We start from the raw sequence: 111,523 nt of genomic DNA, 5'->3' as shown, positions 1-111,523 counted from the left end.
AGTCAGATTACCACAAGTAATTTATACTAGAAATCTCGAAATTTCGAAACTAAATAAAATTTAATGAAAACAAAATACGATTCCTCACTACAAAAATAAATTATTAATAAGTTTCATACTCACCGACCCTTTTGGAAGCGTTTTATAAAATCAAGCTCACTTGGACATACATCACAAATTCCCCTATTGCACAACACACATACATTTTCATATTTTTAACAAAATATCCACGCCCGGGTTCCCGGGTTCGATTCCCGGCGGGGTCAGGGATTTTCTCTGCCTCGTGATGGCTGGGTGTTGTGTGCTGTCCTTAGGTTAGTTGGGTTTAAGTAGTTCTAAGTTCTAGGGGACTTATGACCACAGCAGTTGAGTCCCATAGTGCTCAGAGCCATTTTTGAACAGATCAAAATGAAAATTTCTGTTCCGACACTGACAATATTGCGTGTTTATGGAAAAAGTTCAAGGCAATCGTAAAATGCGTTTTAGACAGGTACGTGCCGAGTAAAACTGTGAGGGACGGGATAAACCCACTGTGGTACAACAACAAAGTTAGGAAACTACTGCGAAAGCAAAGAGAGCTTGACTCCAAGTTTAAACGCAGCTATAACCTCTCAAACAGAAGCTAAACGATGTCAGAGTTTGCGTAAGGAGGGCTATGCGTGAAGCGTCCAGTGAATTCGAAAGTAAAATTCTATGTACCGACTTAACAAAAAATCCTCGGAAGTTCTGGTCTTACGTTAAATCAGTAAGTGGCTCGAAACAGCATATCCAGACACTCCGGGATGATGATGGCATTGAAACAGAGGATGACACGCGTAAAGCTGAAATACTAAACACCTTTTTCCAAAGCTGTTTCACAGAGGAAGACCGCACTGCAGTTCCTTCTCTAAATCCTCGCACAAACGAAAATATGGCTGACATCGAAATAAGTGTCCAAGGAATAGAAAAGCGACTGGAATCACTCAACCGAGGAAAGTCCACTGGATCTGACGGGATACCAATTCGATTCTACACAGAGTACACAAAAGAACTTGCCCCCCTTCTAACAGCCGTGTACCGCAAGTCTCTAGAGGAACGGAAGGTTCCAAATGATTGGAAAAGAGCACAGGTAGTCCCAGTCTTCAAGAAGGGTCGTGGAGCAGATGCGCAAAACTATAGACCTATATCTCTGACGTCGATCTGTTGTAGAATTTTAGAACATGTTTTTTGCTCCAGTATCATGTCGTTTTTGGAAACAAAGAATCTACTATGTAGGAATCAACATGGATTCCGGAAACAGCGATCGTGTGAGACCCAACTCGCTTTATTTGTTAATGAGACCCAGAAAATATTAGATACAGGCTCCCAGGTAGATGCTATTTTTCTTGACTTCCGGAAGGCGTTCGATACAGTTCCGCACTGTCGCCTGATAAACAAAGTAAGAGCCTACGGAATATCAATCCAGCTTCGTGGCTGGATTGAAGAGCTTTTAGCAAACAGAACACAGCATGTTGTTATCAATGGAGAGACGTCTACAGACGTTAAAGTAACCTCTGGCGTGCCTCAGGGGAGTGTTATTGGACCATTGCTTTTCACAATATATATAAATGACCTAGTAGATAGTGTCGGAAGTTCCATGCGGCTTTTCGCGGATGATGCTGTAGTATACAGAGAAGTTGCAGCATTAGAAAATTGTAGCGAAATGCAGGAAGATCTGCAGCGGATAGGCACTTGGTGCAGGGAGTGGCAACTGACCTGTAACATAGACAAATGTAATGTATTGCGAATACATAGAAAGAAGGATCCTTTATTGTATGATTATAAGATAGCAGAACAAACACTGATAGCAGCTACTTCTGTAAAATATCTGGGAGTATGCGTGCGGAACGATTTGAAGTGGAATGATCGTATAAAATTAATTGTTGGTGAGGTGGGTACCAGGTTGAGATTCATTGGGAGAGTCCTTAGAAAATGTAGTCCATCAACAAAGGAGGGGGCTTACAAAACACTCGTTCGACCTATACTTGAGTATTGCTCATCAGTGTGGGATCCGTACCAGATCGGGTTGATGGAGGAGATAGAGAAGATCCAAAGAAGAGCGGTGCGTTTCGTCACAGGGTTATTTGGTAAGCGTGATAGCGTTACGGAGATGTTTAACAAACTCATGTGGCAGACTCTGCAAGAGAGGCGCTCTGCATCGCGGTGTAGCTTGCTGTCCAGGTTTCGAGAGGGTGCGTTTCTGGATGAGGTATCGAATATATTGCTTCCCCCTACTTATACCTCCCGAGGAGATCACGAATGTAAAATTAGAGAGATTCGAGCGCGCAAGGAGGCTTTCAGACAGTCGTTCTTCCCGCGAACCATACGCGACTGGAACAGGAAAGGGAGGTAATGACAGTGGCAGGTAAAGTGCCCTCCGCCACACACCGTTGGGTGGCATGCGGAGTATAAATGTAGATGTAGATGTAGTAGGAATAAGAGACATTTCACAACAAATTCCAGTTCGACAGTGCTTTTGTAGCCTTCTCCTTTGCACTGGTAGTAGCTTCTTCCTCTATTTATAAGAAAATTAAAGCAAAAAGTATACTGAAAACAATGCCATCGAAAGGTACTCATTGAAAGCTAGAGCCCTCTTTCTATTATTCTCGTTATTCAATGGGAAGTCAAATCTTTTCTATATTAGTGAATCTTTGATTGAACATGTTAATTAATTTACTTCACATTCCTGTACTGCAACATTTTACACTTGAGCAAGATACAGATAGATAAGAAAAGGATGGAGATAATGGTGAGGTGCTTCATTTAGCTAGGTGAAGAAAAAGGAAAAGGGAGTGACTACACTGTTAGTGTTAAGTTGACATAGTTTAAAGTCATTTCTGTATCTTGACATCTTTTTCTCTAGTACATGACCTGCCACTTCAATTTCCACAAATATGTGAAAGAGTAAAGCTCTTATATCAGAGATCAGTAGAATTTAACGAAACCTTCCAAAAGTAAGTGGTACATAATTAAATATAAATTCTGCATTAATGTTTACAGCAATAGATATAATTACTATTGTAGTGTTTCGAGAATTTCTGTGTAAATTCTAGAATCACTCGCCCTTTTACCATCTCAAATGGGCGATATTTTAGATGTGAGAGTGGGACGACAGAATCCTACATACTGCGCGTCACATGTTTGTGTGTGTATGTTTGTAGTTTGTCGTGAGAAGACTGTAGACACGGTGGTCGAATGGCACCGACAAGTATTTGTCGGTCGATCCATGGAAACTGTAGTGAAAGAGCAAGGAAGAACTATGGAACTTCTGGGTTCTTGAGTGCTAATCGTATCAGTGACCATTGTTATAAATAACACGAACATGTGAGATACTGTATTCTGAAAAAATCTCTTATCTTGAACTTGCTGGAGGCCAGACATTTTACGATTTATTTGTAATAGTTATGGTTGTTAAGCCAACTCTTTTCAGAAATGTACTTAAATCTGTTTCTAATGTGAGACTATACGAGTGACTTACAAGAAGTCAAATATTTATATTGAAAGTACGAATTTCTTATTACGCATGGAGTCCAATAGTACCGACAGTGTTGCAGAAAGAGCACAGTTTTAGAAGAGAAGGCCTATTAAAAAGTCATCATAAAAACGTTAGAACGTGGCGACTGGTGTGAAAGGACAGAAGAAAACAGGAATTTTGAGACGAAAAAGAGATAAGAAGATATGTGTTGCCATAGCAACTGAGCATAATGAGACAAAGGAATCATTCCACGAAATTGAATTAAGCCCAAACTATCAGAGAGAAAATTTGTGAATGTGAAAAAGATGTAAGAAAGTCACAATGAAAAAAACCGGATTGAAGCTCTCGTCATATTAGACAAAGAAGAGATATGCCTAGAATGATTTGACCAAGAAGAAATAGTGCGGGGAGTATACAGCTCTCGCACACATCACGGGGACACAGACGCAGTAACCAACCTACTTCCATCACCGCCACCACCAGCTTCTGTTCACTGGTGCTGACCTGCCATGACATCTGCCCATCTACACAGCGAGAATTCTACGCCAGGTGAGTGTGAAATAAAAACTTTATTACTCTAATAAGAAGTGTTACAAAATACTGTGGGGTGAAATTTTATTGTGGAACTGGTATACCTGAAATTAGTATTAAATGCTCACAAGAGCTAAAGCCTATAGAAGCATGGATAGTATACAACAAGTTGGAGAACAGAACCAGCCATGGCTATGAAAATTACCAAAGAAGGGCCTGACTGGCCTGAGTTAGTAAATCTAATTAAAGTGCAGAGTATTCAATTAGGGCTGGCCGCGGTGGTCTCGCGGTTCTAGGCACGCAGTCCGGAACCACGCGACTGCTACGGTCGCAGGTTCAAATCCTGCCTCGGGCATGGATGTGTGTGATGTCCTTAGGTTAGTTAGGTTTAAGTAGTTCTAAGTTCTAGGGGACTAATGACCACAGCAGTTGAGTCCTATAGTGCTCAGAGCCATTCAATTAGGCTTGATGAATTCTCAATTAGAAGATCAAAGTCTTAAATTAGACTCAGTAAATACTCAATTAAATGATAAATTAGATGATCAGAGTAAAACTTTAAATGCTCAGAGTGAAGTTCTAAATAACCAAACTGAAATCTTGAATAGCCAAGCAACAATTCTAGGTTTGTGAAATGCCAATGTTGATGCACAGTGCAAAGTTTTACAGACTGAATTTGACACCTGAAGTAGTAAAGTAGAAAATTTTAAATTAGATTTGCCTGATTCTTTAAACATTCATGTAAATCAAATGTTTACTGACTTCAATTCAGGACAGAAAGATAATTATCAGGATCTGACAAAAAGATGAGTATCGTATATTCAGGAGAAATGTAATAGTGTAGATTTAGAGATTAAAGAAAGGTTAGAATCATTGGAGGATGTATGTAATGCTAAGTTTAATGCTGTAAAGCAGGGATGGCCTGCTGTGAAAGAGAATGTTGATAAGCATAGCGAATTAATGCCTGTCATTCAATCGCAAATTACAGGTATAACTACATGAGTAGATAATGTGGAAAGAAGCTTTAAAGAGAAAATAGCAAACTCTGATATCGTATGTAAGTAGTTTGGAAGAACTAATCGAACATTTTATACAAAGAAAAGCTACCAAAAGAATAACATCCAGGAATGTGACACCTATGGCTTCTTCCGAACTTACTGATACCAGGAAAGGTACAGACGAACTATAAAGAATTCAAACTTATTCAGGAACAATTAGAAAAACGAGTAACTTCACCTAATGTGGAGTTAAATAGTGTAGTGGTGATTGTTTTGCAGTGGGGAGACTTTCAAACAAAATTTAAGGAGAATTACTGGTCTGTACTTGCTCAAGTGAAGTTAATATCATATCCATGGGATTCAGGTGGAGTCATCTATCCCCCAGGGAAGTTAACAGGCGGAGTGAAGACTGTTGGATTCAGAGTTGTTTTCGGTGTTTCTTCCACAATAGTTTTCCCACACAAAATACTGTCATCTATTCCTAAAATCTTAAAATATCCTATAATCTTATTACCTAGAAAATTAGATATGACTAGAACTTAGGAGAATCACAGAATAAGAAAGAAAGTGATCTCTATACATGAAATAAACGGAATAAGAATATTATGTCTGTGGAAAATGTGGTATAATATGACAAACTGAATGACTGTTAACAGTAGTGTACAATTTTTTATTTTGTATAGAATATTTTATACCTTTTTTTAAGATGTGGATAAAAGCATGATTTACGAGAACACACAAAACACTACATATCCCCACCCCTCAGATCGAATAAAGAGATATATATAATCTCAAATACTCTGATAAACTGATGAATAGTAGGATAGTGAGACTTGACTTATAGGTAGACATAGTATACACTAAGGGTATAGTAGTTGATGAGTAGAGGACTCTATGCAGTTGATGATGTAGTAGAGAATGAATGGTGCTTTACCAGAAAATACTTAATTGTAGTGGGGTAATGAACCATGAGACCTACTCAGAAAGGATAACGGGTTTGTACCCGGCATTTACCAAGTATATAGGACAGGTGCACCTACATGGAAATAGGACGACATATAGCCTGAAAAACAGGAATGTTTTATAAAGGGGAATACCTACCAGAATGGAAAGGGAATTTGCTCTCATACGAGGTATAGGTACTGATCCTAGGATACTATCGTGACAGAAGCCACACATTTTACAGGGATTATTCTGGTAAGTTTGAATTCTATGCACAACTAGTTTTATGGAAGTTTACGAGTGTCAAAAGAACACATTCATTTTGCACAGAGTTCCTCCAAACTACACAACAATACTACAATTAATACATACTCATGTGCCATGAACGCCTGGCGTTTATGATTGGAAAGACAGTAGAAAAAAATTATAGTCCTCACAATTATTAAAAGCGAAAAATGTATACTGTTGAAATGTGAATTGTTATTATGTGTGATAGTAATGCACATAATATTTGTATAAAATAGCACGTGTTCGATCTGAGGCGGGGGGGGGGGGATATGTAGTGTCTCGAGAATTTCTGCATAAATTCTAGAACCACTCGGCCTTCTACCATCTCGAACACACGACATTTAAATGTGAGTGTGGTGATAGAATCCTACCTACTGCACATCACATGTTAGAAGTTTGTCATGAGAAGACTATAGACATGGGAGTCGAACGGTCGTACTAAATGAGCTAGGAAGAACTATGGAACTTCTGAATTACTAATTGCTAATCGTATCAGTGACCATTGTTATAAATAGTACGATCATTTGAGATGCTAAATTCTGAAAAAACTCTTATCTTGGATCTGCTGGAGGCAAGATGTACACTCCTGGAAATTGAAATAAGAACACCGTGAATTCATTGTCCCAGGAAGGGGAAACTTTATTGACACATTCCTGGGGTCAGATACATCACATGATCACACTGACAGAACCACAGGCACATAGACACAGGCAACAGAGCATGCACAATGTCGGCACTAGTACAGTGTATATCCACCTTTCGCAGCAATGCAGGCTGCTATTCTCCCATGGAGACGATCGTAGAGATGCTGGATGTAGTCCTGTGGAACGGCTTGCCATGCCATTTCCACCTGGCGCCTCAGTTGGACCAGCGTTCGTGCTGGACGTGCAGACCGCGTGAGACGACGCTTCATCCAGTCCCAAACATGCTCAATGGGGGACAGATCCGGAGATCTTGCTGGCCAGGGTAGTTGACTTACACCTTCTAGAGCACGTTGGGTGGCACGGGATACATGCGGACGTGCATTGTCCTGTTGGAACAGCAAGTTCCCTTGCCGGTCTAGGAATGGTAGAACGATGGGTTCGATGACGGTTTGGATGTACCATGCACTATTCAGTGTCCCCTCGACGATCACCAGTGGTGTACGGCCCGTGTAGGAGATCGCTCCCCACACCATGATGTCGGGTGTTGGCCCTGTGTGCCTCGGTCGTATGCAGTCCTGATTGTGGCGCTCACCTGCACGGCGCCAAACACGCATACGACCATCATTGGCACCAAGGCAGAAGCGACTCTCACCGCTGAAGTCGACACGTCTCCATTCGTCCCTCCATTCACGCCTGTCGCGACACCACTGGAGGCGGGCTGCACGATGTTGGGGCGTGAGCGGAAGACGGCCTAACGGTGTGCGGGACCGTAGCCCAGCTTCATGGAGACGGTTGCGAATGGTCCTCGCCGATACCCCAGGAGCAACAGTGTCCCTAATTTGCTGGGAAGTGGCGGTGCGGTCCCCTACGGCACTGCGTAGGATCCTACGGTCTTGGCGTGCATCCGTGCGTCGCTGCGGTCCGGTCCCAGGTCGACGGGCACGTGCACCTTCCGCCGACCACTGGCGACAACATCGATGTACTGTGGAGACCTCACGCCCCACGTGTTGAGCAATTCGGCGGTACGTCCACCCGGCCTCCCGCATGCCCACTATACGCCCTCGCTCAAAGTCCGTCAACTGCACATACGGTTCACGTCCACGCTGTCGCGGCATGCTACCAGTGTTAAAGACTGCGATGGAGCTCCGTATGCCACGGCAAACTGGCTGACACTGACGGCGGCGGTGCACAAATGCTGCGCAGCTAGCGCCATTCGACGGCCAACACCGCGGGTCCTGGTGTGTCCGCTGTGCCGTGCGTGTGATCATTGCTTGTACAGCCCTCTCGCAGTGTCCGGAGCAAGTATGGTGGGTCTGACACACCGGTGTCAATGTGTTCTTTTTTCCATTTCCAGGAGTGTAATATGGAAATTGAAAAGTGCCATATACATTTAAAAATTAATTACTAAAGGAAAATAGTAAAGGTGACACACTTCTGTAGTAAAGTGTTTAGGTTTATATACAAAGTATAGAATGTGGACAGAATAAGTAACATCTATATTCTAAGGCATACATGCAGAAAAAGCAAATAACATGAAAATACAGAAGTACCATATACATTTAAAATTCATTACTAGAGTAAGACAGTAAAGGTGACACACTTTGGTATTAAGGTCTTCAGGTTTACATACAAACCACAGAACATGGACAGAGCAAATGACATAGAAATTCAAAAGTATATCTTAAAAATACATTACACTGGGGAAAATTAACTTCTGTATTACAAAGTTTAAGTTTGCACACAAATGCATGGAACATGGACAGAAAAAGCAACAATTTAAACAGTTACATTGTATATAAAAGACAAGCTTGTAACGAGAAATAAGAATTTTGTGTCAAGAAATGTAGTAACAGAGTAAAAATAGTGTTTTGTTAAAATTTGTTTTAGTTTCATTCTCATATCCTTCAGTTTGTCTTGATGTCTGCAGGGACATGGTTGTCAGTTTTTAATGCCCATATATTTAACACCATCAGCATATAAGTTGGTGCTGTGCGCTATAATTTTAACTGGGATTTGTCTGTTTTGTAAGTGGCGATCAAGATTCTGTGTAGTTTTGCTAAATGCCGAACTACAGAAAAGACCAGTTCTATTGTATAAAGGCGTGACATTGCTAAGATTTTTAATGGTTTAAACAATGGTTCACATGTTGCTTTTTATGAATTACCCTGAGCACTTGTTTTTGTAATTTGACAATTGTCTTGGATTCAGAACTATTTCTCCAAAAATAATAGTTTAAAACAGAGGATGTTATACGGGCTTCAGAGTGTCAATGTTGGCTGAATGTTTTATCGATTTGAATAGATTGCACATTTCGCTGAGCTTCTTTGCAATTCTCTACATGCATTTTCCAGTTTAGTGTATTACTGACAGATAGTCCAAGAAATTTGTGGTCATGCACGCTGACAATTTCATCTTTGCCAATTATGTATGTCTACATTGAAGAGGATAACATTTTGCTTAAGTCTTCTGAGTGTTTATTAGGGTCTGTTTGCTTCAAATCAAGATTTAATGTGACAAGAATTTCACTGATTGTTTCTTGAAGAAGTCTTTTCTGTTGGAAATTAAAATATTTGCATCATCAACATACAAACAAGAATCAGCATTAGGGATGTTTCCTGGGAGGTTATTGATGAACAGTGTGAAAAGTACTGGACCAAGAACAGACCCCTGTGGGACACCACAAGTAATATTTAGGGTGTCTGACGGGCAATAGGTGCAATCCTTGGGGTTCTTATTCCTACACATTTTCCTTTCACTTAGCTACTGGACCAGTTGTGGGCGGTAGCCCAGATTTCAATTTCTGAAATTTTGCGAGGAGCGTATCAAAGTTTTTGGGTGGGTTAGGGAATATAAAAATGGGCTGTTTATGATCAATCAGCCTTGAGCACTTCTCTAAAATCTGATACAGTGCATTTGTGTCAAACTGCTTTTGCGAAAACAGTGTTGACATGTAATAATGTTATTAGAGTTTAAAACGCTTTCTAATCTTATCGAAACACAGTATTCAAAACTTTTGAAAATGTGGATAATATTGCAGTAGGTCTATAATTTTCCAATGCAGTTTTCTCTTGTCTTGTACAGTGGTACAATTTTAGAAATTTTTAACTGGGCAGGAAATGTTCTCCCCTCAAAAGAGGTGTTACTGATGTTAGACAGAGGCCCACACATGAAACTGGAAGACTTTTCAAAGCAAAAAGCAAGGTACCATATCACAGTCAACAGAGAATTTTTTATTCTTTTTGTTACAGTATCCTTTGTTTCACAAGGTGTTGTTGGTGATAGGAAAAAGGAGTTCAAGGGAATATTGTTGTTAGGATGAGTGTACAGTGTTTGAATAGGCAGGCAATACGCTGTTTGAAATTTCTGAAAAATATTTGTTAAAACCATTGGCAATTTTATGTATATTTTCTATTTTTTGTCCTTGTATATTCAAGTTAAATGTTCTGCGATTCTCTTTCTTCCAGTTTGTTCGTTTATTAAACTTCATCTTGTCCTACATTTGTAGGAGGCGTTCCTAATGAAATTATCACTGTCAGCCTTTTTTGCTGATGTAATCACTCTTTTATAAGTATTTTTGTATTTTTTTACTGTACAAATTGAACTCTTCTGACAGCAGTGCTCAGTTTGCTAGCTCTGTGCAGTAGCCACACTTTTATTGAGGATATTTTAATGCCTTTTATAGTTCAAGAATATTTTTTTTACAAGTGATGGTTTTTCCTGCAAATGGTAACTGCAGTGGTACTGAACTACCTGTATGAAGTTTTTAAATTCATCATCTATTGTTGCTGAATCCTATACACTTTAACAGTACTCTTCCCTTAAACTATATATAAAATTAATTAAATTACTGTCATTATAAGACTAAACTCTGTCTGAACAGGCCTCACGTAGGACAGAGGTTTAGAAATGCTAGGAAGATTTGGGACAGAGACTGGCTAACATGACTCAGAAACTCTGAATAATTTCACCTACTTACAATGTGTACCAGGAGGAAGGATCAATATTCAGGGATATGACAGCAACAATCATTCGAAGCAAAAAGTGTTTTGTAAACCTTGACTCTAAACGCATGCCATATGGGCTATGATCACTTGTCCAGTACAAAAGATGTCTCGCAGTAGCAAAGATGATGTAATGTTTATAGCTTTTATGGTATACATTTTAGAGCCGATGTTCACTACATATGTTTGCTTCAAATGATAATCCCTCTCGTATCCCTGAATAACAACTTTTTTCAACATTTCCACTCTGTAAACCCCAGTTACCTACACGAAACAGTGATTTGTTTTAAGAGCTATGATTTAGTGCATGGGGTTATTCTCTATGATAACCAGATCACGTTTCCTTCAAGGTAAGATCAGGAAATACACTAGTGTTCACAAACCCATAAAATGGCTATCACAAACCTCAAAACACTGTTTTGAATGTTATGAATCTCAATGGTAATTACTATATTGAAAACTAAAAAAAACTTTACCCTTCCTGAACAGGCTATGAGGACCCAACGGTACCGACCGTCCACCGTGTCATCTTCAGCCCACAGGCGTCACTGGATGTGGATATGGAGGGGCACGTGGTCAGCACGCACCTCTCCCGGCTGTATTCAGTTTGAGACTGGAGCTGCTACTTCTCGATCAAGTAGTTCCTCAGTTTGCCTCACAAGGGCTGAGTGCACCCCACTTGCCAACAGCACTCAGACTGGATGGTCAGCCATGCAAGTACTAGCCCAGCCCGACAGCACTTAACTTTGGTGATCTGACAGGAACTGGTGTTAGCGCTGTGGCAAGGCCGTTGGCTTACTGTCATTATAGCTTCTACATTTTAAAGCTACTTTTTCAGAACGAAGCACAGGGTTTAGTGATCGCAGCTGAACAATAAGTGCACCGTGATCTGAAAAGTGCTATCAGTGCCAGTTACAACCTGATCTAGACAGCTTTTAGCCCTGTTCAAGACATAACTTCTAAATTCAATTTTACAGAAAACGTTAAGTTCACAAACTCTGGCCTTGAGGAAGGTTATTAAGAAAATAGATATCAAGATCTCCACATACAATAACTTTTTAAAAATTCTTATGGGATGCTTTTTCTAGTAATAAGGCTAATATTTTAAGAAAGAGAGGGAAATTATAAGGTGATCTGTATACATATATTACACACATATTTAGGTCTACCATCTCTAATTCTGCTAATTCGATGTCTTTGTCTGAAAAACACATTTCACAAGAATGGAAAGGTTCACATTTGATACCATTTCTTGGGTCTATACAATTTCCGCCATTTTTATTGTTTTTCCTAGCATATTGGTGAAGAAACCGAAAATTTTCTATTTAATGGTAAGATAAATCTGGCTCTGTTAGCCAATGTTCATTAATATACAATACATGTATATCTGATAATATATAATCATGACTTGTGAGGATTGCAAGTTCACTTACTTTATTTCATAGCCCTTTGACATTGTGACAATATATGTTCATACTGTCACAAATATGATTTTATGTCTGATAAGTGGAAATAGGAGAGACCCTATACATATTTGCTATTTCCTCTTTTGAAGCAGGCAGCTTGACCATAAAAATGTTCGTTTTTGGCTGGTGCTTTTTTGTTCTTGTTGATCTTCTTAGACCTCTTGAGCTCCTTGAGACTGTACTCTGTGATGGAATGTGTACGTCTGACATTGAGGTTGATGGTCTTAGAATCTGCTGAAGACTTGCAGGTATTGCTCTTGATTTGATTTCTTGGTTCTGGAATAGCAGCAAGTCCTCAACTGGAGTTCCTTCTGTTTTCCTGAGTGGTGTTTTCTCATTTTCTGTTCCTTGGACTGAGGATAGTGAGATTTTGGTGATGCTGTTTGTTTTTCTATTGAAATTGATGTGCTTTTTTGAGGAGTTGTCTTAGCAATCATGGAGTCATTTTCTACTGGAGCTGATGTAGTTTCATTACTTAAATCAGTCAGTTGAGGGGCCAGTGTAACCTTGTCATAAAATGCTGGTAGGAGAGTAGGTCGGAAATTTCGATCTATGCAAGTGCTTGGCAAAGTTTTTTAGCAGATCTATGATTTATCCTTTCCATTGAGGTGTTGCCCATGATATGTAAAAAATTCCCTTTCATATTTTCAGTGGACGCGAAGTTTACGTTGGGATATGCAGCACAGATTTTTTTGAACAGCCTATCTGTTTCAGCTATTTCTTTATTCACATGTGAGTGATCGACTAGGTCATACCTTTTTGGAATTCCCATGACAATGATCTTAGAATTACCTGAAACTTTTAAGTATTCTGTTACTTGGCGAGATGGCTCTTTTGCTTCGTTTCTATAAACGTCATTTGCACTTGCTACTAGAAGAATATATTTACCATTTTCTTTTGATATGTCTGCATTGTAATTAATAGCGGTTTTCGCTATTTCATGTAAATTCTCAGGTTTCACAGAACCCATTGCATTAGCTAGCTTCCCAGACCTTAACGTCTGTGTTAATCCTCTTCCACGACTATCAGGATAAACTGAGATGCTGCGATTTTGCAACAGAGGTTTTCCGTATTGTATAACATACTGCTTGCAATGGTTACTGTTTTGTTTTTCTGGACTCAATTGTAAAACTGTTTTGGGGCTAATTTATTCCACTGTTTTTTCGGTGAATTTGTCTCTGTAGGCGGTACTAAGTCTGCAAGCAACCTCGAAATTATTTTTCACTGCTGTGATGTGATGTTGTCCTGTGTGTAGCCTGTGGAGGTTATCAGGTCTTGTTGAACATGTTCTTCTAATTTCGTATCACTTTTTAAACTATGTTCTAAAAATTTTACGTAGTTTTTGCTTCCTTTAGATGTAAACGCAATGTGTCCATCATTGAATCACTCACATCTTTCTTGCACATTTCATTCGCCGATTTTCGACCGTTGCAATTAAGACCACCAACACAGGGATTTTTTGGTTCAGCAGACTGAGAGAAACACTCGGGATACCATATCTGATACCTGGCACATGTTCTTACACATTTTACTAAATTTTTACCGCAGAACTGACATTTTAACAACGCATAATAGTCTATATTTGTGGAGTGATTTGTTCCTACTTCAACACACGCCATCCTGTGTTGGGGAATGCAAGACTCCTAAGTAGATCTGGGATAAGCTAGGTAAAATTTATGATGTTCACTGAACTGAGAACTTTGGTCTGCTTAGATCTAATTTCATAACATAGTTTGGTAAGCATATACATGGCCATTTAGCCACATTTGATCTTGTAGTGTAAACTTAACTTTCATTGTTACACAAGCCGATCGACGATGGAGAGCTCTGTGAACCATTTTTGAAAATTATGCCCAAAAATTTCCATTAAATTTATATTCCATGACGTGATTTACTTGCTGAAGAGAACTAAGTTACAAAAACAGTGTTCAAATTGTGAGATGAGAATAATATATGATGACAAAGTTGTTGCTACAGTAATGATGCCGAAAATGAAGATTAATAAACAACGACAAAGGCGTAAAAAAACGTAATCTGAAGTAGATACATTAAAAACGCCTCATTATAGAAGGAATGAAGAAAGGGAATGCTTTTCATGTGGTAAACTAGATCACTAGTCAAAACATTGTAAAATAGTGTTGGTTTGTTTTAAATGTAAGAAAAAGGGCCATAGATCAAAAGAAAGTTTTAGGAAAGACAAGAGGAGACTGTGCTGTGTTGTCAAATAGTGTAACATCAATCGAAAATTCAGGATTTTGTAATCACACATACTTCAAAAACTGAGTAAAAGTTTTAATGGTGGGACCCAACATGTTCCTAAAGATGTAACTCCACAGGGCTGTGGTGAGTAGTACACTGGCATTGATGCAACACATCATGAAGTATTTGGTACATGTCTAATTGGTGTAAGGGTATTCACTTGACAGAAATTGAATGAACGATGTTTTAAAGATGTTTGGTTTTGCCTTGATAGATCCTGTAACTTATTTTCTGTTCAAAAGCAGTACAAAAGCAAATAAATCAAATAAGCGAAAATGGTGATAAATAGTGAGTATTTCTCAAAAACAATTCAAATTGCTGTTGCTACACCCAGTGACGAAAATGAGCTTTATCGTTATCTGTGTAGGTTGTTCACCAAGAAAAGTCTTGTGTTGTTGTTGAACTGATGACACTTTATAGAGAAACAGGTCATCACAATAAACACTGTGTGCACCAGTTTTTTAAGAACTGTAGTATAGAGACAAAGACTGATAGCAGCGTTTGTGGAGGATGCATCTATGGTAAACAGCATTGACTAGCGTTTGATAAAATAGTGTGGAAACCCACTAAACTTGGAGAATGAGTTTATGCAGATGTTTGTAGGCCAATCAAAGAAAATGATTTGCAGGATCACTGATGCTCCACTGTTTCTGTTTAGAGCCATGTACCATTTTTGGCACAAAGATGAACTTAGACAAAATATCACTGCTGATTAAAATTATAAAGACTGAAACTGATGCTACTGCGAAAGAATTATGTACAGACGGTGGCAAGGAGTTGCATAATAAATATGTACATAAGTGTGCTGACTCAACTGGATTGAAACATTCAATTACTGGACCAACTGAGGGAGGTGGTACAGTAATCAGCACAGTCAGCCAAGCTGATTTATGTTTTCCATGATTTCCTGATATCACTTCAGGTAAGTGCTAAGATGGTTCCTGTGAAACGGCACAGCTGTCTTCCATCCCCATTCTTCCCTAATACGATGGGACCACTGTTTGGTCCCCTCCCCTCAATCAGCCAGCCAGCCAGCCAGCCAGCCAGCCAACCAACTACCCAACTGTACTGCTGAATTCTGCTCAGCAGAATGGAACTGCTAAGCAAGGAAATAGAATACTTCGTGAGGTGGCATCTTCTTGGATCTGCTATGCTGGATACTTATCACAAGCCTTGCAGGTTGAGATTGTTCTGCTTACAACATACGATTTGAGTCGAATTGGTTCCACGAAAATTAAAGGTAATACTCCAGTTGAGATATTTTTGAAGAAAGAAGGTAGGTTTGATAATATGGTGATATTTGGAACAGAATGCTATATTTGGAGTATTGCACAAAAGCGGAAGGATTTGATGCTAAATGTTCAAAAGAATAAGTGGTTAGTTGTGGTGACTGTGGTACAGTGTTTATTTTCCTGAAAAAAAAAGAGGTTTGTGTATGTTGGAAGTTCTCTTTAAATAATAAAAATGTCTGACATACTCTGTTTTGAATAAGAGTTGTGCAGAAGTATTAATGAATTGTAATAGAAAACTGAACTGTTGTAATGAGAAGGCAAGCCTTAAATACTGGTCAAGTTAATAATCTGACTGCAAGAATTCTGAACAGTATAAACTGCCTGAATAAAGAACTTTGACATAAAATCTACGATAATTAGTTTTGCTAAACTGATCACAGGTCCCAGAACTAAAGCTGATACACAACACAGAAAAATCTAATACAAGTTGGTCCTAAGTGAACAAAAAAACATCAAAATATTTAGTCCTTACCTCTATTCTGCGCAAATCTATATAACGTGTTGTGTACTGGTGTCTTGCGCGCCGCTATGATGAAGCTGCAAATTACTATATCTACACACACTCATGAGGTGCAATGAGTTCTGTTAGTTGCAAATCGAAGTATTTTTGGAACACATTTTGATTTTTTCTACCTTTGAAGAAAAACCTTGATCAATTAAAAATCGTAAGAGAACGGTAGGTGAAAAATGGCCCTGCAATAGTAAATGACTGACTCCAAAAAAATTACCTTACAATTCCCATTAACGTAAATAAAAGGTTCCATTGGAGTTCCTCATTCTCAGATCAGTTTACATAATCTTAAACACATAGACAGAATGAAACTTTACATTTGAAGCATAACATTACAACTGCTCCCTCACTTTAACACAGCTAACCACTATCTACTACAGCCCCTGCGCGCACACCAAGGGTGAAAACCTAGCCCTGCGATACAACTTACAACATCGCTGCTCGCTCACATGTAACAGCTCGAGTACACAGATGACATTGTTGTACAATCGATTGATACTCAAATGACTACCTATCAAGGTGGAGATGTGAGACTCAACAGCAGACAATTAGAGACCACTTACACAAGAGACTAAAAGGGTTGTTGTTAGATGTTGATGAAATTGTTACAGAAAATGAACGTGAAAATGTTGATTTTTAAGAACATAATCATTGGTATTGTAGGAATTAAGATGTAGCAACAAGTGAGGAAATGGCCAGCAATCAATTGTATGATACTGAATGACAAGTTGAGAGCAACTTAGGAGCAAGAAATGAATACAAAGGACGCCGCAATTTTCGTGAATGACGCAGTTTGAAGAAGCTATCACGTTTTTTGCGGAGATTCAGCCCATAATCCGTGAATGACGCTTTTTTTTTTCGAGACACCGATGAACTGCAAAGAAGCGGTGCAGACAGAAAATTGTGAAAAAGGGAAGAAATCAATGTGTAACATCTACGCTCGGGCGTACGTTAACGCTTTAAAGCCTGTACTATGGTAAGTTGACGGGCTTCACCTTATAAGAAAGGATTTTAGTAAATATGTTGACCGCGTGTACCTGAATGGAGGCACAATCAGACTTTCACCCACTCAGTAACAACAATGATACGTCAAGCAAGTCTAAAGTGCAACTACACGTTAGGACAGGCAAGAAACATACACAGCAGATGCTACCAATTGTCAATAATACGGTCGCCAGCCTAATTAGGCATTAAGTGAGTTTTTTCCTTGTACAAGTGGATGTACGTACAAGCATAACACGTAGTAATACTGCATTATATGGTAAATTTTAGAACCAGAAAAATCTACTGAACTAAGATTTTCCTTTTCTGTACTAATTTGGACAAGCTATAAATACACAACATTACACTATAATGATTACTACAAACTGCGTTTTGTCTATTGATCCGACTGAAATCGGGCATAGGTTACCCTAGAAATAGCACTTTTGAAACACACATACAATGTCAATTTTAATAAGGGTAAAACACTGATAAATTTAGGTTTTATATTGACTTTAACTTTGCTGGTCAAATCAGTTCAGTACACTTCAGAATTTAAATGAATAGAAAAGAAAAGAGTGGAGGGGGGACCCTGAAACTGTTATGATCACTGTGTTGAAACTATTAACTATTGGAAGCATTAAGCACTCAAGATTTACAATATATGAATTACTACTCTTTTTGTCTTATTTCTTGCTTATTTAACTACCATTATTTTTGTCTCAAATTAATTAAGCTTCATTACTAAACCAATTCCAAAATTATCTTCCAACTTTGTCAGACCTTTGTTCTTTGCTTATATTTTCATTAACAATAAAGCTCCTTAAACATCTTTCTAGCATAGATAGGTCTGCAGGTAATTCTTATTAACATAAACTTTAAATCTTCATTTCGGGACAGTCGGATTGCACAACATGTGGAAAGGACCCTGTCTAGGTTAGTGATGAGGATAATTATTTGATAGGACAATTCTGGTAAAAGTTAAGTTGTTATTGAACAGTCAGGAACAAAATTAACACTGGTCCACACGAATACAATTCTAAAGATTCAACCTATTCGTGTCGATGCGGCGGTTGGCGGGCAGCGAGATGGCGAGGCGCACAGCACACATACAATCACAGCTATGGCTCTTGGTGTATCGGCACTTTGCTTCTTCTTAGCGTCGCAATCCTTTTCCGTTTAGTGCCTGTGGAATATAGCCATGCTGTGTAGTCGTCGGAAACGGCACATCCGAGGCTCAATGAAATCACGTTTTCCAGGAGAGCCTCCTCGATCCAGAACGTATTACAATAGATTCAACATGGGTTACACTTCAATTCTGTTATAGCATTGCTTGAAATTTGACATAAATATTAATATTCACATCGAAAGTTGCTTACAGTTTCTTTAACATAATTACACGAAAAGAAAAAGAAATGAAATCAAAACATTGCTTACACTAATTTATCGAAAATCAGAAGAAAAAATTATTATATGTACAGTTGTTGTTGTTACAAATGGAGGAAGAAATTAATGCTCTGAAAAAAGATAAAACTGAGAACTAGTTTGCAAAAGTAAAACAAAAAAGATAACTGACGATCGATGAGTTTTTGCTACAAAATTAAATACAAATAATTACGCTGTTCAACACAAGTCTCAATTGGTGGCAAAAGGATATACTCAGTTTTCTAAGAAATTATGTTGAGCAGGCACAGCTCATTTTTTCCCGTACTGGAGGACTGTGACATTAGTTCATCAGTTTTTAGCCACAGCTGTGATTTAAGAAGGGGGAAAGCTACATCACAACATAGCCAAACATTTACATACTGTAACTTCTCTACTGTATTTGTCGTATTTATGCTTGTATCTCACAAAAAAGGCATTTCAAGTGATACAGCGCCTGCAATCACTCAGTTACATTGTATATTGCTTCGTTAACATTTCGTGTATATACATGTCTGTATATAGGCTGTTTTTGTTCTTGATTCGTGTTTACATCGGATATGGACACACCAAGTTCCTTCACTATCATCCTAACTGCTTGTTCAAAATCATAGCTTGTAAATAGCACATTGATTTCATATTATGTTGTTTTCGAAAGTACCGTATGCTGCTGTTATTCACAAGAAAGCAAAACTCACGAAACTCGTGCGTAACACGCTCCCAAAGAAAAGCTTCTAATGGCGCTCATTACCCGAAGTCAGCAAGATAGGAAACTCAAAGAACGGGACATATTTCGCGCATGATGTATATTGCACTCGCCTTTTCCTCAAATCATTCGTCAAACCCTCGTTAGGTGATAATACTTGTTACTATACTACACTCTGGCGAGGCATTCTCAAACTTAATGTCAACAATCGATAGCAGACCAACAGCAGAAACAAAAAAGCTGCCTAAAACACTATCAAAACAATAAATGTCGATTAATGATGCATCAAAGCATAATAGAGATGTACAGAGACAGGGATTCGATAGCTAAGTTTCAGCAACTCTATTCATTGCCCTTTGATGTAAGCCTCACCTACCTACAGCAAAGCTGCATTTCAAGGCGCAGCCTGAAGACTAGCAACCACCGAACTGAAAAATATCGCTTGATATCACATATCAACAGTTCCATAAATGTTGACCAGCATTATTTGTAGTGTTGGATATAAGTCAGTGCATACTGATAATTTAAATTCTATAATGTTACTGAGAAATTTATTTAAATATATATTCTGGGGCGGCTCCACCACAGGCCCTTTAATTAAGAGCTCCACCTGATGTTGACACATTTAGCCTTGTTACAAGATGTGAAGTGACGAGAGCCCTGTTGTATGTGGCAAGTGTGATTGGTGTACAAGACAATTTGATGGAAAGACAGTATTTTTCAGTGGTACTTTGAAGGAAGAAATATAGATGTATCAGTCAGAGGGCTTTGACAATGGTACAGGATGTGTGTGTAAATAATGAGTGTGTCTGTGTGGTTTAAATTGAGCCTCAAATTTCTGGTATGAATATCTTGTAAAATGCCTTACTGAAAGTAATTCATGGGAAAGCTGTTCAGATCCATGTATGCTCTATGGTGAAAACTTGGTACTTGGCTGTGGGCGCTATTGATCAGTCTGCATTTGTGAACAGAATTTTAGTGACATATACACTGAAGCGCCAAAGAAAGTGGTATAGGCATGCGTATTCATATACAGAGATATGTGAACAGGTGGTCAGTAACGCATGTATAAAACAAGTATCAAGTGCAGTTGTTATATCGTTACTGCTGCTACAATGGCAGGTTATAAAGATTTAAGTGAGTTTAAACGTGATGTTACTGTCAGCGCACGAACGATGGGACACAGCATCTCCGAGGTAGCGACGAAGTGGGGGTTTTCCCATACGACAATTTCACGAATGTACCGTGAATATCACAAATCCGCTAAAACATCAAATCTCCGACATCGCTGCGGCTGGAGAAAGATCATGCAAGAACAGGAGGACCAAGGACGACGGAAGAGAATCGTTCAGCGTGACGGAAGTGCAACCCTTTCGCAAATTGCTGCAGATTCCAGTGATGTGCCTTTAATAAATGTCAGCCTTGCTGATTGCACGATACAAAGCTTTACACCTAGCCTGGGCACGTCAACACCGACATTGGACTGTTGATGACTGGAAACATGTCGCCTCGTCAGACGAGTCTCGTTTCAAAATGTATTGAGCGAATGGACGTGTACAGGTATGGAGACAACCTCATGAATCCATGGACTCTGCATGTCAGCAGTTGGTTGTTCAGGCTGGTGGATGCTCTCTCTGTATGGGGCATGTGCAGTTGGAGTGATACGGGACCACTGATACGTCTAGATACGACTCTGACAGGTGACACGTAAGTAAGCATCCTGCCTGATCAACTGCATCCAGTCATGTCCATTGTGCATTCCGACGGACTTGGGCAATTCCAGCAGGACAATGCGACATCCAACACGGCCAGAATTGCTACAGAGTGAGCCCAAGGACACTCTACTGTGTTTATCACTTTCGCTGCGGGATCGGTGCAGGCGCGCAACTCTCCAGTGCGGCCCGGCAACGTGTGAGTGCGGGCCGGTAACACTCTGAAAGGGCAGGTACCCCTCGGAGCCGACGCTCCTAAGACAACTGAGTTACAGGCCGACGCCAAGACCTTGTAAGATCTGTAGGATTATGTTCTATACTTTCATGATGACGCCTACACTTAGAGGTTTCCATTTACAAATCATAGATCCCTATTTGTATTTTCGCTCAGCAATTTGTTGACTGCGTTATCGTTCGTTTCGTCACCTACAAGTTGCAACAATTCGTCTGTTACCAATAATCTGAAGAAATCCATAGGAGAATTGCCAGCAAGATGAATTTGCAGAACTTCTTCCTTCGTGAATGGGTGATACTGCATATTATGTGGTTCTTTATGCCAGGACTCACCTGGATTATCTCCGTGTGACAGGTCGGGCTCTTTTTCGTCGTCGATTTCCACACAGTCGTCGTGATTCGTATCGTCAGATTCGGAACTGTCACGAAACAGATTCGAAAGCTGTGCTTCCACGCTATCATCACTCTGCAATTCTTTTGCAGCCTCTAAATGAAAATCTCCGTGGTATGCCGAGACCTCACTACACGGAAAATCACTGTCGTCTAGTACACTAAGTAACTGTTCCTCTGTCAATTTAAAACTTTTCCTGTTCCTTTTCACACTGGAAGGTCCAGGTGTTGGTTCATTAGCCGCCATTACCAACAATATATGTCCGATAACTGACCACACAAAACAAAAGTTTACAAGCTTTGATGCTTGCTTAGACGCTGCAACTAAACTGAGTAATCCGACAGTGAGCGCGGACGCTTATAAGCGTCAGCCGCACTGGCTCGTGGCTTGTTTTGACGCTTATAAGCGTCAGCCGCAGCGAAAGTGTTAAGCACTTCCGGTGGCCACCAAACTCCCAAGAAATTAACATTGAGTCCATCTGAGTTACATTGCAACGTGCTGTTCAGAAGAGATCTGCGTCATGTCTTACTCTTAAGGATTTATGGACAGCCCTACAGGATTCATGGTGTCAACTCTCTCCAGCACTACTTCACACATTAGTTGAGTCCCCGCCATGTCATATTGCAGCACTTTTGCTTGCTCGTGAGGGCACTACATGATATTTGGCAGGTTTACCAGTTACTTTGGCTTTTTAGAGTAGCATACTGGATGCAGAACTGGCGTCTTTACGAACTGAACCAGGATGGATAACAGGTGATTCAGCCCCTCGTAATAATAATGAAGCCGGCCGAAGTGGCCGTGCGGTTAAAGGCGCTGCAGTCTGGAACCGCAAGACCGCTACGGTCGCAGGTTCGAATCCTGCCTCGGGCATGGGTGTTTGTGATGCCCTTAGGTTAGTTAGGTTTAACTAGTTCTAAGTTCTAGGGGACTAATGACCTCAGCAGTTGAGTCCCATAGTGCTCAGAGCCATTTGAACCATTTTGAATAATAATGAACTCTATCGAGAAATGGTTGCTAGTTTGATGTATTAAACACAAGGTACAAGACTTATCATATGCTGTTAATGCCACATCGGGGATCAAGTCATCAACATAAGCACATTAACATTGCTAACATTCAAGTACCATAAATTATAATAATAGATGAGATTAAGTTTGAATGGAATGACAATTGTTAATAATGCTTGTATTGGTGGGAACAGAAACACAAGATGTTCAACAAGTGGCATCCTACTTAAGTTCATTGCAGGGCCAGTAGCGCGGAAAAGTAAATTACAGCAGCATGTTGCTTTTTCTTCAATGGAGACAGAATATGTCGCTGCAAGTGCCGATTATTTATGTGGTTAGATCAATTTCTGAAAGAAATTGCAGCTGCTAATAAATCCTGATTTCTGTTTTGCAAATAGATAACCAAAGAGCTATAAAATTTATTAATGAATCAGGATTTTATGGACGGTCAAAACACATAGTGATAAGGTACCATTACATTCATCAGCTAGTTAAAAAGATGGTTAGAGCGAATTATATACCAATCAATAGACTGGCAGCAGACATTCTGACAAAAGTACATGCAAAGTATTCGCATGTGCGAATAAGATCAGCTGTAAAAGGGAATGTCGACGATGAGGATTTGTGCCGGACTGGGACTCGAACCCGAATTTCCCGATTTGTACGAATAATCCCCTAACTGCCTTTTTAAAAATTTTGTGCATTATAGTTCGTTGCATTTTGGTCGGGGCGAACGTCACATGACACCCGGCTATTCGTGTACGATTCACAGTCAGGACCGAGCAAGGTGGCGCAGTGGCTAGCACACTGGACTCGCATTCGGGAGGACGACGGTTCAATCCCGCGTCCGGCCATCCTGATTTAGGTGTTACGTGATTACCCTAAATCGCTCCAGGCAAATGCCGGGATGGTTCTTTTGAAAGGGCACGGCCGGCTTCCTTCCTCGTCCTTCCCTAATCCCATGAGACCGATGACCTCGCCGTCTGGCGTACTCCACCAAAACAATCCAATCCAAAATCACAGTCAGGCCCAAACTTCCATTTCCAACGATCGATTGAAATTCAATTGTCACTCCGTATTCGATCTGGAAGTCGATACTGTAATTATATAGCTATGGAATTTCCGATATCGATATCTGTCACTGTCGATAGTGTAAGGGTAATGGCCGAAAGTGTATGGTAAATAATGCGGTTGCGTTATGGCTTTTCTTTGTCCTGTGAGAATACGCCGCGGAAAGAAGAAGAAAAGTACGTGTCAGTTTCAAATAACGGTGCCAGTTAATTAACAGGAGTGTTATTGACTCAAGATTCAACTAACCTTACGTGTTTAAAATAGTGTGTTTACTGGCCGAAAATATTGCATTTTTATGGTGATGAGATCGTTTCCTTGATTGGAGATAGCTCAGCATCTATCATTGAGGCCTGTTGAAAACACTGCCGGCTTCTGGATTTAATTCATGACTTTCTATGTAGGAACGGCCTCGTTTTACTTCATGGAAGTACCCGATTAGTGTTCAAGAAAGTAGCCGAGGCACAATAAGAAAATCTTAAATTATATACTACAGAACATAAGTAACTCTGCTGAATGCCACTGACGAATGCCATTGTTGCTTTTTCTCCGTCGCCTACGTTGCTACATTAATTCCTAAACATTACATCCAATTCATTCTGCACCATTTGGCTAACGAATGATGTTGCTATGACTGAATCGTATTTCAGTGTGTAGTATTATGGTGGATGTTTGACAGCTATTCTTGCCAGCATTACATGCTCTATTTAACAACGATTTTTCAATTTTCAAGTCTCTCTCACTATTCACTTGTTCTTAACGTTATAATACTAGACCAGCTAATCGTTTAACATTGTTCCATTGTATTGGATTAATTTTGCGATTTATCGTGACTGAATGTCTATTCTGATAACTGTGGTGTTGAGATGTCAGTACCTTATTTGTAGTTGTGCAGATTTGCAGGCTCTGCTATCTAGTGTCTGCCTAAAGGCATATATTTTGTCATCACTAGCTACATATCTGCAAACTAGAACGTTTGTCAGTAATTCTTGGCACATCAGATTGAAGGAGATGGTGCAGATATTATGACATCAGTCGTCCATTTCAGTGTTGCTGGTTTTGAAACCCTGCCTGTCTATTTTGATCTTGGTATTTTGTGTGACCTCTAAATCACTTCGTATGATGCTGTAATGGTACCTTGAACATGACACTGACTGAGTTGTTTCCCCGTTCTTGCCCAAATGAGCTTGTGTTTGTCCCGTATGGGTCAATCCATACCAAGTGGCCCAAGAACAAAGTAATTGGTTGCTTGACCACCTCAAAAAAATTTTTTTTACAAAAATTTATTGCTTATTAATTTGAGATGGTGTCTATATTTGTTCCAGGCTGCATGCATTTTTTCGTATTAGCAAGCATCTACATTTTTTACAATTATTCAGTAGGCTAGTGGATTGTCCAAAGCCTTTCAGATAAAATGCATTTAGTTCAATACATTCTGGGCGACAAATTAACATCCTTATCACTTAGCTGAATGTATTCTTTAATAGATTTTTAATAGTTCAAAGTTATCAGCCACAAATTAAAAAAACTCAATTTTTGAACAGTAGTTTTCCAAAAGAGATTAATTTCTCAGCTTTAATATTTTTTCTGCTATTAGACTATACGAGGTGCATTCAAGTTCTAAGGCCTCAGATTTTTTTTCTAATTAACTACTCACCCGAAATCGATGAAACTGGCGTTACTTCTCGACGTAATCGCCCTTCAAACATACACATTTTTCACAACGCTGACGCCATGATTCCATGGCAGCGGCGAAGGCTTCTTTAGGAGTCTGTTTGACCACTGGAAAATCGTTGAGGCAATAGCAGCATGGCTGGTGAATGTGCGGCCACGGAGAGTGTCTTTCATTGTTGGAAAAAGCCAAAAGTCACTAAGAGCCAGGTCAGGTGAGTAGGGAGCATTTGGAATCACTTCAAAGTTGTTATCACGAAGAAACTGTTGCGTAACGTTAGCTCGATGTGCGGGTGCGTTGTCTTGGTGAAACAGCACATGCACAGCCCTTCCCGGATGTTTTTGTTGCAGTGCAGGAAGGAATTTGTTCTTCAAAACATTTTCGTAGGATGCACCTGTTACCGTAGTGCCCTTTGGAACGCAATGGGTAAGGATTACGCCCTCGCTGTCCCAGAACATGGACACCATCATTTTTTCAGCACTGGCGGTTACCCGAAATTTTTTTGGTGGCGGTGAATCTTTGTGCTTCCATTGAGCTGACTGGCGCTTTGTTTCTGGATTGAAAAATGGCATCCACGTCTCAGCCATTGTCACAACTGACAAAAAGAAAGTCCCATTCATGCTGTCGTTGCGCGTCAACATTGCTTGGCAACATGCCACACGGGCAGCCATGTGGTCGTCCGTCAGCATTCGTGGCACCGACCTGGATGACACTTTTCGCATTTTCAGGTCATCATGCAGGATTGTGTGCACAGAACCCACAGAAATGCCAACTCTGGAGGCGATCTGTTCAACAGTCATTCGGCGATCCCCCAAAACAATTCTCTCCACTTTCTCGACCATGTCGTCAGACCGGCTTGTGCGAGCCCGAGGTTGTTTCGGTTTGTTGTCACATGATGTTCTGCCTTCATTAAACTGTCGCACCCACGAACGCACTTTCGACACATCCATAACTCCATCACCACATGTCTCCTTCAACTGTCGATGAATTTCAATTGGTTTCACACCACGCAAATTCAGAAAACGAATGATTGCACGCTGTTCAAGTAAGGAAAACGTCGCCATTTTAAGTATTTAAAACAGTTCTCATTCTCGCCGTTGGCGGTAAAATTCCATCTGCCGTACGGTGCTGCCATCTCTGGGACGTATTGACAATGAACGCGGCCTCATTTTAAAACAATGCGCATGTTTCTATCTCTTTCCAGTCCGGAGAAAAAAAAATCAGAGGCCTTAGAACTTGAATGCACCTCGTATATATAGTATAGATACTTTTTATAGAGTATCAATGGTGAGCAGCTTATGCTTAAAAAATACACTATTTTAAAAATAGATTATTTTAATTATTCCATTTTGTGGCCTGCAATATCTTTGATGGGGGATAGATAAAAACCTGAAAATTTCACAGTTAATAGACCTTTGTGATATCAAACTTAAGTATAAATTTCAACTTTGAGATTCAGTTGGAAGTTATCGGGAAAAAAATTACAAACACGAGTCAAAAATACATCTGTGATATCTAGGCTTATGGAATAAAATATATCAATTACAGTATATAATTTGAACATATCTATGATTACTTACTTTTTTATTGAAAATAATCCTACTAATTACATTATATTGTTCTCTTGTTATTTGTTTTTAGTACATTGCTCATTGAACATTTGAGAAATTTGTTCACTCAGTTTGGGTGTTAGATTATAAGTTCGCCCAGTCACAGTTGTGAATTCCATTGGAGACAGCTTCCTTAGTACATTTTTAAGTAGCATCCAAACTTGATCCTTCTCAAGTTTTTTAAAGGTTGTCCTTGGTCCTGGAAGGTGATAAAATACAACATCTACATCTTGGTTTTGACAGTCAATATTATCAACTTCGCCAATCCACCACTGTTCATTGTAAACACAAGCCACTATGTCTTTATTTTGAAGAACCAGTTGTAAAAGTTTTCCACACTGAAGTTCACTTTCAGACGAAGTTGATGTGCTCTTACAGTTCAGTAACTTATGTGAATGGGGAACAATACAATGAAAAGATCGAGTGCCTTTAATCTTCTGACAAGTGTTGTACCTTTCCTTCAAGACACTGTCATAGACTTTTCGTATTTCCTCACATTGTACAAAAACATCGGTAATGCCTTTGATATGTTTTTTACAGAATTCAAACATTTCTTGAGGTGTTATGATGATTGTCATCGGTCCGCTACATACATGCTTTTGTGTCAGCTCGCTTTGTTGTACCCCCGACACCATCACAAGCATTCTTCCCCTGGCATGAAGCGAAAAAGTGCCATTCTAAACCAAACCGAAAATCTTCTTTATGAAAAGAAGTGTTAATAAATTTTTTTGTTGTTTTTATATTGACTTGCTGCCCCAACTGAAAAGTAAACCAGTTTTTTTATGGAAAGGTGGTGGTGGTGTTGAAAAATGTGCACTGCTGTAGTGTTGTGTTCAAGGTAGTCACTTATGACACAAAAGCTGTGGCTCATTGGCTTATCTTGATCTTTACAATAGAATACAAATGGATGAACTGTGGTCTGTTTGTTTGCCCAGTGGTGCCCGTGTACTTCATCTTGAACAACAAAGAAATAATTTTCCAAAAAGTCAGCAAGAACTAAGCATTCATCAGCTGCCAATGTTTGCTTTCTGTCTTTCAAAAATTTACTTTGAGCTTTTGTAGTAAAATGATGCATTTTCAGATTTTCAAGGTTAGCCACCAACATTTCAAAAAACTCTTCTCATTATTTTATGACTGTCACTATTTCAGTTCTCTCTTGTGTCACCCATTGTTTGTGTTTTATATTGTCAGGCATCAAATCGTCTTCTTCGGATTCTTCAAACATGTCATGTAAGGCTTGTTTGCCTGGACAGTCTTCACATTTTCCCTTGATCATACAATTGTAACTGTCAATATTGCGTACCATAACTTCCAAAAGGTCTTTATAGTCAACTCTAAGATTGGCCCCATCTATCATCAACTTTACATTCTGATGATACAAACAAACACAAACATTATGGGCGCAAGATGCCCCTGCAACAATACCCCATCTTGGTCTTAACTCACAGAACTTTGATCTTCCAATTTTAATGTCAGGATTTTCTTTTTTAAATTCAGTGAATAGTTCATTTAAATTACACAGTATTTCCCTTTTTTGTCTTTGAATCTTAGAACCATTTTCTTTCACAGAAACAGTCTTTTTTGCGACATCAAACGGCTGTTATTGTCATCGTCATAATACTTAATAACTTTATTGATTGTGTTTTCATCTACCAAATTAGATGCACTTTTCTTTTGTAATGCTGGTAAAATTCCCTGTTCTTTTACTAATTGCCTTGTTAACTTAACAAGACGTTCTGTCACATTAAATTCATCACTAACTTTTGCTCAACTCCAAGAATTCGGCAGTAAACTGATAATCTTAATTTTACCCTCTTTGTTTGAAGTACTGCATTTAGTTCTTAGTTTTTCTATCAAATCTATTCGGGTGAAGTTTTAGAACTTCCATATGTTTTAGTATAAATTGTATTTTGAAATGAAACTTCCAAATTCTTTTTGACTATAGCTGCCACTTTCTCAATTTTTATATTCAAGGCACTTGGTCTTTTATCTTGACTTAGTTTTCTAATTTTACTAGCAAGCGACATATCCAGGATTTCACAAGCTGTATCTACTTTTTTAATGGTTGCTGATAAGTCACAAAATTCTGTATCTGAGGTTCCACTATCCTTTCTCTTGTGAATTACAAATATCGTAGAATAACATGTTGGTCACAGTGATTTTCCTGGTATGAGATTGACAAAAGGGCTTTTATTTGTAGAATACTGGTCAAATGTTATTTCTCGCAGACCTTTAGGTTTCTTATGTTTCTCAAAAAGGTCCGTGCAAGACTGACCAAAAAGGTGACGAAATGTTTTTAAGTATTTCATTTCATGGTACTTGCATGTTGATTTGACATCTGGGCTGACTCGTAAGTAAAACAACACTTTTTCTTCTTCACTGTAGTCTTCGATTAAAGATTAGGATACACCCCACACACACTATTATACATGCTTCATCAACAATATCACCAACAGAACACTGAGACACAATTTTTCAACTGCACACCAAGAACTTCTAGCTAAATAAGTGTGATTAGACAACTGTTGGTGTAAGGGGGAAGACAACAATCAGACTTGCAGATGCAATTTTTAGCCTGCTGAAACAATTACCATAGCATTGTTTCGACAAATAATCATTAGCTAGTGTAATGTTGTGTGTTACATTACGCAGTTGGTATACTTTATTTGATTAGCCTACCAGATATCGCAGATGTTAAGAAATGTATTTTTGACTTGTGTTTGTAATCTTTTTTCCCATAACTTCCAATTTAATCTCAAAGTTGAAATTTATACTGAAGTCTGATATCATAAAGGTCTATTAACTGTGAAATTTTCAGATTTTTATCTGGTCCCCCAACAATAATATTGCAGCCCACAAAATGGAAAAATTAAAAAAAATCAATTTTTAAAAATAGTGTATTTTTTTAAGTGTAAGCTGCTCACCATTGATACTATATACAGTGTAATAGCAGAAAAAATATTAAAGCTGAGAAATTAATCTTTCTTTAGAAAACTACTGTTCAAAAATTGAGTTTTTTCAATTTTTGGCTGATAACTTTGAACTATTAAAAATATATTAAAGAATACATTCAGATAAGTCATAATGATGTTAATTTGTAGCCCAGACTGTGTTGAACTAAATGCATTTTGTCTGAAAGGCTTAGGACAATCCACTAGGCCTACTGAAGAATTATAAAAAATGTAGATGCTTGCAAATTTGAAAAAAACACATGCGGCCTGGAACAAATATGGCTGCTATTTCAAAATAAGTAACAATAAATGTCTTAAAAAATATTTTTGTGATCACTTAACATTGGGGAAATCACCCAGCAAATATAAAAATTTTCTGAGATGGCCAAGCCACCAGTGCTGGACCACTTTTGTATGGATTGACCCTTATGTCATGAATAGTGACAAAAGAAGCATCCCTAACTTACCTTTCCCTGGCTTTTTTTTTTTTTTAGAAAGTATGCCACCACAACCAAGATTTCAAGGAGGATCCAATACCATATTTTAACCTGTTTCAAAGTACTAAAAAACCAGTCAGTGATTATGATATATAATCACTGTGGAATAATGCAAGCATACAAGTTTTATCTAAATTTACCCAGTTCCACTATAGCTCACATGAAAAATTTCAGCTTTGACTGTATATTTGAGTATTTTGGTCATTTATTGATAATTTCATTAAGATAAATGTACATAGTTGTGTACTACTGTCAGTTATTTGTGTTTGGTGCGATGGCGCTTTTGGTGCCAAATTGAGCTTAGAAAAGCAGTAGGGCAAGGGCAACACCACTACCCTAATTCATTGTGTAGCCTATAGTAGCAGAGCCATCACATTATATGAGATGGTAGGAGAGCAATTTTACCATGTATTTTCTAGCACAGTGGGTGGATAGTCTTCACACATAATCTAGTTTGGCAAATTGTAGGTCAATTATGTAAGCCAGGAAGGATTAAAATTTTGAGGGGCTGTCCCTTATCATTTAGCTACAAAATAGCAGGTCAGCAACTGGAAGCAGTTAATTCCATAAATTATCTGGGAGTACGCATTAGGAGTGATTTAAAATGGAATGATCATATAAAGTTGATCGTCGGTAAAGCAGATGCCAGACTGAGATTCATTGGAAGCATCCTAAGGAAATGCAATCCGAAAACAAAGGAAGTAGGTTACAGTACACTCGTTCGCCCACTGCTTGAATACTGCTCAACGGTGTGGGATCCGTACCAGATAGGGTTGATAGAAGAGATAGAGAAGATCCAACGGAGAGCAGCGCGCTTCGTTACAGGATCATTTAGTAATCGCGAAAGCGTTACGGAGATGATAGATAAACTCCAGTGGAAGACTCTACAGGAGAGACGCTCAGCAGCTCGGTACGGGCTTTTGTTAAAGTTTCGAGAACATACCTTCACCGAAGAGTCCAGCAGTATATTGCTCCCTCCTACGTATATCTCGCGAAGAGACCATGAGGATAAAATCAGAGAGATTAGAGCCCACACAGAAACATACCGACAATCCTTCTTTCCACGAACAATACGAGACTGGAATAGAAGGGAGAACCGATAGAGGTACTCAGGGTACTCTCCGCCACACACCGTCAGGTGGCTTGCGGAGTATGAATGTAGATGTAGATGTAGAATTATCAAGTGCATTTTAATTCCTGTCGAGAGCCCTCATTGCAAGTTATAATATAGCAACAACTAATTTGTATATAGCCAGTGATGTAAAAATATTTTTTGATCATAGGAGCAATATTAGGCAAAATATTTAACATAATGCTTGTATCATACTAGTCACTTGAGTCTGATGAAACTGAATATTTGGAGGAAAAAACATTTCAGTTCCAGGGGATGATATGCACAAACATGTAATTAATACTAATCGAAGTTAAAATTAAATCATAGGCTTCAGAGGTAACATGAACCTCCAGCTATGCTACAGATAAAGATTGAATATTTACATTCACTGGCATCGCCATTTCTCAGCTACACTGTCACCTTCCAACTTAAACTAGACCTCAATACTGATCAGTATCTCACTACAAATTAGATGAAGCCACTAATAATATTTCAACACAGACAGTGTAAAAGTGCCACATGTTACATATCATGGATGACCACCAAAAAGATAGGACAACAGTTGGTCCTGTAGATCCATGGAATGAGGCCGACCTATGGGAAACCCTAGTCAGCAGAGGAAGACTTCTACTTGCTTTGCTTTATATTTGTTACTTTGGCCTGGGAGACTGAATGCATTCTGTACATTCCTCCACAAGTCATTTCAGTTCTTTACTTTTATTGTCCATTCTCCTCTTCCACCTTATCTGTAGTCTTCCTTGCCCCCTGCTGCCTTCTATAGGTAGTCTTTCTTCCTCCATCCTAATTAGGTGATGTGCCCACCTCAGTCCTCTTTTCTTAATCTTTTGGACAAAATCAGCTTTGTGAGTATTGGTCTGCTAGTTCCTGGTTTTCTAAAATATCCCATTCATATGACTGGGGCCCAATATTTTCCTTAATGTCTTTCTCTTGAAGACTAGCAGTTTTTGTTCATTTGTTTTTTGTAGTATAAGTGTTTCAGGGCCATGTTGTGCTACACTTTAGTAGGGCCTAGTCTGATTTCATGTCGTAACTGCGCTACTGCACATCACATCCTGTAAGCCAAAGTGCTCTTTATTTGCTGCTGCAATCCTTGCCTTAATCTCAATTTCCATTCTGTTCTGCTTGCTAAAATTGCTTCCGATACATGCATATGTCTGTTATTTTAATAGGCACTTCAGCAACTGTCAATATAGTACCATCATTGGTACCTTTCTCATGACCATGTACTCCGTTGTATCCTCATTAATTTGAAAATATATTTTCCTCGTAATATTTCTGTAAGAGTTATTGTGAACTGCAAGTCCCCTTTGCTGCCACTTATTTAAAATTGTCAGCCTACACAAGCCCATTCATTATATTTTCCAGTCGTATTCCAGTTGGGTTTACTTTTTTTGACTTCCAAATTCCCTGATATTTGTATACTGATCGTTACTCTGCAATAGATTTCCTTTACACACTCCCGTACTAAACATATTAATTTCTTCAAAGATTTGTGACTAATTAGTGTTGTGTATTTGTTTTGGGAATGTTGATATGGGTGTATTCTCAACTGAGGTAGCACTGCTGATAACTGAAAGTGGCACTTGTGCAGTGATGCAACAATATAATTCAGCAGATATGATGCAAACTCCACTAATGAGTCATGTATGCAGTGTGGTTTTTTTCAGTTTGTCGGCATGAGTGATTGAAGCAGTGTTTTAGGGCTTTCTTGTCAAATTAATGATGATGTTTTTGTGGACAATACTTCATTGACTTACCTATTCATCTTCCTCAAATGCTGTTAGAAATGGCATTGTGTTTGCACACTTTTTGGACCCCAACCACACTTTGAAGTATTGTCAGTGACACACTCCCAGCTGAGTTTAACTCCTGTTTCACAATGTGTCCTTTGATGCAGTTTTGTTTTTCTGTAACTGTGATATTATTCAGTGGAATGTTTATTTCCTCATTCTTTTTGGGTCCTTAAGGACGAACTGACCAATATTATGTTTATCAGTTGATTGCGAGCTCTCAAAGCAGGTTTAACAATATGGACCCAGAAAAACAAATGGATGTCAAGAGGTATAGCAGATTCGGAAAGTTAAAACTGGCTGTAAACAGAGGCATAAATCCAGTAATGCCTCACAGTCTGGTTAGAGTCAAAGCAATGAAATTCTCATGTCACACATCAGTGTTAGGTCACATCCGTTGTGTACCAAAATGAAATCTTCAGTGTGACTGGAAAGCTGAAAGCAGTCTGTCTGTGCATACAATGTCCATACTTCTGGAACTAGAGTACTGGTTATAAAGTTTGAAACAGAAGGAAACCAACATGCATAAAGTAAAAGTTCAAGGTATTGCTCATTGAACAATTGTTAAGTCTTTGTTATGTGTTAATGGTTGGTCAGTACACCCCTTCAGTAGACAAAATTACAGTACTCAAAATACACATTTAAAAATGCAGGTAGCTATTCCTAGCTTTTGAAAATTTTAATTTCTTCCTTAGAGGAGAAAAAGGGATAGCGAAATTTCGGAAGATTGTGAAGGAGGAACAGGTCACTCACACTCCAGGTTAAGAATCAATCACTACTGAGTATAGTGGAGTGCAGGTTATCTTAAGTGTCCAATACTGCTTCAACATCTCCCAATTAAACTCATCTTTCAACCTAACATAGACATCGGGCTACACTACAGACCAATATGTTGCCATAGCTAAGATTTCACATTCACCTAGACCTTGGGCTGCTCTACAGGTCAGTCTGTCTCCACATCTTACATACCAAAAAGTAATAGAAACATCAAATGTATACCTTCAGTATTTTCTTCACTTTTTGTTTGCACACACATTATATGTGGCACGCCACATTATCATTACATTATGGGATACAACTGGCATATGATATCAGTAGTTTCGGAAGAACTGAGGAGACAATGATGAAGGATAGTTGTCAGAGAAAGGGAGCATGGGTGGTGTGTCAGCATCAGTTCAAAGGTGATAGGAGACAGACAGACAGAGAGAGAATTAAAGATGGATTAAGAGGAAGTAAAATGAGAAGTTTTATGTGTATTACTATTAAGAACTAAGAGGAAAACAGGAAAGGTATTGGGGAAAAAAACAAAAGAAATGGAAGGATGAAGATAAAAAATATATATATGTATAAAATTGGGCAAGTAATGAAATACTAATAACAGAAAAATAATATCAGTGGAAGAAAAAAATAGACTGATTGTTACCTGAGGTTAAATCCCAAAAGGGTTGCGAGGAATGAGAGTATGTTGAAGTGCAAGTTGTCTCTCCCAAATTCAGAGAAGCTAGTTCTGTATAGAGGATTCAGACAACCCATATGATGAAGAATGTGGTGTGGCAAGAACTCTGCTCTCTTGAGTAATGTTAAGCACCTGGTATACTGGGTGTCTCCATGGTAAGAGTTTGTGGGTGCAGTCATAGATCTCAATCAATTTAGCAGTTTTTATTTTTATCTGAAAAAATTGTACTGTGAATGTTTTGGTTGGTAAATGGCATGTATGGTTTCACATGTTGCTCTGTATTTGATATTGTAGGTTTTACAAGTGATGTGACAGGAGGAAAAGGTGGACAGAAGGTGCATGGGGCAAGTTTTATGGCAGGAAAAGTTGCAGAGGTAAGGATATTGGTCTGGGAAGGATACAGATGTTATGGAGATTAGGAGGGCAATGGAAGGTGGTTGTGGGCAGTGTAGAAAGGCTACCAGAGACGATCTCATTTCAGGGCTTGCACTGAGAAAGCCGTAACCTTTGTGGAGTAATGTATTGAGGTATTTGAGACCTGGGTGGTACAGAGTGACAAAGGGGACACTTCTGAATCTTTTATGAGTGGAAGCTGTTATATTTGTCAGTGGGTGGGAGGAGGAGACAGTCTGGGACATTTGTATGTGGGCAAGATCTGTGCAACAGTTGTGAAGGAGAAAAGTATGATAGATGGTGTTGCTATAGATGTTTAAATATTTATTGTTGGAGAGCAATTATGTGGAAGTTCAAAATGGCTCTGAGCACTATGGGACTTAACATCTGAGGTCATCAGTCCCCTAGAACTTAGAACTACTTAAACCTAACTAACCTAAGGACATCACACACATCCAAGCCCTGAGGAAGGATTGGAACCTGCGACTGTAGAGGTTGAGTGGTTCCAGACTGTAGCGCCTAGAACCATTCGGCCACTCCGGCTGGCTATGTGGAATTAATTGCTGCTTTTGAAACTGAGGTACTTTGCTTTTTGGTTGGTTTTACATGGGCTGAGGTTTGGATGTGAACTTTACTGAATAGAGGCCAAGGTTAAGAAAAATGGCTTTGTAACTGAAAAAGAAATTTGAGTTGGTAAAAAGATTTAAGTTGTGCAGGAAGTCTAGTAATTCTTCTTCCATCCAGTGTTTGGACTGTAATTCAAATATGGCCATTTGGTGGGCTATTTGGCCTAATAATTCAAAAATAGTTACACAGCCAAAGTTGCACTGTAATGAATGCAAAATAAATGAATAAGAGTCACTGAAAAGTAATACCTGTGAATCTTTTGTTTGGTTCTCAATATTGGTTGAGCTTTTACACGTCATGTTTATTACTCAATCAACTTTGCCATTTCGCTGACACAAGTTGCAGTCCTCTGCTGCTAGAGGTCTCTGAATTCTAGCACGTTGTATATAATGTAACTATGTCAGTGCATGAGAAACAGCTCAGAAAATTGAAAGCATGAATTCAAAGAGTTCATCCATATGTGGAACATCCTCTCCTTCAGCACGACAATGCCACACCGCACTTGAGCAGTGTCACATCAGCAGCAATCCAGCGCATTGGGCTCACTGCCATCGACCACCCTCCATACAGTTTTGACTTGGCCCCATCTGATCTTCATCTCTTTCCAGAACGTAAAGAACCCTTTTGAGGACTGCACTTTGATAGTGATGAAGCGGTACAAGCAGAGGTTATGTGGTTTCATCAACAAACTCAAACATTCTGTAATGAAGGTATCAGTAAATTGGTGTCTCTTTGGGAGAAATGTGTTTATCATCGGGGTGACATTCTTTAGAAACAGACATGAAGAATAAAGTTGTAGAATGTTAACAAAGGGTGGTTTTCACATAAAAAATTCAGAAGCATTACTTTTTCAGCACGCTTATGTATATTGTAATCCATCCAGTGATTGATTGTTGTTGTTGCAGACCATATTTTGATTTATCTGACAGGAAATCAGTGTGCAGTATTGCATGAAATTTGCAATATGTTAATGGAAAAAACTGGAAAACTTTCTGAATTTTAGGCCTATAGGTTATAGGTTGGGATGATTATAATGTGATTAGGTGGTATAGTGTGTCGAGGACTGCCAGTTAATTTGAAATAATTTAGGAGTTGTATGAATTAATGCCATGTGGAATCACTACTGCTGTATAAACTGAAGTTGGCCCAGATGGGTATTATTCACCTTATTTATATGAAGACAGTAACTGTTCTCGAAAGAACAGATTACTGTTGTTGACCGTGCAGCTTTTCCCTGGAATAAATGATGACTAACTGAAACCCTCAGCTACCGACTGGTGTTGTTGATATACCTCGATGTGGATAGCTGAAAATGTGTGCCCCGACCGGGACTCGAACCCGGGATCTCCTACTTACATGGCAGACGCTCTATCCATCTGAGCCACCGAGGACACAGATGAATAGCGTGACTGCAGGGACTTATCTCTTGCACGCTTCCCGTAAGACTCACATTCCCAACTGTCCATAATTCTACATATGTAATGTACCTTATAGACATTTACCCATTCACTCATTATTCGCACACGCTTTGGCGATTCCCCTAAGATGAGGCCCTAAGGACCATCATATAGAAACTGGCACTTTTATCCTGTCATTTGAGGGGTATAACCTGCCTGAAAAGGTCAAGGTACTGAATGGTCTACAGATGCAATGTGAAACCATAGATTTCACCCCCACGCACTACTTCTGTTGCCTGAAGTTTGGCCACATGTCCTCGTGAAGCAATGCCATTCCCTTCTGTGGTGACTGTGGCTGTACATCTCATGTGGATAACCCTTGCAACCCATCGCCCATCTGTGTAAGCTGCTATGGACTCCATTCTCCCTGCTCACTTGAGTGTCTGGTGTATATGAAGGAAAAAAGAATTCAGAAAATGAAGATCCTTGACTCTCTTGGCTACTTTGAGGCCCGGAAGAAGTCTGACAGACTTCACCCCATGAACATCTCCTCTACCTTTGCCTCCATCACGTCTTCCCCTCCTGCTTCCCCACATCTGGCCCTCTTCCCTTTCCTCACACTTGGCGGCTCCAATCCCTTTCTCCTCAAGGAACCGCTTCTCTTTCTCCTCCTCAGCCAGGGAAGACATTCTTCTCAGGCTCCTGCTAGGAATGATCTTCCTGTTGGAATTCCCTTCTGGCCATTTTCAGGATAGGAAGCCTGTAACCTTGGGTCAGACGAGGAACTCTCACTCCGAGGGCCCCAAAGCAGCTCACTATGTCTAACTCTGACATCGCTACCACCTGTTCCCTTAGTAATACCACCACCTTCGTCCCTCTGAGGCAGAAGAATAAGCAGGAGTGCAAGTCAAAGGACAAGCCTTTCCCGGCTTCCCAGGAGGCTTGGCCCCCTCCCCGTCATCCTGAATCAGACACAGTTTTTATGGATGTCACCCCATCCTCATTGGTGACAATCACTGACCTGGTGATGTGACCTTTGCTTAGCTTTTATAAGTCTACCTTGGATTCTCACCATATGATAATCCAGTGGAATTGCAGCAGGTATTACAGTCACCTACTGGAAATTCAACAACTCGTTTCCTCTTCTGCTGCATTCTATCTTGCTCTTCAGGAAACACACTTCTGTGATGACCACTCTCCATCTTTTTGTGATTATTGGATCTTCTGTCAGCTGTGCCGGCCCCGGAATAGCGTTTGGAGAGGTCTGCAGTTTGGTTTGCATCAATGTCATTAATGACAAGATACTGTCTTCAAACCAACCAAGCAATAGCAGTAACGGTACGGAAGACCCAGCAATCACCATTTGCAACGTTTACCTCCCTCCTGGTAGGCCACATCTTTATGTTGACCTGCCTGCCTTAATGCAGCAACCCCTGCCACTGCACCTCATACTCCGGGACTTCATTGCACTGGGGCTATCGTGGTCCTCTTCCAATTTTTATCTGGGAGTTTTTATACTGCTGGCTTTTCAGGTTTGAGTTTGCTCTTCACTCAGCACCCCTCAGATTCAGGAGAATGGTATCCTATGGGGTTCTGTGTTAAGTGTCATGCTCTTCCTCAGAACCATTGGTGGGCTTGTAACCTCTGTCGGGACTGTGTTTTCCGCGCGTTGTATGTTGACAATTTTTACATCTGGTGCAATTCCCACTCGGTAGCATCTGCTGAGCGCCGGCTCCAAGGCTCCATCTGATGGGCCTCTGCGTGGGCCATCTCCCATGGCTTTCAGTTTTCTCCCTCCAAAACGCGGGTTATGCATTTTCGTCATCAACCCACTGTACATCCCAGTCTAGAACTTTATTTAGGTGACCAGCTCCTAGATGTAGCACAGTCCTGTTTCATGGGCCGTATTTTTGATAAAAGGCTTACTTGACTGCCCCATGTTCGTCACCTAAAGACTGCATGCATGCGGAAGCTCAATGTTCTCCACCTCCTGGCCCACACATCTTTGGGTGCAGACCGTGCTACTCCTCTCCATCTTCACTGTACTTTGGTCTGGCTCAGGTATTCATGTTTATGCCTTGGTGGCTCCTCCTGCTTTGAAAATACTTGATGCTGTTTGCCTTTGTGGGATACGTCTGGCTATTGGTGCCTTTCATACTAGTCCCATTGACAGTCTCCTTGCAGAAGTGGGGATTCCCCCTCTACAAATATGATGGATCCAATTCCTGGTTTTTACGCAATTGCTATTCGCCAATCCTTGACCACCCCATGTACACTGTCCTGTTTGCAAGTGAGGATGTCTCCTTCCTGATTTTTAAGTAATTCAGTTGAACTGTACTCTCTACACAAACAGAAATTTCCTGAAAACAAAGTAGGCTTTTGTACATTTGCTTATCTTTGCCCAAAACAGTGTGTACTAGTAGGAGCATATGGTACTCATTCTGTATGTGTGTACAAAATTCATCAAAAGAAAAAGCTACCAAGATTTAATGTGAGTAATAACTTGCAACATTAATCACAGAACCTGTATGTTTCATCTGTTTGACAGATGTCCTCCTACACCCCTACTTCAGGAATACCTGTAAAATCAGATAGAAGATTTTGAGCCTGATGAAAGAGCTTGATATACCCAGTGGGTTTCAACAGACAGGATGAATTTGGTTCTTCAATTAAATACACTCAGACATTTTTGAATTGCTGGTACAGAAGGTAGAGAAACTTGCACCTCATTCCTTCATTGCAAAATCTCAGTGTAATTATTTGAAAATGGGAAAAGAAACTCTTCGAGAGAGGTCTGTTTTAATGTTTGTGGACTTAAGTGAAAATTTTCGCTTTGTTGTGCAAGACGAAGTACAAGGTTGTTACTGGAATAATGGCAGTTATACTCTTCACACAGTTTGTGTGTACTGTAAGAAAGACCAAAGTTTGCAATCTAAAAACCTCTGAATTATTTCTGATGATTTAGTGTGTGATGTAGCCATGTTTCGTCAAATGCAGAAGACTGTATGGCAGCTTTGAAACAAGAATTTGAATTGCCTATAAGTGATATTGAATATTTCACAGATGGTTGTGCTGCACTGTACAAAAACTGCAAGAATTTTTTGAATATATGCAATCATGAATATGCAACTATCCATGATAAATCTCCCTGTGGTGGAGTTGGTGGTACTTTGAAAAGGCTTGTTACAAAAGCAAGTCTGCTGAGACCATTTTATGGACAAATAATTAGTGATGCAAAAGTTTTTAGTTTTCTCAAGAAAATGTGAAAAAAGTATCAGTATTTTTTATTTCAAACCAGGAGCTAGTTGACGTTTGTAGTTGCTTTTCTACAGTTTTTCATCTGCAAGAACTGTTCCTGGAACTAGATCCATGCACCCATTCTTAGCACTTTCTGCAAGTCAGATTGGAATTAAACGCTTAAGCTGTGATGTAAATTTCAGTGTCATTTTTGATTTCTCTCGAAGTGAACATTTAATGCCTGAAATTATTGTGCATGCTAATTGCTATATTGCTTTTTTGTGTGGTTCCTTCTGGTGTCCAGATGCTCTTTGTAAACGGAATGAGGAGGAAAGTGATGCAACAGTCATTTATGCATCCACAAGGGTTGTCATAATCCTTTTACTGGTCTGAAAATGCACTTGTAATGCTCCATTCTTCCATATTTTGTGTCAGGTAGAAATCAACACAATGACTGGACATACTTAGAGTATAAGTCAAATCTCTTCTAAATTGATGGAAGCAAAACGGTCCTTATTAAGAATAAAATGATCAGTAAAATAGATCACTGTGTTGCTAAGTGGTTTGTGGTTGTATTGTAAAATTGAGTGACAGTTGACTTATAATACACTTGACTGGGTGTAGTTGTTGCACTGATGTGTAAGTTGAGACAGTTTGCCTGCAGTGATTATGTTCCAGTGAGTGACATATCTGAACAATATGTATGAAGGGCTTGCAGATAGATAGTGTTGAGTCACATTTGTGACTTATACCAAAGAAGGCAATCACAACTTCCAATGCATTCTTCTGAACTATTTACATTTTGTGCCCCGTCATTATCTTCTGCCAAGCACTTCATATTATAATTTATTTTTTTAAATTTATTCTTTTAAAAGAAAAAAAGTTTAGGTCTGAAGAAACTTTTCAGTTTGCTATTGTACATCTTTGTTAGAAACAGAGGGTCTGCTTATTTGCCCCCCCCCCCTTTCCAGTTTTTTACATAAAATGTTATATCCTCAAATTTTTCCAGCTTCAATTTCTTTTATGTAAGATGTGTGCTGTTTGTGTGAGAAAAAAGTCATTGCATTTCATAAGGGGAAACATTGAAAAACAAAATTGTGCAGAACATTACATTTGATTTCATTACTACGAATATAATTAAGATATGTATTATAAAAATTGGCCAAAATCCATGATATTGTGTATCAAACAAATACACAAAGTTTTAATATGATAACTCATACATGACCTGGGTGATTTGAGAATCATTTAGTGCTCTTTGTATTTTTCAGTATTCAGCACTTGTCCTTGTTGTGTTGTATTAAAATGTTTACAAAATGTGTTTGCATACTAAACAGTTTTCTAACGATGTGTAGTGGATCAAGGCTGCAATAACCATTACAGGGGAATGGAAGAGTCGTTCTTGTAGTTGCCAGGATGTAGGGCTTTCCAACATTTGTGTGTTGGGGGTTTGAAGATTTGGCAAGAGCTATAGGAGTCAGAAGTGGAGAAGGCTACATCAAAACAGACAGCATGTATGTTAACTCTTAATTACTCCCAACAAGCTACAACAGTCATAAGTGTGTGCCCTCATCTGGTGGCATCACTCAGCATTGTCATACGGCATCCTCGTTCCACAGAAGTGGTCAAACTTCAGTCTCGTGGTTACAGTGGCATGGAGCTGTGTCATGAGGATGGTGATAGCTGGTAACCTAGTAGTACCAATGTCTTGCGTGGCCAGGAAACCTCAGCAGTGTTTTCAGATTGTGGCGGCCATATGCCGCTGTTATGCTGCTGGCGGTGCATTTCCACTCTGCCCAACTGAAGTGTCTGTTAGGTGCTAGAAGATTCTCAATGTCTTGGTTACTAAGAGGGCACCAATTCAACCATCACCCCTTCTGATGGTAGCCTGTAGCAGGAAATATGCTGGCAACCTCATGGTGGAAGGCAACAACAGCAGATGCTGGTATGAAGCCCAGCTGTGGCGATGTGTCCAGCCTGGTGGGCTGCTTTATACACACCTGGGCAAATCTTGTTACTGCATTGATTTTGTACATGGTCTGCCAAGAGCTGTTGGAATGTCTTGAAATGCCGACATTGCCTTAGTGTCTGGCCTATAGTTGCTGAGCTGCAGAGTGGCATTAGTGCTGAGCCTACAGGTGTTGGCAAATCCTGCATTTTGGCAACACACCCTGGCTTGATCTTGTGTTGCTATGCTCCTTCCCTCCTTGAGTGATTTGGCCCACTGAATTCCTCATTGGTTAAGTTTGGCTGAATCAGAGCCTCATACATATATAAGGTTACACTGTTCAAAATCCCATTCACAAGTCCAGAGTAACACAGTAGATTAGCTTTGGTATGTTTGGACTCTTCATCGCCCTATTTATATTTACACTATCTTCGCTTTCCACCTTTGTGGGCTCAGAAAGTCAGACACAATTATGAATAACAAATCTCTCTGTGGTTTGTATACAACTAGTCACTGGCTGGTTCTGTAAACTGACACAAGTTATGAGATACATTACTACACTTGACTCCACTGGTTGGTCTTGTCCAGTTCATGTTTAGGTCCAGTTTTCAGAGTCTGCTCACTGCTTCCTGCAAAATCTTCAATGTGGACCCACTGAGTCTGTAGACAAAGCTAGTCCATAAAACACTTACAGTTCACGGCGTTCACTTTCCTATTTGGCAACAGTGTTATACTCTCTCATGAGGATAGGAGTTTGGGGATCTGGGAGTCTTAAAACATTATGAAACTATATGCCCTCTCTCTTAGGTGCTGTCCTATAACCTTTAAAAGCATCACTTAACCTCATTAACTTTGTTATCACACTTAGCAAAATGTCATGTTGCAGAATACAGGGTGATTTTTTCCACCGTGTACAATCTCTAGGACTTGACTGATGAAAGAATATGGAACAAAAAAGAGCTAATGAAGTGAAGTGACTTCGTAGTCTTTCCCAGTGTAACAAGTCTTGAAAGTCTCTTTGGGTTCGCTGCTGGATCCTAAAATCAACTCGATTCTGTATTCCAGCGATCCAGCTGTTCACAATTTTCAGGAGAATGCTGTTTCTACTAATGAGTCCCGCAGTTCTCAGTGGGACTCAGCAGCAGAAGCAGCTTTCTCCTGAAAATGGTGAACAGTTGGATCATCAAAATATTGAATCGAGTTCATTTTAGGATCCGGCAGCAAACCCGAAGAGACTTTCAAGGGCTAATGAACTTTCCATGCTAGAGACCATTTGTTATATCATACATTGTTACAGAGACTGTGGTCTAATATGCACTGTACCATGCGGCCACAGTTACAGTATGTGCTGAAAATGATTTCCATGTGCCTCAACGCATCTGTGTATACACTGTAGCATGTTCTGTCTCACAAGATCACATCGGCAAGGCTGCACCCAAACAGTGTCAAAGGCAGCATGAATACATTTCTCCAGTGTCTCCACATCTGGAATGTACTCTGCATACACAATATTTTTGAAATGTCCCCATAACCATAAATCGCATGGATTGAGATACGGTGAACGAGCTTGACTCCCTCATCCAATCTGTTGACCAGAGAAGACGTGATTGAGATGCAGCTGGACATTAATGGCGAAGCGGGCTGCTGCACTATCATGTAGCAGCCACATAAACCTTTGAATAATCAATCACACTTCTTCCAGCAGGGGAGGCAGTCATCCAAGAGAAATGCTGAGAGTTCTGGCCTGTTAGGTGATGGGGAAGAAAGACTGATCCCAAAATGTGGTTGCCAGTTATCCCGGCCCACACATTATGGCTGTGCCGATGCTGTTGATTCGCTGTCACTATAACATGGGGGTTCTGCATCTATCCCACAGATGACTGTTACGAACAGTGAAGATACCATTTTGTGCATTTGTCAATAGGATGGATGACAGAAATCTTGGACTCATGGTTGCCTGGTGAAGAAACCAATGACAAAACTGCTCCTGATGTGGAAAGTTTGTTGCTAGTAAGCCCTGCACATGCCGTAAGTGATAAGGATAGTAACAGTTGTCATGGAGAACATTCCACATGGTCATCTGGTTTACCCTGTGCTGATGTGTCGACTGCCTGGTACTGACACTGCAGTCGCCTTCCACAGTGTAAATATTTTCCTCAAAGTCTGGTGTCTGAACATCTCTGTTATATCCTTCATGATTTCCTGCTTCCTGAAACGACACTGTCTCACATTATTCCTTATATCTACTAGCGTAGACCTTGGAGAACTCTTAATAACCTACATGACAACAATAAACTGTGTGTACACTCGTCCACCTCTTACATGACCTATTTACAGTTGCCTATACGCCACCAGAATACATCCGCCTACATTCCTGACTAATTCTACTCGGAAAGGGAAAAGGGGGACAGACACAAAACCAGGAAAATTGAAACAAAGATGTCACAAGCAGTTACAATAAATCCATGCTGCTTAATTGCTTTGTCTGTGATCGTAGCACCTTTGCCAATCCCACCACTGTGGATGTATGGGTGGTTGCATGTGTGTTCACTATTGGGCACAAAAATGTGGTGGACTGAGATGCAGACTGCTACAGAGTGGAGGGGAAGAGCGGTTCTTCTAGTGGTCAGGATGGCGATGGCTCTTTCACCTAGGCGTTGTGGGTTCTTTTGATGGTTTGGTAGAAGGAGTGACGTTGTGTGAAGCTGCAGACAAACACATAGTCAACATAAACATTTATTTATTAATCTACTAAACTTGAATAGTCGTGTAGGTGCACTCTTGTCTCCAACACGGTTTGGCATGGCCTTGTTTCCACTCGGCATTATGTTCTTGGCAGCTGGCCAGCAGTGCTTCACACACAGCTAGGATGCAAGCTGCTTATGTGAGAAAGTGCTCACTAGGTGGCAATGCCTTTGACACTAAGTGCGACTTTGCTGCGGACACATGGTGGCCATTGGAGTCTTCTAACAGTGCAGTTGCTCATGGCACAGAGCTAAGCCCAGTAGCACTGCTCAGCTGATCAATCTTCTGAGACTGGCTAGATGGGCAGCTTTATACATGCTTAGGCAAGTCTTGTGACATAGGTCATTACGTGGCCTGTCAGGTGCAATCAGAAGTCTTCAAATGCCTGTTATTACTCCAGCAAGGGATGGATGGAGCTGCTGGCACAGTGTAAGTTCTGAGCTTGTGATTGCAAGCATTCAGACTTCAACATTGAGCCCATCATTGGCACGCACTATTGCACTCTTCCCTTCTTGGAGTAATGTAGTGTCGGTCAGGAGCGCAGTAAGTGCTGCAGGGGGAAGAGAGAACCGTTCTTCTGATTGTCAGGATGTGGGGCATTGTGGATTCAAAAAGTTGGCAAGTACTATGGTTGTACCTCGGAGATAAAGGTGGCTGCAGCAACACAGACAACATAAACTCTTTAGTACTGCAACAAGCTAATTACTGTTGCATGCCATCAATGGCATGGCCCAGTGTCGTCCCATGGCCTCTGCATTCCAAGGGTGTTGCCAGGCATTGATCTCTCAGCCCAGAGTATTGATCTAGCGGCCCACGAGTGACAAGAAGCAGTGTCACGAGGATGGTAATAGCTTCTGTCCCAATAGTGCCAAGGCCTTGTATGGTGAGCAAATCTTGGCATCGCTGTGTGATATGTGGCAGCCTTATGTTGATTGTTGCACTACTGACCGAGTGGTTGCGTACTGCCCAGTTTAAACAAGTGCCTGGTGCTGGCAGTTGTCCAGCGTCTCATTGATTAGGCAGGCATTGGTTTGACTCTATTCCCATCAAGCGGTGGCCTGCAGCTGGGAGAATGTTGGTGGCCTCGCTGTAGATGTCTCTACTTCCATATAGACTGTTGTGGTTCAGTATCAGATTTGTATGAAGGCAAATGCAACAACATAGAACTCTGACCAAATTGTTTAGGCCAGAGGTTTAGAAATGCTAGGAAGATTTGTGACAGAGACTGGCTAACCTAATTAAAATGCATTCACCTACTTACAGTGTGTTCCAGGAGGAAGGATCAATATTCAGGGATATGACAGCAACAATCATTCGAAGCAAAAAGTATCTTGTAAACGTTGACTCTAAAGTGCATACCATATGGGCTACGAGCACTTGTTCAGTAGAAAAGATGTGTTTCGCAGTAGCGAAGATGATGTAGTGCTTGTGGCTCTTATGGTATACATTTTAGAGCCGATGTTCACAAGATTTGTTTGCTTCAAATGGTCATTCTTGTCGTATCCCTGCGCATATTAACCATTCCTTCTGGGTCACCCTGTATACCAACTTTTTTCAACATTTCCACTCTGTAAACCCCAATTACCTACATAAAACACTGTTTTGTTTTAACAAAGCTATGATTTAGTGCATGGGGTTATTCTCTACGATAACTAGATCATGTTTCCTTAAAGATAAGATCAGGAAATACACTAGTGTTCACAAACCCATAAAAATGGCTATAACAAAACTCAAAACATTGTTTAACAGGCCATGAAGGCCCAACAGTACTGACTGGCCGCCATGTCACCCTCAGCCCGCAGGCGTCACTGGATGCGGATATGGAGGGGCATGTGGTCAGCACACCACTCTCCTGGCTGTATGTCGGTTTATGAGACAGGGGCTGCCACTTCCCAATCAAGTAGCTCCTCATAAGAGCTGTGTGCAGCCCGCTAGCTAACAGCGCTCGGGAGATTGGGTGGTCGCCCATTCAAGTACTAGCCCAGCCTGACAGTGCATAACTTCAGTGATCTAACGGGAACCAGTGTTACCACTGAGGCAAGGCCGTTGGCTGATTACATGATGCGGCAATTTAAAACCAAAATCACAGTAACTGGCAAAGGGCTATGAGTATAGAATATCTTCCCACTGTATGAAATAGGTCTTTTAACATAAAGTGAGATATTAACCATCCTATTTGAGGCGCACACAGCACTGTGTTATGGTGTTTTGCATGATCCTGCAGTTTAACTGTTTCTTGAATTGTATGGTGGTTGTTACATTTGTATGAGAGTTGTTTGACCATGTACTTCCTTCATTGATCTTCTGGACTTTGTCACCAAAGCTGTAATATCTCCTTTAAACCCAGAAAACTGTTATCTTATTTACACCATATTTTAAGAATAAACTTTCCAAATAATTTGCAGCTGAACATGTGATATATTTATTGTACTTTAAATACATGAACAATTCACATTAGTCTGATGTATTCATGTTTCTGCAAACAAGTTAATTATCCAACTCAAAAGGCCCTTACACTTCAGTTTCACAATTATTCAGTTGCTGATTTAACAATTCTTAGGAAGGCTCACATTTTCATGGCAGGAATGCGATTCATGGAATGCTCATTGCTACTTCCAAGCAGATATTGGATGTATCGCATACACATGATATACGTTTGAGGGAAAATGGTTTACTGGCTAGTTTAGTATGCATAATGTGAGTAAAATAGAAAAGATTAATGCTCATCGGTAACAGAAGCTGCTGCCCAATCACTCAAGTAGAAGGAGAGGAAGCAGTGAGCAATTGCTTCTGGGGGAGAGGGAGGAGGGGAGGGGGATATGTTGTTTAGGTGCTAAATAAAGAAAGGAAAGAATAATTGGAAAGGTTGAGAGGCAAGATTTCACTCTCAACATACTGCACCAAAGAACAATTGTTCTACTGTACTCATGAATGACATACACACATTTGCACTCAGCATTAACTCTTTTTCTGATTACTATCCAAAGAAACAGGTTTTTGAATTAGCTGCTGTTCCAAACATTACTACCATTTAGAGGGACTAATACCTGTATCTGTATGTGCTTTTATACACTTTTCTATTTTTTGATCCTGTATCATAGAAAGTTTTCATGGAAGAAAATTTCTCTGTCACCTGAGCAGCATCAGGAGATGCGGACAAGGACTTGGTTCGTACTCCCGGAATGGGCCGCATCACAGGAAGTGCCTCGATCGAGACTTTGGTTCGAGTTGGAATCGAAAAGGAGAATGGCCTGGCTCCAGATAGCAAGATGGTTGTGCTTCACGACTTCACACCCTGTGTCGATGATGAGTTAGAAGTGAAGAGAGGACAGGTCTGTTTGTGAATCTATATTTTACCTTTCCTAAAAATCTTGCCCCTTGTTTTAACTATTTTTAGCAGACCAAGACCCACGTCATAATTGTAACCTTCAGGTGACAGGTTCGTAGCTACACACATTGCACAAGTGTGGAGCAGCAAACCACTGTTGTATAGGAAAAAATAAGCGACAAAACAATGCTGTTACCAAGGATGTTAATACAAGTGGAAAATATATCCAGATCAAGAACAAAGAATTAAAAGTATTTTAAAATAATGACGAGTTTGCACTTAGTCCAAATATAGTATGTTAAATAACAGAGAAAGACGATGGAATAAGAATACACTTGTTAAACAATTGAGAGAACTGTTGTTAGAATTTCAATTTGGCGGTTTGTGTTTTTGATAGTTCTTAGTTATTTCAAGTGAATACTAGCTGGAATCCTGATGTGAAACAGTAAATAATTTGTTAATTCATTTGTAGTAGATCTACAAAAGTATCCCGTTATTAATTACCTCATGACATGAGATACACAGTTCGATCCACAAATGACGGCAGATCGCCCAGCTCAAAACATGGACTGGGATTGCATTGTTTGCTGTTCCAAGCGAAAGTTTCGGTACATGCATACATGCGCTTTGCGCTTGGTGAAAGCATGTAGTCGGCAAATTACGTCTCTCACTTGCTTGTGTAGGATTCGTCGTTTCCTCTCATCATTAGCCATGATAAATCACAAAAAAAAGAGTAAAACTTCAGTAAATAACTCACTGTGATCACATTTAATGCTAGTGTTGACTGCAACATTCGCAGCAGAGCACCCAGAAAACCACTGAACACTCATTGGCTGTCAGGAAATTTGCAATGTAGATATCGAGAAAGCATCAGACAACATCTGTCATGACAGCCTTACGTACAAACTCATAAATTATGCTGCCTAGAACATTCAATGTGGACCATTGATCTGTTTGTTAGATGTCAGTTTTTCATAGGTAACAGAGCATTACCTGCGATTGTGGCAGGAATTCCACAAGGTTCAGTCTTAGGTGAAGTCCTATACACCATCTACCTCAACAACATAGCCAAGCAAGTCAGTGGTGAAGTAATCCTATATGCTGATGACACTGTCATCTACAAGAGCAGCACCAACCTTTTCTTTATTCACCATAAATTACAGGACTAGTTAGGCAAAATCGCACAATGGTTTAGTGTTTGAGAGGTGAAAATAAACTCTACCAAGTGCCAGGCTATTTATTTTACAACTACAGTTAAGCTTCTCGAATGGTAAGATACTACAGATGGATGAGACGTGTTGTGGTGTGACTCAGTCACATACCTGGACCTTGAAATAGACAGATGCCATACTTACGGTCATCCTGTATGGCTTGAAATTATGGTATACGGTGCCAGGCACCACCCTCCTAAGCCTTCAAGAGCAAAACTTTCTGGATTCCCTCAGGTGCTGGCAGATATTCCAGACACACATATCTGAGACTTACTGAACCAGCCATCTATTTACACTCTCATTAAAGATAAATCAATAAAATAAAAAAAAAACATATCTAAAAATCATCTTGAGCTTCTCATAAATGCCCAAAATTAACACTTTTGCGCCGCTTTAGCGAGTAATGACACACACAAACACCAAATACAAACATTTAGATTACACACACATGCAAACGTCTCCAGTCCACATTTTCTGGACCCTTAAGTGCATTCTGAAGTCAGATGGGCGCAGCCCAGTGGTACTCCTGCACATTGCCTCATTGGCACAGAACAAGTTAAAACTCGGCCACCATCGTTTGTGATTCCAACAATAACAAAAAGAATAAAGAACATCATCCTATACATCCTTGATTCCTCCTTTAATGTATAATGGTGGCTAAAATACATCATTTGTTTTCAAAAAATACAAAAATCTGTAGCATTGCTAATTGCTTAATTTGTAATGGTATTTATGCACAAATTTATACTATGAGTGAATTGTATTTATAATAGGTGATGCTTGTTTCATATTTGATGCTGATCTTATTTATCATTTGCAACAAAAATATTTTCATGGAATTCATGCGTACTACTCATGGGGCATTTTTTTTCTATATATATTTTATATATTTATATGGTGGGATACAGGTGTACACTTTAACTTAATCAAATTCAGAAATAAAATTTCATTAATTTGCTTGCAGCTAGTGATTTTCAGGTGTTCTGTTAAGTTTCCTGACAATTGTCTAATAAATTGAAGTCAACATTACATGTACCTGTATGTGCCCTATGTGTACACATGTATGTTTGTTTCTAACAGGTATGGATTAAAATAAGAGATTCTTAGGTGTGTGTGTGTGTGTGTGTGTGTGTGTGTGTGTGCGTGTGGTGTTGAATATATATATCCAATCAAATAAAAAATTAACAAATGCTCTTAATAGATAATTTTACTCTTTTTTTTTTCATTCTGTTGTCACGTTGTGGATTGCTGAATTTGAGGATTTTTAGGTATGTCTGGTTGGATGATCTGCTGTCCTCGATTTTGAAAATATGGAGATTTGGCCTATTTAGATGGATTGGCGGTCATTGGACGTCAGCTGGTAATTGCCTGTTTTATTGAATTTCTTGATTTTTGTTTCCTTCAGCATTTCTTTTTCCCATGCACTGGCAGTTTTATGCATTTATTGAACTTCCGCTTTTTCAGTTACATTTCCTGAATAGAGGACCTACTTCATTACTAACATCAGTGTGCAGATATGCACTCATGCCTTTCTTGCTTTGTGTTTTATTTTTTCTGTGTCCTTCTGATAATTTCTTTTGCACTCGTTGGGTTTGTGAGTTGTTTTAAGCTATCTTTGTGCACTGAGTGAGTGTTTGCGTTTGATTTCGTTTGTATTACTCTTTTCGGTTTGCTTGTGTTGTGTCCTTTCACAGTTTGTGTTTGTTATTGTGTGCAATGCTTCAAGCTTGTGTGCCTAATTCAATCTGCTTGATGGAGTGTAAATCAGTACACACAGAAAGCCTTAAAAAGAGAGGTTGACTATTGTGAATGTAACAGAAATGCATGTTTTGTTTTGGAATCCTTTCTAAGAGAAATTTTGTATTGTTTGAGTCTTATCAAGATATACACTCAAGTAGCTTCCATTGTTTTTCTAGACTAGTGAAAGTGCATAACTGATTTCTTTGAGAAGTAGGCCTAAATATATTACATTTTCTCGTAGTAATTAATTTCTGCAGTAGACCTATGTAGACAGCTAAATTCCTTGATCTGAAAATGGCAGCTTTTTTGTATTCAGGAGCAATGTGATTCACATCCCTGTTAGCCATACTAATGTAGCTCTCAGTTTTGTTTCCCTAAATTATTTAAGATAACCATATGATTCTGTCTACAAGACACTACTAATTTCCATCCCCATCCTCGTCTGACATGAACTAATGTGACATTCCCAATGCTGTTTCTAAGATGTTAAATCTGTCCATCCTCCAGTCATTCCTCCCTTCCTTAGAGATTACTGCTGAGTGAATTTTCTCTTGATGTACATTGCCAAATGTTGTCTTTGTTTCTATTCATCAGTAAGTCGGCAGTTGATGAAGGGATCGCTAACATTGGTGTGTTTTATTTTCCCAGTCTTCTCAATTTCTGTAAGTTGTTGTGATTTCATTATTTGAACATTAAAGCAGCAATTATTCAATTTATTCTAATTGATGCTGTGAATGGTAATAGTTACAGAAGATTTGGTAATAGGAAACCTTCATCATAACACTAATATCTATTGTATTTTTGAAAAAGTGGTGTTATCATTTGAGCAAGAGGAATAATGGTAGAGCAGGAGAGTTGATATGACTGTAACTGCATATTTTTAGAAAGAGAAGTGTTTCATTTAGACTGTGGGAAATGAGGAGGGGTGAGAGGATGGACAGAATGGAATGCACTACAGACATGTACATGATAGTAGTGTTCTGATAGAAAATGGGCTATGAACTGTTTATTAAAACTCAAAAGGCCTTTCATTGCTGCTTGGGCAGGTTGTTCCAGAGAGAGATTCTGGATACATAAAACAATTTTGAGAAAGTTGCTCTGTTGTGGACTGGTACAGGTTGCATTTTATTTTCTTGGGTGTGAATATATCTACTATGCCATTCTTGTAGAGGCAGTGAAGTTGAAGATATTGAGCTGAACCATTTAAGTGGGGTAGATAGTAGATAGGGCCAAGTGAGTGATAGTGTGTACTCTCATTTGCAGTTGTACTGAAGATGGTGGGCTAAGTTTCACATGAATGACTATTTTTAGATGGGTTGAATTTCTATCCTGTAATGTGCACATGCTGTAAAAAAGGCAAACAGGTTTGTGTTACATAGTGATGCTGTCCTTGGGCACCTTAATGGTGTACTTGGATATAACTGTAGGTAATTAGCATATTAGTACGACCCATTTGCCTGTAGGTTTATGAGAAGAGTGATTTGTTTTCAGATAGCTTATCACTGTCTGTCTTGTTGAGGTGTGTCGGTATGTTTCTCTGGTATTGTATTAGGAGCATTGTGTGCAAAAGAAGTCATCCATTCGTTCATTCATATGTATGCAGTCTGCTGCAAAACTACAGACCGACTGTGATAGCAGGCAGTTGCATACCTGTAATATCATTTCTGTGTTCATCATATTGTGCTGGTGTCACATTCCTTGCGATTTCAAGTTAATCCTGTTGTCTTTAGCTCACATCTTGTAGATTCAGTTCACTTCACTAGCCTTACAACCTAAATAATGTAACTGGACAAAAAAAAAAAAAAAAAAAAAAATCTATTCAGCAAGCAGTGGCAGGACACAAACATGTAAAGGTTAAGGCAATTTGCAAGCTTGAGAAGCCAGTGGCTCCTTCTTCTGGCAGAAGGGTTGAAAGGGAAGGAAGAGGGATGGAGGAAATGGCCTGGTAAGTTTTTGGAAATGGAGAGAGTCTGCGAAAGTCAACCTGAACCTTGGATCAGGGGAGACTCACCAGATGGGATGAGAAGTGAAGATTGATTGTTGGGGAGTGCACCAAATGAGACTTGAAATCCTGAGTACTTAAAGATGTTAAAAGATGTAAGATAGGGTGATAAATGCAATGGAAATTATTGACAAAACATTGTATAAGAGTTAATAAGAGCAGAATGCTAAGCGCATTGTATGTGGTAGAGGTGGGGGCAGGGAAAAAGAGAGACAGGTAAGAAAATGAACAATGTGGAGGAAAGAATAATTCTGAGAAGAAATGCTGAAACCAAAGAAATTAACATAAATTAAAGTTAGGTGGATAGCAAGAACTCCTGCAGAGTTTTGAGAAACTGGTGTCTGGGAGAATCGAGATGGCACTTGTGGTGGAACAGGCACCGAGGTCACGACTGTCGTGTTGTAGAACATGCTCTGCAGCAGGATATTGTGTGTTGCCCACCATACCAAGGATAACTTTTCCGTGCCCACTCCGCCTCCACAGTATCCTGGTCAGACCCTATGCTGCTTCTGCACCCTTTTCACTACCCTGTGGCTCCTACTTCTTTGACTGTATCCACAGTAAGACTTGTCCTATACACCGTCCTATCATCACCCATACCAGCCGTGTAACTGGCAAAACATGTACTGTCAAAGGGAGAGCCACCTATGAAATGATGTATGTTGTCTACCAGCTGTTATGCAAACACAGTTTGGCCTTTTACATTGGTGTGACTATCACCAAGTTATCAGTTCAGATGAATGGACATAGACAGAGGAGGTATACTGGCAACACACAATATCCTGTTGGAGAGCATTCTCTAAAACATGAGACGTGACCTTGGTGCCTGTTTTACCTCATGGGCCATCTGGATTCTTCTCCTTGTTATTGCTACCATCCTGGCCTTAATTTATTTTAATTTCTTCAGTCTCGGCATTTCTTCTCAGCAACTATTCCTGTCTCAGTATCTTTTATTTTCTGATTTTCTCTCTCTCTCTCTCTCTCTCTCTCTCTCTCTCTCTCTCTCTCTCTTTCCCTTTCCCTGCCTCCATCACCTTCAGTGCACTTAACTTTCCATTAGCACTTAACTTTCCATTAGCACTTAACTTTCCATTAGCACTTAACTTTCCATTAGCACTTAACTTTCCATTAGCACTTAACTTTCCATTAGCACTTAACTTTCCATTAGCACTTAACTTTCCATTATTATTAATTCATACAAGCTGTTTCATCTGTAAGCTCTCTTGCTCAGTACCCTATCTTCCACCTTTCAGGTTTTCAAATCTCATCTGGTACAGGTCCCAACAGTCAGTCGTTCCTTCCCATTTTGTGTCCGAAGTATCCCTGACCAAAGGTTTTGATTGACTTTCCTGAACTCTTCCCCTTTGCCAGTCCTTTTCCTTCATCTCTCTTCCTTCCCCTTCAATCCTTCATTATATACTGAATTTCTTCCAATTCTTGACAGAATATTGATAGACTTAATTTCGATAACGTCTCTCTCTCTCTCTCTCTCTCTCTCTCTCTCCCTCTCTCCCTCTCTCCCTCTCTCCCTCTCCCTCCCTCCCTCTCCCCCTTTTTTTTCCTTCTAGTAGTAACTGGATGAACCTACACATGTTGTTTAGATATTAAAGGGAACCCTTTTGGTTTTGCACATGTCCTGCTTATTTCCTTCCCACACATGCTTCATACAGACAGTGTCACCAATATGTGATAAATCCCTTTCATTATTAATGTTTTTGCCATTGAGTAGTTTTGTAGTCAGATTATCTATCCTGCATGTTCATTCTTGTTATTTACAGTATTCAACCTCCTTGCCTCCAGTAGTTTCCTGTTCTCAGTAACTTCCCCCTTTTGCAGGTTTACTCATTGTTTGTGTAGTTGATACAGTAATTCTCTCAAACTGATCTCATAGATCTTACATTTAAATGGTACATACAGTCTTCTTCTTTATGTTCTATCTGCTTACAGAATGTTGAAAACCATAATGGGATATTGTTCTCTATTCTGGGCTAATCCAATCAATGTGCCAATACTGGGAATTTTGGGCCGCTCCCCTCTTCAAGATTCTGCAGCCATAAAACCCTTCTCTGACCAAGTCAACATTTTCCTTTTACAATGAGTTGCTTATAGCTTAAAAAAAAAATTGAAACCAAATGTGATAACTTTCTTGTGTCTGATAGTAGTTATGATAAAAACAATTTTTCAGCACAGTAAAGGACCTTGTCTTTGGTTATACAGCCTACTCATGGGATCTTTAGCAAATAATGATCATGTGGAATGCAGCTCACTATGTTCACTCAGAGGGCAGTAGATATTGGCATCTAAGTGTTCTGTTTTTCTTCAGTTGCAGGTGGTGCTCAGTACCATTTTGCAAGAATGTTAATGAACAAAATGCAGGTGTGGGGAATATCAGATTAGCTTCATGAATGGATTGAAGAGTTTATAGTAAACGATACAGCGTATTGTTCATAACAGAGAGAAATCTGCAGACGTTACAGTATCATTACTATTAACAATATATGTAAATGTTGTAGCGGATAAAATATTTGCGAGTATACGTTTGGAGCACTTTTTAAGTGCAATGATCACAAACAACTAATCAAAGGTAAGGGAGATGTCAGAAGATTCATTGGAAGAAATCTCAGTAAGTGTAGTTGACCCAAGGAGGTAGCTTACAAAACCCTCATTCGACCAGTACTTCAATGTTGCTCATCAGTCTGGGTCTTGTACCACATAGGATTGATAGAGGACGGGGGAAGATCCAAAGAAGGGCAGTGCATTTAGTCACAGCTTCACATAGTGAATGTGAAAGCTTCACAGAGATGCTCATCCAGCTCCTGTGGCACACCCTACAGAGGATTGTTGTGCATCACAGTTTGGTTTATTGTTGACTGAGAGCTTATGATTGTAGCAGAATCAACCAATACACTATTTCCTCTTACTTAGCTATCTTGAAAAGACCATGAACCTAAAATTAGTTTCTAGTTCATGTGGAGGCTTACCAACAATCTTCTTCCTGCAGACTGTTTGCAAGTGGAACGGAAAAGGGTGGAAGTAAAGTTGGTATTCACAGTTCCCTCCTCCATGCACCATACTGTGAAATATAGTCTTCTTAAAGCCTCTTGATGAAAGATGTTTTAACTGTCTAAATTTCTATTGCATTCAACAGTGCTGGTAACATATTGAATTTTACAGTTCGATGGATGGTTGACTGTAGCTCGTGATTATGTGTAGGGATGTTTCAGTCTTTGCCATAGAATATTGATTCCAGTACTTTCTTTTCATTGTGATTACATTTTTCTGTTAGCTTGAATCATGGGTGTTTGGTTTTACTGATTATCCCAAGTACATTCCCATCCAAATTGATAACCAAGTTGTGTATTCTCTTCTTGCTAATAACCATTATTTTTCAGAATGAGTCTCACTTTATAGTGGTGCATGCACAGGTTTGAAACTTCGTGGAAAGCTGAGACTATGTTAGAGAGAACTTAAACCCAGAATTCTGCCTTCTGCAAGCAATGTATTTATCAGCTGAGCTATCCAGGCATGGATCATATTCACCCACATGACTTGATGTCATTACTGTCAAAACCTGTGAGTTTAAACTGATTAATAAGTATTTGGTACTTAACATTGTTAAATGGCTTTCCATAATGTACAAAGCAGGCAAGACATCTGCTGGCTGGTCCAGAAATTTTTGTATTTAGTCCTGTGTAAAGAACTGAAGTTTTTCTTCTTTAGGGCTAGCAGCATGATATATTTCTGATAAAGACATGAGTATTAGAATAGATGCACCAAATAGCTGCTTTATAATAACTAATCTTTATTCACAATATTGTAGGAGTGGAACTGTCAGACTATTGTCACTGTAAGTAACATTTTATTTTCAACATACTTACATCATTTACCATCTTATTAAAATAGTTATGTTAAAAAAGTCAGTTCACTAGTGACGTAATATGGATGTCTTATCAGTCTAGATGTACTTGGCAATGGCGATAAAGGCTGAAACAGTCTGTCATGAATAAACAGCTATTGGATGTATCTATCTCCACTATATTGTGAGAAGCAACTATCCTCCTTGTAGTATTGTTGAAGCTAGTTTGATATTATGATCTTCTACTTCTTCAGTATTACCAGAACTTGGTTTATGTGGGTAGTTTGTTTGCCTTAACTGAGCTCTGTTAACCGAGCTTATTTTTCAGAGGGCTTCCTTTCAGAAACCACATTTTAAATTCTGAGTATTCTTTTTACATCCATTAAAAATCCACTGTAATTTTGTCATGAGCTTTTTTTATTTTTTTAATTTTTTATTTATTTATTTACAGTATATCTTTCTGCCATAAATGTTGGTTTTCTTGCAGCCTGATCCCAGCTTTTGGATTTAGTACTCCACCTCTGATAGTCGAATGATATTTCAGGAAATATTGTTCAATTAAATTTCAAGCTCAACTATATATATTTTTTTAAAGATACACACTTAAAGGTAATTCATTTGGTCTGTGTTTGGCTCCTCTTAGAGATGCAGAATATATACCACTGCCTCTGCCTAACGCACAAAAGTGAACCCTCAGTCTCAGATCCAATGATAACTACATACGTGATTCTTTCAGTAAATTTGAATCTGCCATTTGCACGACTATGATACTGCATTCATGCATCAGACTTTATCTGGAGTATTTGATGGATGTCTTGCACATGAAGACAGTTTGTTGTTAATGTACCAGTGATATGATGCTTTTTTTTTTTGCCTGAAGGTTATATGACATTTATTTACCTTCTAGATTAAATAGGAGTCATTGGAAAAGAAACATCTACCCAAAGCTTTCTGGATTTTGCGACAGTTTTCTAGTAGCAATACTTCACAGCAGATAACATTGTTTTCTGTTAACAGTCTGAACAATTGGTAACATCTGCTAATAAAATTACTTGTAGATCAGTAACAGAGATCCTCTTGTGACATCTCTCCTAATGTGGATCGGAATAATAGGATGGGTGATAGTCAAGGGAGGGATGTGGACTGTATGTAATGATAGTGCATGCCCTACAGATCAGGAAACGTTCAATGTAACGGCAAAGGGAAAGAGTCCTGAAGAATATATTGTTGTGTGATCAGATGCATAGTATTGTTTACTTTAACTTTTCAGTATATGTTGACCATAGATATTCCTTTGTGATGACTGACGCATATACAATAAAATCTGTTGTTGGATATCTGAGCTCAATGTACAAAACCAAAACTTAGATTTAAACTTCTTTTGAGAAGAACAAATATTTGAAAATGTATGGGATCTCCAAAAATTGTTGCTCTCTCTACGGATGTAGTGTTATTTATTGAGTTCGAAAGAGGATAAATGGTTTAATGAGTGTATCTTTTTATCTCTTAGTAATTTAGTGTGTTTTCTGGGTATTACTTTCTTGAGATAGGATTTTTAAAAACATAAGAATCACACTATGACTTGAAAATCTTGTTTAATTTAACTGATAACACATTATTATGAATGTTGACTGAAATGGTCTGTTAAAGCTTGGCGTTTATGAATTATACAAAGCCTGATTACTGTGTTTCAAATAAATGTCTGATTGTTATGCTTATGGTTGTTATGCTGGGGGAATGTATGGGAGGGTATTACACTTTCTTTGAAAACTAAACAAAAGGTGGCTCAATTAACAGCTTTTTACATTATGTTTGGTTTTGGCATGACTTCATACATTGTGTGTGTTCCTCATGGTTATTATATCTTGACTTCTGTTAATAATTTAGAACAGTCACTCTAGTTTAACAGGGTTGCCACAAGTTGTGGAAATCAGGTAATATCAGGGAATTTCAAACATGTCAGGGAAATGAGGGAAATATCAGGGAAATTTGAAAAAATAACACTGGAAACATCTCGTTTTTGTCTTAGTAGATGAAATGGTTTGTTTACTGAGATGTCATGCATCGTCACTGGCTGGGCACAACTGAGTATTTGCCCTGCTTCCCGACTGCCTCATTCTTACTGCTTTTCCCCTTCCTACCATTCCCCTCAGCTTGCAGTCAGTGCTGCCACCACTTCTTGCCACTAGCCCAGCAGCTGCCGATGACAGGCAGGGAGCCGGCCGGTGTGGCCGTGCGGTTCTAAGCGCTTCAGTTTGGAACCGAGTGACCACTACGGTCGCAGGTTCGAATCCTGCCTCGGGCATGGATGTGTGTGATGTCCTTAGGTTAGTTAGGTTTAAGTAGTTCTAAGTTCTAGGGGACTGATGACCTCAGAAGTTAAGTCCCATAGTGCTCAGAGCCTTTTGAACAGGCAGGGAGGTGTGAGGAGTGTTTTGTTTGCATCTGATTCTGAGAGACTGTAGACGCAGCAACTGGAGATGGCGGTCATGTGTGCGTAGGTTGTGTCTGAGTGATTATGTGAAACTGTGTGCGCTCTCGTTTTCTGACAAAGGCTATGGCCGAAAATTTAGTTGTGAGAGTGTGATTGTCTTTTCTGCGTGCCTGCCTGCGTCTCAGTGATCTTCTTCATGTTGAGTTGCCACCTATCCTCATTTTTATTGATTCTGAGAGTATTCGCTTAAGTTATCTGTTATTTAGATTGATCACTTTGGCCTCATTTCATCAACATGGTGTCTGTGACACATGAACAGCTGGCCTCACAAGTGGACTTCCATGGTAGTCCAGAACTGCAGGTCATTTCTGTGAGTATCTCTGACGGATTGGGCCTGCCATCATTTCCCACTGATGTGCAGGCCATGGCCATTGGATGTAGTGTCACCGATCTGTCCGCAGGCTGGGTCTGTGTGTGGCATAATCTGCAGTGGATTTTCGTCGTGGACCAAGGACTGTGTTGCTCCCCGGCAGGCCAGAGGCCACAGGTGACTGTCTCACTGCTAGTACATTGTACAGTTGGCATTTGATAGACATTTTATTTATTTTAGTTCATTTTGGGACTTTGGGTCTAGATATTAGAAAGTACGGACAATAAGTAGAAGATCATGTGGCATTAATGGTTGGGAGATCTCATCCAGGGAAGTTCGACTGCCAGGTTGCAAGTCATCATTCAGGTGACACCACATTGGGCGACTTGGGTGTTGGTGTTTATGAAATGGTGATGAGGTCAACACAACACCCAGTCCACGAGCGAATAAAATCTCCAACCTGGCCGGGAATCGAACCCAGACCCTCTGCATGGTAGGCAAACATGTGACCACTCAGCTAAACAGGGGGACACACAATACTACTAAAATAAGACAGAACAGAGATGGTAATAACTAAAAATAACAAACAAATTAGAACCAACATTTTATTGGCGGTCACCTGTAGTGTTGCTTTACACAGCTCTTCCCCTCCTTATACACTTCTTTCAAGACGCCTATTTTCTCTCAAGTTATTTCTGAAATCAGTGAAGGTATTTTAAATCTATCTGGCAACTCCAAGGAAATGCATATTTTTGTCACCAAATGAGTTTCATTTTATTGAAATAAAATAACATCAGTGATGTTAATGAAACACACATACCACTTGGCTTGCTTTCTTCATCTAAATACAGTTCATTACAAAAAGATGTTGATGTGTACACTTAAGAATTTTGCTCACACATTTAGAAGTACAAAAGACCTTGCATTTTTTTGTCAACTTATGTCTTGTTGACTCTGTAGATCTCAAAATTTGTCAGGGAAAAATCCTAAAACTTGTCTGGAAATCAGGGAAATATCAGGGAATTTCTCTTGGCAGAACTTGTGGCAATCCAGTTTAATCTGTTGCTGTAGTTCTGTCCGTACCAGGTTCATCTACATTTACATCGATACTACACAAGCCACTGTATGGTCTGTGGCGGAGGGTACCCTGTACCACTATTAGTCATTTCCTCTCCAGTTCCACTTGTAAATGGAACAAGGGAAAAATGACTGTCAATATGCCTCTGTATGAGCCCTAATTTCTCATACCTTATCTTTGTGGTCCTTACACGCAATGTATGTTGGCGACAGTAGAATTGTTTGGCAGTCAACTTCAAATGCTGGTTCTCTAAATTTTCTCAGTAGAGTTTCTCGACAAGAAAGTCGCCTTCTCTCCAGGGATTCCCATTTGGGGTTCCCAAAGCACTTCTCTAATACTTCCGTGTTGTTCATATCTACTGGTAACTGAATTGCTTTGATGTTATCCTTCAATCCAACCTTGTACAGATCCCAAACACCTGAGAAGTACACAAGAATATTTCATACCAGTGTCCTACAGGCAGTCCCCTTTACAGATCAATCACTCTTTGCTAAAACTCTCCCAATAAACTGAAGTCGACCACAGTTCTCACATGCTTCTTACATTTCATATTATTTTGCAATGCTACACCCAGATATTTAAACGACTTGACTGTGTTAAGCAGGATGCAGTGCCCCGTTGTATCTTCTCTAAAACTTAGAGCCAAGGACACTAGCAATACTGTATCCAAACATGACAGGTTTGAAACTTCCTGGCAGATTAAAACTGTGTGCCCGACCGAGACTCGAACTCGGGACCTTTGCCTTTCGCGGGCAAGTGCTCTACCAACTGAGCTACCGAAGCACGACTCACGTCCGGTACTCACAGCTTTACTTCTGCCAGTACCTCGTCTCCTACCTTCCAAACTTTACAGAAGCTCTCCTGCGAACCTTGCAGAACTAGCACTCCTGAAAGAAAGGATATTGCGGAGACATGGCTTAGCCACAGCCTACGGGATGTTTCCAGAATGAGATTTTCACTCTGCAGCGGAGTGTGCGCTGATATGAAACTTCCTGGCAGATTAAAACTGTGTGCCTGACCGAGACTCGAACTCGGGACCTTTGCCTTTCGCGGGCAAGTGCTTGCCCGCGAAAGGCAAAGGTCCCGAGTTCGAGTCTCGGTCGGGCACACAGTTTTAATCTGCCAGGAAGTTTCATATCAGCGCACACTCCACTGCAGAGTGAAAATCTCATTCTGGATGACAGGTTTGATCTTCCTACTCATTTGGATTAACTTATATTTTTCCACATTTAGAGCTCTGCCGTTCATCACACCAATCGGAAATTTTGCATCATGCTACAGTCACCCAGCAATGACACCTTCCTATACACTGCAGCGTCATCAGCAAAGAACTGCAGATTGCTGCCTACCCTGTCTGCCAAATCATTTATGTAACTAAAGGACAACAATGGTCCTGTCACACTTCCATGTGGCACTCCTGACGATACTCTTGTCTCTGATTAACATTTGTTGATGAGGACTACATACTGGGTTCTGGTACTTAAGAAGTCTTCAAGCCATTCATTTATCTGTGAACCTATTCTAGATGCTCGTACCTTCATTAACAGCCTGTAATGGGGTATCATGTTGAATACTTTCCAGAGATCTAGAAATACGGAATCTGCCTGTTGTCCTTCATCCATAGTTGATAGTATATCATGTGAGGAAAAGGCAAGCTGAATTTTTCTAAAGTTTTCTAAAACCACACCGATTTGTAGACGTAAGCTTCTCAGTCTCAAGAAAGTTTAATACATTTGAAATGAGAATATGTTCAAGGATTCTGCAGCAAACCGAAGTTAGGGACATTGGTCTGTAATTTTGTGGGTCCATTCTTTTACCCTTCTTATATACTGGAATCATCTGCATTTTTCTCCATTCACTTGGGACTTTGCGCTGAGCGAGAGATTCACAATAACTGCAGGCTAGATAAGGGCCAATGCTGTAGAATACTCATTGTAAAACTGAATGGGGATTCCATCCATACCTGGGATTTCTTTGCTTTCAAATCTTTCAGTTGTCTCTCTAAGCCAGGGTTTCCTGTTACTATGCTGCCCAGGGCGTATACACTCCAGGACAACCAGGAAATCTGGGTAAAACTCGGGAATTTTTGTATCTGGGAAAAAACCGGGAACCTTTTAGAATTCTGGGAATTTTTCATTATTTTGTTCTTCAGTTAAATGTTTGTAACTTTGATTGGTAAGAACTAATAGTCTAACAAAGAATTTTACTGTATCCTGCTACTGCAGAATAATACATCAGCAACAAAATGTAAATGAGAGAATAAAACCAAAATAAAATTTAAGTTGCAAAGGAAATGCATCATTGTCAACAATGGACGGCCGGGGTGGCCGAGCGGTTCCAGGCGCTACAGTACGGAACCACACGACCGCTGCGGTCGCAGGTTCGAATCCTGCCTTGGGCATGGATGTTTGTGATGTCCTTAGGTTAGTTAGGTTTGAGTAGTTCTAGGTTCTAGGGGACTGATGACCTCAGAAGTTAAGTCTCATAGTGCTCAGAGCCATTTGCACCATTTTTTGTCAACAATAAAACACAGTGCACACACAAGCGCCTGCCAAAAGCAAAATGTGTCAAAGGCTTCAGGAGAAAGGCAATGGAATAGTTCATAACAGCAAACTGCTTCCTATGAGCATGAGGTCACAACTGTTAAGTTCGTTTGAGCAGTCGCCTGCAGGCTCATGTGCATGTGCAAGTCAGTTATGCATGACCAGTACTTTTTCCCTTATCTGGTTACTCGAGGTGTGGCTGCAACAGTAGCAAGTGCTGCACACAAATATTTTTCTGGCGTACCGAAGCTGCCAGAGTGGCGCATGCACAGAGCAGTCTGGATTGTAGTGGGGAGGGGGATAGTGACCTGTGTATGCATTTAGTGATTTTGCTATTTCCTCTTTGTTTACATATCACAAATGAAAACAAAATGGATTGCTGTGTCCGGGAGGTATCAAGTGAATTAAATTACATTCATATAATTACAGGAAGCTAAAATATGTTATTACAGATGTGTTTAAATTATTAGACTAAACGATTATTTTTGATATTATTAAATTTTCTGGTGTAAAAATAGGAGAGAAAAGTGTAATAATTGATTTTTTAAGTGGTTTGATTGATGCCACGAAATATTGCTTTCAAGCCACTCACAGATCACTGAATTTTTCACAGTTGGTAACATTTGTCATTTTCCCTCCAAATCATGTTAGTGTTGGTTGTCAGTTTACATGCTTTGAAACTGTGTTTACAGTAATGTTTTATGTTTCTGTGGTGTACTTCAACTTGTTATTTATTCTATCACTTCTTGCTGCTTTAACAAGACATTATATAGCTTGTGAACTTGCATGTTTTTAGCTATAGGAATAAATCGTAGAGTTTCCAAAGAAAGTGAGTTATGGAGAAGACAAAAGATGTTTCACCTCAGAAAGTTTCGGCTGTGGTAGCACTTCCTGCTGAAAATTGTTATACACAGCAAGAAATTGCTGACAGAATGAGAATATCACAGAAAACTGTCAGCAGAATCAAACTTTCAGTGCAGAAAGGTGGTGAATACAAGTCAAACAGGAAAGGAAAATGGAGGTGTAAAAGAAAAATGAGTCCTAGAACAATGAGAAGACTTACAAACATGGCAACAGAGAACCGTAAATTTACTTCTATAGACATGAGCCATCAGTGGAAAGGTTTGGGTGTTGAAGTTTCACCTGTTACATTGAGGAGGGGGTGTTTGAATGTGGTTTAAAGGCATGCCGACCAAGGAAAAATCAGAAAATCACACCTGCCAGGAAAGCCAAAAGATTGCAGTGGGCTAAACAATTTCAGGAGTGGACAAGTGAGGACTGGGCTAAGGTATGTACAATGATATGATAAATTAAGTGGGTCTGATCTCTAAAGTTAGGAGTTTTGGCTTGAAATTGTGATGTTTTATTGATACTGAAGAAATGCACATTTGAATTTTGGGACTGTTGAGGTCTACTAGGCTACTAATCCCAACTTTTCTAACTTGAAATTGTGTACACATGCTTCAAGTATGTTTCAGTGATGACTCTGTATTCACTGTGATGGAAGAAAGCAGCCAGTATGTTCGTCACAGACCTGGAGAACGTTTAAAAGCTGAGCGTGTGTAGCAATGTGTGAGCTTCCGTTATGGTCTGGAGTGTGATGCCCGTGAAAGGTCCTGGCAGATTACACATTGTTGAGGCAAGAACACTATAAAGAAATCCTTGAAAAGGAACTTTCCCCTCAAATAAATGAGTGGTTTCCTAATAAAGATGCCATTTTTATGCATGATGGGACACCTTGCCACAAAGCCAAAAGTGTTCAAAAGTGCTTGGAAGAAAAGCAACTGAAAGTGTTGCCCTAGCCAGTGAGTAGCCCTGATACAAACCCAATTCAAAATTTATGGGATATTGTGAAACAGAGGATAAGGAAATTTACAATAACCGCCAAACAAGATCTAGAAATTAGATGAAATCTGGTATCATGACAATGATATTGAAATGTCATGTGAAAAGTTAATAAAAACTATGCCAAACACAATAAAAATATTGATTAAGAACAAAGGCATACATACAAAGTATTGAATGAACAAATATAATCTGTATGTGGATGTAAATGTATAAGAAATGTAAAGTTTTGGAAAAAGTCTTTAGTCTAATAATTTGACCACATCTGTAGTTTTTCTATGATTTTATTTTATAGCCATGTTTTTGGCAGTCAAGCATTAATCGACTTGCACAACAATGCAATTTTTGTTGGTTTGCTAAATAAATGTGGCTTTTATTAATCTTTTCCGCAGATACAGTCAATTTATAAGAAGCAAAGTGTTTTATCCCATACTATTGGCTAGTTTCAACTGTTCACTGAATTTCAAGTGCACATTTTCATCTTCTGGCACGTTTAGCATTATGCCATAACAAAGAGCCAAATATGAGGTAATATAGTAGTACCGGTACTCCAAGAAAATTTGCATCCCGAAAAGCCCACTGAAAAGCTTAACACCAGGTTGGAGCCTACTTCATTGTGAATCTGGACATATGAATGTGTCCTTTAAGCCGAATCATGCATTTTAGTACAATTTACGAAATTCCTATGATGTCCTATTTCTTTTATGATGTCACAGAAGATCTCTTAATGCCATGTGTGTACAAACATAAGGCTTTCCTCACATGCAGTAATATCCATTTTCTGGCACTCTGCCAGCTGTTGGAATGAACCCATGTGTAAGAGATTACAGGAAAATATTGTGAATGGTTCTTTGAAAAGCATTATTTTCAAAAGAAATTTCCTTTTATGCAAGATTAACTTCGTTACTATGAGATTGTGCAATGAATTTCTTAAATGACTGATTGTTTGACTCTCATTTAAAACTTAACACTTTGAGGACCAGCCACTTCAAATAATTTCAAGCCCAGATCAGACATTAATGTCATTGTTTAAAAATTAACCACCACATTTGTGTTATATCTCTTAAAGTATAACACATGCTAAAAAGACCAATAATATATGTGAAAGCTTAGCTTTTCTTGTAGCTTATTGTTATTCAAGGCCAATATTATGGATGAAAGCTTAGCTTCTCTTGTTGCTACACTATGTACATTAATTTAAACCATTAACTTTTCCTATTTGTGTGTTCACACTACTTAACTGTGATGTTGCTGTTGACAGTCAAAATTTCCTTATTCTAAATGCCGTCTGACTTCCCTTGCTGCATATCGACTGGTGAGTGTTCATCCGAGCCCCTCAAACTACCGTCTAGCCTAAAAAAGCCTCATGTACACCCTACAAGTACTCTGCTATCTGAGAAACTGCTTCCTTTGTGTAGTTCAGCTATCAAGGGAAGTTCTATAAATGATAATGCAAGTCTAGAAATCTGCAGCCAAGACCATCACAGTCGACAAAGCCACGGTTTGGAGCAAAGGGGAGAACCCCAACCAAAAGCAAACCCACAAGTAAGGTCAGCAGTCTTCACCACCCCTGCCTGCCAGCCATCCGTATGAACTGAGGATGGCCTCAGAATAGATGCAAGAGGTGTTGGTGCCGATGTGAGCCACAACTTGCAGATGACTGCACCCTGCATACTCGATTGCCGCAGGTGAGGCCACCTCCTCATCTTGAATGAGGCCCCCTGGCAGACATACCAAGTGCACATTCGCTTTCTTTCCAGCCCTGAACGCTATCTGCCTAAGGGGTTCCATAATGTGCATAATGTCGGAACTCCCGGTAACTAGTAACCCCCCCCCCCCCATGCTGACTGGGACACTGCTGAAGGAGTGGCTACCTGTCCTTACACAAGGGGAATGAGTTAGACCAGCCAGCCAGTGTCCACATTGGCCCTCCACCTTGAGCGACGCAAATACGTTACCACCCGCCACTCATCCTGCTGAGAGGGCAGATCAGCTGCGTCTGGGTGCACTATGAGGTGCCTTGGAAGCAGAGCCCATGGACAAAACCAGCAATACCTGAGATGTCCCACGCAACGCATCAGATGACTGAATGTAGCCAAAAGCGAGTTTAGCTGTTCGCGAACTGGGGCCAGCTCCTCCTGCATGCGCACACAGCATGCACACATTCTAACTGTCCTAGCAGTAAACTATGAAAGCAGACATAATCCTAGATATGTAACTTGCTACACTCCTGATGTGTCACCAGTGGACATTGATGCATTAATGAGCTGTGTAGCTGGCTGTTCTGTGAGCAAATACTGTGCTACAAACTGGATGAATTTACACTTACAAAAACACAAGATTAAGTCTCTTAAACAGGAAAACACAGCCAAAATTTTAATAAATATAGTACAAGGAGAACACAGAAGAAGATAAACACATACTTGCCATTCTGTAGACATGTATCAGGTTCTGTTGCATTCTGCGAGATAATAACAGCCCAATTGTTCAGTCACTCTTAGGAAACAAGATACACTCTCAGAGAGAATATACCCCAGGACGGTGTGCAATTTGTGGAAAAAGTCCTATAGTTTGGTGTACCTTAAGATTATGTTAATGAACTCCTTCCAGGAGCAATATTATGAGAATTTTGACTTTCATGATTTCAGGTGGTAAACATCCTGTATCGTGAAAATGACTGGGCGTATGTTATTGCTGCAGACAGCCGACAGGAGGGGTTTGTGCCTCACTCGTACTGCACACCATATAATTCTCACTTGGGTGAGCTTGCATTAAACAATGTGAAGAAAAAGCTTCCCCGTGAACAGCAGCAGCGGGCTGGAGGTGCTGGGACTGGTGGTGCAAATGCATCTTCAAATAGTGGTGGAGGTGGCACCACTGGGAGCGGAGGTGCAGTAGTAGATAATCCTGTAGTGGCGACCAGTGAAGGAGAAGCTGTACAGGAAAGTCGGACTGGTGAGCCATAATTTATATGAATTTTTAAATTATTTTTCCTCTTCAGATGAGGATTACATATTTTAATATGAGCCTTGCAGAAGAGATACAGAATGCAAAGATTTCCCCTGTACCATTTTTTAAATGAGACATTACACTGGTCCACAGTAGATTTCGTGCAGACACCAAAGTAGATGGTTTCGATGCATTGAACATGAATATTACAGTGAAAACTGTCTCTTATCTCAGGATTACAAGTAAGTTGGCACTTCTCCTATTTGCTACTGTAATAGGACATATACATTAATTGAACTTAACTAATTTATTTATGCCTTGTCTTTGCCTGGGTAGTATGTGGAACATCTCTCTATAGCGTCCAGCAGATATCATCTTACGTAACAGTAATCTACCGTCGTGTCTACCACAGTTCAGTGAGAGAAATGTCCTGGTGGAACGGCTTGCTGTGCTCATCACTGAGTGCACCGCAGTGAGTGCATCGAGGTGGGAGTAAAAGGACTACATCTCCAGGATCATGTTGCAGCCAGTGACCTCAAAAGCATGAATGAATTTGTCCACAAGGTTCTTTTAATTACTGGCTTTTCTGTGTTCCAAGAATGTCATGGTATGAAAACAATGCCACACATGCAGCTGATCTGATGTTAGAGTGGACTCAGTGTGTGTCCCCCAACAGCTAGCTATCTGTGAACCAATGAACGTCCCATTTGTGATATTCTCCATGCTGAGTTGTGGAAAGTTCTTACACAAATATTGAAATGCTGCTTCATTCCTGTCATGAAGAACTGCTGTAATGAGCTCCAACTTAATGTGCAATGGTGAGAGAACAATTTTGTTCAGATTAGGTTCATTGGCAATATTTCTTGACCGAGGTACTAGAGTAGTTCATATGTTTAGTGTTTTAATCTTGCACGACTGTGCCAATCAAACAGGTAGCAGCAATGCATAGTGTAACCCTCATGCCGATCCAACAGCATCACAGGCTTAAATCACACAACAGCTATTCATGCTTATTCTAATTAGCACAGTTTACAATGGATTTCAACATGGTATAACTTTTTTGCGTAATGCATAGTATGTGGCAGGGATGGATGCCCTTTCATTACTATTGTATAACAGTACTATCCTCCAGCTTGTTTTTAAGCCATTAATAAAGAGTCTCCACTTGTCTGGTGAATGTATAATATTCATGTCTTTTAACACACCATCATTGTCACTGCAGAATATCATGTCGTCTTCAGTACTGAAATTCATGCAGTGTAACTTTGTGTGGTTCTCCAAATGATGATGTCTGTGTAAATGTAGCATCTGTGTCACTGGCAGAAGAATGTCAGTTCAGTATCATAGGTATCACTGCTTGATGGTGGTACTTAAGGGGCAACAGGAGGTATCAATCTTTCGCCATGAACCACAGGGCAAATGGTAGATGGGATGTCAAGGTATTGAATATTCCTCTTCCTCTTGGTGTTGACTTTCTCCCCAAGGGAGATAACATACAGAAATACAAACCAGTGCATGATTTGTGAGGTCATGTTAAATAGCAGCCCCCCTCCCCTCCTCCTCCTACCCCCCTCTCCCCGGTGGGCTCACCATTCTTTGGTGAGTTTGTGCTTGGCTACCATAGGCCCCTAGCTTTGCAACATATCTTCCCTTAGTGCCACATGTCTGTCCTTCTGCCATTCTTTTTCCCCTTCCTTGGGGAATGTTTGGGATATTTTTGGCAATGTGTTCTGGGTTTTAGTAACCTGACATCGGAACAGTCCCTCATCTGATTTTTTCTTTCTTTCTTTCTTCATTCTCCATTACCTACCCTTCCTCTGCTTCACCATTTGAGATTCCTCTATGTTTCTTCTTTCTCCATATGTGCTTGTGAGGGACGACTCGTGCATTTGATGCATAACAGGTGACTGGGTAATGCTTAATTTCCAGTCCCAGGTTGACATGTAGGGTTCCCACATACCCCCTGGTACAAGCCAAGCCCAGGGAGGGATGCTTTCCTGAGCTGTTATCATTCCAAATTGCTAGACAGTCCTCCTGTCAGGAGTTTGGGAGGTGTGAACAATCACCCTCTGAAGGGGGGCTCCCAGTTGCAAGTAGTGCAGCATTGCAGATGCTGGCAGTCATGGGGGATTTTCTTGCAGTGAGCCAATCACGTCTCGGTCTAAGTCTGCTAAACATAAACAGAATGAGACTGAAGATTCAAAGAATCTCCCAGCTGTACCTCGGTTATCATGTACTGGAGGTGGTCAGTCCCTTGCTACAAAAAAATTCAAATGGCTCTGAGCACTATGAGACTTAACATCTGAGGTCATCAGTCCCCTAGAACTTAGAACTACTTAAACCTAACTAACCTAAGGACATCACACACATCCATGCCCGAGGCAGGATTCGAACCTGCGACTGTAGCGGTCGCGCGGTTCCAGACTGAAGCGCCTAGAACCGCTCGGCCACCGTGGCCGGCCCCTTGCTACAGTTAATCTGCTTATTACTGAGAAAGGTGTTGATGCAGTTGCAGGACCTGTGAAATCCTGCTCTTGTTTATGTAATTGAACTTTGCTTCTGTAGACCAGTTGTGATTTTCAGGCCTAACAACTCCTTACATGTTCGCTCCTCCACGGTTATCCTGTTTGTGTCGAGGCCTGTCGAACGTTGAATTCTTCGCGTCATGTAAGTTACACTCAGCTGCTTGATGGTCTGACCGAGGGAGGAACCCAAACTTACCCCTCTGGTCAGGGTGTCGCTGCAGTCCATCGGGTAATGAAAAAGGTTGGTACCTACATGCACTCTTTTTCTCACATTTGATTGAGTAGTGCATCCATCAAAGATCAAAGCAGGCTATGAATTCATCGTGGTCCGACTGTATGTTCCAAAATCGATGTGTTGCTACCAGTGTCAACATTACAACCACACTTGCTGTCTTGTCGAAATATGGCCAAATGTGGTACTTGTGGTTCAGAGGGCGCTTGCCAATCTCCTTCTCCGCACTGTTGCAATTGCAATGCCGACTATGCAGCCTCATCCCAAGAATGTCCTGTGTATCTTGATGAGCATGATGTCCAGGAGGTCCAGGTAAAGGAAAAAGTACCCTTCCCTTTCGCTCGTGAGTTGTTAGGTAGTCAAAAGCCCCACATTTTACCATCTGGCACTTGACAGTACCATTCTTGCGATGCCTCGCTCCATGATGGACATGGCTGCACAGACTTGTGACCTCAAATGCAGCACTGCAGTTGTAAAATTGCCCAGTATCATGATAACACCCAGTCTTTTTATCCTCCTCCTCCAGCTGTGGAACAAGCCACCAAATCTTTGCCCCCAGTGGTGAAATCATGTGCTTCATAACCGCCAGGCCGGAAAGGACAAAAGGAACATTCCCGTGAAGACTTCTTATGTCCCTCCAGCCAACAAACATCTGAGTCTTCATGTGCTGACCACAAAGGCTCTAAGAAATCAAACAATGACAAATGGTCTTCTCCTTTCCTGACTTGGAGAGCCCATTCAACAGTGGCACTATGTGATTCCTTCACCACCAATTTGATTGTGCTCACTGCCTACCATTTTTCTGCCCTGGAATGCACAGGCCAACCCCAAAGAGAATGCCAACACCTATTTAGATCTCATGGAACAGGATCCCCCAGCCTCTACACCTTGTAGCAGAGTGTCTTTGAAGGCTGGCACTTGGCAGCTGCAAAGGTGACAACCATTCATTTGTTCCCTCCTCTCCTATCCCTGTTATGACTCCTCCAACAAGGAGGAGCTCTTGGAGTTGCAGTCTCTGCTTGTTTTCTGCCTCCAAGGTACAAAATTGTGTCCTTGCAAATACTTTGACCTCTTGCATTTCCTTTTGGTTTGCATTGACCTTCCCCCTTGAGGATGGCATTCTAGCTGATGGACGGGGGGGGGGGGGGGGGGGGGGGCTTCCACTCATCCGAGATGAAGTTCATAGCTAAAACCATCTCAGAGAACACCAGCTGTAAGCTGCTGCAGTCCATATTATCCTTCTTTATGTCACATTTCTTTGCAATGTCTACATCCCTCTGTCCTTCAGTACAACCAGGGCAGTCTTTGTCCAGCTTATTAGTCAACTCTCTCATATCTTTTTGCTGCTCTGTGACTTTAATGCAACCATCCCCTTTGGGGCTATTCCAGAATCTAAGAAGTGCCCTCTTGGCTGACCTTCTCAATCAACTCAACCTCAGTTGTCTTAATATTGGAACACCCACATTCGTTTCAGACTCCATGAATACCTGTTCCCAATTGGACCTTTCCTTTTGCACTGCCCAGCTTCCCGTCGTCTCAAGTAGTCAATTCTTTCTGACATGTTCTCGAGTGTCTGTTTACAGTGTGTGCTATTCGTTTGCTGACTTCTACTCCACCTACATGTAAACAAAGTTTGCAGATTTCTAAGACCAACTGGAGGCTTTACTCCTCCCTGGCAACCTTTGACAAACAACATTTTCCCAGCTGGGATGACTGGGTACAGTACCTTGCAAACATTATACTTACTGCTGCAGAACATTCCATACCTTGCATTTCATCTGTACCACGCCATGTCCTGGTCCATGGTGGAGTGAGGCGTGCCACAAAGCTATTAGAGTGCATAGGCAGGCTCTGCTCATTTTTAACCATAATGCCATCGGATTCTTTGGGATAGCAAAAAGCTAGCAAGATTTCATTTACTAGTTTTTTTAACTGTTTCACTCCCTCTTCCATCAGAGGGCAACCTCTGTCAGCTCTCTGGGACCAAGGTCTGTTCCCCAATTTCCGGGTTGACTGGAACAGATGATTTCATTGTGGACTCTCTTGCTGTCTTGTAACACCTGAGGCCACTATTCTGCAGAGATATCCAGTTGCACTCACTGTCATCCCACCTTCATCCCTAGGAAACAAGTGGAGGGTTCTCAGGCGATACTCTTCTCCTCTCAGAATCATGAGTGCTGCAATGCTGCCTTTACTATGAGAGAGCTAGACCATGCTCTCAGTTCATCCTGATCATCTGTCCCAGGGCCAGATGATGTTCACACTCACATGTTGCAGCACCTTTCTCTTGCTGCAGGACTTTCTCCTTCATACGTTTAATTTCATTTGGACAGATGGCACATTTACCAGATGCTGGTGTGAAGCCAGTGTCATACCCATACCTAAGTGCAGTGTAGGACCAATACCTTCCTTCTAACTACTGCCCCATTTCTCTCACCACTCACCAGCTGTCTTTGCAAGGTGATGGAATGTATGATTCATGGCTGGTTTGCTATAGTGGCTCGAATCTCGTATTCTACTAATTGCTGCAAAATGTGGATATTGAGAACACCGTTCTGTAGTTGACCATCTCATCACTTTGTCAACCCATGTCATGAACGGTTTTCTGCAGAAATAACACTGTTGCCATGTTTCTTGATTTAGAGAAAGCCTACAGTGCCTGGTGGAGGCACTAAAGGTATGTGTGGGTTCTTCCTTGTTGGACACCTTTATCCAGGAAAATGGTGTGCCTCAGGGTTCTGTCCTGAGTGTCATCCTATTTGCTACCACTATTAATCCTATAATGGCCTGTCTCCCACCGGGCACCTCTGGCTTCCTTTTTATCAACAACTTTGTGATCTGTTGCAGATCTCCACGGACTTGTCTCCTTGAGTGGCATCATCAGTGATGTGTCATTCTTTATTCATGGAACATCAACAATGCCTTTCACTTTTCCATTGAGAAAACCATTTGTATGAATTTTTGTTGGCACAGTGGGTTTCTTCCACCATCTTTACATCTTCGAGCTTTTTGCTCTTCTGTTCACTGAAACTACAAAATTCCTGGAGCTCATGCTTGATATAAAACTTTATTGGTTCTCTTAAATGTCATACCTGCCCAAGTGCTGTACCCGGTCTCTCAGTATCCTACGTGTCCTGCACAGTACTTTCTGGGGAGTAGATTGGATCATTGTCATTTTTTTGTACTGCTCAGTTGTCCATTTGGCAATGGGTGTTTCATTTACCGTCTGTCCATCTTACGCCATCTTAGTAAAATTCACCATTGTGAAATCCATTTGGCCTCTAGCGCCTGTTACAGTAGCCCAGTTGAGAGCCTCTATGCAGAAGCTGCCAAACTTCTGCTGCCCTACTGGCATGATGATCTCCTCAGAAGATACACATGCTGTTTGTCTGCCACACCTGGCCATCCATCCTATGCCTCTTTTTTCGAAAACTCCATCGACTGCCAATATATGGTGGGTCCTTCTTCTCTGTTACTTCCTGGAGTTCGCTTTTGGCTCATTCTACGGCAGCTTATCTTCGAGCTGCCTGCTACATTCCTGATGGGTATGAATCCTTCATCACCTGGGCATTATGTGGTGACCCATTTTCATCTTGGACTTCATTAGCTTCCTGAGGAAACTACTCCAGATTCAATCTATTGCAGTGTTTCTCGACCTTCGCACGCAAATTACCACTAGCACCTTCATTTACATTGATGGCTCTAAGACAGGCTGTGGTGTCAGGTGTGCCTTTGTAATTGGCACCGACCATTGTCAGTATCGGGTTCCAAAACACTGCTCAATATTTACAGCAGAGCTCTTTGCTCTCTATCAGACCACCCAGTACTTCTGGTGACACAGGGTTTTTAAATGTGTCTTATGCTCAGATTCTCTCAGTGCCCTTCAGAGCTTGTGTGTGCTGTACACAGTTCATCCTTTAGTGCAATGCATCTGAAAAAGCTTTCACTTGCTTGCTGTTGAGGGACCAGCTGTGTTGTTCATGTGGGTTCCTGGTCACGTTGGTCTGACGGGAAATGAGACTGCTGATGCTGCTGTCAATGCTGCAGTCCTCATACCCCAGTCTGCTAGCCCTTCTATACCTTCAGATGATCTCAATGCTGCTATCTGTCGGCAGGTGGTGTCACTTTGGCATCACCACTGGTCTTCCCTTCATGGGAACAAGCTCCAGGGAATTAAACCTCTCCCAGAGGCTTGTCCAACCTCTTCTCAGCCCACTTGCTACGAGATCATTTTAACAGGTTGAGTATTGGTCATTATTGTATTAGCTATTGCAATTTAAGTGATGATCCCCCACCACTTTGCGTTCGTTGTCGTCAACCTTTGATGATTTGCCATTTCCTCACCGAATGCCCTTTTTTTAACCACTTAGATTTTAATGTATATTTTCCGTCCAAGTTATTGGCCATGAACACCTTATGCACAGGCTGTCAACCATGTTTTACTTTCTATCCGTCGAAGCAGTATGATGGACATTTTAGGATATCCACTGTCTCTACAGCGTATTTTGTGGCCCTTTCTCCTAGAGGAAGCCCTCAATCTTAGCTCTCTTTCCTTCCATCGATTGGGCATACCATACAGTTGTTTTAAGTTCTTTTACTTCTTGATGATCTAATGTCGTTACATGGGGACTGATGACCTCAGTTGTTTTTGTGCCCTAACACACCAATTTCATATTGAAAAGTAGTGTTGCCAAAGCATCCATGCCAATCACTTTCGGCAGAGGAACTGTTCTCACAAAGCCTTTGCATGTAGCTCTCATAATATTCCACAAGTGTGACTGTGAATACCTTATCTACTTTCAACCCAGAGTTAAGTGACAGTTGTAATCTTGATATTTGTGCATCTAGTTTTATAAAGTGTGGCTTCTTTCATTTCTGTAAAAAATAAAAGGTGAAAATCTGTGGACCTGTGTTATTTGAACACTAATTTGTGTTAGTCACAGTTGGCATAATTTCCTCTAACTCCATATTTATTTATTTTTTGCAGCCGCAGTGTAACTTTGAGAATAACCAACTTCTGTTAATGACAAATATTTATTTACACATATAATTTTTTGTGACCTGGCAGTCTTGTCATTGTACTTCTTGTTGTCTTACTTAAAATTTAGTTTTTTATTTTGTACATAGTGCAAATGGTAGATAGTGTAGAAGTTGGTTTGCAGTATGTACAGTGGCCAAGTCGACAAATGTAGATATGAATTCATATTACAGTACCAGCTGCCTAATTGGCCAAATGCTGCATAAATTGATATATCTTACATACAGAAACACTGGGTGGTTATAATTGAAATGTAGCTAGTCATGGAGGTCTGTTGTAGACTGTAATTATCGTATGGCAGCAAAATTTGGTAAATATGGTATTGTGTTAATGTGGAATGGTTTACACTGGAAAAAATGTTGGTTCCAGTTGTGGCCACCAGGTGCGAATCTGGTGCTTACACTGTTTGTATGTTGGTATGACATGTACACTGGCATCTGACAAGCCATAACGTGAGTGAACAGTGTGACTATCGAGCAGAGAGATCATGCGGTGTTAATGAAACTGTTTTTTGTGAATGGCAGCAATTACAGTGCTGCATTGACAAAGTATTGCCAACTGAAACGTCTTAGGAGAGATCCAATGTCTTTAAATGGTTCAAAAAAGATGACGACGAAATTTGAAAAGATGGGTGAACTTGGTGCAGCACCTGAAAGGGAAGGTGTCCTATCCCGGTGGAAGTTAGTGACCATGCAGCATATGCCCTCGGTAGTGATTCTGTTGTTACAGTGTCACGAGACTTGTCCATCCCTTGGTCAACAGTACAGAAAGTTTTGTGGTCTGTTATGCACTGGTACCCATACAAGATCCAGATGATGAAACAACATTCTTGCTCTTTGGTTTCTGGCATGGATTGAAGATGAGAACATGTGGCCACGCAATATTCTATGGAGTGACAAGGCACAATTTTGCTGCAGGGTGCAGTGAGTACACAGAACTGCCAAATTTGGAGTACGGTTAAACCATGTGTAGTGCACAAAGAGCCATTGCACTCGCCGTTCGTGACTGTGTGGTGTGGATTCACGAACACTTTTATTCTCGGTCTTTTTTTCGTTGAAGAGAGTACACCCGGAGGACTTGTCAGGTGCACCGTGATATTTGAATGTTATTGAGACTTGCTTGTACATTATATGATTCCTGCTTTGGACAAGCACAACTGTGTGGAAATAACTGTTTTCATGCAAGGTAGGGCAACACTTAGTCGCTTACCCAGTGAAAGACCTGCATAATGCAACCTTCAACAAATGTGTTATCTCCAGAGGTTTTCCAGATGTGTGCCCTGTAAGATCACCTAATCTGAATCCATGTGAGCTTTAGCTCTGTGCCAGTTTACCATGTATGTGTACCATCTGTACCTGATCTGAAGGCCAGTCTACAGGAACACATTGCGCAGATTCTGCTGGAAGTGTTGATAATTTCATTTTTGTGGCATCTTATCAGTGTCTCCAGTGCTCATATTGAACGAGTCATGTAAGTGGCACTTAATGATACATGAGTAATCAACATTATGCCTTTATCACTTGATTGAACTCCTCTGCCCACATCATGTTCCTAATCTATTACATATGGAAACATTTTCATATGTCTTTCTCGCATTCACAGTGCCCGATTTCCATCTGGTGGCCAAAACTGGAACTAATTTGTTCCAGTGTGAATCAGTTCTGCGTTAATGCATTAGAATATGTGCGAAGTTTCGCTGCTATGCGATAATTACAGCCCGCACTGGACATCTATAGTAGCTGCACTTCAGTTATAACCACCCGGTTGTGGAGGTAGTGATGATGCTGTGGATAGGTTTTCTTGAAACTGTTTTTTAAATAAGCACATAGTGATAACTGTAAGACATAAGTGATGAGTCCAGCATTTTATGGCAACAAATACCAGGAAGGCAGGCTCAGACTGCTGATTGTGGTGCTGCCAGTGTTTTGGATGTGGGCAAGTGATATGTTGGTTTTAGTTAAGGGTCATTCCACGTCAAGTTGCGCAGGTCATGTCATCCATCATCTCGGATTTTCAGGAAACTTTGTGCATTTGCTTATACTTGTAACATAAGAACTTGTGCAAAATTTTTTTGCTCTCAGATTAATTTTTTTTTTATATCTAATTTTAAATGTAGTGATATTCTGATAACTGGGCTCTGCAAGAATGTCGGTGCAAAATCGCACTTATCTATACAAATGTCCATAACTAAGGTGTTTATGAAGCTTCTAATTCAGAATTTTTTTTCATAAGTTAAGAGAAGCAGACACTTAAGACATATAATTATTTAAGCAGTAAAGCTACAACTAACAATACAAAAAAACTAATATGAGTCACTTTGCAATTTTTGGAAAAAGTGCAGACACATTGAAAAATGCTTACATCAATTTCTCCAACCTGGTTGGAACTTATAGTTGGTCTTAAATAATTCCCAAGACAGTACACACTGTAATAAAATAAAATTATTATTTGCTTTCCTATGAATGGACACACAAATAAATTTGAAATCACAATATTTTGTATTGTGATAAAAAAAAACCTAATTAAGATCATCCATACCTGACACCAACTGCTTCATATTTTCCCAAAACGTCTTCTACTTGTTACTTTCTGCATATCAGTAGTCAGTGCAGAATTTCTCCACATACTTTACAAACGTAAACGCCACAACTGAAGTTTGTCATTTGGATTGCATTACTTCAGACAAAAATAACAAATAGTAATAATAATAATAATAATGATAATAACAAAAAATAATTAATAACTATTCTTGACTTATGGGAATATAGGAAATTAATTTAAACTGTCGAGGTTCAAACAATGATTTTTAAATATGTAAAACATTTTAAACAAAGATTCTGTAATTTACCAAACGAAAGCATTGGTACGTTGATATAAACAATAACAAACACAAACACACACACACACACACACACACACACACACACACACACACACACACACACACATTTCAAGCTTTCGCAACCCACGGTTGCTTCATCAGGAAAGAGGGAAGGAGAGGGAAAGACGGAAGGATATGGGTTTTAAGGGAGAGGGTAAGAAGTCATTCCAATCCCAGGAGCGGAAAGAGTTACCTTAGGGGGAAAAAAGGACAGGTATACACTAGCGCGCGCGCACACACACACACACACACATATATATATATATATATATATATATATATATATATATATATATATATAACAGAGGGAAACATTCCACGTGGAAAAAATATATCTAAAAAGAAAGATGATGAGACTTACCAAACAAAAGCGCTGGCAGGTCGATAGACACACAAACAACCACAAATATACACACAAAATTCAAGCTTTCGCAACAAACTGTTGCCTCATCAGGAAAGAGGGAAGGAGAGGGAAAGACGAAAGGATGTGGGTTTTAAGGGAGAGGGTAAGGAGTCATTCCAATCCCGGGAGCGGAAAGACTTACCTTAGGGGGAAAAAAGGACAGGTATACACTCGCACACACACACATATCCATCCACACATACAGGCACAAGCAGACATATTTAAAGACAAAGAGTTTGGGCAGAGATGTCAGTCGAGGTGGAAGAGTAGAGGCAAAGAAGTTGTTGAGAGACAGGTGAGGTATGAGTGGCGGCAACTAGAAATTAGCGGAGATTGAGGCCTGGCGGATAACGAGAAGAGAGGATATACTGAAGGGCAAGTTCCCATCTCCGGAGTTCGGATAGGTTGGTGTTGGTGGGAAGTATCCAGATAACCCGGACGGTGTAACACTGTGCCAAGATGTGCTGGCTGTGCACCAAGGCATGTTTAGCCACAGGGTGATCCTCATTACCAACAAACACTGTCTGCCTGTGTCCATTCATGCGAATGGACAGTTTGTTGCTGGTCATTCCCACATAGAATGCATCACAGTGTAGGCAGGTCAGTTGGTAAATCACGTGGGTGCTTTCACACGTGGCTCTGCCTTTGATCGTGTACACCTTCCGGGTTACAGGACTGGAGTAGGTGGTGGTGGGAGGGTGCATGGGACAGGTTTTGCACCGGGGGCGGTTACAAGGATAGGAGCCAGAGGGTAGGGAAGGTGGTTTGGGGATTTCATAGGGATGAACTAACAGGTTACGAAGGTTAGGTGGACGGCGGAAAGACACTCTTGGCGGAGTGGGGAGGATTTCATGAAGGATGGATCTCATTTCAGGGCAGGATTTGAGGAAGTCGTATCCCTGCTGGAGAGCCACATTCAGAGTCTGGTCCAGTCCCGGAAAGTATCCTGTCACAAGTGGGGCACTTTTGTGGTTCTTCTGTGGGGGATTCTGGGTTTGAGGGGATGAGGAAGTGGCTCTGGTTATTTGCTTCTGTACCAGGCCGGGAGGGTAGTTGCGGGATGCGAAAGCTGTTGTCAGGTTGTTGGTGTAATGTTTCAGGGATTCCGGACTGGAGCAGACTCGTTTGCCACGAAGACCTAGGCTGTAGGGAAGGGACCGTTTGATGTGGAATGGGTGGCAGCTGTCATAATGGAGGTACTGTTGCTTGTTGGTGGGTTTGATGTGGACGGACGTGTGAAGTTGGCCATTGGACAGGTGGAGGTCAACGTCAAGGAAAGTGGCATGGGATTTGGAGTAGGACCAGGTGAATCTGATGGAACCAAAGGAGTTGAGGTTGGAGAGGAAATTCTGGAGTTCTTCTTCACTGTGAGTCCAGATCATGAAGATGTCATCAATAAATCTGTACCAAACTTTGGGTTGGCAGACCTGGGTAACCAAGAAGGCTTCCTCTAAGCGACCCATGAATAGGTTGGCGTACGAGGGGGCCATCCTGGTACCCATGGCTGTTCCCTTTAATTGTTGGTATGTCTGGCCTTCAAAAGTGAAGAAGTTGTGGGTCAGGATGAAGCTGGCTAAGGTAATGAGGAAAGATGTTTTAGGTAGGGTGGCAGGTGATCGGCGTGAAAGGAAATGCTCCATCGCAGCGAGGCCCTGGACGTGCGGAATATTTGTGTATAAGGAAGTGGCATCAATGGTTACAAGGATGGTTTCCGGGGGTAACAGATTGGGTAAGGATTCCAGGCGTTCAAGGAAGTGGTTGGTGTCTTTGATGAAGGATGGGAGACTGCATGTAATGGGTTGAAGGTGTTGATCTACGTAGGCAGAGATACGTTCTGTGGGGGCTTGGTAACCAGCTACAATGGGGCGGCCGGGATGATTGGGTTTGTGGATTTTAGGAAGAAGGTAGAAGGTTGGGGTGCGGGGTGTCGGTGGGGTCAGGAGGTTGATGGAGTCAGGTGAAAGGTTTTGCAGGGGGCCTAAGGTTCTGAGGATTCCTTGAAGCTCCGCCTGGACATCGGGAATGGGGTTACCTTGGCAAACTTTGTATGTGGTGTTGTCTGAAAGCTGACGCAGTCCCTCAGCCACATACTCCCGACGATCAAGTACCACGGTCGTGGAACCCTTGTCCGCCGGAAGAATGACGATGGATCGGTCAGCCTTCAGATCACGGATAGCCTGGGCTTCAGCAGTGGTGATGTTGGGTGTAGGATTAAGGTTTTTTAAGAAGGATTGAGATGCAAGGCTGGAAGTCAGAAATTCCTGGAAGGTTTGGAGAGGGTGATTTTGAGGAAGAGGAGGTGGGTCCCGCTGTGACGGAGGACGGAACTGTTCCAGGCAGGGTTCAATTTGGATGGTGTCTTGGGGAGTTGGATCATTAGGAGTAGGATTAGGATCATTTTTCTTCGTGGCAAAGTGATATCTCCAGCAGAGAGTACGGGTGTAGGACAGTAAATCTTTGACGAGGGCTGTTTGGTTGAATCTGGGAGTGGGGCTGAAGGTGAGGCCTTTGGATAGGACAGAGGTTTCGGATTGGGAGAGAGGTTTGGAGGAAAGGTTAACTACTGAATTAGGGTGTTGTGGTTCCAGATTGTGTTGAAAGGAATTTTGAGGTTTTGGAGGGAGTGGAGCTGGAAGTGGGAGATTGAGTAGATGGGAGAGACTGGGTTTGTGTGCAATGAGAGGTGGTTGAGGTTTGCTGGAATGGTTGTGAAGGGTGAGTGAGTTGCCTTTCCGGAGGTGGGAAACCAGGAGATTGGATAGTTTTTTGAGGTGGAGGGTGGCATGCTGTTCTAATTTACGGTTGGCCTGTAGGAGGATGCTCTGAACAGCCGGTGTGGATAAGGGAGAGGAAAGATTAAGGACTTTTATTAAGGATAGGAGTTGACGGGTGTGTTCATTGGCTGAGTTGATGTGTAGGTGAAGGATTAGGTGGGTGAGGGCAATGGATTGTTCAGTTTGGAACTGGTATAGGGACTGATGGAAAATGTCTGCTTGTGTCTGTGTATATGCGGATGGATATGTGTGTGTGTGCGAGTGTATACCCGTCCTTTTTTCCCCCTAAGGTAAGTCTTTCCGCTCCCGGGATTGGAATGACTCCTTACCCTCTCCCTTAAAACCCACTTCCTTTCATCTTTCCCTCTCCTTCCCTCTTTCCTGACGAAGCAACCGTTTGTTGCGAAAGCTAGAATTTTGTGTGTATGTTTGTGTTTGTTTGTGTGTCTATCGACCTGCCAGCGCTTTTGTTTGGTAAGTCTCATCACTTTCTTTCTTTTTAGATATATTTTTTCCACGTGGAATGTTTCCCTCTGTTATATATATATATATATATATATATATATATATATATATATATATATATGCAGACACAGGCAGACATGTGTAAAGACAAAGAGGTTGAGCAGAGATGTCAGTCGAAGCGGAAGTCCAGAGGCAAAGATGTTATTGAATGACAAGTGATGTACAAGGGGCGGCAACTTGAAATTAGCGGTGGTTGAGGCCTGGTGGGTAACAGGAAGAGAGGATATATTGAATGGCAAGTTCCCATCTTGGAGTTCTGATAGGTTGGTGTCAGTGGGAAGTATCCAGATAACCCGGACGGTGTAACACTGTGCCAAGATGTGCTGGCCGTGCAACGAGGCATGTTTAGCCACAGGGTGATCCTCATTACCAACAAACACTGTCTGCCAGTGTCCGTTCATGTGAATGGACAGTTTGTTGGTGGTCATTCCCACATAGAAGGCTTCACAGTGTAGGCAGGTCAGTTGGTAAATCACGTGGGTGCTTTCACACGTGGATCTGCCTTTGATTGTGTACACCTTCCGGGTTACAGGACTGGAGTAGGTGGTGGTGGGAGGGTGCATGGGACAGGTTTTACACTGGGGGCTGTTACAAGGGTAGGAGCCAGAGGGTAGGGAAGGTGGTTTGGGGATTTCATAGGGATGAACCAAGAGGTTACGAAGGTTAGGTGGACGGCGGAAAGACACTCTTGGTGGAGTGGGGAGGATTTCATGAAGGATGGATCTCATTTCAGGGCAGGATTTGAGGAAGTCGTATCCCTGCTGAAGAGCCACATTCAGAGTCTGATCCAGTCCCGGAAAGTATCCTGTCACAAGTGGGGCACTTTTGGGGTGCTTCTGTGAGAGGTTCTGGGTTTGAGGGGATGAGGAAGTGGCTCTGGTTATTTGCTTCTGTACCAGGTCGTATAAAATAAAAAAATAAAAAATAAAATAAAATATTGGTTATTGTATATATATGATAGTGATTGGTTGTAATTAATATTTGCTTATCTGGAACATGGACGTTTAATTATTTGGTATCAGACGCTTGACAATGGCTTTTTCGTAAATGCAATGTTATTCGTAGTTGACTGTGAAATAAGACTCAAATAATTGGACTTCATATTTAAATCGTTTCCAAAGACTGCTGCGGTAGGTGCGGACTGAAAATCTCAATATTAGAATAATTTGCCAGCCATGTCAATACGTCGTACAGAGGTGACTGTCTACTAAACATAAAAAAGTTTACACAGTTAGTTAAATCAGATATATTCAACGAATAAGCCTACAGTTAAATAATTCAACTTACTTTCATAAATATAGAATCTTTACAGAGTCGAGTGCCTAGTGAGATTGCAACTCACAGTGTTCTTATATAACATCAAATATAGCGGTGTACCAGTTAATAAAATATACGTGCTTCCTGCCCCAGCTATTCTACAAGACCTACTTCTTCTTAACGAAACATAAGAGTGTCGTAATTGTATTTTGTTTTATCAGCGGCATAGTGCTGCAGTTCTGTGCCATAGGCTTTATTTATTTGTCAGAGATTAATTATTTAATTAAGATTTCGTGTTTCCGAGGAAACTCACGCACGGCATGCAAATGTGCCTTTGTAGTCGGGAGGGTAGTTGCGGGATGCGAAAGCTGTTTTCAGGTTGTTGGTGTAATGGTTCAGGGATTCAGGACTGGAGCAGATTCGTTTGCCACGAAGACCTAAGCTGTAGGGAAGGGGCCGTTTGATATGAAATGGGTGGCAGCTGTCATAATGGAGGTACTGTTGCTTGTTGGTGGGTTTGATGTGGACGGATGTGTGAAGCTGGCCATTGGACAGATGGAGGTCAACATCGAGGAAAGTGGCATGGGATTTGGAGTAGGACCAGGTGAATCTGATGGAACCAAAGGAGTTGAGGTTGGAGAGGAAATTCTGGAGTTCTTCTTCACTGTGAGTCCAGATCATGAAGATGTCGTCAATAAATCTGTACCAAACTTTGGGTTGGCAGGCTTCGGTAACCAAGAAGGCCTCCATAAATAGGTTGGCATACGAGGGGGCCATCCTGGTACTCATGGCTGTTCCCTTTAATTGTTGGTATGTCTGGCCTTCAAAAGTGAAGAAGTTGTGGGTTAGGATGAAGCTAGCTAAGGTAATGAGGAAAGAGGTTTTAGGTAGGGTAGCAGGTGATCGGCATTAAAGAAGTGCTCCATCGCAGCAAGGCCCTGGACTTGCGGGATATTTGTGTATAAGGAAGTGGCATCAATGGTTACAAGGATGGTTTCCGGGGGTAACAGATTGGGTAAGGATTCCAGGTGGTCGAGAAAGTGGTTGGTGTCTTTGATGAAGGATGGGAGACTGCATCTAATGGATTGAAGGTGTTGATCTACGTAGGCAGAGATACGTTCTGTGGGGGCTTGGTAACCAGCTACAATGGGGCGGCCAGGATGATTGGGTTTGTGAATTTTAGGAAGTAGGTAGAAGGTAGGGGTGCGGGGTGTTGGTGGGGTCAGGAGGTTGATGGAGTCAGGTGAAAGGTTTTGTAGGGGGCCTAAGATTCTGAGGATTCCTTGAAGCTCCGCCTGGACATCAGGAATGGGATTACCTTGGCAAACTTTGTATGTAGTGTTGTATGAAAGCTGACGCAGTCCCTCAGCCACATACTCCCGACGATCAAGTACCACGGTCATGGAACCCTTGTCAGCCAGGAGAATGGCAACGGATCGGTCGGCCTTCAGATCATGGATAGCCTGGGCTTCAGCTGTGGTGATGTTGGGAGTAGGATTAAGGTTTTTCAAGAAGGATTGAGAGGCAAGGCTGGAAGTGAGAAATTCCTGGAAGGTTTGGAGAGGGTGATTTTGAGGAAGGGGAGGTGGGTCCCGCTGTGATGGAGGACGGAACTGTTCCAGGCAGGGTTCAATTTGGATGGTGTATTGGGGAGTTGGATCATTAGGAGTAGGATTAGGATTATTTTTCTTCGTGGCAAAGTGATATTTCCAGCAGAGAGTACGAGTGTAGGACAGTAAATCTTTGGTGAGGGCTGTTTGGTTGAATCTGGGAGTAGGGCTGAAGGTGAGGCCTTTGGATAGGACAGAGGTTTCGGATTGGGAGAGAGGTTTGGAGGAAAGGTTAACTACTGAATTGGGGTGTTGTGGTTCCAGATTGTGTTGATTAGAATTTTGAGGTTTTGGGGTGAGTGGAGCTGGAAGTGGGAGATTGAGTAGGTGGGAGAGACTGGGTCTGTGTGCAATGAGAGGAGGTTGAGGCTTCTTGGAAAGGTTGTGGAGGGTGAGTTACCTTTCCGGAGGTGGGAAACCAGGAGATTGGATAGTTTTTTGAGGTGGAGGGTGGCATGCTGTTCTAATTTGCGGTTGGCCTGTAGGAGGATGCTCTGAACAACTGGTGTGAATGTGGGAGAGGAAAGATTCAGGACTTTTATTAGGGATAGGAGTTGACAGGTGTGTTCATTGGCTGAGTTGATGTGTAGGTCAAGGATTAGGTGGGTGAGGGCTATGGATTGTTCAGTTTGGAACTGGTATAGGGCCTGATGGAAAGAAGGGTTACAGCCAGAGATGGGAACTTTAAGTGTGAGGCCTTTGGGGATAATGCCAAATGTCAGACAAGCCTGAGTAAATAAAATATGAGAGCGTAATCTGGCTAGGGCGAAGGCATGTTTGCGGAGGGAATGTAAATAAAACTTAATGGGGTCGTTGTGGGGATGTTGTGAGGGTGACATGGTATCAGAAGGTGGAAAGTGTAACATGAGGGTGAAATGAAAATAAAGATGTATGGGGAGAGATAAAGGTGAACTAGAAAGCAACTGGAGATCTGGTGTGAAAAAGTCAAAAAAATGTTGGATAAAGCTGAGCTATGTTGATCCTGTGGTGAACTTAGGTTGGTAAACAACGAGGTGCACAAAGGTTAGGTGGTTGTGTTGCCTCCAAAACACGTTAAAGGTTGGAGAAATTCGGGAAAATTTCGAAAAAACTGCGTGTAAATGTATTAAAAGGAGTGGTTTTGTGGTGGCAGATTATGAAAATGAGGCTAACAACTGTCTGGCGAAGAAATAATGACATTAAAGCCTGTGGGAAGCGGTTAAAAAATGATCGGTGATGTGGGAAAACGGAAATGGAAATAAAGCGAAAGTTGTTAGAACTAGCCGAAATGGTTGATTAATAGGTGAAAAGAACTGTTGGTAAACTGGGAACGGTGGATTTTGTAGCAGCAGTAGTGTTGAAAGCGGAAAAATTTTTTTGGTTATGGTTTGGAAGTAAGTTACGTATTATTGAGTATATATAGGCAGGATAAAATTGTTGGTAGATTACGGTAAAAAGGGGGAACGTGAATACAAAGTGAAACTACTTGCATAAACAAAAAGAGAAAGTAAGATGACAGAAAAGATTTCGAAATGCAACAGTGACAATAACAAACGTAATTGTTGGGTTCAAATTAATGATATGAATATAATAGAGGGAAACATTCCACGTGAGAAAAAATATATGTAAAAACACAGATGCTGTAACTTACCAAACGAAAGCGTTGGTATGTTGATAGAGACGAAAAACACATGTACACACACACAAATTTCAAGCTTTCGCAACTCAAGATTGCTTCATCAGGAAAGAGGAAAGGAGAGGGAAAGACGAATGGATATGGGTTTTAAGGGAGAGGGTAAACACACACGTGATGGATTGTACAGCTGCTTCTTGTCCAGTGGTAACTTTGAATTTCATTCTGAACTACAAATATGTAGTTTTCAGCAAAGTCTGTTTACAGAATTGCTTTTTCTGGGGTTAGAATATTTTTTTTAATTTCTCCAATGATTTTTGACTGACACTTGGATATAAATGAGTGTGGTTTAAGTGCCTGTAATTTTGTTCGCAACAAGTCTATGTTTTCACCAACAGTTGCTGACTGCTTTATCAATTCTGCCCAATGATCTGTCTTTATCCACTGGCTGAACTCAATTTCATTGTCAACACCTTTGGAAGACAACTTCTGTTTAAATAATTCTGACAGTTTGTCACTACTTGGACAATTATCACAATGATTAAGCATGCATTTGTAGTTTTCGTAGTCACATACAAGAAATTTTACAAGTTCTTCATATGTTTCTTGTGTTCCGCATTCAGAAGCAGTTTTACATTTTGGTGGATCACACACACACACACACACACACACACACACACACACACACACACAATGAACGAGTGCCGGCAGCACCAGCTAACATACACCACTTCGGTCTTAGCAAACAAAATTTAGAAAGACCAAAGTTAATGTTTGGATTCTCCCATTTAAAACAAGAGTACAGCTCTCTTAAGTTGCAAAGGATGAGTCTTTTTTGCATATACACATTATTCTGAATGCTAACTTTGTCTTTTCTTGTGGTAACTTTCAAGGATATCCATCATTTTGGTAGAAATCAGTGACAATCTTTACCACGTCATTAGCAATAACTTTCCCCCATTTGTTTTAGGAATTGATAAAATATACAGTTTTGTTTTCATTTTCCTTGCTTGTCAAACCACATACTCAGTAACATTCAATTTTGACAGTAACATTCAATTTTGACATTATGTTTTCTGTTGACCAAGAGGATGGAACTAAAGTTAAAATTTGAATTTTATTTGGCACTCTTACACTAGCCACTTATTCCTTCATTAACAGTATCATAACATCAAATCTTTGGCTTTCTTAAGAATTTCGTCATCCGATTTTTCTTCTCTACGCTCATAATCTTCAATACTGCAATCTAATGTCCTGCACACTTTTCTTTCCAAAACATGCTTCACTTTTTCTAGCTTCTTTTTGCCATTTGAAGCCTTGCTGTGATTTGAAACAGAGTGACATTTTAAGGGAGAGCAGCCCAACACCAAATCATGTAAAGTTTTATTTGCACCATCAATATTTTCACTTTTTAGTACTGATTCATGAAATGTCACCTTCAGGTCATCTGCATCACTTTCATTTCTACCACTGATATCGGTTTTCTGTTCACAAATCTTACGACATGTTGCACACAGCTTTTGGACAGTTTATACACAGATTCTTTTAGCACTTAATGTTTTAAACAAAGACAAGCAAACTGATCTCAAAGATTTTTTAACAGTTTGTCTGTACTTTTTGAAAAGATCACAGCAAGTTCTTTGATGACTTTCAAAAACTTTTTAGTAGTAGTATCTGTGATGTCCACATATAGTAGCACTTTCTTGATCTTGTGGAAAGCTTATATTGGATCGCAGCAATATCAAATCTCGTTGGTCTTCACTCAGCTCTTCTAGTTTTTTGAGTTTTTACTAAGGTATAGGTTGTCAAATGACATGGTGTTTTTAATAATTTTCCAACAGTGCATGAATTTTCATTTTCCATTGCAATTAACTGAGCACAGATTCATGTTTTAAAGTGGAATGATACGGCCGCACCACAAACAGATGTGACCTATCTCACAGAAAGACAAAGAGCAGCTGAGGCCAGATGGACTAATTGTTGCATGCCAGTTATTTTCAACAGTGAATTTCCATAATTGTTGCATTGTTTTCATGCCTATAAAGGTTTCAAACAAGCTACTACTGTCTAAGAACACCTTTTTATTACTGTGAACATGTGATTGACTGAAAACACAAACCATATATATTGTAGGCTTTAAAAAACTGCTGAAGAAGTCAAATGAAAGGAAATAAATTTTCGTACTTAAAGTTAACTTGGCTGCCTAGAATGAGTTATACTTAAATATGCTAATTTGACACCTTTGCATCTGAGGTAGTGACAGTGAGTGCATGAACTAACTTAAAATGATCACAGCAAAAAGTATTTTGATTTCAGATGTGTGTGTCAATTTGCAGTAGATGTATTAATTTTTTTATTTTATTAGGAAGCTTACAATCTAGGGGATTATTTAAGACCAAAACCAGGTTCCCAGCAGGTTGGAGAAATGTGATATAAGCATTTTCCCACACCCTCACAATTTTTCTGAAATTGAAAATTGACGCACATTAATATTTTTAAAACATTTTCTTTGTGACTTTACTGCTTCAACTACTAGATATCTGTTAACTATATGCCTTACTTAACATCTGAAAAAAATTCCAAATTTGAAGCTTAACAAACACCAGAGTTATGGGCATTTATGTAGATAAGTACCATTTTGCATTGAATTCTTGCAGAGTCCAGTTATCAGAATATCGTTACATTTAAAATTTCATATAAAATAAAGTTGTAGTCTGACACTGAAAAGGTTTTTCAGAAGTTCCCATGTTAAGTATAAGCAAATGTGCAAAGTTTTGTAAAAATCTGAGATAGAGGGTTACAAATACATGAATTATTGCATTTTTTGGCGTGGAATGACCCTTAATTATATGAGTTAGTAACCCCCTTGGGAAGAAGTTCGAGAAAATTGTTGTGCTGTTTAGCACTTCAGAGGTGTCATACCTTCTGCTCAGAGTTGTGCGAAAAGTCAAACTTAATGAGGTGTTTTTGATATGAACTATCCACATAATACTGTCAGACATATAAGAAGTGATTAAAAAGTTTGTCTGAAGGCCATACAGTTCAGAATGGGTGTGCCAACTGCATTGATGCAATAATATCACTGATGCACCACTTGAAGATACCTGAATGGTAAAACACTGTGTCCTGCTGCGTGAAGTCTGTAACTTATTGCTGCATATCCTCTTCTGACAGGAATTGTTGACACTTAAAACCCTTTTCAGGGGAATGAAGGTATAATAACCGCATAGGGAGAAATCAGGATTATAAGGCAGGTGCTCGAGTGTCTTAACTTGCTCATGACGGACGAGACACCTCCCAAATGGAATCGTGACCAGCATGGAAGTTGCCGCATCATCCCACAACAGTGATTTACGACAGACATTGTGCGCCATTCACATTCTCCATTTCACGATGGATGTCTACCGATATTTGTACTTCGGCAGCCAAGAAAAGAATAACAGCATGTTTGTATTTTATGGATGCATTGGTAATAACGTTGCCATAGTTCATGTTTCCACATTTACTGCATGCACGTCAGAAAGACATGAATATCACACAAATCCCTTGCCCACATTTTGGCACTTACCAGCATTGGAGTCGTGCTATGTTGCATAAATGCTGCAAAAATGCCATCAAATGGAAACTTTTTGACCACCTCTTATATATTGGTGGGGCTTCCTTTTTCATTGTGCTACATGAAATAACTGTGGGTCCTTTTGTTAGTTGTTAGTTCTTTGTGAAAAAGTATATAATTTGCATTATATTACAAGTTACAGCATGACGGAAAAATATACCACACCATGCTCTCAGTTAGTTGCCCAGGAATCTCAGAACTCCAATGTCTTATTATTACGTGGGTTTGTGTGTCCCAGTAAAAGCAGCTATGCTGCACTAGAAGAAAAAAGAATATTTGAGAATCAGCCTCTCCATTACGTGCAGACTGCAATACCAACTGCAGTATGGACATTGTACAACAGTGTAAGGTTTCAGTTTCAGTTAGTGCATAGATCTATAAACAGATGCTACTGACATAGTAGTCTGAAGCGATAAGGGCACAACAGTTTTCTCAGACTTATTTGTGAGGTTACTCTTAACTCATCTACTTTGGCTTAAACTGAATCTGACACAAGCAGAGGAACAGGCCACAATGTATGCAGCTATTAGAGCCTGCCTCCCCAAATACTAATTTCTGTGCAATGTAGGACACAGTGCTTGTAATGTATATGAAACACACTAAACTTGCTATAGTGGGATGCCAAAAATTTGCATCTATTTTAGTTATAGTTAGCATCTATTTTTGGCAAAATAGTCAGTCAAAGCAATGGAAAAGGATGTGCTTTTGTTTTCAAGTCCTGGGTGGTAAGTGATAAGGAGAGTACTGTTTAGTCACTGGCTCATAGGGGTGATGAATTCATTTGTAGTCTGGGAATAAATAGACTGACAAATCTGTTTTAGCACTGTGTAGGCAGGATATTGTCTGCCTGTATATGATCTTTAGCAAGATTACTTAAATTTTGGATAACTCTTTCTTTCCACAGTAAATGAGGCACGCATGGATCCAAGGCCGTAGCAGGACATATTGTGTAAAGGGCCTCTGATTAAAAGACCATGATTCACAATATGTTAAATTTATCATCCTTTCTGTGTTCTAATGCTCTACAACTCTTCTATTTGAGCAGTATTGAGCTATCTTCAAATAGATGTTATATCCTGTACTGTGTTGGATTTTCCAGTAATTGAAAACAACGAATGATAGGTGCGAGGCAGAAGTGTGTGTCAGTTATCAGAACAGGAGAACCAGATCATGTTTGAAGTACAGTAGGAAGAAAGGAAGCTAACATCCACCCTTGGTTTTGAGACTTCACCTGGTTTGGAACCTTCCAAAAAGTTTTACTTAAAATAGGTTAATCTTTTAAATGGCCAGTTGAGAAGTCTATCAAGGTGTTTGATTTTCATCATCTGTGCATAACTGTATATGCCTACATTTACTCAGTGCTGAATATGTGTACTAGACAGAGCCGCAATAAATACATCATTGAATGTGTTAAACAGTGGAAAATCTAGGACGGGATAATGACAATATCGTGGAAAGGATTGATTGCTACTCGCTATATAGTGGAGATGTTGAGTCACTGACAGGCACAACAAAAAGAACGCTGAGCATGTAAGCTTTCGCCCAAAAGGCCTTCTTCTGAATTTGGCGACATAAACACACAAATTCGTACAAACACAACTCGCACCCACATGACCACTGCCTCTGGTTGCCAAGGCCAGACTCCTAGCAACAGTGCATAATGGGAGAAGCACTCAGGAGTGGTGGTGGTAAGGAGGAGGTTGGTTGGGGAGGGAGATGGATAGCATGGTCAGGGTGCTGCTTTTGGTAGCATACAGGGATGAGATGGGCAGAGAGTAGGGCAGCTAGGTGCAGTCAAGAGGTTAGACGGCACGCAGAGGGCAGGCAGCAAGGGAGTACGGAAAAGGAGAGAGGTAAGAAGGCTGCATATGCATTGATGGAATAGGAGACTGTGTAGTGCTGGAATGGAAAAGGGAAGGGAATTTGGTAGGAGGACAGTAGCTAACAAAAGTTGATGTCAGGAGAATTTGGGAATGGAGGATATATTGCAGAGAGAGATTCCATCTGTGCAATTCAGAAAAGCTGGTGTTGGTACAAAGGAGCCAGGCGGCACAGGCAGTCATGGAAATGAAGAACAATGTTCGGAAACATGCTCAGCAACTGGATGGTCCAGCTGTTTCTTGACCACAGTTTGCTGGTGGCCATTTATGTTGTCATGCCTATATAGAATGCAGCACAGTAGTTGCAGCTTAGCTTGTAGATCATATGACTGCTTCCATAGGTTGCCCTACCTCTGATGGGATATGTTATGCTTGTGACCGGACTGAAGTAGGTAGATGGTGGTGATGGGAAGATGTGTGGGACAGGTATTGTAACTCGTTCTATTACAAGTATATGAGCCATGAGGCAAGGAGTTAGGAGCAGGGGTTGTTTAGGGATGGATGAAGATCTTGTGTAGGTTCAGTGGGCGGTGAAGTATCACAGTGGGAAGGATATTAGGTAGGACATTCCTCATTTCAAGTCATGACAAGAGATAGAATGCTGGTGGAGAACGAGAGTCACCCACTTGTTCTTTTCCCTTTTCCCACTCCAGCACTACACAGTCTCCTATTCCACCAGTGCACTCATAGTCTTTTTACTTCCCTCCTTTCCTACAACCACCCCCTGCCTGCCCTCCATCTAATCTCCCAACTGTGCCTAGCTGCCCTAGCCTCTCCCCATTTTGTCCCCGTCCCCTCCCCCTTCTTGCCCCAGCCTCATCCTTACCCCCACGACCCAGGTTTCTTCTTCCATCATGTGCTGTTGCTTGTAGTCCAGCATTGGCAACAATAGACAGTGGTCATCATGTGTTTGTGAGTTGCTGTTGCGTGAATTTGTATGCGTATGTCCTTTCATTCAAAAGAAGGCTTTTTGGCCAAAAGCTTATGTTTTTAGCATTCCCTTGTTGTGCCTGTCTGTGATGTAGTGTCACCACTATATGGTGTAGCAATCTATCCTTCTGTGCCCCCCTCCCCCCAAATTGTCTTCTACCTTTATATGTGATGAAAGTTGGTCATGAATTTCTGATGTGATGTACCATTATAGGTGCTGACATTTCAGACTGCGAGAGTTACGGGAACAAAAAAAATACAGGTGCTACACAGCAGCTTAATATAACAAGCTCTCAAGCTTCACTGCATAGTGTCTCTTCATCACAACCAGATGTGCATCCATTTTTTAAGGTATGTGTATTAACAATACTTCACAATTGACTTAGACAAACACATTTTTTACTTGCCAGTAATTGTAAAATATACATACAGAAGACACATGCAAATTCTCAGTGTTGTTCTAAGGAGCTGTGATTTATCATTTGTTTGGGTATTTTCATCTTGTAGTCTGCCAAAATACCCAATAATAATTTGCATTGAAGGTATTCAGTGTCGTTCTTGAGACTCCCTGGCAGGTTAAAACTGTGAGCCAGACTGGAACTTGAATTTGGGATCTTTGCCTTTTGCAGACAGATGTTCTAGAGCACTTACCTGCAACAGGCAAAGGTCTCAGGTTCGAGTCCCGGATCTGCCACACAGTTTTAGTGTGTCAGTAAGTTTCAAATCGGTGCATGCTCTGCTGCAGAATGAAAATGTACTCAAGAATATTATTATTGGCATCCCTGCTGCAGAAAATATCAACAGAATTGCACATGACTTACTAACCAAAGAAATGTACTTGCAGTGGACTGTATAAAAATATCTCTAGTTAATAATTTACTTTACACTCCATATTAACCCTAAATATTCTGATTCACAGCAGAATTTATTACTTTCATTTGAAAACATGCATTTGATTGCAAGTTATAATGCTAGTGCAGTTTTAACTATAGCTTCTGCTGTTTATAATGGTATGGTATGTTTTATTTTTGGTTAAGCTTCCACATCTTTTATGTAGTACTGTGTGAGGAGTTTTCTTAGTGATCAACCAAATCTCAAACAGAACTGGAAAACTACATCAATATTGAATGTTCAAAGTAAGTGAAAATAAATGAAATGGTTTGACTGTAAAATAACTTAAGTTGAAATGTGATTCTTTTAGGGAGTGAAGTTTTATCAGTTAATGAAGTGGCCCTCTTAGAGAGGGAGAAAGAAAGAAAGAAAGAGACACGTAGGACATGCAACTTACTGCACAGCAAAGAAAACAGATAATGCCCCCAGCTTTCGGACCTAGAGTTCCTTTTTCATGTAGGAAAGGACTTGGGGTATTCTGGAAGGTGGAGGAAGAGAATAGATATCCCAAGCTAAATGTGGCCCATCCTGTACAAGATTTTTTGCAGAAAAATTAGTAAGAGTATGTGTGTGTAAGAGAGAGATTGGGGAAAGGGGGGGGGGGGGGGGCACACACATGCACATACGGTTTCACATGTGCATATTCACTTCCTTTCCTTAATGTTGTGTGCCTACTTGTTTATTACTGCTGATATATTTTACATTTACTGTGGATAAAATAAGTGTCTTAACTTTGCTAATGAGACTGTGTAATGAATATGTTCATGCAGGATCCATCTGGCAGATATATTGTGCTCTATACGTTCATAGCACGAGATGAAAATGATGTTAGTGTGGAACGTGGGGAATTCGTGACCGTTTTAAATCGAGAGGATCCTGATTGGTACTGGATAGTCCGGAGCGATGGACAGGAAGGTTTTGTGCCTAGTGGGTTTGTCTATCCAGCCCACATAGTGCAAGGTGAGCTTTCTTTTAAAGGTATTCGTCAACATTCTGTTAGTAACATAAGCTCTCAATGTCAGTAGACTGCAATTTCTTGCATGTTTTGCCCCTCTGTTGCCATGCAGAACCATTTTTTACATGTCTCTTGTAACTTGGAACTGTTTTTAACTGCTCAGTAGAACTGAACCTAATTGTAAATGAAGACTGGTGCAATGTATAATAACTTGGTTGTTTTCCTACTCTTCTTGCAGGGCATCTGAATCAGAGTAATAATCAAAATGTGAACAACAATTTTGCATCACAAAGCAATGCACATCTACTCGCATCACAGTCAAATGATGACTTACGTTATCATGGGACCGAACTTGTAATGCTTTACGACTACAAGGTTAGTAGTAGCATGGAAAGTGCTGTAAGTGTGGAGAATGTGTGAATGTTTTAATTATATGCATATGTATATAATATTATGCTGAGTTGATAAACAGTTCACCTCACTGATTTTTCAATAGCTAAAAACTTTCTTAAATAAAAGATTCTTCTGGTTTTTAGTAAGTTGAATCTAATATGACAACGAAAAAGCTACATGACCCACCAATTTCACAATAATTAAAAAATGCATTATATAGTGATTTCATAGATATGTGTGTCTTATACTGTTTAGAATATTTCTTATGTGAATGGGTTAATAGGGCAAGGTATCAACGTAGCTCCAGAATAAACTGGCCTGCAACAAAGTCTTTGAACCCTAGAGATCAGAATGTTTCATGTAAGAACCTCCTGGGAGGAGTGGGGGAAATCTGTTACCATCTTCAGTTGTTAAGTTGTACCTGATGAAACAATTTATTGAAAGACATATCTAAACATGGAGTATATTTCAAATATCTCTGCAAAAAGTCTTGCATGTATCAGAATCAAATGAAAAGAAGGTGTGTTGGGCTTCACATTTGAAAAATCTTGGCTTTGAATGGAAAATGACAATGAATGAGATGTTTGTGGGTATTATTTATGAAGATTGTTACTGAGTTCTCAGGCAACAATAGGATCCACATTATATTTCTGTGTTAACCAGTGTTCAACAAGTAAGTTGAACAGTCAGTTAGTACACCAAGATGTACAACATACAGTTCGTGAGAGAAGAAGCTGTATTAGATGTGTTAAGAGGAAGAGAGAAAGCAAATATGAGCCAGTGGGCAGACAATTGCTATGCCCAAAAAACCATGAGTTTAACATTAGCCTAACAAAAAATTACCTCAAAATATTTCTTCCTTGGCCTATGTTATGTGAAAAATTCTATTTCGTTTAACTACTGTACCAGGGTGTATATGACCCGGGACAACGGGGAGATCCGGGAAAAACCCGGGAATTTTTTCATCCGGGAGAAACCTGGGAATTTCTTCGAATTCCAGGAATTTCCATTGTTTTCTTGATTTCTGAATGAATCATAAGTTGATTTTTGAATGCGTGCTTAATGTACGTGATGTCTGTCAGGGGAGTTCTCGTCATATCTAGAAATAAACTTTCCTACATACAAAAGGGGCGGGGCTATGCGAGCTGAGCGGAATAAAGCCGATCGGATGAATGCCACTCGCTGTCTGATTACGTGGTTGATTGGGTTTGCGTATGATCAGCGTTGTTATATTTACTAGCGAAATCCATAGATTCAGACTACCAGAGTGGAAATAAACGACTAACAGGAATAACAGGTAAGAAAGATTAAGTATTATCTTCTCAGTGTATCCAAGAAAATGAAATTTTGACAGAAAATTTTTGGCCAGATCGCTGCACTAGTAAGGGCCAGTTGTACAGTCCCAGACTAGTTCTGTTCTGGAAGCAGTGCGGAAAATGTGTTCTATAAACATTTAACAAAGCCTATCCGGAAGATAATCGCAGGATAACGAAACTGATGATTCTGACAGGTTTAGTGAAGCTAACCGGCGAATAAGTTTTGTCAATGGCAGGAATAGTTACAGAATTAGTGATAAGATTGTTTGTTAGAATGAGGAAGGAGAAGAAACAGGGACATCACACAAATTATGGAAGAATATCACAATTCCAAATTTATATAAAATTTTGTACTACTGCTTTTCTATCTCATGCTTGAGAAACTGGAGCGTATGAATGAAATGTGAAACTATTTTCTAACATAAAGCCTTTTGCTCGCAGTAGGCCTAAAAGTCATTTGATAGTGGTACTTTGTGAATTATATTCTGTCATGTTATAAAAATGACCTTTTGTGTCAAAACAGTCTCATTTATTTGGTGTGTGTTAAAATTGCTGCAAGGCCTATTTTGTTTTATCGAGCAGACAGTGACAATATAGACGTAATCAGTTCGAGAAACCACACCAGTCTTGGGTGCTAGTTGTATTAACAGCTTTTTCAGTATTAGACAACGACATTTTGTTTTTTAATGTGGAAAACGTTTGACGAACTTTGATGTGGTAATAGATTCTTTCACAGAAAGGAAAGCACACCGTGTAAAGCTGTAGCACGATTAGAGAGAAAAAAATGCTAGGAGCTAAGGATTGAAGAAATTTGTACTGTCTTGCTTGTCTCTTCTTTACTGGTTTTATGTACCCTACATTTAATTTTATGCAAGTTATTGTTCAAAATGTTCAAATGTGTGTGAAATCTTATGGGACTTAACTGCTAAGGTCATCAGTCCCTAAGCTTACACACCACTTAACCTAAATAATCCTAAGGACAAACACACAAACCCATGCCCGAGGGAGGCCTCGAACCTCAGCCGGGACCAGCACCTTAGACCGCTTGGCTAATCCCGCGCGGCTGCAAGTTATTAGCTAATAGGCAATAAAGAGTGAAAATTTTCCGAAGAGCTCTTGTTCTCATGATTACAAGTAATCCCATCCAATATTAATTGTGAGCTGCTTCTTCTTCCTATTTTTTTTTTTTTTAAAGAGAAAGAGAGAGAGAGAGGGGGGGGGGGGGCAGGATGTCACACGAGCCGAGTGGAAGCAGGAGAGGCACCACAGCACATTTTAATTTCCACTGTCCTGTATATAGTTTGATGGCATCCATTGCAAAATATACAAGTTACAATTCCACAGAGCAAAATACAGTGACGTGCGATTGTTTTCTAAAGTGCCGGAAATTCTACGCCCGCGTATAAAACCATAACCATTCAAAAGATTGATAAGTTTTACAGTTCGGAGGGAAAATATACAGTCACTTAAGACGGAAAAGTGTGTTTTCACCCAGGAGAAAGTGTACTTTCAGTCTGGAAATCCGGGACTTTTTTCATTGTCTGCCTATACACCCTGTGTACCTTTTTGTGATATGTATTATTTCGATTGGCTTGAAATTATTTGAACTGCAAGAAACACAATATTTGCTGTGTTCATCCTGAATCTGTAACACAGCAGTGTTTGAACATACTAAGTATAAGTAATGGTAGCACCTCTCTGTTGAATCCAAGGGACTATCTGCCTGAGATGTATATTGTTACCTCCACACTCATACTACAAACAGTGAAGAGAACCTAGTCCATTGAGTTGGGTTCCCATTCCATGTATCCATTAGCTCGGCTTTTTTGTGTATCACAGTGCTGAGAAGTTTGTTCTGTTCATAATGAACATGTTTACAATCTTTCTTGCCATAAAGTGACACTGCCTGTATGGTCCAAGCTTGAAGTGATCCTTCGAGACACGTAGACAGACTGAACGCAAATCACATTGTCTGAGTCACAATTGGAGACACAGGGTACTCTACTGAAATGAACAGAAAATTTATCTTTATGCAGGTAGTTGTATGTTGTGATTTCCTGTATTGAGACCGAAGTATCTGGTAAACCCCCCATCACATAAATTCTGCGTTAAAGCTTTCTGACAGATTAATGCAGTGTGCTGGACTGGAACTGGTGTCTGGGACCCTTGCCTTTTGTAGACAAATGCTCTACCAGCTGAGATATCAAAGCATGACTCACGCATGACCTGCTCTCTCAGCTCCACTTCCACTGGTACCCCATCTCCTACATTTTGAAGTGGAGCTATGAGGACAGGTTGTGAGCCCTCCTTGGATAGGTCAGTCGGTAGTACTAATGCTGTACACCTCATTCAGAACTATTTCTCATACATTGTTTTATCTTTTGGAGTTGGATAGCCGTAACTGTAATTCACTACTTTTTAATAAAGACAATATGTGTTATCTACCTCTTCCTCCGTGAGCACACATTGTGTGTGTCTGTCAAAAATAAAGTTTTCCATGGATGTTGCCTAGACAACTTTACTATAGTACAAGTCACGTAAAAAGGCACATCTGCACAGGCAGAGAGAGTAATAAACGACTGTGGATTGGATGAGATTTGGTTATGCATGGTGACAGAGGGGTGATACAGTTTTTATGCTGTGAAATCTTAGAAAGTTTACTACACACAGCAATGAATGAAATTAAATCATCACTGAAGTACGCCATCATTGACTGCTATTCACGACAAGGTGGTTTTAGGAAGACTGCCTTATTTGGTGTGTGGGATTAGTAGAGGGGACAGCCAAAATGTTTCAAAACTGGAGTGCCATCCAATGTGACACATGTTATAGCTTTTCCTGTTGTTGTGCCGGCAATGTTATTTGAGACAAATAAAAGCTTAATGGTGTCTTGATGTGCAACATCTTTTCTCTTAACTGTTTTACCTGTGTGTTCAAAAACATCAGCCGTTAAATTGCAGTTGTGTAGCAAATGCATTGTACTTCCAGAAATGCACCCATGCACTTATTTCTGCATTTATTAATAAACAAAAAACATTGTCAGTATTCTCATAACTTATGTTCTGATTTTTTTTTAGGCTCAAGCTCCTGATGACTTATCAGTTCGACGTGGTGATTGGATATATGCAGACCTCAATAATCAGACAGTGGATGGTTGGCTGTGGGCATATGCTCCAAAAACTCGCAAGTACGGTTTCATACCGAAAGCATATGCTCGACCACCAGCTATGACAAGTCTATAGAAAGAATGGTCTACAAAGAAGTTTTACTCCAGCTGCCATTAAATTTATTTTGTTTGTGTGTGTGTGTGTGTGTGTGTGTGTGTGTGAGAGAGAGAGAGGGGGGGGGGGGGGAGGTCTTGTTAGGAATATGATGATATACAGTTTTCACCTCACTGCTGTCTTCTCATATAATTCCACTTTTTTTATCACAATTTTGTGGTTAATGTATCTTGCCATAATCTTACACTTAGTAACATTTCCATTGCTGTCACTGTAAAAGTGATAGTCTATGGAGGAATGTTCTGATTTTTTTGTCTGTGTTTTGCTGTGCAAAGTATGAGGCTTCAAAGTAAACTCTGTACGTGAAGAAGGCAGATGTTTGTAATGTAGCTTAACTCCAGTATGAAAAGTATTGAGATGATGTACCATTTGTGTGAAATGTGCACTATCGTTTTACATCACTAATTCGGACTTTACATCAAGATGGTTTAGTCACAAATGTTTGTCTTTATGCAGATAATGTGTGTGTGTGTGTGTGTGTGTGTGTGTGTGCGCGCGCGCGCGTGTACATGTCAGAATTTACTTGTACTGTTCGATCTTTGCCTTGTAGTAATGACTACCAGAACATGCTTAACCCTCACAGATATTAAGAATTCATTTTGTCATAAGTTCATACTGGGTTGGGATTACTAAAAAATTAACACATATTCAAAATTGTTGTCCTTTTCTTTTGTCAACTGTTTTCTTGTCTGCAGGTTACGTATGACTTGGGACCAGAAAATAAATGTACCATCTATTTTTGGCTTTTTTTTTGTAAGTGAGATGCAAACATTTGAAAGATTGTCACACTACATGAGAGGAGACAAACAGAGCCTTAGTTCTTAGAAAATAACTGTGTAAAAAAGTTCTGATTGGGAACTTTTGGACTAGAATGTTTGCTTTTGCAAAATCTTCAACACCTTTTCCTTTCAAAATGTCCTTTCGTTTTCTTTGTTCGACTTTATTTAAGCTTTCAAAAATAGTTGGTCTGTTGAAAAACACTAGCATTTCCCCACTGGTGAACTGAATGCATCTCCAGTTTAAGATGTTTTTGGACATGATTTGTCTTTTCCCACCCAATTTGATGATAGCAGAATGTGCAGCCTGTTAATTCCAACCATTTATGGGCATTCATGGTCATGTGACGTGCTTGACAACACTACAGACAGAACTGAGAAGGCATTTAGTGTATAAGTAGAACCAAACATAGGATGCTATATTTCAGTGTCGGGGGAGAATTTCGAAGCAGTTGAAAAATGTTACAGATTATTCCCCCCCCCCCCCCCCCCCCCTCCCCCTATAGCACAGTGTGTGGGCACTATAGGCTATAATGGCAGACGTAGCATTAACAAACTATAATTTTGGCTGCCACAGGAGAAGGAGTGGTGCAGGGAAACAAGCCCACCTCCCTTTCGCAGAGCGAAGCCTACAGCAGGACTGGTATATTCTCACAGGGATCACCAATCTTTTTTGGTGTTATAAGGGTCATAATCAAAATCAATGATGGACTAGCATTAGTCACTCACTTATTTCAAAATTAAAAAAAGAAACTCATGAGCAATGCACAACATAAACACTTCAGGGGCAGCTACCATGCTATTGCTTGTTGAGGTTTCCTGAGTATTGTTAATGATGTAGATACGGCCTGACCTCTAGCAGTATTTGATGCAACCACAGGTCAAAACATCCACCACCTAATTTGCCGTGTTAAAAGTGTCTAGATTATACCATCTTTTCAGCTGAAGATGTATGCATTTCTTTGTTATAAAACGCTTCTCATGGCTGAGTACTACATTGCATTATGCAGTGTGTATGTGTAATAGACAATTCAACTACTTGCAGTTGTCATGGCATCAGAACATTCAGTGCATTGATATGTCGTTGCATTTATACACTTTTTATTTGGCAAACAGGTTGTTACGCACATCATCTTTTAAAGTTTAACTTCACAAGATGGTGTACAATACCAGTAACTGAAAACTGGTTACATTTTCGATATTTATATGCAGAAAATAAAGCTATTTCAAACTATCTCTCATGAAATAGTTCATCTGAATACAATTTGCAATAAAATAGTGTCCAGTAGATAATTCAATAAAATAGTGTCTATTAGGTAATTTTGTGTTTTTCTTTTTTTGTATTTTGAGGCAGCATTTGTATCTATTTTGCATTTATCGCAAAATGCAATTTTTTCTGGTCCCTGTTTATGTCATTAGAATTTCAGATCTTGTCTGTTTCTTTTTCATTTCTTTTCTCTTATTTCCTGTGAGGTGTGGCATTGTGATTCCTGCATTAAAAGTGAGTCCCTCTCGTAACTCTTTTTGCAATGTTTTACACCTTTTTTTTTTTACTCCTTCCCACATTGTATTATCTCTGAAAATTAAACTTTATCATTTTTTTTATTCTCTGTTGTACTTTCAAACTTCTGCAGTAAATATGGTTATTTTGTAGCTTTATTGGTTTGACTTTACTTATAACTAAACAATACTGCTAACACATTATTGATGTGGAATGCTGTTTGACATGCTGCAAAGAACTAAGTTTATGTTGAAATTCAGTGTTTGTGTTTGTTCATTTAGTTTAGGACATTGTCAATTTATACACAAATAACTACAAATGTCCAGAGATGATAGACATGTTTTTCCTTCATCTTTGTCAATCTCAAGAAGAAACTTCTCTTTTTTTAACATTCTTTTTGTTTTTGACTATAACATTGTACTTATGACAATCTATGGCTGCAGTATGTTTGTAAACTCTTGAACCAATATTCAATTATATTTATTTTTATTTTTAGTTTTCATTAGCAGAGCTATATTCACATCTCTTGCATAGTAAAAATCACACACGAATATCTAAATTTCACATGTAAGACTGTAAAAGTTCTGCACTGACAGTACCTGTTACAAAGTATTTAATTCATTCGAAGTCATGTAATTTTTATGATTTACATTTTTTCAAGTGAATATGGTGACATCAGATGTGACTGAGAAGTTAAGACTTTATTATACAAGGACAATTTGAAAATAAATATGCATGTAAGACATGTAAAATGAAGCTTTACTAGTTTGCATGACCATTTTGTGTTCATGTAAAAAGAGAAAGGGAAAAATGTAGGAAGGAAAAAGACATATGTTGTCATTATTTTAAACGTATTGTTTTCAGTCGGAGAATATAATTCTCTGTTTTGGGAAAAATGATTTCTGTAAGGTACCATAAAATTTTATGTATGGTTACTAAATCCGTTAATTGTTTTTTGTATATACTCCCTTCAGGCTTCTAGAGAGAAGAGAGAATTCTGTAACCTCATAACTAATTTATCATGGCATATGGATTGAGAGTGACTCCTTTGCATTGGTTGCTATCCTGTGAATCCATCACTTTGGCAAAGTTCAGTAAAATTTGAAACTTTGCATAGTATGTTGTTGAAGGGGATGGAAAAGGAACAGAATGAAATTATGGCAGTGATTTTGATTGTATATGAACAGAAACATTACAGTGGCTGCATTAAGGATTTCAGCCTAAATCTTTGCCTGTCTGGAGTCCATTGTTTTCCCACTATGCCATCACACTGTTTTAAAAATCATCAGTCTAGAACAATTATAAATGAGTGGAAACATGTGTGCCAATTCCCATGACTTATAAAAACAAACGAGATAAGCTTCCCAGAACGAAGTGAAAGTGATCATAATTTGTGAAGTGTTGTGCTCATAAATATATATATTTAATTTAAAATATATCTTAATTTAACACCTGTTCTTCTATTTGTACATATGTTGAGCATTACATTAAGAAATATTTTGCCCTCAAAAACATTCTGAAATGTTACAGTAGCATTTATAACAACAGGCTGCCTCAGAATAAGGCATGAAAAGTAGTCTTTTTCACACTAAAAGATGTGAAATAAGAGGGGACATCACAAATAACTTAACTTGTCTGCATTACTCATGTTTATCAGTATTTCTGCTTGAATTTATTACAGAGAAAAATGGACTGTATGAGTGAAAGAATATGGTTGAGTACAAGAGGAATGAGACGTTGTTCCACGTGTGTTTGTGTGAGTGTGTGTACATAGGGAAATTATTATAATCTGCCTATATTGCTCAATATTTGAAGCATATTAACTGCAAGTCATTGTCGTGACAAGATTTGTAATTGTGAAGCTAATTGTTATATATGTATATATTTTAATGAAGTAATTATCTTTGTTGCATTGTGGTTTGAGAAGTTTTCTATTTGTACTTTAATAGTTTATATTTAAAAATTTTTGTGTTTCCATTTTGTAAGTATTTTTTAATGAAGTCATCAAAATGTTAAGAAGGTATTTTTATTTTATTTTGCACACCAATTTATATCCTGTTTACCACAGTTGCCTAATCATAAAATAACACACAAAACATGCAGAAGGTATATTGATTTGGTACCTGCACAAAATTTAAGAGCTCATTGAAATTACTATGGCAATTTTACACACTCGTGACAGGTAAAGACTGACAAATATGAAGAAAATGAAAACTATTAGAGTGTATGATTCATACCATTCATTAAAAAGTTGGCAATATCAACAAAAATATGTTTTGTTGAGAAATGTACTAGTGTAAAAGCAGTGTAGGGAGGAATCTGAGAAGACTAGATGGGGAAGAGAATAGCAGATGGCTGCTGTACTGTTGGATTAGTTGTTACGACAAACTGTGATGATAGTGTGTTGTGTTTTGGGACAGGGATGGTGACCTAAACAGTGTGGAATGTGTCCTGGTATTAAGAAAAATTCTCTGCAGTTTGAGCTTGATCTCTATGTTGCTCTATAGTTGATTCACTTGTGTCCAATTAGGGGTAAAGTTTGAGTCAGTTATGGGACTTACAGGTTATCATAGATCACGAACCATACTCAAACTTGGCATTATTGCATTTACAAATTATTGGCAGAATTGAAAGGATTGATAAGTGACAGAAAAATACAACTGTATGAGGGCTGAACCCTGAACATTTGGATTTACAATCCAATGCCTATTCAATGACTCATCCATATACAAAACTCTGCATTGGTACCAAGGGAGTTGATAGGATGTGGGATGGGTTTGGCCAACAGCACAGGGACTGAGAATAGTGGGATGATAGAGGTATTATGTTGGGTAAATCACATTTTGCAGTTAGAACTGTGATTGTATTAGTGCCTGGTATTTGTTTTTATATGAGGGGGAGAGTGGGGGGCTGTCAAACTTATTATGTTATGTTGCAAAGTTTGAATTTATATGGCAACCAGGCAGCGAATTAATGCAAGGGTTTTCATTGTTCAATAAAAATCACTTCCAATAATAAATGACACTTCAATGGTTTTACCACATTCATTAACTATTATTGCCATATCTTGTGATATTTTATTTCCCAAATATAGTAGAATGTCTTTTCTCCTATGGCTTTTGCCCTGTTATTAAGTTTTTGTTTGTTTTCACATCTTTTTCTTCATGAAACTTCCCATTCACGATTTACTGTTGGAATTTTGCCCCCTCATTACTTCTTAGCTCGTTTCTCACAATTTTTATTCGAATATCTATTATTTTCTTTCATCCCCCCCCCCCACCTTCTTTCTTCTTTTTCACCACTCCCATCATCTCTAATACTCCAAACCCTCCTCTCCTCGCATCACATATTATATTCGGTGCTTTTGAAAACATGCTTTTGCCCTATCTAAACTGAGGTTCTACATTTTGTTTCTTGGGAGTCCCTCCCCCCTCACAGAGGCCTAACTTTGAAAGTCCCTATTCTGGATGTAATCCCACTCTTCACCAGCCCTTTTACAGTTTTAAATACAGCAATCTCTTGCATTTATCTGGCTAATCTGTTGCATATCGTCGGTGAAGAAACAATACCGCGTAAGTAGCAAAACAAGAATTTTACACAAGAGACAAAAAACTGTCTAAAATGCCTAATACATTTCACAGCGGCGCTAAATTTTCATCGTAGCACTGCAAGAAAATATTGGATCAAATAAAAAAGTGAAACTATAAAAAAATAAGCTTTAGAAAGCTTAATTAAGGTACATATGCTGAATTGTCTCGGTATTTATGCCATGATCGGTTACTTACACGGTATTTGTTTGTCAGTCTCCCAGCATGACTTGACACATTTACGTTGGTATTTGGTGCTGAGAAAGCTAGTAAGACCATGTTTTGGAGCCTTTATTATTTTTTACTGAAAGATTTCATAGAAACATTTTAAATTAATATACTGTTTACATAGTTCCGATAATGTATGCACATTTCTTCAAGAAAAATCCTAAACTTCACTCAAAGCATCAAAAAGGGAATTACACTGCACTGATACTCGTCACACAGTTACCCCTGCGATAATTTTCATCCATAAGGAATGTTGTCATAATAATTATGACAATCTTTAGGAAGAATAGATTTAAGTTGTAAATGATCCCATTTGGATTTATTGATTTTCTGTCTTTCCTGGTATATTTTCGGGAAGCAAACATCTCCAAAAATTTTTCTCTGATGCCTTGGTAATTCTTGCCACACCCTTGCTGAAAGAGCTCTTGTAGTAAACAATATCATTTGGGTGGTACTGTAGTGCCCTCAGATAGGTAACTATAGGCTCATTTTTTACAGCTCTTTTAGGCCTAATTGAGTCTTACAGACACAAACTTTTCTCTGCGTAGTTGATGATAAAGTAATAATCTAGGTAATGGACTTCGTATGTCTGTGGCTTTTTCCTCGCTTCTTTAGGTATCCTAGTGTATTGGCTAGTAAGTGTAACTTCACGTCCTTTTAGTTTGCACTCAATGTAACTGTGAACTGAGTCACATTCCATCTGAGTATGGCCTTTCTCCAAAAACTTTGTGTAATCAATACTCCAGTATCAATTGCTAATCTTAAAAGAGCATCTGATAATATCACATTTCTGTTCTGATATGTGCAGCTGTCAGAATACAGAATGACTTGAACAGGATTTTCCTTAATTGTTCTGGATAGGGTGTCCACAATGCATGGGGCAAAACATGATGCAGCCAAATCACCTGTAACATACTGCATCACGACTTTCTAAATTATACATTGTAAAGTTATGAACAGCCAACTTTTTTTAAAGTACACTTACACTTAAATATGGAGCTACTTTCATGGCCTGTAAGTCCATGGTGTACACTGAGCAGAGCTTCTGCTGAGCTTCTTTCTTGTCAGCATCTTTTTGCGTCCTTGCCTGCTCTTTCTGTTCTGTGCGTTGCTTCCACACGTCTTCACTCAAGTTACCGACCTGTAACTACAACACAAGTCGCACTGGTCTTTCTTGGGGGAAAATAAGCTAATATTACCATCTTCTAAAATCACTTAATGGTGAAACCTTCTCCGCATGACATTTTTCCACATAGTCCATACGGCTGTTGTTTGGATTGTAGAATAGGCTCAAGGTACAACTTCGAGGACGATTTACTGCAGTAATGCGATGGAAGTTTCAGAAGAGAGTCCAGGAATTATTTCATGAAGGCTCTCTCATCTTTCTTCTTCGTCTATTTGATTCAAGGTCATGACGATTCTGTATCGGGACTCATCCCACGTGTGGAATTACCCAGCCAATATTGGACAGTCCATTCTTTAACCCCAAGAGTATTGTGAAAGATCTTTTAGCACACTTTATGATTCCACAGCTCATTTTTGAAATGATAAATGAGTGTCCCTTTTCTCTTGGATTCGCCAGTGTTCTTCCCTGGACGTTTGGTTGGAATTACGTCCACAAGGTTGATAACGTAAGCCTTCCTCTGATTCTATGACATTGTTTCCCAAAATGTGTTAAATACTGCCTGCCTATTATCAGCAGACAACTGATGACACTTCCTTTGAACAGATTCTGGCACATCTTCGGAGTACATGTTGGATCTAATTTTCATGCCTCTCTTGGAGTATCATGAGTGATTTTACCAATTCGACTTCTTTTGTAGCCAATATATGCCTGTCCACGCATACTCAGACTTTTATTGGCATTTTTCTTCCAATCTTCAGGATGTGGTTCAGACTTCCTTTTCCTGTCACTGCTTACGTCACCATAAAATTCTTGGCCTTCACTGTCAGCATCATTATTGCTCCCGTGATCTTGCGATAATTTATCCAGAGTCTTTGGCAAACAATGAGCACCATCGCATAGCAATGAGTGTGGAGTACTGTCGTCTCTAGTGGAAACTGTGACTGGTTTCATTTTGAGCATTGTTGGATACAGCCACTGCAGTTTTTGGATGGAAAAATATGTATAAATTAATTTAATCAGACAAAGATACTAAAATTCGTGTATTTATGAGAATGATGGCATCAGTAATACTGTTAACAATAATCCCAAGAAAATTTACCTGTGTTATTAGATGTTGCAGGAATAGTAACCGAGAACCCCATATACGACATTAATTCTTCTTCAGTAAATGTAACTTCAGTGTTATGACTTTTCTCGGCTGTTGTTTGTTCTGCATTTATGGGAGACCCTACAAGAAATTGGACAGTCTAGAAATCTTTGGTAGAGATGAATAAAGCACAGAACGAGTGAAGTGGCAGCGTTCTAACATTCAAAGGTGAATAATAAAACAATTTTCTTACCCCTGTCAGTCCCTATCAGGAATGATTCCCTGCTTTCGTAAGCTGATTTCAGCTGAGAAACAATTTCTTCTTCAGTAAAACGATCATCATCTATATCGCTGTCCAATAGCCACACTGTCAACTACCACTCCTCTCCTACAAACTGAGCTTGGCCATCCTCCTTCACATCCTTGAGCCTTCACTGTTTCCTCCCAAACAGAGGCAACTCAGGGATCATAAGAACCACTCACAACAGTACAGTGTTCTCAACATCTTATCTAAGGGTCTCTTCCCTCCTTTTATCGGTATTATCCAAGGGTCTCACATTCAGCCGCAGGCCTGCATTTAATAATGCTGCTTTGGTTAAGGACCTATTTTCCTTCACATGTAATGTCAATTGGAATCATCATCTTACAATCCAATCTTAAAATTTTTGCAGCAGAAAAACTGAAGCTGAACCCTGGCTTGAAGTTTCCACCACCACTACCTCAAAATCATTACTTACAAGCTTTCCAAGAAATACTAACATGCAACGTTGTTTCATCACCCTTCCTCAGGTCCCTGCAACATGACCCTAACCTGTCTTCAGCAGAATTACAAGCACTTTATTCTCTAAAAACTGATGGCTCCAACATTATCCTCCCAGAACACAAGGATCTACCAAAGTGGTAGTTGACCAACAGGAGTATGTAAATGAGTGTCGAAGCTAGCTTTCTGGCACTTCTGCATATAGCATCTGCCATCGAGATCCCATGCCTGTGGTACAAACTGACCCACAATCCCTGCGTAAAATCTCAGGCCCCGCATAAAACCTCAGGCTCCCCAGAAGCACTAATACCTTGATCCATAAAACTTAACCCACCCAAACCATGCACTCTCACCTTCTTCATAAAATGTACAAATCCTGTCATTATTGCCATCCCATAGTTCTGGTCACCCTGGTCATACCACAGTTGCTGGCTTCAAAGCACCAACTGAATGTATCTCTGCCTTGATCAACACTTGCAACCTACAGTACAAACTCCGTTGGTACGTGTATGGGTCTGTTTGACAAATTCATGGCTAGATAAGAGTAAAAATCCAGTTATGAGTTAGTATGAATGGGCGTAGAGGATGTATACTGGCACCATAAAATATCATCTTTCAGAGCATGCTCTGTAACACAACAGTCTCAGTGTCCATTTCGCCACTCGAGCAGTCTGGATTCTCCTTTCTGACACTACTTCCTCAGAACTCCACAGATGGTAATTGGTAACTGGTTTTCAGTGCGCTTTAGTTCTTGCTACCCAAATGTTCTAAAATTGTGTTCATTTCTGTGTTCTATGGTATCAGCATTTCTTTTGACTTCCCATCTTATTGTTTTTTTTTTTTTTTCCCCTTCAGTAATCTCTGTCTTGCTTCCTATCTTTCAGCTCTATATCTTGGATTTTCAAATCTAGTCTGGTGCAGGCACCAACAAGTATCTCATCCTCTCCAGTAAGTCTCCCCTGGTCTGGGGTTCTGGGTGACTTTTATATAACTCTTCCCATTTCTTAAACCTTACCAGTCCTTTTACTTCACCCCTCTTCCTTTACCTTCAACCTGTCTCTTTGAAGAAGGAGCTACTGGCTCTGAAAGCTCACATTTCTATATGTTTTGCATATTTCCTCGTTCCAGCACTTGGTGAGTTGAATTTTTTCATCTATCCATATTATATTAACAACTATCTTTTCTGTGACATTTTTCCAGGCCTTCATTGGAAATTGGAATTACACACACACACACACACACACAATTTCACAGTCAAGACTCCAGTCTTTGGCTGCCGAAAGCTTACTTGTTTGACAGTCTTTTAGTAGTGCCTACCTGTTAGTCGATTATGACCCTGCATAATCCCTTGGACTAAAGTATGCCGATTTCTTCTGTCCTGCACTAAGTTCAAAACACTATCCAGATTGGAGTTCATTGCTTTTATGATGCCACCAATCTTATCCTTTGCTGCCTTCTGCTCCTTGTGCCAGCAAATCATAGCATCTCATGATGTGCCCAAAATAGGTTAGTGTTTTCTTCAGTTTCAAACCTTCCAAAGAGCAATCTGGTTATTTGAAGTAATACCGATCTTGTCACTCTC

General features: G+C 40.0%; 1 protein-coding gene across 1 annotated transcript; it reads left to right on the top strand.

The window, feature by feature from the left end:
* Positions 1-24,025: 24,025 nt before the first annotated feature.
* LOC126203593 (SH3 domain-containing protein Dlish) lies at positions 24,026-100,932 on the top strand. Its single transcript, XM_049937954.1, has 7 exons — positions 24,026-24,122; positions 48,543-48,733; positions 68,457-68,763; positions 94,255-94,391; positions 95,702-95,891; positions 96,125-96,261; positions 100,673-100,932. The coding sequence occupies exons 1-7, from the start codon at positions 24,074-24,076 to the stop codon at positions 100,835-100,837; spliced, it is 1,176 nt and encodes a 391-aa protein (XP_049793911.1). The 5' UTR covers positions 24,026-24,073; the 3' UTR covers positions 100,838-100,932.
* Positions 100,933-111,523: the final 10,591 nt, after the last annotated feature.

Source organism: Schistocerca nitens, chromosome 9 (genome assembly GCF_023898315.1).
Source record: "Schistocerca nitens isolate TAMUIC-IGC-003100 chromosome 9, iqSchNite1.1, whole genome shotgun sequence".
In the NCBI taxonomy this organism is placed as follows: domain Eukaryota; kingdom Metazoa; phylum Arthropoda; class Insecta; order Orthoptera; family Acrididae; genus Schistocerca; species Schistocerca nitens.
The sequence above is the reverse complement of the archived record's forward strand: the minus strand, read 5'-3'. Positions and strand labels throughout refer to the sequence as shown.

Excerpts from the sequence above, each read along its gene's own strand:
- LOC126203593 (XM_049937954.1), top strand. The coding sequence starts at position 24,074 with ATGGCTTTTCTTTGTCCTGTGAGAATACGCCGCGGAAAGAAGAAGAAA. Across the intron at positions 24,123-48,542 it reads CCGCGGAAAGAAGAAGAAAA|CATCAGGAGATGCGGACAAG; the intron begins GTACGTGTCAGT and ends TCACCTGAGCAG. Across the intron at positions 68,764-94,254 it reads TGTACAGGAAAGTCGGACTG|GTGCTGACATTTCAGACTGC; the intron begins GTGAGCCATAAT and ends GTACCATTATAG.